Source organism: Schistocerca gregaria, chromosome X, assembly GCF_023897955.1.
Source record: "Schistocerca gregaria isolate iqSchGreg1 chromosome X, iqSchGreg1.2, whole genome shotgun sequence".
Taxonomy (NCBI): domain Eukaryota; kingdom Metazoa; phylum Arthropoda; class Insecta; order Orthoptera; family Acrididae; genus Schistocerca; species Schistocerca gregaria.
The window spans coordinates 268,972,230-269,116,408 of NC_064931.1; the positions used below are offsets into that span (position 1 = coordinate 268,972,230).

Below are 144,179 nucleotides of genomic sequence, written 5' to 3' on the forward strand. Positions count from 1 at the left end.
CATCATCATTTAATCATACAGTAAAGCTGCATGTCCTCGGGAAAAATTACGGCTGTAGTTTCCCCTTGCTTTCAGCCGTTCGCAGTACCAGCACAGCAAGGCCGTTTTGGTTAATGTTGCAAGGCCAGATCAGTCACTCATCCAGACTGTTGCCCCTGCAACTACTGAAAAGGCTGCTGCCCCTCTTCAGGAACCACACGGTTGTCTGGCCTCTCAACAGATACCCCTCCGTTGTGGTTGCACCTACGGTACGGCCATCTGTATCGCTGAGGCACGCAAGCCTCCCCACCAACGGCAAGGTCCATGGTTCATGGGGGGGACTTATCCCGTAATGGAATATATTTGCAATGGTGTGATTTGCGTCAATTTTCGGCTTACTCCTTCCACCGTCTCACGAAACACAGCTTCGTTACAGACCATCTAATCCCAACAATCTGTCATTTCATCTTGTCAGTACCACTTTACAGCAGCAAGCAACTAACAATAAATCACGACTAGCCTAACACTTCTGTGCGCTTCAGTACTACAGAACGAGTCGACTACCACGAAGCCACCGCAGCGCCACAGTTCTGTTTCTTCGTACTCGAGAACTACAGCAGGAAGAAGGAAGGCCTATGGTTGACGCGGGACGAGTTAGCTAGTGTTAGACTTGGCGCTCTGTAAGTTTTGTGATGTCACTTCCTGCTATTCCACGTTGAGAAGCTATGTCTTCACGTGAAAAACAAAATAAGTTCTGCGAGATTTCGGCCATGTGCCACATAAAGTAGGATCAATAGAAAGCCAGAACGCTTCCTACGTCACAAGCAGAAAGCAGGACGCCATACTATATTTGTTGTGTTCAGTAGAAGCCTTAATTCGGTTTGTTTTATGTTATACAATACGCATTTTGATTATATGCTGTTCCTGAGCACCAGCACATTGAATGTCTCGAGAAAGATTCGTTATTGGTACGATCTGTTGCAATAAATGAAAGGAAACGTATTATTGATCGTTAAAGAATTTTCTTATTTACTTATTTGCGAGTTATAACTCGCGTTTTATGAGAGAAAGCCGTTTTAAAGCAAATTTGAAAACGAATGGTTCTTGTTAGGATTTATTATAATTAAATGCAATAACATTTTAGTGATTAAATTCTATAGAACACTAACATAAAGAACGACGTTGCTGCAAGCAGAGTGTAAGGTACGAGGTAGTTGGCTGAGGCGGAAGGTTACAGTGTCAGATTAATAGGCGGTTTGTGTCCTACAGTATACTTTTTTTTCCAATTTCACATCTTCATGAAGGTTGCGAAACTTTTCTAAGAAAGCCGGCTGGAGTGGCCGAGCGGTTCTAGGCGCTTCTGTCTGGAACCGCGGGACCCCTACGGTCGCAGGTTCGAATCATGCCTCGGGCATGGATGTGTGTGATGTCCTTAGGTTAGTTACGTTTAATTAGTTCTAAGATCCAGGGGACTCATGACCTCAGAAGTTAAGTCCCATAGTGCTCAGAGACATTTGAACGGCCGATTTCTCATACACAAACAGTAGTTGTCCGGCGTTGCCTGGTGAAACGTTGTTGTGATGCCTCGTGTAAGCAGGAGAAATGCGCACCTTCACGTTTTCGACTTTGATAAAGGTCGCATTGTAGCCTGTCACGATTGCGGTTTATCGTATCGCGACATTGCTGCTCGCGTTGGTCGAGATCCAATGACTGTTAGCAGAATATGGAATCGGTGGGTTCAGGAGGGTAATACGGAACGCCGTGCTGGATCCCAACGGCCTCGCATCTGTAGCAGTCGAGATGACAGGCATCTTATTCGCATGGCTGTAACGGATAGTGCAGCCACGTCTCGATCCCTGAATCAACAGATGGGGACGTTTGCAAGACAACAACCATCTGCACAAAACAGTTCGACGACGCTTGCAGCAGCATGGACTATCAGCTCGTAGACCATGGCTCCGGTTACCCTTGACGCTGCATTACAGACAGGAGCGCGTGCGGTGGTGTACTCAACGACGAACCTGGGTGCACGAATGGCAAAACGTCATTTTTTCGGATGAATCTAGGTTCTGTTTACAGCATCATGATGGTCGCATCCGTGTTTGGCGACATCGCGGTGAACGCACATTGGAAGCGTGTATTCGTCATCGCCATACTAGCGTATCACCTGGCGTGATGGTATGGGGTGCCATTCATTACACGTCTCGGTCACCTCTTGCTGGCATTGACGGCACTTTGAACAGTGGACGTTACATTTCAGATGTGTTACTACCCGTGGGTCTACCCTTCATTCGATCCCTGCGAAACCCTACATTTCAGCAGGATAATGCACTACCACATGTTGCAAGTCCTGTAAGGGCCTTTCTGGATACAGAAAATGTTCGACTGCTGCCCTGGCCAACACATTCTCCAGATCTCTCACCAATTGAAAACGTCTGGTAAATGGTGGCCGAGCAACTGGCTCGTCACGAGACGCCAGTCACTACTCTCCATGAATTGTGGTATTGTGTTGAAGCTGCATGGGCAGTTGAACCTGCACACGTTATCCAAGCTCTGTTTGACTCAAGGCCGAGACGTATGAAGTCCGTTATTAGGGCCAGAGGTGGTTGTTCTGGGTACTAATTTCTCAGGATCTATGCACCCAAATTGCGTGAAAATGTAATTTGTCCAATGAATACCCGTTTATTATCTGCATTTCTTCTTGGTGTAGCAATTTTAATGGTCAGTAGTGTAGATTGTAAGAATACCGATTTCGTATGTAAACTGAAGGTGGAGAGGGGAAGATAGGAAAGGAATCCCTGCTGTCAGCTGCATTGCGACATTACGCGGAATCGGCGGCGGCGAGTGAAAATATGTACCAGGCCGTTATCTCCTGCTTACTAGGCGGTGCGGTAGCCTCTGCGCTGTCTGGGACATGCGTTATCGCAACTACTATCTCGGTTCGTCTCACGGCCGACCCACATTCCGTCCGAGCGGCGACTATCCGTAGCAGTCATCCCTCCCCTTTCCTCTCTTCCCCTCTCCACCTTCAGTTTACACGTAATATGTACGAGTCTGTGTGGTTTCTGTTCTTTCGGACGCGTCTGAAAGAACTGATGCCACACACTCATAAATGCTGTCTTCTTTATACGCAAAATTTTACTCTATACTAAATCGCTTACAACAACCTGAAGATTTTTTCGTCAGCTCTATTACAAAACTAATATCAGTATAACTATGAGCTGTTATTTATTCCTATGAACATCAGTTCCCTTGCAGCTATATTTTTATGTTATTCTGATGTTACATCGTTCATTAAATATCAGTTTCAAGGCAATACGGTCTGATCTTCAGGTACCTGTCGGACGCGCATCATAAACCGAATGACATAAGATAAGTATTGTAATCTCCCAACAGCAGTTTCTCAGGAATGAGATCGACTGATTGAGCCATAGGGCTCATCCCTGACAGCAGCGTTAGCTACAGATATCCATCTCCCCTATTAACATTTATGATGTGAATACGAATCATCCGTTTCAGAACTACAAAAATAACATGTCTTAGACCTTATTGCATAAAAAATCTAATTATGCTGTTTCTTTTTTTTTACAAACATTTCGACATCCTGTTTAGAATATACGTTTTATTTTTCAGTTACAGAGAACTGATTACCGCTTGTTAACAATCAGCTGGTTTCCGGCAAATTATAGTGCGCAAAGGGGCAAAAAATTTGTTATATTTTTTTTATCTTCCATAATATTGAAGCAAATATGGTTTCTACCTTTCCACATCTGCGAACTAAACCTACGACTGATTAGCATACAGAACACCCATGCAGCCGGCCGGTGTGGCCGAGCGGTTCTAGGCGCTTCAATCTGGAACCGCGCGACCGCTACAGTCGCAGGTTCGAATCCTGCCTCCGGCATGGATGTGTATGGTGTCCTTAGATTAGTTAGGTTTCAGTAGTTTCAAGTTCTAGGGTACTGGTGACCTCAGATGTTAATTCCTATAGTGCTCAGAGCCATTTGAACACCCATGCACAAACGAAAAGCTGCAATGCATAGCAAAGGCCCTGTATTTTAAACTCATGAAATGACTGATGTCTGACAGTGCGTGCTACAGTACACCACAGTCTGGGACGTCAGCAAACTGAACGACTTCCGCTAGTTATGAGATTAGTTACTGATGCCTCCTAAAAATTTTGATGTCGAGTCCACGTCTCAGTTAATGACAGCTGCCATAAGGAGTTACACGCTGTTAGTACGAAAGCGCTTCCTTATTCTTTGACCTTCTGTTCTGTGGTCACGCTTTTCTGGCAGTAAAAACCACTAAGTCTGAGCCAAATACACCGACAGACAAAAATCGCGACACCAGCAAGTAGTTGTGCGGCATTGACGAAAGCTGACAGGCGTGTTTCTACATCTGAGAAATGATGCCTATTCAAATTTATAGCCAGTCGCGGAAGCGTGGAGCTAGTAGCGCCACTATGAGGATGCAAATTAGGTTTGCTTTAAGATCACGCTGTAACGGTCGTGAGCGTTAAATTATCTGAGATTGGACGTGGTGAGTAGATGTTAGTCAAGAATGCCTTTAAAGTGACAAAGACGCGAATATCAACACGTCAATGAGTTTGAACGAGGTCGTGTAATTGAGCTACGATGAGCTCTATGTTCCTTCTGCAATATTGCAGAAAGAATTGGCAGGAATGTAGCCAATATACATCGCTCCTGGAAACGGTGTTCACGAGAATGTACGATCGCAAGAAGACCGGGCTCCCGACGGCTACATGGCACTATCGAGAGGGAAGATCATCGTGTTCGGCGTATGGCTCTGGCGCATCGTACTGCGTATGTAGGAGCAATCTGAGCAGCAGGAGGCAGCGCAATGACACAAAGAACTGTTACAAATCTGTTACTTCAAAGACAGCTCCGAGCCAGAGGTTCTGTAGCGTGCGTTGCACTGATCCTAAACCACCGCTATTTGCGACTTCAGTGGTGTCAAGCGAAATCTCATTGCAGGGGGAGTGGAGGTCTGTTGTGTTTTCTGGTGAAAGTTGGTTCTTCCTTGGTGCGAGTGATGGCCGTGCGTTGAGTAGGAGGCCAACTGAGGGCCTGCAACCAGAGTGCCTGCGTGCTAGACCAATCAGTCTGCGTGCTAAAGAAATTGACTTACACCTGCAATTATGATCTGGAGTAAGATTTCGTATGGCAGCAGGAGCACTCTCGTGATTATCCCACGCAACCTGACTGTAAATATTTTATGCGTCAGTCTGGTGATTCGACTTGTTGGGGTCCATTGATGAACAGCATTCCAGGGGGTGTTTTACGACTGGGTAACACTCGACCGCATATCGCACTTTTAACACAAGATGCTCTGCAGAGTGATGAAATGTTGCTTTGGCCTGTTCTATCACCAGACCTGTCTCCAATGTATCACAATGGGACTTTTGCATGCTTTCATTCAGCATTTTGGCAGCTACACCGGTTATTAATGTGCCAGCATATCACATTTGCGATGGTTTATCTCGCGCGTACATTAACCTGTGATCTTGCATTATTATTCACTTAAATATATTACGTAGACAAATGTATTCCAGAAATTTCATTACTCTGCATTGGCTGGCTCTGAGCACTATGGGACTTTACTTCTAAAGTCATCAGTCCCTTAGAACTTAGAAGTACTTAACCTAGCAAACCTAAGGACATCACACACATCCATGCCCGAGGCAGGATTCGAACCTGCGGCTGTAGTGGTCGCGCGGTTCCAGACTGTAGCGCCTAGAACCGCTCGCCCACTTCGGCCGGCTAGTCTGCATTATTTGTTTTTTAATGCTTCAATTTTTTGCGTCAGTGCAGGAATTACCTAACAAACACGTTTACTGTGATTCAACACTGTAATCTTCTTCTTTTTCACTTCATCCATCTGGATTTCAGGGCATATCGCATTCACATATCGGATATTTCTTTTTAGGTCTTCCTAAATATATCGAGGAGTTTATGAGCTGTTAGTAATTTTAGAACCCATATTTTCCACAGGTGGTTCGGTACAACTGTTAAATCTGAAAAGAAAGTTATTTTAAAAAATAAACTTAACTTTGCACTTATTTTTAGGGGCCCAGCATTCACTCCTAAGAAGTACTACTGGGACAACCGAAGTTTTATAAAAAATTTTAATCTTATGTATTTTCTGATCGTATTTTTAACGTATTCTCGATGATGCCAGATATACTCCCAAAATTGGTTTGTCTGTCTAGGCCAGCTCCACAATCCGAATACCTGATGGAAGAGGTTTTATTCAAAATCACATTGTCCACAGTGGTTTTGGGTCAAACATTATCAGCACCTCAGTTTTTAGGCGCTTAACACAGCTGTTTACAGAGATTATTGAAGCAGGAAAGTGCAAGTCATATTTATGTTGTAGCATGGAGGTATCTACTGCATAAAGTAAATAAAGAAATTACTTTTGATACTTACATGCATATTCTGCTTGTAGTTTTCGATAACACTTACTTAGATGTCTGAAGAACAGCTGACACTTAAGCGGTTTTCCACACTTCTTTATTTATCGAACTTCCATTGATATCATTTTGCTTGTATTTATTACAATCGTTAAATTATTTTCTAGGGTTTTAATGGTTTTTAACTGTCTGGTATGTCTATTAGATTCCAACAGTATCAGAAATCTATGTACTTTAATATTGTCATTTCTTTGCGTTGTAGTCTCCAGTCCGAAGACTAGTCCGGTGCAGCTCTCCATGCCAGTCTATCCTTGATCTTTGCGTGACTACTGACATCTACATCCGCTAGAACCCCCTTGCAGTAATGAAGCCTTAGTTTCCTCTGCAGCTGTTGTATTCACACTTCCTTCAGTTACCAAACTGGTGATTCACTGATGCCCAATGACGGACGGTATGTTATTTATACCTGTGACTGGTTTGCATGGAAAACCTTCAGGCGCTATCGAAAAGTTGGTGTGCACCCAAAGTCCTCGGATTTTAAACCGACCAAACGACTTCCTGGCAACGTGTGTAACAACATTCCCAAGTCTGGGATGTCATGACAGAGCGGCTTCCGTCGTTATAGCATGAGTCACTGATGTATCCTACAACAGTAACGTCCAGTCAACGCGTCGAGAAATACCAGTTGCTATCAAGGGGGGCTGGAGTAGCTACACGCCGCTAGAACGAAAGCATTTCTCAGTTCTCTTTGTCGAGCGTTTGTTGTCCGTTGTCACATTCCCCTGGCAGCACGTACCCGTAAGTCTGTGCGTAAAACATCTATTACGTAGAAAATACATGAAGCTCCTGTGATTATTAAGACTTTTAGCTTTTTTCTTCTTCTTTCTCCTTCTTCCAGATGTGCACTTCATGGAATTCACTTGCAGTACACTCCGCATTCACGTATTTCCTGTACCGTTTTAAGTATTTCAAAATGTCTATCTATTTATGAGCTATTAGTAATTTGGAAAGCAACATTTTCGATGAGCGGTGCCCAACAGATGTTACAGATTTGATGAATGTCGTGTTTATTGCAGGAAATTCCATGTTTACACTTGAAGTGCCTCACATTCACTTTCATGATAAGTACTGAAACGGTCATAGTTTTATATTTTACTCTTCATTTTTGTCTGGTCTTATTTTTAACGTGTGATGTATGGTGCCAAATGTTCTGTACTGTTGTCCGTTGTGACATCCCTGCTTACATAGATCATTCAGGTTGCGAAGTGCATCGTTATATTTTTGTTGCAGGGTCGAAAGATTGATTATCAGTAGTAAATTTTTAAAAAACTGGCTTTTGATGTTTACATATATACTCTCCTTCCTGTTGTACATAATCTCATTAATGTAGATATTAGCAACGATAGTTAACGACTTTCCTACATTATTTTACAAAATACGTAACACTGTGTTGTCGATGATATTGTGATACTGAAACCGGTAGCCGAATAAATAACGTGTCATACATGGAATATCAAAAAACTGTGGCAAGATTAAAATATGTTGGCACATTGACAAAAGGACAACGTGTTGTCCTTTTGTCACTGCCCATCACATTTTAATGTTACCACAATTTATCATAATTCTGGCAGTTAGAGTTTTCATTGGTAACTTATGTCAGAGAATATATGACGTGTGATACATCGGTGATAGTTTTTCTGCCGTTGATGATGAATTAGAACAGAGACTGGTAGTAGAATGAATAACAATATCGCCGACAGCACAAGGGTATGAATTTTTTAAAATTTTTGTATGATGTTGACCATCGCCTAAGCCAGATATTTCATACATTACTTTATTTATTAAACTTTCTGCAATCTTCCCTTTTTCATTCATTTTTATAATCGTCAGTGGTTTCATCTGATTTCAAAGCTTTCTGAACTCGTATGGTCTATCCATTATTTTCGATTACTATACAATTTTTTATATTATCATTGCTTTTACGTAGTCGATAGAACTGTGTTTGCAACTTGAATACTCATTTTTTCTCTGTTACTTGTTGTAGAATAAATTCATTGCCTATAGCTAATCGTTTCTGTCCAAATCCGATCTGTTTTATATGTGTGAAAATGTCAACTTTTAATGCTTTTTGTTTGTTATTTTTGGAGACCAATATTTCAGAGTAATTTAGTCTCGAAATATATCGAAAGTGGCTCAGTAATTTGATAATTTAATCTGAAACATCAGTCTTACGTTTGCGTCACTTGCAGACATTCATGTTTGCAGTTCACGCCCTTTCGATGTTGACTACGTGGATGTTGCAGTTTACTTTGTTCTTAATACAGAGTAATTGGTAAGATAACAATGCATTTAAGTGCGATTGCACTTATATTTCTGAGGGGTAAACTGTCAGCAAATGTGAAGTAGAGAAGGAAAAAAATGCATATAGTTGGTCATTAAAATTGAAACATCGTGAAGACGGTTTGCGACATTAGCTAATTAACGTCAAGTACACTAAATGACTTGATATGCAAATGATTAGCTTTTCAGTTCGTGTGCAGAAAGTAGGCTGGAATCACGCCATCTTCACTCAGGGTGTAAGGGAGATTTCTCATTCAAAAATCGCAAATGAATGTTTGTTGTTTTTGAGAAGATCGTGTCGGGATCCGACAGGATAGTGACTTATCGAGAGTGCGATTTATAGCTCTGCTACATTGCTTCTCGCGTTGGACGGGATCCCATAACTGCCATGCAAATTTGTATTAGATGGGCTATACTCAGTGTCATGCAGGATCTCAGCGGCCTCAGGTGATTTTCGCCCAAGGGCACGGACATGGTGTTCACTCGACCTTGCAGGGATGTACAGCCAAGCTATATGCGTAGAGAAAGAAAATGGAATTGTTCACATCAAGGCAAATATCCATACGGACAGTGCGACGACATATGGATCACCATGTACTGTCAGCACCGCGACCACTATGGCATCTTCTCTCGACGCGGGAGCAGAGAGAGGTGCGCCCGTCGACAGCACTCGTTACATGAATGGCGCCACTTTGTATTCTCAGAAAAGTCCCAGTTCTGCATACAATATCATGGTGGCACTATCCGTGTGTAAAAGTCCCAAGAAGAACGAACGTTAAAAGATTGCTTTCGTCATCGACGTATATGCCCAGCACCTGGACTGATGGTAGGGATTGCCATTCAGTACACAACACGATCTCTTCTGGAACGCGTAGCTGGCAATTTTGACAGCAGGCTTCAAGGCTGACGGCGGTGCTCTTTCTGCGATGTCTCAGTGACGTCACCTTTCAACTAAACAACGCAGGACCGCGTGCTGCCCGTGTTGTCTTGATCTACTTCGATGCAGAAGATGTTGACTATTAACCTAGCCGCTCTTTCTCGTTCTCATTTCGTTATATCGTATCCTCGCTGGTGTTGCAGAGGACCGCAGTGTACATGGTGAAATCTAACTTTCGAAAAAAGGCTATAGTATCCTTGCTGGGCACTGCACCAATAGAAAGTAAGTTACTGTCAGAGGTATACAGATTCTCCTTCCATCCGGCCTGCTCCTATCTCCACCGCAACCATTATTAAAGCATCTACTCGAGCTGTCGCGACGGAAACCTAAGAGTACAGATGTACTGAAGCACTGTGGTTAAAGCAGGCTAACTTGGGTACCCGCACGCCTTACAACACGTTGCGTTATCTACCCAACGTGACTATAACATGTTTGCGTAGCTAGTTGCACTGAAGCCCATTTATCGTAACGGTGCCAGCAACAAAATGAACAAACCCCACTTACGGGAGACTGAGGAGACAATAATTGAGGTCTATATACTAGTCACGAAACGGAGCTCAAGTTCAGCATAGGAATAGTTTCCGTGTTTTTATGGGGCACTTCATTTAAATCGGTAGGCGTCTTGAAATGCGAATTGTGTGGAAAGTTCCTACACACTCATTCGGAAACGGATTATGTTACGTGTTTGTAAATCTGACAAGCAAATTTCGTCACTCTATAAATATTTTGAAAGAGGTCAAAGGTTTAGTGACTGCAGCGTGGGGAAATGTGTGCTAAGGACTAGATATCGTTTAGCAGTAGAGGGAGAAGGATTTCTACATTTAAGGCAAACCCTGATAATTTTGAGGAAGCAAAGTCTGTTGCACTATCGGTTCCAAACAGAACGCGCAAATGACGACAGGTGAAAGTTAATAAAAATTTGTGCGTCTGTTAAAAGATCGATGCGCTAAGGTTATAACAACTATCAGTGCCACACCTTAGTAATAAATCTTGCCGAGAACCCGAGTACATTCTCGTCTTGCGTAAACTCGCTACCAAGCGAGGTGACGCAGTGGTTAGCACACTGTACTCGCATTCGGGAGGGCGATGGTTCAATCCGGCGTCCGGCCATACTGATTAGGGTTTCCCGTGATTTCCCTAAATCGCTCCAGGCAAATGCCGGGATGGTTCCTTTGGAAGGGCACGGCCGATTTCCTTCCCCGTCCTTCCCTAATCCGATGAGACCGATGACATTGCAGTTTGGTCTCTTCTCCCAAAAAACCCAACCCAACGTAAACTCGTTAAGTGGGTCTAAACTTTCTATCCAGTCACTAGTTGGCCAGTCTGGTGTGGCAGCAGAATACAGCAAAAGTAATAATTCTACTGCCACCAACTTACATTTCGCGTAAGGGCCATGAAGATAAGATTAGGGCTCGCACGGAGGCACATAGTCTGTCGTGTTTTCCTGTATCTGCAAATGGACTAGGAAAGGTAGTGGCTAGTAGCGGTAACGAGGACCCTCCGCCACGCACCATACAGTGGCTTGTGGAGTATGTAGATGTAGACTGAAACAGGAAAAATATGGCTCAGTAAATATTAAAAATCTTGTGCCTTCTCGACTAACAGTACCTAGTGAAGTACAAATCTCAGCTGTTTAAGTGCGTATCACAATGCTCCCCGACATACTTTGTCTAATTGACTCTGGTATATGTGAAAGTACAAGTGATTCATGGACAGACAATTTTGATGAGGTGTATTACATTTCTGTCACAATGTACAACATAAAATGAGACTGTTTGCATAAATTTTCATTCATGTGCTCAGAGCTTCCAACAGCCCAAAAACTGGAACGAACATTCGAAGTGAGTTGGAAGGTCGTTGACAAATTGTGTGTCTTGTGTGAGCGACGATGAAAAAATTTGTGTTTACCAAACGGTTCGTCGTATATGTGCTGAAAATAAGTTTATAAGGTTATGGAGATATTTTAATTATGTGCCGGTTAACCAATGGTAGGATCCCAACACTATTCTCAAAATATTAATTCGAGCATATATATTTTCAGTGCAAGTGTTCAATCACAGCAGCCAAGAATCAAAAGTAGGACATTATAAAACAAAGAAATTGACGACTGAGCAGAAAATTCTACTCTCCTACACGATGAAGTCATCAGATACTTACAAGAAAGCTATAGGAGCGACGAGAATACTATAAGTATGGGAAAAATAGCTCCCAACAGCTTCCTCGGTTTACTTGTGACAAGAAAAATATTAAATATACTTTCCACGAGTGCCCCCAGCGAGAGTCTTTAGTTGTAGGCGACCATAATTACTGAAAACCGATCACATCTTCACGAAGAAACACTTAATGATCACGTCGTAATTCAATCAAGCTCTCGTCAGTACACACAATAATACAGTGGGCCATAAACAGTAAATAAGAAAACGAGTTAAATTTTTGTATTTAAATGTGCAGTATTCTGAGAGAACTTCTGAGGTTGAGAATTATAAGGTATTATACATACAGTTCATTTTTATTTCAGATTCATCTTATTTATTTTAACTCTCTCAAATTACATTCATTATCATTTACAATCATTTTTTAATTACTCATGGTTCCTAAATTAGGGAAGTAGTTTTACGAGAAAGTAGTTTGGGTTAAATAATTCGTTTAGTGGAATTGAAAGGTATTTTGTAAACATTTAAATCTGTTCTGCAAAAGAAAATATTCATCTGCTATCAATTAAGACAATGCAGACTGTAAGTTAGTTAAATAAACAGTATTTTGTCTCACATACATTCCGGCGAGTGATTTCATTCCTGTGTATGCATACAGCATTAACCAGAGTCTCATGACTGGGGTTCGGAAGCTTAAGACTTATACATTGCCTAAAAATACACATAAAAATTAAACTGAAACATTCCTGTAAGGGCACGAAATGTGGAACTAGGGCTAAAAATGCAAACAAAGTTAAAAATACAAAATTCTTGCTACGCAACGCAGTGCGAAGAGATAATATCAATGAATTGTTTCTCTTTTCACGTATTTATTTTTTAGATTAAAAAACTATGAAAAAAGAAATTTGTGTTTGCTAAAATGCATTTGGGAAATTTAGGATTAACTGTTCTGGCTACTTAGAATAAATTCAGCGAACTCGCAATACACATCGCGGAAAAAGTAATGAAAATGACTATAATTAGTGTCATATTCGGCTGAAACAGGCTAAGGTTACAGAAACTAGAATTCCAAAACTTTACTTTGGAAAGCGTTGCAGAATAACAGTCATCTTCTGTTTTTTAGGTGCAAAGGATCTCTATTTTCAGATGGTTCCGGTTACTGCAGAAAACACGTATACTTCGGAGATGTTCGTTTCAATTGCAATACGTCTTAATCCAAGCAGTCTTCCAGCTCGAGGCTGACCAGTAACATTTCCATCCTTTTTGGAATCTAGTGGAGTCACTAGAAAGTGTTCACGGCACACTGCGGAGAACGCACGTTGGAAGCGTGTATTCCTCATCGCCATACTCGCGTATCACACGGCGTGATGGTATGGGGTGCCATAGGCTACACGTCTGTCACCTCTTGTTCGCATTGACGGCACTTTGAACAGTGGACGCTACATTTCAGATGTGATTATCACGCCGTCGTTCCCCGAAAAATGCCTGTCTGATGATGATATGCAGCTGGCAGTTACGGACTTCTTCACGCAGCAGGAAACGATATCTTCTACCTGATGCACCGATATAATGATTGCCTGGGTATTCACGGTGATTTTGCCTGGTTGGCATGACGATTCTGGACTGTATGTCATTCGAATGGAAATTTTTGGGTCGCCTCTAATAATTACTTTCTTGTTAAAAGCTAAAGTATTAGTAAGGTGATTTGCATCTATTTGCATTCCATGGGATTGATAATATTAATTATTATTGGGAAAATCTTGTATGCTTCGTGTTCTGTTACTTTAAGGTATTTGTTAGAAGACATCTTGCCGCACAATGTAAGTACTGTTTATATTTGCTATGCAGCTCATCCCATACGACAGGCTGTCTTTTAAAAATAATTATTGCTTTATGTCACTTTAACGTCCAATTGTGACGAAAGCCGACTATTGTTCACATGAGCTGTATCCTGGCGATGGTAGATGCGCTGTTGACATGTGCAAGGACAAAAAGTGGCGACATGGTTGTCTTCCTGATTTCCGGCGCAGTTACCGTTACATCCCGCTTCCGTTGTACCTACAACCGCCTTAACGTGATTCTGTCTTGGTCCGCTTCCATCAGTAGATGTTACTTGCGAAACTACCATAAGCTGCCACAGGGCGACACGAATGCTGTTGTAGACTATTCCATCCACAGGAATCCTCTCTTCATAGTCTGGCTCATGTTGCTGTATCAAATGCGTCCTAATACATATTCGGCACAGAATTACCAACGCTATCAATGTTTCTCTTAAACATGTTTTGTGAAATCTTCTGCAGACCATTTTATCACCACTGAGAAGTCGTTTACAGATAGTAGTAACAAGTTGAATACTATTTAATATTAGCGATATAATTAATTTACCAAACGTACATTAACTCGAAATAATGCTAACGTTCCTCACTTCCGAATACAAAATGCGTTGCATTGATTACTACAGAAAATTATAACTTAAGGGTCCTGTGTCTTCTTTCAAAATTTGGTCACGATCGACCTCTATGTTCTTTGTCTATGGGGAGGGAATTACGAGTTCCGAATTCATCAGCCTAAAGTTCAATCCAGGCGCTAGCCTACCATCAGAAGTATGGTGTGCCGGACATGTTAGAGTGGTTTACGTTTTAATATCCGCGGATGCGGATAAGTGATTTACGGACAGCATTTTTCTTATACTTGCAGACTTTTAGCCATAAGCTTATCCCCCTGCAATCGATTAGCATTAGTATTGGCTGTTGTAATGCCGAAGTGCTCCATAATAACAAGCAGCAGTCAACAGAATTCAACGAGTCGTCGTTAACTGATAGCACTCCGTCTTCAGGCCACGAGTGGCCTACCGGAACCATCCGGCCGCCGTGTCATCCTCAGTGGAGGATGCGGATAGGAGGGGCGTGTGGTCAGCACACCGCTCTCCCGGCCGTTATGATGGTATTCTTGACCGAAGCCGCTACTATTCGGTCGAGTAGCTCCTGAATTGGCATCACGGGGCCGAGTGCACCCGGAAATGATGGCAACAGCGCATGGCGGCCTGGATGGTCACCCATCGAGGTGGCGACCACGCCCGACAGCGGTTGGCTTCGGTTATCTCACGGGAACCGGTGTATCCATTGCGGCAAGGCCGTTGCCCAGTCGTTAACTGATAGCGAACGTAAAATGTGGAAGTTGCTTCTAGCGAATGAGATCGATACTGTTCTTTGTAAGCATAGATTAATTAATGTTGCAATTCCAAAACGCTGCAGAAAGAGAACCGCTGCTCAGAATGATGTCAAATTTGACCAGCATATTATTGACGCAGGGGGAAACGTCATGGAATAAAAAATTAAAAATTAAAAACGAAAATTTGACCACTAGATGGCGCTGTTGGCGTGAGAATATGCGCACCATAAACGAGCGGCACACGGCGTTTTTCAGTTTGAGTCCGAGACGCCCACCATGACTGTCTCCATGAAAGATCGCGCGCTTCTGGTGAAGCTCATTCAAAAGATCAGTGACTATGCGCCAGTAGCCCTGCAGGAGTTCTGGATACTCAGTGGTATAAAGAAAGGCACTGGTCCAATTTTTTATAAATGTGTGGAGAAATTGCCGCGCGGTGTGGCCGCGCGGTTCGAGGCGCCATGTCACGGACTGCGCAGCCTTTCCCTCCGGAGGTTCGAGTCCTCCCTCGGGATGCGTGTGCGTGTGTTTGTTCTCAGCATAATTTAGTTTAAGTTGTGTGTAAGTCTAGAGACCGATGACCTCAGCAGTTTGGTCCCTTAGGAATTCACACACATTGGAACATCTGGAGAAATTGATTTGAAAATTCGTACAGACAGGTTCTTCTGAATGGCAATAGGAGAGGGGGGAAAGCAACTGATCCCACGTCTGTCGAATATATGGCCTCTGCATTGCCGGAGGGGCCGAGTGGTGATGTGCAACACTCAGTGCATAGGGGATTACCCAAACGTTGCACATGCGTGCAAGCACGGTGCATAAATCCTACGAAGCATATTACTTTGTTATCCATAGAAAACCACTCCTGTTCAGGAGTTGCTTCCCGCTGACGTCTCAGCAAGTCATACGGAAATTCTTGCTCGCATGGAAACGGGCAATCAATGGTCATGGAATATTCTGTGGACATACGAAGCCCGTTTCCATCTCAAAGGACATGTCAGTACGCAAAACTGCAAAATATGGGCAACGGAAAACCCACACGCACTTCAGCCGTTACCACTTCAGTCTGCAAAGGTGACTGTGTTTCGGGTTACTGTTAACTGTAGGTCAGCAATTTTTCGGAAAGATGAGTCGTCGAGATTCTGTTACCTGTACCGTCAATAGTAAAAGTTGTGTATTTCTTCTGCGCACCGACGTGACACCAACACTTTAACAACGTGGATGTGTGGGTATGATAATTTTTATGCAAGATAGGGCGTCTCTGCACATTGCACAGCCACGGAAACTGTTACTGCAGTCATTTTGGCGATACTAGAATTATCAGCCATCATTTCCTCACAGTACGTCCGGCCAGATCACGTGATCCTACTCCGTGCGACTTCTTTCTGTGGGGTTATCTGAAAGATGTGGTGTTCAGTGATCCAATTACGAACATAGCTGAACTGAAGGCACGCTCTGCGCAACGCATTCTGAAGATCACAGCCGAGGCACTCAGATCTGTTGTGAAACATGTTTCACAATTTCAACTTGTGGCAGAAAACTGAGGACAACATATCGAACGTGCCTTGCGTCGGTCTCACGACAGTTAGAAACCCACGTCATTTTGCATTTTATGCAGTTTTTGGCTTCGTGACAATTAAAAACCGATTTTCCCATCCGATGTGGTACGACCTTGCGTGGTGGATGGGCTTACCTAACAGTGCCACTAACTGTTGACTGCCGAACGTGTGCCGTCATACCCACCGAACAGTACGGATGATATAATGTGCAACTCAATCCATAGCCGTCGTTTTGCGAGTCATCTATAATTTGTAGCTGAACCTATTTAAATGGAGACGTTTACACCACCTGCAATTGGTAAAATTTTCGTTTCTATTTTCCTGACGTTTCTCTAGTGCGTCAATAATATGCTATTCAAATTTGACGTCATTCTGAGCCACAGTTCTGTTTCTACACCGTTTTGAAACTGGAACTTTAATTATGGACACCCTCTATACGACCTCATGAGTAACAACCCAAATTCCACGCTTGGTTGTTCGCGGATAAAGTTGTTGCAAATAGAACAGTTGCAACACCAAAAACATTGTATTCAAATGCGGGTAAAGGAAAGATGTTTGTGCAAGAATTTACAGTTGACTCTAAACATAATGTAACGCACTGCGCACAAAGAAGCGGGAAAGAAATTATTTTCAGTTACCTGACTGGCTATTAATCATACAGAAGTGTTAAGCTGCGTTTACTCCACAAAAATTTACAACAGCGGGAATGGAATCTGGGCCTTCCATGTTGCAAGTACGCCTTCTACCACAGAGCCACGCTGTCCGCCGAAATAGATGATCTTCCTTTAGGGTATTAACAACGCTCGAAAAAACTTCTAAGTCGATTTTTCTAAAGAATTTTTGAGGGTTGCATCGAAATGCTTTGCGGGATTAGTGCTAAAGTTCTGAACTTTACGTATCACAAATATAAAAAATTATAAAAATTCGATTGTCGTGTGGCCTTCCTGTCAGCATATTATAGTGGATGGAGAGACTTTAACAGATATAGAGGTGACTTTACGCGTGTCCCAGGAAAGAGTACTGGCATACTTGCTGTTCATAGCTTTTTATTAATGACCTTGGCGACAATATTAATACTAACCTCAGGCTTCGCAGATAATGGACTTATCTATAAGAGCCGATCAAAAAGTTTCCAGTCACTTTTTTGAATGATTAGGTTTTATTTCATTAATTGGTTTTCGAACTTTTTCAGGTTCACTCTCATCTAAAGATGAACCTGGAAAGGTTCGAAAACCGGTTCATGGAATAAAAGATAATTACTCAAAAAAAGCGAATGGTTGCAGTTTTATGCAACTTATTTAGGTTCAATTAACAGTCACGGGTTGAAGCTTAAAAAGTTTCCATTTGAATGCTTTGCTGCAGCTTAGGTGAAACGTAGCAGTGCTTCGATGGGGATATATAAGCACCGACATGTAGGTAAAGGGTTAGTGTGACATTCGTGTCTTTCTGACGTGCGTGCAGTAAACGCGGAAACGTGAACTATGGCGACGTTATTACTACACTAATGGCCATTAAAATTGCTATACCACGAAGATGACGTGCTACAGACGCGGAATGTAACCGACAGGAAGAAGATGCTGTGATATGCGAATGAGTAGCTTTTCAGAGCATTCACACAAGGTTGGCGGCGGTGGAGACACCTACAACGTGCTGGCAAGAGGGAAGTTTCCAATCGATTTCTCATACACAAACAGCAGTTGACCGGCGTTGCCTGGTGAAACGTTGTTGTGATGTGTACCATCACGTTTTCAACTTTGATAAATGTAGGATTGTGGCCTATCGCGATTGCGGTTTATCATACCGCGAGATTGCTGCTCTCGTTGGTCGAGATCCAATGACTGTTAGCAGAATATGGAATCGGTGGGTTCAGGAGGGCAATACGGAACCCCGTGCTGGATCAGAACGGCCTCGTATCACTAGCAGTTGAGATGACAGGCACCATCCGATTGGCTGTAACGGATCGTGCAGCCACGTCTCGACCCCTGAATTAACAGATGGGGACGTTTGCAAGACAACAACCATCTGGACGAACAGTTAGACGGCGTTTGAGGCAGCATGGACTATCAGCTCGGAGACCATGACTGCGGTTATCCTTGACGCAACATTACAGACAGGAGCGTCTGCGATGGTGTACTCAACGACGAAGATGAGTGCACGAATGGCAAAACGTCATTTTTTCGGATGAAACCAGGTTCTGTTTACAGCATCATGATGGTCGCATCCGTGTTTGGCGACATCGCGGTAAACGCACATTGGAAGCGTGTATTCGTAATCGCCATATTGGCCTATCACCCCGCGTAATGGTGTGGGGTGCCATTCGTTACACGTCTCGTTCACCTCTTGCTGGCACTGACGGCACTTTGAACAGTGGACGTTACATTTCAGGTGTGTTACGACCAGTGGCTTTACCCTTCATTCGATCCCTGCGAAACCCTACATTTCAGCAGGATAATGCACGACCGCATGTTGCAGGTCCTGTACGGGCCTTGCTGGATACAGAAAATGCTGCCCTGGCGAGCACATCGTCCAGATCTCTCACCAATTAAAAGCGTCTGGTCAATGGTGGCCGAGCAACTGGCTCGTCACAATACGCCAGTCACTACTCTTGATGAACGTGGTATCGTGTTGAAGCTGTATGGGCAGCTGTACCGGTACACGCCATCAAAGCTCTGTTTGACTCAATGCCCAGGCGTATCAAGGCCGTTATTACGGCCAGAGATGGTTGTTCTGGGTACTGATTTCTCAGGATCTATGCACCGAAATTGCGTGAAAATGTAATCGCGTGTCAGTTCTAGTATAATATATTTGTCCAATGAATATCCGTTAATTATATACATTTCTTCTTGGTGTAGCAATGTTAATGGCCAGTAGTGTAAATGCGTCCACACAGGATGAACGTGCTGCTCTTCTTTTCTTGGCTGCCAAAGAAAAAACACCAGTAGACATCCAGCGGAGAGTGAAAAATGTGGATGGTGTAACATGTCTGTCGAAAGCATCGTTGTGGAATGGTGCGATAACTTCCGTGTAAGGGCCGCTGGTGCTTCATAATAATCTACGTCCCAGATCTCAAATGTCGTAACGCAAATGTTACGCCAACTACCTAAAGAGGGTTACACTCGAGCACCCGTCCTATAGTCCTGATTTCTCCCCATGCTATCATGCTTTCAGTCCCTTAAAAAAAGGCCTTGAAGGCTCTCCGATTCCTGTCGGACGAAGATATGCAGCAGTCAGTTACTGGCGTTTTCGCGCTGCAAGAGACAGTGTTTCAACGAACGACCCGGTGCGTCGGAAGGATGATTGCTTCGACGTTCATGGTGATTTTGCCTGATTGGCATACTGATTCTGGGCTGCACGGCCTTCGAAAGAAAACTTTTTGATCGCTCTTGTACTGACGTAGGGCGACGGCCTTGCCGCAGTGGATACACCGGTTCCCGTCAGATCTCCGAAGTTAAGCGCTGTCGGGCTTGGCCGGCACTTGGATGGGTGACCGTCCGGGCCGCCATAAGCTGTTGCCATTTTTCGGGGTGCCCTCAGCTTCGTGATGCCAACTGAGGAGCTACTCGACGGAATAATAGCGGCTCTGGTCACAGAAAACCATCATAACGACGCTCCTATCCGCATCCTCAATGAGGATGACACGGCGGTCGGATGGTCCCGGCGGGCCACTTGTAGCCTGAAGACGGAGTGCTTCTTGTACTGATGTCCTATGTGAAAGAATTTGCAGAAATATTTAGCACATACCGATAAAATTCGATGCGTTGTAAGATAGCTGTGTATAAATGTTAGTGCACTTCACAAAATACAGGAAATTATTGTTCAATTATTAGAATACCTGAGTCCCAACTGGTATCAATCAGGTCATAGAAATAGCTGGGTGTAATTTGTTGCTACATGAATTTAAATGATGGAATAAGCTCAATCGTAAGGTGAAGTAGCTGTCCGACTTCGGTTCATTGGTAAGGAGACTGTTTAAAAGTTATCAGATCGATTCTGTTTGGAGAACTGCTTATTTGTGTGGGATGCTTATCTAATATGGAATATTACGTGTACAAAGAAGATCAGTACGAATGATCGATCACATGAGTCTGACTCGCGGTAGATTGTCAAGGAAATGAAGAAATACCGGAACTGGCAGACGAGTGAAGACAGACGTTAACTATTAAACTGTCTTCCAGAGTTTCAAGAACTTTTATTAAATGAAGAATTTATGAATGTGTTAGAGCCTCATACATATCGCTGCCATAGGGACCGCGAAGGCAGCTTGCATATAATCAGTAACTCTTTCCGTGCTCCCAAAGCATATGGAACGGGAAAACACTCAGATACTCCCTAGAATGAAAAATACTGTCTGCCATAAACATCACAGTGGTTTGCTGATTATGGATGTAGGTATCGGTGAATCATTTGGACTGCTGTATCTTCTGTTTCTTTTTAACACAAGAGGTTAGGAATAGCATCTCCGAAGAGATTATATCCGTTTGTAGTTAGGGAGTATCTTCTATTCACTTCACAGTTGTGTTTTTCCAGAACTGTCAAAATAAGCAATAGGTTACTTCTTGCAAGATGCAGGAACAAAATACCAATATGAGAGCCGGTTACAGCAGTATTGAGCTGAGATTCCTATGATCAATGATATTAACAGAGAATGAAAAAACAAATTTAATAACAAAGAATAGCAGCAGATGAAGTGTCGGAAAGAAAAGTAAATTCAGGAGGAAGGCTGGACTAACAATGTGAAATGTAGACATTTCAGAATCTGTCAAACAAAAACGAGTAACTTATATAAAATGTTGCAGAAACGGAATCCAGAAAATGACGAGGAGTGTAAAATATATAGAAATAATGCAAAGTAAATAACAAGAAAAGTGAACCATGAATCTTGGGATAGAGTAAAAAATTCAACGGAAGACTGTCTGTGGTAGGCAAGAGATGGCTTCTAAATTAATGAAAAATCTTAATGGTGATGGAAGTGAAACTGCCAATATAAATGTAACTGAAGAATCATGTGCCCAATAGTATAAAGAACTATGGTACAATAAAAGCCATAAAGATATTCAAGAAGACACAAGGGTAGATAGAGGTGTTGCAGTGGCTGACGCTATAGATATGGAGGAACTTAGCGTAGTACTAAAAACCTTAAAAATAGAAAAACCCAAAAATTAGAAAAAATGAATTTTGAGCTGCTCCACTAAGATGGGATGATTATTGAATTCAGGTACTTCTATTTAATTCACTTTTGCTGAGAAAAAGTGAATCGGAAGAATGGAGAAAAGCTAACATTACTTTTCATGAAAGGTCACCGAAGTTCTTGTAACGACTACCGTGGATTATGTCTGCTAAATAATAGGCATAAAATACATGCTAAAATAATAACTAATAAGCTTAATATTATAGCACATCATCTTATACGGGAAAAACAACGTGGATGCAGAAAAGGGAGATCTTGCACAGGGAATATATTTAGCTCGAGACCGATATTGGCGGAAAGAATAGAATTTAACTTAAAATCCTACACAGTCTTCGTTGATTACGCAAAAGCTTTAGATATGGCAGGTAGGCTGTAGTTATGCAATGCAATGAAAAAGAATGGATACCTCTAACAAATGATTCAAGTTGTTCAATGTATGTATGCAAAGATAAACGTTGTTTTACATCTGGAATGTAAGTGAACAGAAGAAATTCCAACAAATCGATGTCTTTACATTCCATTCTCAGACTCTGTGGCACTGGTACAGCAACCGTGGTAGTGTTGCAGAGATAATTCAGTCGTGGTTGCAATAAAGATAGTTTTATTAGCTCCTTATTTGCGACGCCTTTCACCTTTCCTAGCAAGGAAAATACCCTATTAGACACAAGATAACTGACGTCAACTAAGATCAAGTTTCAAGCTTCAGTGATCATCGTTGTGATTCGTCTTTTAACGATGATGAAGCGTGTGTGTGTGTGTGTGTGTGTGTGTGTGTGTGTGTGTGTACTAATTCGGCGAACACTTTAGAGTTAAGGTGAGAGAAGAGATTCAATTAAAATTTTATATCCCTCTGGCTGTGCCGACAATGCTGTATGGAAGCGAGAAGTGAATTAAACCAAAACGCAATCGTCTGACATGTACGTTCTCAGGTCAATGAAGGGACACTAAAAGACAAAAAAATCCTATGAAGAGATCAATCAGCAATTAAATATATTCTCGTGTAATGATAGAATTTCCTGAAACAAGACTAACTAAAGAAACATTTTAGAATGGAGGAGAGAGAAAATCTGAACCTTGCCCTTTGATACGCATCACCCAACTTGAAAAAGCTGTTTGACTCATGAAAAGATGGGAGTAAAACTGCGATCAGACTAGGCAATGGCCTAATCCTGCAAGTGATATATTTCTTTCAATATCGTAAATTATTATATCTCAAGTTCTTTCACCATCTGTAAGCTTGGTTTTATTTTTGGCTATATATGGACTACCACACGCGATGTTGATGATACTGTACTTCTGCCCTGTACTACTGCTTCATGCCACACTAAAACCCTTCTACAGCCGCCTTACGCTAAAACCGAACGTCCTTTAAAGGCCTCCTCTGCAAATCGACATAAAAACTGCATGTTAACTTCGTATTCTAGTCCATGTAAGAAATGAGATGGAGGAGAACTGAAGGGAATGGTCTTTGTCAGAGTTCATAGGTGTTACGGGAATATATTTATAATCTGCTCTTAAAAGGATTTCTAGTGGCCCGATCAAGGAGTTCCTGGGAAATAAAGCGTTAGGTCTAAGATTATTAATTTTTCACTCTACACAATTTAAGTGCCAATGTTCTCACGTTTGTAGCTTGATGAAATATGTTAAAACCAGCTGTGCGGAAGAACGTTCTGTGCAACATTCTCTCTTGATGCACGATTCTCCGGATCTATAAAGCTGCGATATGACTTATCCTTTCCTAGATCAATATCGTCTCGACATCCGCTCCACCCACCTATCAACGCATCCGACTCTGTGCACTGCGCCTCGCTCACAACATCCGCTTAACGTCTCTTATAACGATCCTTCACCACGTCAGGCAATTCTCTTTGCCCCTCCCTCACGACGAACATCTCCTTATGTCCTACACATACCGCGTACTTGACTAACAACTCTATCGCTCCCTCTTAGTTACCAATCCCGCCTTCCTACCTGTACCGACATATTTCACCGCCCTCACACCTTCACAGTCTCCATGTCGTCTGCAACGCACTTCCCATAGCCTTGTCTCCCAGACAATGAAATACGCCCTGCCATTTATCCTTCTCAGATTCAACCCATTCGATCAATAAATAATAGCTCCTTCTACTCTTATCCTATTCTTTATTGTCTCCCCATATACCACAGCCTGGCCTCTAACACACATCCCGACATACTAGTGTACCAGTTAAATTGCCCAACTCACCTTTCAAAGCACCATATATCCTTTCCCGGTGCAGATACCATGAGATAGTTTTGTACAAGGGATTTGCATATGTAATAAACAGTGCCATAAATATTAGTTTTTAATAGACAAGTAGCTTAAGACATAATTTGCGGTTCTCTTTGGAGGGTGACCAAAGATGTTTCGTTTTTAATTATACCTATGGTCGAATTACCGTTGAAAACGTGGCTCAGTTACATTTGGGAACTTAAAAAAAGTGAACTGTCACAGCCACCTTCAAGAAGGTTGTGTGGGAATTAATTAAGTTTGTGAACTTACACGTACACGGAAGAATGAATTTATGGTTATTTGAACCAGATGTAACTTCAACGCTTGTTACTGTGTAGCAATTTACGATTTCCTTTTCACTTTCGTGAATTTCTTTCACACGGGATATATAGACATTTGTTTATGACCGTGCTTAAATTGACAGAATGTGAGTTGTTTTTTTAGTGTTCTATGCCGGTTTTTGAAATAGACGTCATATCATCTCAAATATGTAGCCTTCCTGTACGATAATGCTGACGCACTAATTCAAGAAGGAAGGAATTGCAATATTGAATATCCCATATATGACGGGGTTAATAGGGAGGAAGGAAATCGACCTTGTCGTTTTGAAAGGAATCACTCCGGCGTTTGCCAAAGTAATTTACAGATAATGTAACTCTGGACGGCCCGATGGGGATTTGGACCGCTGTCCTGCCGAATGCGAGTGCTAACCACTGCGCCACCTCGCACGGTTCACAACAGTTGCTTTCCACTCAAGCTGCAACCTGAACATTACTGTGTGACTTAAAATTATTGTGTAAACATAAATCACGTAAGCACCGAAAATATATTGTCAGCAGTCCACATTACAAGTAAAACAAATCTGAGTAAAGCTTTGTGTCGAAAGTCGTACTATCTTTAATTTTTGTCTTTTGCTTCTCGCGGAATACAAATACCACATTATGTAAAATATGCTGTTAACGCCCGTGTGAGCATACTGATTTGTCTCCTAGGTAGTCTCCAATGCTGAAATATCAAGGGGCCCTAATACTTTTTACACTGACGATATAGCAACCCTTCTCAATTTATTGCGCAACATGCACCAGCCAACTGTCGCTCTGATAGTTATTATTATACCCTAAGAATGCAGCTATTTGACGTGTTTGGTTGAAGAAATTCGTGCAGACAAACTATCAACGAGCAACGACAACAGTTATCGATACACACAGGCAGTGGAAGCAGCAAGGCTTTGATCAAGCCGGGCAGTGTTCGCCGGGCCGCCGCAGACGACGGCAGTCTTTGCCCGAAAGGTGCAGTTTGTTGACAGACGAATTTCGTCTGCTAAAATAAGTATTTTCCTACGGTTTTAAGTTTCGTGCTGTCCTGAAATTTTCGTCTGTCGTATTACGATTGTTATTACTTCATTCTTCAGTCTTGCAACCGTTTCATTGAAGTGTATCGATTGTGATAGCATTGTGAATATGGTAATTTGGGATTTTTGGTGTTTTGAATTCTGGTACTTTACATCATGTTAACGCTTGCTCTTGCGATAATTTATTTACACATTTTTTGCAGATAGGCTACATTCTTTGAAGTGAATGGCGTTAATTCCCGTACTTTCGTCTCGTTACTCTTAGACCTAGCTCCAATTACAAATCCAGTTTCCTTCGTAAACAATGTGAAATCGCATAGACTTCTTCATGTCGCAGACAAGTTTTCGTGATTTTGTTTTTACTGCTTGAAGATGTATTTGCTAACATTGTGCCAACGTTGGACTAACGTACTGAGCTGCGGATTTCTCGTTTATATGCTAGTGAATTGTGCCACAAAGCTTTGTAAGAGTGTACAATCAATTCGTCATCAAATCGTTTCAAATGGTTCAAATGGCTCTGAGCACTATGCGACTTAACATCTGTGGTCATCAGTCGCCTAGAACTTAGAACTAATTAAACCTAACTAACCTAAGGACATCACACACATCCATGCCCGAGGCAGGATTCGAACCTGCGACCGTAGCAGTCGCGCGGTTCCGGACTGAGCGCCTAGAACCGCGAGACAACCGCGGCCCGCCAAATCGTTTCACTTGCTATTGAAAGTAATTGAATAAGCTAACTCAGCGGCGTTACTAGTTAAAACTTTGCGAGTAGCAGTCAGCGCTCTTGCTGCGAACTGGCTGTTAGCAAGGCCTGCTATGAGCGATCGTGGGATGTTGAGATAAAGAAACTAGTATTTTATAGCTAAGGATGTAACTATGTTAGATTGCGGAAGGAATAGCGTTTACATATTACGACCTAGATTACGGTAAGACTATTTCCAAAAGGAAAAACTATCTGTTTGCAGGGGAAAATACACAAACCCATACTTCCTTAACATTGGATTTTACTTTCTTTTGTCGTACCTTTGCGTTTGATATTGATATATACGATACTTCACTTCGATATTGAAATAGTTCTTAATGAACTGGTGTGAAGCACACAGTCTTCATCGCGGTAACGGACTCGTGCGAATTAATTCGTGAAAAATATGGAATTTAACTCATACGAATTACTGATGATTCGTAGACAGCCCTTTCCCTTCACCTTTACTTCAGCTGCGTACAGATCTATATTATTGAGATATATAGCACCTTAGGCTCGTCCACGTTAAAATTTAACTATGGGATTCTCATGGTGATGGAATGATAAAAATTACCTGCATTGCGTGGACCCTCCTGCAGTCAGTAAATTTAGCGAGTCCAAGCGGAACATGTCATTTCTAAAGTACTGCAGGACTCTGGGTGCAAGTGAACAAAAATCGTAAAAGAAACAAACTTTCCAAAGTAACCTGACCTCGCGCTATGCTCGGTAAGTGTCACCATAACCTTTATTCCGCCTTTAAGACTAAATAATTAACATTGCAACATACAGTACAAACGTGTTGTACATTGCAACAAGAGAAATGTCTTGAATTCTTCACCGCTTTTGCCACAAACACAAGAGGCCTTGGATACAAAGAGTAATTCGATCAGTGTCGCCACCCCGAACATACTTCCACACTGTATAATCTGTTTCAGTCCGTTATCGCAGCAGACGCCTGTATAGTGAAAAATCAGAAAGTTGACAGGGTCGCCCACACAACGCGCGTAATTTGTAAATTAGCGCCATAAAGACGTTATCTTGTTGAGTCTATCATCGGCTACCACACACTATCCTAGGGCGACCAATTTGATCACTGTTTTATGGGAGATGACTACCTTGCGAAGATTTCAAGGGAGACTGTCACAGTAAATTTCAGCTGTACAACTAAATAACATTTTCTTGGAATGGGTACCAATACAGATAAAAGTATAAAACGCATACTTTGCGTATTTTACTCTGATGTCCTACGGTATCATTTAGGAGTAACTCTACAAACAACTTCGCTTAAGTTTATAGTAGGTACAATTTCGTAGAGACTACACAAATATGACAATTTCGTGTTGAATGTTCTGCTTTAAATTGTTGCCAACTTAAGCTATTTAAAAATGTTGGCTCTTTGGAAGCGTTGCGAAATGAGTCAATCGAGGAATAATGTACCGTAACGGATGTATTCAAGCATTGTCTCCATAACACTTTCGCTAGTCTTTGTTACTTCCGTGTTAATATTATACCACAGCTGCTAGTCGGTACGAGGCAAGGGCAGCATACTTAGGTTGGCAGTAGTGACCGAGAAGCAAGTAAAAAATCTCAAGAGTCCTCTAGACGCGTAGGCCATGTCATCCTTTCTCCTCTCCTCGGACGCCCTTGAGCCAGACAGTTTTCATTCCGTAGAAGAACAAACAAAAAAGGCTTAACAATGGTATCAATTATCATACGAAAACTTTGAGGGATGTCGGTCAGGGAATTTGAACTATCTATAGTACTTCGTGAGATTAATATTTGTAACAGTGATCACTAACAAACAGGAGGTCAGTAATGCAGTCCGGAGAATTTAAAGAAATCCTATAATACGATGTCTTGGAAAGTGTGGAGTTGAGTCATCCTGTACCACCCTACCACTGGCTGCCTCAAACCTGAGACAGAAAGGCATTGCCGATACCGCGAGCAGGCGCTTCGTATGGAGTTCGGACGGTGTTAAAAGTCCTGAGCACGTATTGTATCACCTGCGTATTAGGTCGCTAAAGTCAGCCACTACTTCTTAAAAAAAACTCGCCTTCGCGATTTGGATATACCCTACCGGAACAGCGTGAGTGAAACATTGTAACTGCCATGAACCTAACAGCACAACGTATAGGTCTACATTACATAAAGTGTAAAAATATTTAATATCCACAGTTAAGTCTACATACCACACAAAATTCCTGAACACACAGTGCTGTCACGTTATTTATATTCTAGACATCAGTTCTAAATTGGTGGCGCGCTACCGTTTCAGAAACTACAAATATATGCCACTAGATGGCATAGTTGTTCCGTTGTAGTGATGTTAACAGCGTACATTAAAAGTAGTGCGACAAATTAATAACTAAAACGGTATTAACTGAGTTTTCCGTCGGTGCTTGCCAGAATATAATATTAAAAAAGAAGCACTGCCTAATGTTCTGCGAAACATGAATCCGCTTCCAGATTCTTAGGCCGTAGTTGGGTGACTCCTGAATGTCACCAACACAGAAAAACCGACGTGCGACCTAACACTGATAATTTCTATAATAGATTCAAAAATTAGGTGTAGAGTATTTGCATAGGAATGTATCAAATTTTATAACGCAGAAATTGTTAAATTAACATAAGACAGTTTTTCTGTGGAGCTACATTTAACTGCTGATGAAACAGTTTAATTTAAAATTTTAATCTAGTATTTGTAATAATTTAATAGAGTAGGGAGAAAAAAGAAATTAAGTTTGGTCACTGAACACTAAATTCTGTGTCGTCAGATTGTTGACTTACAGTATTACTAGTAGGGTCAACGTCCTGCTTTCTAAACAGAATGTAAAACCTCGTAAATCATTGAGTGATTTTATGTTGAAACATCATCGTCAAAGGTTGAATCTTTCTTTCTTAGTCTGCAGATCCTCCCGTGTTTAGATAACCTAACTGCCTCAACTGTGCCTGAGTGGCCGGTGTATACTTTTCACAGTGGTTGCATGTGATGCTATACACACCCCCGTACCAAGGGTTGCAGTTTGTCTTTACTACCGAATAAAAACTTCTATATGCTGTTATAAAATGCACTACAATAATTATAAAACGCAATTCTGTAGTTGCGAGTCTTTTTTGCGAGGTTATTTAAATGTCGGAAAAAGTTCAGAAGACCTCACACAAAAATTTAAAATCCTGTGTGGTCGAAAGGCGAACTGAATCCCGTTTAATCCTAAAATAAATTCGGGTGCAGTTCACTTGAGCTTGCTAGGAACAAGAGTTAATCCCGACAAAAATGTGTTAGAAGTCTGTGTAGATAAGAGAAATGAGATCCACATTTAAGTCCCTTATATGCATTCGCGGAAAAAATTACCCTTTCAAACTGTTCACTATGTCGAATCTCTGGCGTCAGTCTGCTGAAATCGGACTTCTGAATATCCTTCACTGAGAATGTCGAGCCAATGAGCATTATATTTGTCATAACTCTCATATTCTTTGATACATTCTGTAACTTACAGCTTCGTCATAATTGCTGAAACTAATTTTGTGAAATATTTGGCGGAGTACTTCCTCAGTGTCGGAAATTAGTGAAGTTATGCTAAAAGTGGCCACATGGTGCATACCACAACTTCAGTAACAAGATTGATTTATGGAATGTACGATAAATCATGTTAACGCGCATTGAGGAGTCGACCTCATTGTGCTTAGCGCGCATAGCATACTTTTAAGCATAATTAAGATAAATGATGATTATATTCGCTGGTTTTATACAGAGTATTTTTAATGTCGTATGTGATACACGAAATAGGCGGTAAGAGTGAAGCGATGGCTGGAGTATTTCAGAAGAGCATGACGCTTTGCCGCAGTTTCTGATAGTTACATACCCGAACCCTGTTGCTGGAAACCGGCCGGTAATCGAATCCAGGACCCCGTGATCCAGAGGAAGCAACGCTAGCCTCCAGACGACGAGCTGCGGACCACCCATGGGACAAAGATAATGATTTTTTGGTATTTCTTCTGGCAACTGTGGCACTCGGTAAAAGAAAATAATAAGTCTAAGTTTCAGGCAACATATTGAAGGATTGACATGTGTGGTGTCCCTTTCCCATATGCACGAAGTACGACTCACACCATACATATATGCGCCTTGACGGCAAAAACGATACGTTCAGTGTGGATGTACGCTTCGTTAGACGTTTTGCTAAAATCAGGTGAGGCTGCGAGCATCTACATCTACATTTATACTCCGCAAGCCACCCAACGGTGTGTGGCGGAGGGCGCTTTACGTGCCACTGTCATTACCTCCCTTTCCTGTTCCAATCGCGTATGGTTCGCGGGAAGAACGACCGTCTGAAAGCCTCCGTGAGCGCTCGAATCTCTCTAATTTTACAATCGTGATCTCCTCGGGAGGTATAAGTAGGGGGAAGCAATATATTAGATACCTCATGCAGAAACGCATCCTCTCGAAACCTGGCGAGCAAGCTACACCGCAATGCAGAGCGCCTCTCTTGCAGAGTCTGCCACTTGAGTCTGCTAAACATCTCCGTAACGCTATCACGGTTACCAAATAACCCTGTGACGAAACGCGCAGCTCTTCTTTGGATTTTCTCTATCTCCTCCGTCAACCCGATCTGGTACGGATCCCACACTGATGAGCAATACTCAAGTATAGGTCGAACGAGTGTTTTGTAAGCCACTACCTTTGTTGATGGACTACATTTTCTAAGGACTCTCCCAATGAATCTCAAACTGGTACCCGCCTTACCAACAATTAATTTTATGTGATCATTCCACTTCGAATCGTTCCGCACGTATACTCCCAGATATTTTACAGAAGTAACTGCTGCCAGTGTTTGTTCCGCTATCATATAATCGTACAATAAAGGATCCTTCTTTCTATGTATTCGCAATACATTACATTTATCTATGTTAAGGGTCAGTTGCCACTCCCTGCACCAAGTGCCTATCCGCTGCAGATCTTCCTGCATGAGCAATGAGGATAATGGACAGGAGACGATGTATGTAGTGTGCGACAGATGGGAATTAAGGTTGGATGGGAGGCGTGCTCATATAGCCGAAGTCGCGATAAGAGGAATATCTGGATTAAAGTCCCGGTCCGGCATACATTTTCACATGTTGCCACGGGATTCATTTCGATACCGGGTTGCACCTGATGGTGGAATTTCTCTTTTGTCAATATACTGAAGCATGTTCATAATGCAAGAGGTTATTGAGGACGAGCCCTCTGTAAGTTCAAAGTGCATGTTAGAGGGCTATCTGAAGGGAATAAATAACATGGGGCCCCTTTGCGTGTTTTCTAGGTCCGGGACCCATGACCACTCCCCCCTGCAAATACCGGCCTTTCATCCATCTTTTTCCAGTTTTTAGATTTGGCTTACCCTTTTATGCCTTTTACTGTGGTGTTTTAACGTCTTCGCTTTATAATTGGACATCTCTGACTGGGCCCTTTCTCTTAGGCAATTAACTTTTGAATCGCGTGACTGATGGCCGAGCCGTTTAGTGTCAAATCCCCTCAATCAGTCATAAATAGAATTAATTAAAACATGTACAATGCAAGCTATGTACTATTTCCTGCCGGACGCATAAGTCTTAGTCCGGAGCTGAACAGTCGAGTGACCTGTGAATGCAGCTTAAAACGTTTGGAATCTTTCTCCACACGCCCTACGTCTTACCACACGATACGACGGAGCGCTACATAAACTATATGAAACGTTGGTTCAGATCGGGAAACAAGTGCGCCGTTTAATTTGTTACCAGCGTATATCAGTCGCTAAACTCATTCCCTTAATAGCTGACACGAAAGACGCTCCTATTTAAAATCTCACATTGTAGCCTCCACATACCCCTCTCTACATTATTTTCCCCTTCTAATCCCTCACCGGCGTAACAGCTAAGAATCGATTCCATAAACTTCGAAGAACGTCAAATTCCATACCTCTCGTAACTGCTTGTATCAATGTTAGCTCAAGCAACGGATATTAATTAGGAGTATTACGTAGCAAGATCGTGTTTACGCCCGTGGCATTCCGAGCAAACGTTGGAAGGAGCTTGCAATCCACCGATCAGAGTGGCGCTCAACTGTACACAAGAGTGTGGAACAATTCGAGCGTATCCGCCTAAAGAACTTGGACGATAAAAGAAAGTTCTGCAAATCTAAGCCCGAGCCTAATTACATTTATACGTATAACTCCACTGGGCAACTGTATTGCTCTTCGCGCGACCGGATCTTCAAAGCAAAGCTCGGCTTCGCAAACCACATCCGAGCCCGCCACAATAGACTAAACACGGAGCCGCTGTCTCCGGACACGACGAGGAGGACATAATCATCGGTTCAGCAAGATCACAACACAATAACGTAAATGTCTGCTCATCAAAGAGATAAAGTGGCCAGTATTAAGGAAAATTTGGCAGTATTAAGGAAAATTTGGCAGTATTAAGGAAAATTTGGCAGTATTAAGGAGAATTTGGCAGTATTAAGGAGAATTTGGCAGTATTAAGGAAAATTTGGCAGTATTAAGGAAAATTTGGCAGTATTACTAACTTACACAAGTACCTTACCAGTTTTGGTTAGTCATAATTTACGAAGTCAAATTCTTTCCTCACTGAGGAGCAGTTAACGATGGTTCGTAAAATTCGCCACCACAATGAGCGCTCGCCACGTCCCGCTATCCGCAACAAGAATTTCGGTAGTTCAAATAAATTAAAGCAAATGCCTGGTTGTTTCCTGTGACACAATCTATTACCTTCCCATCAGTATCCTTTCCGAACTTTTTCTAAGTTTGCGACCTCTTCGTAACGTCAAATCCTTATCTTGGGCTGCAGTCAGTGGCAGACATCAGTACATTTCGCTCTGACCGATATCGGCCAAAAACGGCTGATTTTTTTTATATTGTTAAACCAGTACGTGTACACACTCAGTGTAACCGATCTCAACGCCCGTACGTAGAGACTTCGGACGACAGTCGGCGGAATTCAAGTGAGATTTTTCTTACGTTGAATAGGTAGACATTTCCACATGCAAGACACAAGTTGAGAGAGAGTTAAGTGTAACACTAAAAAGGTGGTGGTGTTGGCATCCTGAGGCTGAGAAATGAAACTTTGAAATGTCTTCGAATTAATAGTCTGAAATAGTTCCTTCACTGGAAACGAGTTTTTCTAAACTATTTATAACAGTTGACTGGATGTTACTATTTCAGCCTCGTAAATATATTTACAATGCAGCATGTCATCTGTAACACTGGTAAGATCTGTATAGAAAACTTTAGGCCTCGATTATAACCTCAAAAAGTTGTGTGTTCAAGTGACGGTGGCCTATGTTAGTCTTGATGCTTAATTACTATAGTGGATCTTTAGAGTTGGGGTATCAGCAGTTTATTATTATAGCTTTCTGGTGTTCTTACGCCAGTAGGATGGTGACTGTTACGAAGTGATTTTGAAATCTGGAGAATGTGTTTCCAGTTTTCGTTTGTTGAGAATATCTTATTCTAAAATTTGTATTTCTTTCACACATACATACGTGTGAAAGATAAATACAAATGCAACTCATTGAAGGTTAATAGACACGTCTGTTCTGCTGAATTTATTTGAAGTTCTGCAGAGTAATCCGGATATTCCTCTTTCGCGACTTCTGCTATATGAGCACGCTTCCCATCCAATCTTAATTCCCATCTGTCGCACACTACATATATAGTCCCCTGTCCATTATCATCATTGCTCGCCGCCGCACCTGATTCTAGCAAAACGTCTAACGAAGCGTACATCCACAGTGAACGTATCGTTTTTGCCGTCAAGGCGCATATATGTACATCTGTGAGTCTTATTTGGGACATGTAGGAAAGAAAACCACACATATCAATCCTTCAAAATGTTGTCTGAAACTTAGACCTCATATCATTTTCTTGTACTGAGTGCCACAGTTGCCATGAAAAACACCAAAAAGTCATTATCTTTGTCTCATGGGTGGTCCGTAGCCCGTCGTCTGGAGGCTTGCTTTTCAATGTCAACAAAAACCAACTCTCGTAAGTAACAGAACGTTTCTCTCTTCGTCCCCTATATTCGTAAAATGTGGCGATTATTCCACATTGCAATAAATTTTAACCGCTTTATACGGAAAAACGGAAGATCTTTACTAGTTCTGGAGAAATGGCTAAGTCACGTGAGTGGGATGACGCGAACGTTTACATAAGAAACACAGCACTGAACTCTGAGGAAGTTTACCGTTGTCAGCTGTTCTGCAAGGATCAGACTCTACCCAACCAACACAGTATCATTTCAAACAAATTTTAGTAAACTATGATATATTTTTCCCTGACGGGCAGAACCTTCTGTACCAGTGAACGTGGCGCCAGTAGTAACTTCCTGTTTCTAGTCTTCAGCGGAATGAAGGTGCCGTTGGAAGAGGGATTTGGAAGTGGGGTTATATTGTGAGAACACTGAGGAAACAAACAGTCCAAGTTTATGGAAGCACAGGTATCAGCTGAAGCGCCTACAGTGAACAGTTTAACGCATTCAGACTTCCTGATCATTTACGATTTGCCCTGAAGGATGCCACATTATTTACGCTGATGGCTCCAAATCATCGTTTGGTGTTGCGAGTGCCTATATTGTTGGCGACACCCCAAATCGATTTCGGCTTCCCGACCAGTGTTCGGTTTTTACTGCGGAGCTTTACACTGTTCTCCAGGCTGTATCCGTCGCCATCAGCGGATACAGTATGTTATCTGCTGAGATTCGCTCAGCTCTCTCCTCAGTCTCCAAGCTCTCTACCCTGTCCACCCTCTGGTCCTCCGGATTCAGGACTGCCTCCACTTGCTTCACTTGGAGGGGGGGGGGGGGGGGGCGTCTCTGTATCCCAGGACATGTTGCTATCTGTGCAAATAAGGCGATCGATATAGCGGCCAAGGCTGCAGTCTCTCTTCTTCAGCCTGCTATTCGCATGATCCCCTTCGCCGATCTGCGGAGTGTTTTATGTCGTTGTGTTCCTCTTTTATGGCACGCACATTGGTTGACACTCCCCGATAATTAATTGCGGGACGTGAAAGCTCTTCCCTGTGCTTGGACCTCTTCCTCCAGAACTCTTCGTCGGGAGGAGGTAATTTTAACTAGAGCACTGTCTTTTTAATCGTCGACATCTGCTAAGTGGCGATCCTCCCCCACTCTGTCCCCACTGCTCTCAACTGTGGACGGTGAGACAACTTTTACTTAAGTGTCCCTATTTTACTACGTTACGCGCCCGTCTACAGCTGTCGCCTGTATGTCTTCCATTTCAGCAGACGACAAGCGCTCAGCCGATCGCGTTCTTGAGATTATCAGTGCCAGTGAGATGTCAGTCATTTGAAGCTCTTTTTGGGGACAAACAACCCCCCTTCTCTAGTGGTTTCTTAAGCTTTCCTCCTGTTCTTAGTTTCCCTATTTTTTTGAGTTTCGCTCCCATTGCTGCTGGTTTCCACTTTCGCTTTTTTACCTTTTCCTAAGTCACAGACAGAGCGCTAATGGCCGTAGCAGTTTTGCGCCCTAAAGCCGTAACAAAAAACACGGTGTGCCCGGTCGGGACTCGAACCTAGATCCGTTGCTCTTTGCGGGTACAGCTCTTAGCGACTGAGCTATCCAGACGCAACTGAAGGTCCGCCCTCATAGCTTTATTTCCGTCAGAACTTCTCTCCTCTCTTCAAGACTTAGCAGTACTTCTACATACCACGATGGACTAGAACTCCGGTCTCAGTACGTAAGATCATTGCCTGCGAAAGATGAGACTCGAGGTTCGAGTGCAAGTCTGGCACACAATGTTGATGTGCTAGGAAGTTACGTAACAGTGGACAGAGGCTGGGCAGGTGCGCATCTCCTGTCACAAGGGAAATAGCGAAGCTAGTGACGTGCAGTTAAATGCAGTATATGATCAAAAGCATCCGGACACCCCTATGTAATGCGGAACTGACCAGTACATGCAAAGAGAGGCAGACCCGCCAGAATAAAAGGGGGGGAGTAGGCCTAATTGTGTTGACAGCAGAGAAGCAGTAACACCAGAATGAGTCGTGAGTCGGCCAGGAATGATCTGACTTCAACTTGACAAGGGTGATTTGGAGCGATAAGTCACCGTACCCTGTGGCAATCTGATCTAAGCATTTGCGTTTGGAGAATCCCTGGAGAACGTTATCTGTCTTAATGTACATCTATATTCCGCAAACCACCCAACGGTGTGTGGCGGAGGGCACCTTACGTGCCACTGTCATTACCTCCCTTTTCTGTTCCAGTCGCGTATGGTTCGCGGGAAGAATGACTGCCGGAAAGCCTCCGTGCGCGCTCGAATCTCTCTAATTTTACATTCGTGATCTCCTCGAGAGGTATAAGTAGGGGGAACCAATATATTCGATACCTCATCCAGAAACGCATCGTCTCGAAACCTGGCGAGCAACCTACACCGCAATGCAGAGCGCCTCTCTTGCAGAGTCTGCCACTTGACTTTGCTAAACATCTCCGTAACGCTATCACGGTTTCCAAATAACCCTGAGACGAAACGCGCCGCTCTTCTTTGGATCTTCTCTATCTCCTCCGTCAACCCGATCTGGTACGGATCCCACAATGTGGGCAATGCTCAAGTATAGGTCGAACGAGTGTTTCGTAAGCCACTTCCTTTGTTGATGGACTACATTTTCTAAGGACTCTCCCAATGAATCTCAACCTGGTACCCGCCTTACCAACAATTAATTTTATGTGATCATTCCACTTCGAATCGTTCCGCACGTATACTCCCAGATATTTTACAGAAGTAACTGCCGCCAGTGTTTGTTCCGCTATCATATAATCGTACAATAATGGATCCTTCTTTCTATGTATTCGCAATACATTACATTTATCTATGTTAAGGGTCAGTTGCCACTCCCTGCACCAAGTGCCTATCCGCTGCAGGTCTTCCTGCATTTCGCTACAGTTTTCTTCTCTGTATACTACAGCATCATCCGCGAAAAGCCGCATGGAACTTCAGACACTATCTACTAGGTCATTTATATATATATTGTGAAAAGCAATGGTCCCATAACACTGCCCTGAGGCATGCCAGAGGTTACTTTAACGTCTGTAGACGTCTCTCCATTGATAACAACACGCTGTGTTCTGTTTGCTAAAAACTCTACAATCCAGCCACACAGCTGGTCTGACATTCCGTATGCTCTTACTTTATCAGGCGACAGTGCGGAACTGTATCGAACGCCTTCCGGAGGCCAAGGAAAGTAGCATATGCCTGGGAGCCTGTATCTAATATTTTCGGGGTCTCATGAACAAATAAAGCAAGTTGGGTCTCACACGATAGCTGTTTCCGGAAGCCATGTTGATTCCTACAGAGTAGATTCTGGGTTTCCAGAAACGACATGATACGCGAGCAAAAAACATGTTCTAAAATTCTACAACAGATCGATGTCAGAGATAAAGGCCTATAGTTTTTGCGCATCTGCTCGACGACCCTTCTTGAAAACTGGAACTACCTGTGCTTTTTTCCAATCATTTGGAACCTTCCGTTCCTCTAGACTTGCGGTACACGGCTGTTAGAAGGGGGCTAAGTTCTTTCGCGTACTCTGTGTAGAATCGAATTGGTATCCCGTCAGGTCCAGTGGACTTTCCTCTGTTGAGTGATTCCAGTTGCTTTTCTATTCCTGGGACACTTATTTCGATGTCAGCCATTTATTCGTTTATGCGAGGATTTAGAGAAAACACTGCAGTGCGGTCTTCCTTTGTGAAACAGCTTTGGAAAAAGGTGTTGAGTATTTTAGCTTTACGGGTGTCATCCTCTGTTTCAATGTCATTATCATCCCCGAGTGTCTGGATATGCTGTTTCGATCCACTGACTGATTTAACGTAAGACCAGAACTTCCTAGGATTTTTTGTCAAGTCGTACATAGAATTTTACTTTCGAATTCCCTGAACGCTTCACGCATAGCCCTTCTTACGCTAACTTTGACATCGTTTAGCTTCTGTTTGTCTCAGAGGTTTTGGCTGCGTTTAAACTTGGAGTGAAGCTCTCTTTGCTTTCGCAGTAGTTTCTTAACTTTGTTGTTGAACCACGGAGGGTTTTTCCCGTCCCTCACAGTTTTACTCGGCACGTACCTGTCTAAAACGCATTTTACGATTGCCTTGAACTTTTTCCATTAACACTCAACATTGTCAGTGTCGGAACAGAAATTTTCGTTTTGATCTGTTAGGTAGTCTGAAATCTGCCTTCTATTACTCTTGCTAAACAAATAAACCCTCCTCCCTTTTTTATATTCCTATTAACTTCTATATTCAGGGATGCTGCAACGGCCTTATGATCACTGATTCCTTGTGCTGCACACACAGAGTCGAAAAATTCGGGTCTGTTTGTTATCAGTAGGTCCAAGATGTTATCTCCACGAGTTGGTTCTCTGTTTAATTGCTCGAGGTAATTTTCGGATAGTGCACTCAGTATAATCTCACTCGATGCTCTGACCCTACCACCAGTGCTAAACATCTGAGTGTCCCAGTCTATATCTGGTAAATTGAAATCTCCACCTAGGAATATAACATGCTGAGAAAATTTATGTGAAATGTATTCCAAATTTTCTCTCAGTTGTTCTGCCATTAATGCTGCTGCGTCGGGAGGTCGGTAAAAGGAGCCAACTATTAACCTAGCTCGGTTGTTGAGTGTAACCTCCACCCATAATAATTCACAGGAACTATCCACTTCTACTTCACTACAGGATAAGCTACTACTAACAGCGACAAACACGCCACCACCGGTTACATGCAATCTATCCTTTCTAAACACCGGCTGTGCCTTTGTAAAAAGTTCGGCAAAATTTATTTCTGGCTTCAGCTAGCTTTCTGTACCTATAACGATTTCAGCTTCGGTGCTTTCTATCAGCGCTTCAAGTTCCGGTACTCAACCAATGCAGCTTCTACAGTTTACAATTACAAATCAGATTGCTGCTTGGTCCCCGAATGTCCTGACTTTGCCCCGCACCCTTTGAGGCTGGTGCCCTTTCTGTACTTGCCCGAAGCGATCTAACCTAAAAAAAACCGCCGAGTCAACGCCACACAACCCCTGCTACCTGTGTAGCCGCTTGCTGCGTGTAGTGGACTCCTGACCTATCCAGCGGAACCCGAAACCCCACAACCCTATGGCGCAAGTCGAGGAATCTGCAGCCCACACGGTCGCAGAACCGTCTCAGCCTCTGATTCAGACCCTCCACTCAGCTCTGTACCAAAGGTCCGCAGTCAGTTCTGTTGACGATGCTGCAGGTGGTGAGCTGTGCTTTCATCCCGCTAGCGAGACTGGCAGTCTTCACCATATCAGATAGCCTCTGGAAGCCAGAGGATTTCCTCTGTTCCATAGCGACACACATCATTGGTGCCGATATGAGCGACCACCTGCAGATAGGTGCACCCTGTACCCTTCATGGCATCTGGAAGGACCCTTTCCACATCTAGAATGACTCCCTCCCCCTCCCCCCCCCCCCCCAGTATGCACACGGAGTGCACATTGGTTTTCTTCCTCCCTCTTGCTGCCATATCCCTAAGGGGCCCCATTACGCTCCTGAAGTTGGAGCTCCCAACTACCAGTAAGCCCACCCTCTGCGACCGCCCGGATCTTGCAGACTTGAGGGGCAACCTCTGGAACAGGACAAGCAGCCATGTCCGGCCGAAGATCAGTATCAGCCTGAGATAGAGCCTGAAACCAGTTCGTCAGACAAACTGGAGAGGCCTTTCGTTCAGCTCTCCAGAATGTCTATTGCCCCCCTGCCACACCTCGAGACGACCTCCCACTCTACCACAGCTGAGGGGGTCAGCCTCAATGTGGGCAGTATCCCAGGCAGCCACTGTCTTAGTCCGATCGGGGGATGCGTGGGACGAGCTGACCGTCCCCGACAAACCCCCATCCGGACCCCCACAGTGATGCCCATTGGCAACAGCCACAAGCTCTTTGACTGAAGCCAACACTGCCTGAAGCAGGGAGCTAAGTACAGTTCAAACAGTGAAGTGCGCAGAGGTGGTGTGCGGTATGGGGGAGGGGGGGGGGGTTTCGTGGTTACGGTATGGATCCATTGTAACATTCAACGAAACACTAAATGCGAATGGATACGAACGTTTCACAGCACGTGTACTGCATACAAAGAGAAATAATTCGGAGGCGAGGAGTGACTACATCAGGATGGTAAGCGATGATGATGCATCTATGAAGCAATGGTTTGTGGAACAATAAAATCACTGTACTGACCTGCCAAGAGTCCCGGCTGCAACACAATGGAACACCTTTGGGGTGAATTGGGACATTGATTTCACGCCAGCCTCCTGCGTCCAACATCTTTGTTTGCGGCTCGTAAGGAAGAATAGACGGCTATTTCTCTCCCGATGTTGACACACCTCATTGAAAGTTTCCCCTGTCCCCTAGCTATATTTAATATGAACTACTGACACTTCTTTACTGAACATTATGGAAAGGTTCTTAGCAATAGAAAGAATACTACCGCATGCCTTATGTAACAAGGGATACTTCAATTGCAGGTTACGAATTATGGCAAAACTTGGGACAGACGTTCGTTTTGTTTTACACTCATTTCAGCTTTTGCCTCAGCAGAACGTAGTTTTCAGGAAATTTATGTAAAAGTTTTGAGTTCAGTCAAAGTCCTAACGACGACAACAACAACAACTTAACGAGACGCACCCGCAGACGAGAGGCAAATGCGTCATACCAAAAAGTCTAGGCTTTGGTTCTGTACTGCCTGACAAACAATAACTATTTTAGTATAGTTTCATTCATTTGAGTCGTTAAAACTGCCAATGCGGGTCGCTCATTTCCAGTGATGGGTACTGCCATATCTTCTTTCTGCTATTTTTAAGACAGGTACCGTTCCAGTGATAGCGAAACAGGACGTTTGAGGCAACATTAGGTTAATGTTGTGTAATAATGCAGTTTCGTTTTACACAAATTGAGGTAACTTTAATATACCGGGTGATCAAAAAGTCAGTATAAATTTGAAAACTTAATAAACCCGGAATAACGTAGATAGAGGTAAAAATTGACACACATGCTTGGAATGACATGGGGTTTTATTAGAACCATAAAAAACAAAGTTCACAAAAGTCCGACAAATGGCTCTGGACAGCAAAACTGCTACCGTGACGGGCGGGAGGTACGCCGACATGTTAAAGAATCGCATCATCCCCAGCTTTGCTGATAAACATCTGCTGGAACGTACGATGTTTATGCAGGATGGCGCTCCAACCCATATTGCTAGACGTGTTAAAGATCTCTTGCGCCGTCGTTTGGTGATGATCGTGTGCTCAGCCGCCACTTTCGTCATACTAGGCCTCTCAGGTCCCCAGACTTCAGTCCGTGCGATTATTGGCTTTGGGGTTACCCAAAGTCGCAAGTGTATCGTGATCGACAGATATCTCTAGGGATGCTGAAAGAAAACAGCCGACGCCAATGCCTTACCGTAACTCCGAACATGCTTTACAGTGCTATTCACAACATTATTCCTCGACTACAGTTATTATTAAGGAATGATGGTGGACATACTGACCATTTCCTGTAAAGAACATCTTCTTTGCTTTGTCTTACTTTGTTATGCTAATTATTGCTATTGTGATCAGACGAAGCACCATCTGTCGGACATTTTTTGAACGTTTGTATTTTTTTGGTTCTAATAAAACCCCATGTCATTCCAAGCATGTGTGTCAATTTGTACCTCTCTATCTACATTATTCCGTGATTTATTCAGTTTTCAAATTTATACTGACATTTTGATCACCCGGTACAATAGAATGGAACACATAATAACTTTACTGGTTTAAAAAGACCAAGTTATTATTAGTCATTTGGTCCATATGAAATTCATATATTTTTAATGATAAAGTATATTTTTATATAAGAAAGCAATGCATCATAATCGGCACACACTTTAACGCCACTTCGCAAATCCGTAGCATGACTCTTCTGCCATTATGCAACGACAATGGCCAACTCGGGAGTTACATCCATTTGGACATACGAAAACATAAGCTACGTCGATTTTATAAAGGAAAGTATAATGCATTGTTGAGCAAAAACCGGCCAGGTTAATTGTGGCTAACATATGTTAAATTTTATTAATACGCGCCCTACAATTGAGCGTCTTCCCTTTTGTTGTTTTATTCAAGAGAAGTGACTAGAATTACCCAGCTCAGCAAACTGATCTCCCTTCCTTGCTGTCCTCCAAACCATGAAAAGTTCATTCAGAAAGGCAATGCCGTGTTAAATGTTCATTTACGCCGCACATTAGTCTTGATTCACTTTCCTTACATTTTTTTACAACGCTGTATTTATTCGCTAAGATGTTTCTTCGGTATTTATTTTATAGCGTATAGAAAGAATTGGTTGATTTCACATTTATTTATATGAAAATAACTGCCACAGTTTACGTAGATTTCGAATTTTGCCGATTATTTTCGGACTTAGTATCGATGAAACCTTAAGTATCACTCTTGTCTGTTCGCAGGACGTAACAGAGCGAGGAGCAAATGGCAGAACAAAGCTACAGCCGGAGCGAGCGGTGCCAACAGGGCCGGGAAGAACTGCTCCGCTACGCCATCTGGAACACCTGGCGAATGCAGGGCGGCGATCTTCGTCCCTACGTCGATCCGCCATCTGTCGACGTTGGTGCTGACCCTAGCAGCGCCTTAGGTGGAGACTTGTCCTCTAGCGGGTCCAGTACGAGCAGCAGTTCCGATGACTTGCACTGGGTCTCCCCGTCGGAGAGGGGAGCGCTTTTAGGAACTACCAGCGCGCCCGGCTTGTATAATAACATGCAGACAGACGAGACTTGCCCCAGCGGATGTTACGAATGTGAGAAGGAGAGAGGCGTTACCGCAGGCAGTCCGGACAATGTTGAACGCTGGTCAGAAATGGACGGAATCGAAACTACGGACGAGTGCCCGTGCTGCACTGCCGTAGCTTGCAACGTTTCTGGATCTAAACAACAAAGCAAAATGGTAGCCTTCTTCGAGGTAAGTATTATACCTGTCTCAGTAATGCTTAATTTTTTTTCTATGAAAACGCTTTTTGGACAGTTTGAATATCAGAAATTGTCTTGTGACCACTCAATGCTCATTTCCGGAAATTCTTTCTACATATCAATTAATTACTGCAGAACATTAACAGTATGTAAAGTTCCTTTTTCATTTTACGAAGTGACCTGACAAATTTCCGCTGCCATCGGCTATGTGGTCGAAGCGAAACAAGATATTTTGATAAACAACGTTGTTGAGCTGCGGTTGGTAAGGGATGAAACAATCTGCTTGTGAACTGCTTCACCCCTACACTTCTCTTCTTTTAGGCTTAAGTTGTTGAGATATGGCCTATCACCCACGCTTTCACCCACGAGACAGGGTTAATTAGTCCACCCCTACACGACAGGTTTTAGTACAGCAGCTACTTACCATTCAAATGGACGCCGAATCTCGGGACAGGATCCAAAACTAGTCTTAGCATTAAGGAAGTTACATAAAAGTAATGTTTACTGTGTTTCTTACTGTAATTAGCCGGCCGAAGTGGCCGTGCGGTTCTAGGCGCTGCAGTCGAACCGCGAGACCGCTACGGTCGCAGGTTCGAATCCTGCCTCGGGCATGGATGTGTGTGATGTCCTTAGGTTAGTTAGGTTAAACTAGTTCTAAGTTCTAGGAGACTAATGACCTCATAAGTTGAGTCCCATAGTGCTCAGAGGCATTTGAGCCGTTTTTACTGTAATTAAAACCATAAACACGGAGCTCGCCCACTACTACCATAACTAAACCAAACCATTTGTGTGCGATTGATGACCAGTTAATACACGCTCTGATCCTGTCTAAGTTCACTACTGGCCACGAATGCCATTCACGTTCCAGTAAAAGAATACTAACTGGTTGATTTCCTTCGCTCTTAATACACAGGCTGAACGTTAAGGGGTATTACACTAACAAATGCTTGCCAAGACTTTCGAAGACCTTCAATTGTATGTGTGGCTCTAAAAGTTGTTCCAACAACAGATTACACAGTCACATAGAATGCCAGTGTGCAATAGTCTGTAGATGAGTTAATCACCTCCCTCAAAAGAGCACAGTGTTAGATTTCGAACGCCGTAGACGGTCTAGACATAGTACCAGACGCTCATAGGAAGCTACCCCGCTGACGTTATTGAAGTTACACGTGCCAGTCGGTTCTGTGGAATATTGCGGTAAGATGAGTCGATATGGAGAAGACAGAATGGCAGAACGGAGCTTTCGTGTCTGTGTGTGCCTATGACCACGCGTGACGAGGTTCCTCGTTTCATCAGCGAGGACTGTTCTGTGTGTCTAAGGAGTGGTATACCATTCGTAGCCATGTAACACGGTCGTAAGAACATCCTAATCGATAGGGGCTAGATGTGTCACGGCTTGTCAGTAACAGTCTGTTCAGACCCGAGAGAAAGTGCCATTAGCAGTGAATACAGCTTCACGTTAACCAAATCAGTGCCGCCGTAACAGCAAGCGATGGACGTTAGTAGTACCGTACCTCGCTAAAGATCAATTCTCAGTTGCATATCCTCAGTGCGCCAAATATAAAACCTGACAGCAGGCGTGTCATTTGGGACGACGAGTCGCGGTTTCAGCTCTTCCCAAATTGTAAAAACTGTAGAGTTGAAACACGGCCCATTGAGGCGTTCAACCTGCAGTATTTGCAGGATGAGTTTGTCTGGATCAGTGACACTTTGTGTTTCCGTAGGCTGACCTGGGCGTACTCCATCCGTTTGTCATAAACCTCAGGGTACTTATTTCAATGTAGTCGGTAAAACTCAGGTACACTGTCCACCTCGATCGATCCTCTAAATCGCCTGAACTTAATCCCACAGAAATGTTTGGAACTATTAGAAACAGAAGACTAAACACAACTTTGGACATCGCCGCAATACCTAACTCTGTGGGATCTAATTATAGAGCGGCTACAGTCGCGTGTGGTATACCTGAAAAAAACTTGTGGATTCTCATCCTCTCCAAATTGCGGTCATTATCAGGGGAAAAGGCGGTATTACACATTATTAGCGCGATGTTTCCTAGTGTGGGGAAGGGGCAACTTTTGTCTGGTGTTTTCAGTAGCAGTACTAAGCTTGCCAGACATAGGATTAGTCACTACTACAGAACTCATTACATGTATCTAAATACCGTGTAGTTCAGACTATCGACACAATAGCCACCTGGATTCTGTTAGGAAGTGAGACAACACGTTTGTGCAGGTACATCGTTATCCAATTTCAGCCACTCGTTGAGGATTTGATCGCGTAGCTACACCAAACTGCGGGATGCTGATCTCGGCATTTTAACCACCGTTCCACAATGTCCCACAGATTTTATACAAGGTTCAAATAAAATGATTTTGCAGGCCAGTCGAGATGTAATGGTGTGGCTGAGCGTTCAGAAAACCAGTCACATGTTCATACAGCCCGATGAACTCTGCTGTTGTGTGCCTGTGTAAACAATGCCCTCTCGCAAGGTGATACTCCTAAGGTTCACCGCATGCAGTTCCAGTCAGAATGTTCTCTCGTTAACAGGTTTGAATGGACCTTCATTTACTCGCTGCAGCAATTACTGTCTGGTTTGGAAGCCTGTGTTACACCACTGCATGTAGACATTTAGAACAGCGAGCCGCGAAAGACCAACGAATCCAGCAACTTGACACAGTGTGGCCACGGGCACGGTAAAACACGATTGCCATTTTTTCCACTCTGTTACATCCTTACATTTACCCATGTTTACACACCATGTCCGCTTGAAATGCAAATGTTAAAGTGATCGCTACCGCCTCATGTTCACTTAGAGGCAGTGCGCGTGCGGTTGAGTACGTTACTCTATCGCTGCGACATCTGCGAAGGCTTAACTATCAATCTGTGCATGCACACTGGAATGACAAATTTTTTTTTGTCCGGTGAGCTTATTTAGCAAGGGACTGCGTTGACGCATCGGTCGATTAAGCCGAAGTCACCATGTAACTTTTGTATCGTCACTGACAGCTTGTTAGGGCAATAATTCACTTAAACGCTGTAATTGCGATGCAATATACCGCTGTATTTCCATTGGCGGTAGCCTTAAGAGGATTGAGAGGAGGAGTGTTAGAAGTGAGGCAAGGGCGTCCCCAACTATATACCGAGTAGCTTGCTTCCCTGTTTCTTCTTAGCACCCTACCAGTATCTGCCTGCCTATTGTTCCGGATAGTACGTTTCGTAGAGTGTCTCGTTCATAAAGTGAGAACAGATGGCAACCTGTCACGAAATTGCTGCTGCAAAAATGACAGCAACAGTGTCGTTAACCCATTCTGGAAATGATTTTAGGAAACATTTATACTATTAAAAATGTAGGAGTTACTATCCACGCTGACTGCAGGAACTACGCATTTCAGCTGCATCATACGGGTCAATTCAGAAACTCACTAACTTCTGTCAAATCTGGCCCAAACACAATTCTTGACACGCAGCATTAACCTTCGCACTTTGCATCTGCGCCAATAAACTGCGTTAGTTTCACACCCATGACCTACCAGTCCGAAAACAGACCGCACACTTTCCAAATCGAAATCTAAGTTTATTCTATCTTCATAGTGGTTTCTCACACAACATTGCATAGTTCTACAAACGCTTGGTGATTCGTAGGCAAGTTAAATACGTCACGCGAATTTTATGTTACGCACGAAAAACAAGATAAAAATTTCACTATGCACACAAAATGTAGAAACTTGACTAAGCTGTTAAACCCACAGTTGCAACAAAAGCTAATCTGCTATACATGATGTTCTATATACAGTACTGTTCAGAGACAAACTGCTGCAGCACTTACACAGAACTAGCCACAGACCTAGCTCGGACACCAAATCTTAAGACTCCCATAAGAAACGCTGCCTGCCTAAGCCATCTCAGGTTGGAGAACATGGGCCCATTCACATTGTGGCCGAGCGGTTCTAGTCGCTACAGTCTGGAACCGCGCGACCGCTATGGTCGCAGGTTCGACTCCTGCCTCGGGCATGGATGTGTGCGATGTCCTTAGATTAGTTAGGTTTAAGTAGTTTTAAGTTCTAGGGGACGGATGACCACAGCAGTTAAGTCCCGTAGTGCTCAGAGCCATTTTTTGAACCCATTCACATTTGATTGAGTAATACTGGCACACACTTGTATAAGCCTATCGGCCTTCTACCTGTTCTCAGAATGTCAGGTTCTTCCCTTGCGCAGCCAACCGCCTGACTTTTTACAGTTAAGGTACTACTTAGGAAATTCAACAGAAGTAAAAATGAAATTGATGTCTGAATGTGGACAATCGCCCTCGTGCACATACCTACCAAAGGTGACAACTGGCTGGTGTCAACAAGACATTCTAGTGTCGTTGAAACTATGACACTGATAGCAGCGCAACAAGTTCGGAATGTATGGCCAGGCTGTGACAATTTCATAGCCTGCTTTGATCTTGGACCAGTCTATCAAATGTGAGAAAGAGTGTGGATGGGCACTAAGGAGGAATCTACTTTTATCATTACACGATCGGCGGCAGTGACACCCTGATCGGAAATGTAAGATTGGATTTCGGCCTCTATAAGACAATCGAGCAGTCTGCTGTAAATTACACCACGGGAAGAATTTAAAGTTTTATGGTCCATTACACGAACAGGGTACCCTAGCAGAAGTGAGGCATGAAGCAGTTGTGCTTGAGAATCAGTAGTCGTCTCCAAAAGCAAAGTGTCATTCCGTTAACGAGAGCAGGATTGCACATTGCCGGCAATTGCATCAACACCTTTCTGAATAAGAAACGGATTTACCGTGGCGAAGGACCGACCGTCTTCAGTATGGTATGTGAGACAATGAACCACCATGGGTCCGTGGGAAGGGTCTTAGAATCATTAGCCTCATTACCTTTACGTTCTGTAGACATTGAGTGGAAAGATGATTGATTCACACCCCCCAAACACTTCAGAGGTACCAATCGGCATTTTGGAAAGGTTGCAGCTCAGGCAATCACCCCTCCCTGGGCCTGGCCTGTACCAGGTGCTACGTGCGAACCCTACCTGCTGACCCACCACACTTACCTGTTATGCGTCAGATGCGTGGGCCGGCCTTCAGGAGCGCACAGGGAGGAAGGAGAAAAAGAGGAACCTCAAACGCCGAAGCGAAAGAACGCGAGGAGAAATGAACGAAAAACAAAGGCGAGACTGTTCTTACGTCGGAGAAAGAATGCAGAACATTCCTAATAACACCCCAGACATGTTCCTCAAGGGAGGGGAAAAAAGACCAGCATGAGGGTAGACGTGTAGCACGGGAGGGAAAAATGCAGCGAAGACTGGGGCCCCGTGGTAGCCTACAAGAACCCGCTAACGAGTGGAGAGCCACCTACGGATATTCTAAAGATGTTCTGTAGGATTCAGTCTGTGCAGGCTAGTCCACTATAGGGATGTTACTGTCGTGTAACCACTCTGCCACAGGCTGTGCATTATGAACAAGTGCTTGATCGTGTTGAAAGATGCAGTAGACATCCCCGAATTGCTCTTTAATAGTGGGAAGCGAGAACGTGCCAAAACAACAATGTAGGTCTGCGCTGTGACAGTGCCACGCAAAACAGTGTGCAAGCCCCTTCCATGAAAGACACAACCACACCTTAACACCACCACCTCCGAATTTTACTGTTGTCACTACACACACTGGCAGATGATGTTCACCAGGCATTCGCCATACCCACACCCTGCCATTGGATCGCCACATTGTACCGTGATTCGTCATTCCACACAACCTTTTTCCACTGTTCCATCGTACAATGTTTACTCTCCTTACACCAAGCGACGCGTCGTTTGGAATTTACCGGCGAGATGTGTGGCTTATGAGCACCCTCTCGACCATGAAATCAAAGTTTTATCACCTCTCGCATAACTGTCATAGTACTTGCAGTGGATGCTGATGCAGTTTGGAATTCTTGTGTGATGGTCTGAATAGGTGTCTATTACACATTACGATCCTCTTCAATTGTCGGCAGTCTGTCAGTCAACAGACGAGGACGGCCTGCACGCTTTTGTGCTGTACCTGTCCCTTCGTTTCCACTTCACTATCACATCGGAAACAGTGGACCTAGGAATGTTGAGGAGTGTGGTCATCTCTCGTACAGACGTATGACAAGTGACACCCAATCACCTGACCACGTTCGAAGTCAGCGAGTTCTGCTGAGCGCCCCTTTCTGCTCTCTCACAATGTCTGACTACTGAGGTCGCTGATATGGGGCACATGGCAGCAGGTGGCAGCACAGTGCACCTAATATGAAAATCGTATATTTGTGGGGGTGGCCGGGTACTTTGTATCACATAGTGTAGATAGCGGATATGGAGTGGGGGACGGGTGTTCCAACTTTGTGAAGCCGCGAATGAGACTAGAGTTGCAGCCACAACGCTCGGTGCGACGGATGTACCGCAGCTTTGCTTCTAACTTCGAAAGGCGGACAGATCGCCACCTAACCTACTGTACAGAGCGAGGAAGCCTCCGGCATCCACATTCTGTGATACGACGTTGGCTTCCATACTGTCTCCCATTCATGAACAACCAAAGAGCTTTCCTGTTTTTGAGATGATCATTTGTCATGCGCAGAGTAATAGCTGTCTGCCTTTTGTCATAGTCGTTTGTCAAGGGATTTCCTCATTTACATTCTGTATCGTTGCTAGAATGATTTTCCGTTACTACCGTTCTTTGCTACTTCACGTGCCTGCAGTACCACCAGTCAGTATTCAGTTTCGCAGTGGTCACAATATTTTGGCTCATCAGTGTATGCAGTTGTCTGAGGATGCAAGGAAATGGATTAGATTACTTCTCCTATGAACGAAAATAGATCAGACTCTAATAACTAACTTCATACGCCATGGTTGCAAACTACTTACACGCATTACATCTATCAATACACCGCAAGCCACCTGACTGTGTTTGGCGGAGGGTGCTTCTGGTACCACTAAATTACCTCCCCTCCCCATTCCTTTTCCACTTGCGAACGAAGCGAGGAAAAAGAGATCGTCGGTAAGCTTCTGTACTGACTACTTCCTGCATTTTTTCATCTTAGTTATTTCACCAGATGCATGTGGGAGGAAGTAATATCTTCACCGACTCTTCCCGGAAAGTGCTCTCTTGAAATTTCAATACTAAACCGCTCCGTAAAGCACAACGGCTCCCTTGTAGCGTCTGCCGTTGGAGTTTGAGCATCCCTGTTTGATCTTCTTCCCCTTCTTTGTCTCTGTCTCCCCTCCTTCCGTCCCTCCTATAAGTCCTACGTGTTGCGGGTACGGTGTTTCTTACACAGGAATGGAAAAGCTGTAAGAAGTCTACCTCGAGGAAGATCATTTAGGGTTCCGGAGAAATTTAAAACCACTTTAAGCTTACCTTAAAAGATAGTTTAAAAAGGCAAGCATCCGTTGATAGCATTTGTAGATTTAGAGATAGCTCTTTCACGATATTGACTGCTATATATTCTTCGAAATTCTGAAAGTACAAGGTGTAATATACAGGGAGTAAAATGCCATCATGAAGTTGTACAGAAACCAGACATTTAGAAAAATCGAAGGACATGAAAGGGAAGCAGTAATTCAAAGGGGAGGAGACAGGTTTTTACACTTTCCCCAATGTTATTCAATCTGTAAATTGAGCGAGTAGGAAGGAAAACGAAGGACACATTTGGTAAGTGAAATGAAGTTTAGGGAGCAGAAATAAGAACTTGGCTTCTCGCCGATGACAATGTGATTGTGTGAGGACGACAAACGACTTAACAACTTAACAGTAGTTGAACGGAAGATGTACTGCCATGAAAAGAGGTTATATGATAACAAAAACTTTGAACAGGGAGAATGGAGTGTAGTCTAATGAAATCAGGTGATGCTGAGGAACTACATTAAGAAATGAGACAGTATAATTTGCTGAGATTCGCTATTTTGACCGCAAAATAACTGAATATTTTCGAAGTAAAGAGGATATAAAATGCAGAATGGCAATAGCAAGAAAGCATTTCTGAAGAGTGACATTTGTTAACATCTAATGTACATCTGTTAGGATATCTTTCCTGAAGATATTTTGTGAGTAAAAATGTGAATGGTGATAAATTCAGACAGAACGCAAATAAAAGCAATCGAAATGTGTTGCTACAAAAGAATATTAAAAAATATATGAGTGAATACAACAAGTAATCAGGAGGTACTGAATCTTTGAGGAAAAAAGAAATTTATGGCACAACTAGACTACAAAAAAGGATCGGTTCATAGGACACGTCCCGAGGCATCAGTGACTCACCAGTTTGATAACAGATGGTAGTGTGGGAAGTTAAATATATATATATATATATTTTGGGAGGCAAAGGCTAGGATACAGCAAGCAGGTTCATATGGATAGAGGTTGCAGTAGTTACGCAGAGAAAGTGAGTTTTGGGCAGGATGTAATAGCGAACCAGTCTTCGGACTGAAGACCACTAAGACTAATTCAGAGAGGAGTATATTAATAACGAACTTATACTGATGTGTATGTTTGTCTCAACCACATTATCCTATTGATTTTCTCACACGTTTCGACCACTAGACAATATCGTATATATTTTGTTCGTACCATAACTATGTTTTCTGATGCATTGTATTACTTGCATAGTATTTTAAAGATGGTCAGTGACAAAGGCGTCAGGAAAGTGATCGTAAAAGTGATGAAGTAAAAATGTACTAAAGTTGAATTGTAGAGAGCATGTTGCCAGTGCATATATTGCATTTATGTAAGCTGTTTAAAATCAGTGAACTGCCTTGCGAACAAAGGAAAGGCAATCTTGATGATTATGACGATTACCCTGAAGTACAAATTGGGACACATGAAACTTGTGTTCCAGTAGATGGATAGCAGAACTTCGTTAAAATTAACAAGGGGAACGGTCTAACGGTAAAGGCTCAGAACTTGACTCAATCATACATTTGCCAAAATAAGCGATATATTAAAACGTCACGTGGAAAAATTGTGTTATGATCGCCAAAACAGACACGTGTTGAGACTATTTCTTAGGGTACCAGGAGTGCACAAAACACCGTGTGTATACGGTGAGCCTTCCCAACCGAACTGCAGCGAGTTGTTCGAAGAGTACATCAGCAATTTATAACAGAACCTTCGAAGAGCACATAAACAATTCATAGCAGGTAGCTAAATACGTCTCCACTGGGAGAGCACAGTCTGCAAAATAATCCAATTCGAAGAAACAAGCCACCTGGTCCAGACCACTTCATTAAATGGGCCTCTAATAAAACTAGCATCAAAAATTGGAATCTACGAAGTGGCATCAAACGAGTCCTTCCGATTTGAGGGGAAGATGGCTCTAACGGATAAACGAACGAATTTTTTTTTCTTCGGCGGAGTTAACACTATTTTACAAGTAATGGTACACACATGACGGTAGCAAAATTCAGACAGGTTTTCCGTGGTTTCCTTTCATCACTTAACATACATGCTGGGATATTTCCTTTACGAAGAACACAACTTCCTTCTCCAGGTTTCCGCTATCAGACATTGTGCTCACTCTATAGTGCCATTGTGGACGAGGCGTGAAGTCATATTCTTCTTCCTTACCCAGAGTCTACGAGCACATTTTCTAGAATGAAAGGCAAATCAGTGTTTCATGTCCCGTGAGCGACGAGGTCATTAGAGACTGACAAGGGAACTGCGCCTACTCACCATATGTTGTTGTTGTTGTTGTCTTCAGTCCTGAGACTGGTTTGATGCAGCTCTCCACGCTACTCTATACTGAGCAAGCTTCATCATCTCCCAGTACCTACTGCAACCTAAATCCTCCTGAATCTGCCTAATGTATTCATATCTTGGTCTCCCTCTACGATTTTTACCCCCCACGCTGCCCTCCAGTGCTAAATTGGTGATCGCTTGATGTCTCAGAGCATGTCCTACCAACCGATCCCTTCTTCTAGTCAAGTTGTCACAAACTCCTCTTTCCACAATTATATTCAATACCTCCTCATTGGTTATGTGATCTACCCATCTAATCTTCAGCATTCTTCTGTAGCACCACATTTCGAAATCTTCTATTTACTTCCATACATTGCTACACTGTGCACAAATACCTTCAGAAACGACTTCCTGACAATTTCATACTCGATGTTAACAAATCTCTTCTTCAGAAACGCTTTCCTTGCCATTGCCAGTCTACATTTTATATCCTCTATACTTCGACCATCATCAATTATTGTGCTCCCCAAATGGCAAAACTCCTTTACTACTTTGTCTCATTTCGTAATCTAATTCCCTCAGCATCACCCGACTTAATTCGATCACATTCCATTATCCTCCTTTTGCTTTTGTTGTTGTTCATCTTACCACCCTCCTTTCAAGACACTGTCCATTCCGTTCAACTGCTCTTCAAAGTCCTTTGCTGTCTCTGACAGAACGACAATGTCTACATCTACATCCATACTCACCAAGCCACCTGACGGTGTGTGGCGGAGGGTACCCTGAGTACCTCTATCGGTTCTCCCTTCTGTTCCAGTCTCGTATTGTACGTGGAAAGAACGATTGTCGGTATGCTTCTGTGTGGGCTCTAATCTCTCTGATTTTATCCTCATGGTCTCTTCTCGAGATATACGTAGGAGGGAGCAATATACTGCTTGACTCTTCGGTGAAGGTATGTTCTCGAAACTTTAACAAAAGCCCGTACCGAGCTACTGAGCTACTGTCATCGGCGAACCTCAAAATTTATTTCTTCTCCATGGATTTTAATACCTACTCCGAACTTTACTTTTGTTTCCTTTACTGCTTGCTCAATATACAGATTGAGTAGCATTGAGGAGAGGCTACAACCCTGTCTCACTCCCTTCCCGACCACTGCTTCCCTTTCATGTCCCTCGACTCATAACTGCCATCTGCTTTCTGTACAAATAGTAAATAGCCTTTCGCTCCCTGTATTCTACCCCTGCCACATTCAGAATTTGAAACAGAGTATTCCAGTCAACATTGTCAAAAGCTTTCTTTAAGGCTACAAATGCTAGAAACGTAGGTTTGACTTTCCTTAATCTAGCTTCTAAGATAAGTCGTGGGGTCAGTATTGCCTCACGTGTTCCAACATTTCTACGGAATCCGAACTGATCTTCCCCGAGGTCGGCTTCTACCAGTTTTTCCATTCGTCTGTAAAGAATTCGCGTTAGTATTTTGCAGCTGTGACTTATTAAACTGATAGTTTGGTAATTTTCACATCTGTCAACACCTGCTTTCTTTGGGATTGGAATTATTATATTCTTCTTGAAGTCAGAGGGAATTTCGCCTGTCTCGTACATCTTGCTCACCAGAGGGTAGAGTTTTGTCAGGACCAGCTATCGCAAGACTGTCAGTGGTTCTGATGGAATGTTGTCTACTCCCGGGGCCTTGTTTCGACTCAGGTCTTTCAGTGCTCTGTCAAACTCCTCACGCTGTATCATATCTCCCATTTCATCTTCATCCTCTTCCATTTCCATAATATTGCACTCAAGAACATCGCCACTGTATAGACCCTCTATGTGTTCCTTCCAAATTTCTGCTTTCCCGTCTTTGCTTAGAACTGGGTTCCTATCTGAGCTCTTGATATTCATTCAAGTGGATTTCTTTTCTCCAAAGCTCTCTTTAATTTTCCTGTAGGCAGTATCTATCTTACCTTTAGTGAGATAAGCCTCTACATCCTTACATTTGTTCTCTAGCCATCCCTGCTCAGCCATTTTGCACTTCCTGTCGATCTCATTTTTGAGACGTTTGTATTCCTGTTTGCCTGCTTTGTTTACTGCATTTTTGTATTTCCTCCTTTCATCAATTAAATTCAGTATCTCTTCTGTTACCCAAGGATTTATGTTAGCCCTCGTCTTTTTACCTACTTGATCCTCTGCTGCCTTCGCTACTTCATCCCTCAGAGCTGCCCATTCTTCTACTACTGGATTTCTGTTAATTGTTCCCTTATGCTCTCCCTGAAACTCTCTACCAGTTTCTGCAGTTTCTGCACAATTGAGTGGTCAGTCCACATCTGCCTCTGGAAATGTCTAACAATTTAAAACCTGGTTCCTAAATATGTCTTACCATTACATAATGTATCTGAAACCTTCTAGTATCTCCAGGGTTCTTCCATGTATAAAACCTTCTCTCATGATTCTTGAACCAAGTGTTAGCTATGATTAAGATATGCTCTGTGCACAATTCTACCAGGCGGCTTCGTCTTTCATTTCTTAGCCCCAAACCATATTCATCTACTACGTTTCATTCTCTTTCTTTTCCTACTGTCATATTCCAGTCACCCATGACTATTAAATTTTCGTCTCCATTCACTACCTGAATAATTTCTTTTATCTCATCATACATTTCTTCCATTTCATCATCATCTGCAGAGCTAGTTTGCATATAAACTTGTACTACTGTAGTAGGCATGGGCTTCGTGTCTATCTTGGCCACTATAATATGTTCACTATGCTGTTTGTAGTAGCTTACCTGCACTCCTATTTTTTTTATTCATTATTAAACCGACTCCTGCATTACCCTTATTTGATTTTGTATTTATAACTCCGTAGTCACCTGACCAAAAGTCTTGTTCCTCCTGCCGCCGAACTTGACTATAATTTCCACTATAACTTGAATCTATCCATTTCCCTTTGTAAATTTTCTAACCTACCTGCCCGATTAAGGAATCGGGCATCCCACGCTCCGATCTGTAGAACGCCAGTTTTCATTCTCCTGATAACGACGCCCTCCTGAGTTTTCCCCGCCCGGAGATCCGAATGGGGGACTATTTTAACTCCGGAATATTTTACCCATGAGGACGCCATCATCATTTAGTCATACAGTAAAGCTGTTCATCCAAACTCACAGTGTATGCAAAGGCTGGCCAGGAATTAGTGACCGAAATGGGCTCACCAGGTGGCCAAGCGTTTAGAAAAAATGTGTGCGGGGGCGGGCGATGCATGGCCCACCATGTTAACGTAGTTTCTAAGCAGCTGTTCGCGCAGTGGAGAGAGTACAGAACGGTAATCCACAGGTCGTCAAGTAAAGGCCCAGTGCGGAAAATCGCTTTCAATTTTTACGTCACTTACACTGCAGAAATAAATATTTTCATGAACGACATGAAAGGGAAATAGAAAAGCAAAGGAAAATTTAGTACTGCTTATAATTTACAGGAAGGGATTATAAGCCATATAAGAGAACTTCCCATATAAAATTACTTTTACTATATTACCGTTGATACTTTACTAATTTGAGTGCAGGTGCGATATACATCAAAAAACTGTGGAAGCAGTCGTTTTCTCGGCATCTTGTACACGTTATAACTGCCACATTTCCACAATTACGTGGTTGTTTTTAAATTTTTCATCCGGTCTGCCGAGCGCTGTTGGCAAGTGGGGTGCAATAAGCCCTTTTGAGGCCAACTGAGGAACTACTCCATTGAGAAGTAGCGGCACCTGTCTCGTAAACTGACATGCGGCCGGGAGAGCAGTGTGCTGCCCACATGCTCCACCATATGGGCATGCATTGATGCCCGTTGGTGAGGACGACACGGCAACCGGTCGGTACCGTTCAGACTTCATGTCCTATTCGAAAGGAGTTCAGTTTCTTAAATTCCTATAGGAAAACAAATTTTCCTTAAGTTCATAAAATGTTCTCTCTCATTGCACAGTTTGGTACCAATCCACGCGCAACGCACCACATCGTTAAACATTGGCGAGGATAGCTGGTTGTGATTGGTGGAATGTACCATGTGGTCAACATTAAAGTCCAGCTACTCACAGAGGTCCAGTGTGGGCTTTAATTATTACATGGCATCGAAACTTGGTAGATATGCTAGTGCGTTAATCCGGAACAGATTTATCCTGGTAAAAATTGTAACATTTTCGGCCATGAAGTGCAAATCTCACACCATTAGTGCAAGAAATACGTATAGATATGTCCCCAAACGCTATGGATTTGGAAAGGACGTGGGTAGACAAGGTCAAACATTTGAGGAAGGCGTAATGCTGATTTGATTACTAACCGCCCGCTTACACAATCTGTTCAGTATGAGCATCGGAGGCGCCGATGAGATCGTGCATCCGTAAAACGTGATCAACAGTTTCTCGCAGTAGTTGAAATAGAATACAAGCAACGCTTTCAGATCAGGTAGAGATCGAACATGTCCTGGTAAACACGCTGTTTAAGATATCCCCAGAGCCAAAAGTCACATTCAGGTAAAGTCATATCGCAGGCCATGCATCTGGAAAACCCCTGGAGATAACATGTTCGTGGAAGATTGCATTAATATATCTATCGTTGAGTGGCATGAGGTAGTTAACCACATAGTTGCTCTCTTCCAAAGCAGGAATCACAGGCTGTACAAGAAGGTGTCGATCTAGTGCAGATGTCACGGTATACTTGACAGGCCCTCTGGGTACATTCTCTTCAAAGAAGAACGGATCGAGAATAGAGGTTCCATACGGCGACTGAAAACGCTCTTCGTGTACATTACATGGTTTAACAGTGCCCCTAATTCGGCATCTCTGTGTATTCCCTGTACCTCGTAGTTTAAAATGTGCCTCATCACTATGCAGAATATAAAATGTCAAACTTCGATCCGTGACAGAAACCTAAGAGAAAGTTCAGAACGTTGCTGTGAATCATGAGGTTTCAGTTGCTGCACCGTCTGTAGCTTTAAGTGTACCCGTGTAAACAAACCATACAACTTTCCGTACCGTTGCCCACGGGATTGAAACTTCTCTTGACACTGCAAATGCTTCATGGTCAGTTCAAAAGGCTCTAAGCACTATGGGACTTAACATCTGAGGTCATCAGTCCCCTAGACTTAGAACTACTTAAATCTAACTAACCTAAGGACATCACACACATGACCGAGGCAGGACTCGAACCTGCGACAGTAGCAGCAGCGCGATGCTGGACAGAAGCGCCTAGAGCGGCTCGGCCACAGCGGCCGGCCATGGCCAGTTGACCTACGTTTTCATAGCTGCGGGAGTTCGTCGCAGTGTGCCGCGGAATACGCTTGAGTCTTGCGCTGTGCGATGCGGGTCGCAGGGGGTTGCGTGAAACGTTTTCTTTGGCGCGGCGCGGAGAGCGTCAGAACCTAAGAAATAAAATTTCTTTTTACAATTTGGGAACTGCATGTGATATAGTGATACGAGAACTACCTCCTGATACTTACTTTCACTCTACAAAAATTTTGTGCTATTGAAATAAAAATTAGATTTTAAGAAAAGTTGATTTTTTTTTTTTTTCGCGCTACTCTATCACGCCGTATCTCCTAAACTGTCGTGCAACAATACAACTTCATAGTTATCTTCAGTAGTATATGTCGATAACGTCTGCAAAAGTTCCCGCTAATAGTCGGTAAAAAAAACTAAACTCCTCTAGAACAGGCCATGAAGGCCCAACGGTACTGACCGGCCGCCGTGTCATCCTCAGTTCATAGGCGTCACTGGTCGCGGATATGGAGGGGCATGTGGTCAGCACACCGCTCTCCAGGCCGTATGTCAGTTTCCGAGACCGCAACCGCTACTTCTCCAACAAGTAGCTCCTCAGTTTGCCTCACAAGGGCTGAGTGCACCCCACTTACTAACAGCGCTCGGCAGACCTGGTGGTCACCCATCCAAATGCTAGCCCAGCCCGACAGCGCTTAACTTCGGTGATCTGAGGGGAACCGGTGTTACCAATGCGGCAAGGCCGTTGGCCCAGAGTCGGTAATAGTGAAGTAATAAATTAAAATCTAACATCTGACGCGGAACTTTTACCAAACCAATGTCCAAAATTCTTCCCATTACATTTTGTGTGTGTGTATGTGGGTGGGGTAGGGGGGGGGGGGTGAAAGCAAGAGAAAGTATCGGAAAGGTTTGCATTATTTTTTACCGTTTGTTGGAAGTCAGTGGGTGCTATAGTTTCTGCTATAGGAGAGCAGTTTCGTGCGGTTCGTTGGGCGCGACGCTATTTCCTGCGCACTGCAAGGAGCTTTCTGCTAGGCCCGCGGCAGTGCCACGCGACAGTAGGAACGGAGACAGTGAAGGCCAAAGATGCAGCGCAGTTCTCGAGCTAAAACTTAGTTTTGGCACTCCGAAAGTTCATGGAAGTTACGGAAGAGGACGACTTGTGTTACTGGAAAGAGTACTCAGGAAGCGCAATGGAGTGAGAGGAATATTCTTCCGTTGTGCAGAAGGAGCATACAAAATTTTAGTTAAGCATTTGCTCGACGATGCGGAGAAGTTTATGGCATTGAGATTCACACTCAACCAGTTTCATTATTTTCTTCCGTTAATTTAAGACGAACTGAGAAGTAATTGGTTCAAATGGCTCTGAAAACTCTGGGACTCAACATCTTAGATCATAAGTCCCCTAGAACTTAAAACTACTTAAACCTAACCAACCTAAGGACATCACACACACCCATGCCCGAGGCAGGATTCGAACCTGCGACCGTAGCAGCCCCGCAGTTCCGGACTGCAGCGCCAGAACCGCACGGCCACCGCGGCTGGCTGAGAAGTAATTCCTGTAACCGAGTGGCAAAAGGTATTACACTGGACATAAGACATCTACAAGCCACCTAATGGTGTGTGGCGGAGGGTACTTTCGCTACCATTATCTGATCCCTCCAACCCTGTTCCACTCGCGAATAGTTTTATTCATTTTTCTTCAGATTTCTGGCCAAATTAAGTCATTTTTTCATTCGAGTTTCCCACTCGGAGTCAGCCATATTCCACAAAATTTGCTTTTCGGAAACCAGTTCGGTAAGTTAGTCATCCTCAGACAGAGAAGCGGTCAGCCGACATTTCAGTTGATTGTTTCTATAACAGCTCTGTTAAAAATTCTGTTGCCTGTGCGCGCGAAAAAAAAAAAGTGGAGCTGTCGTTTCGCTGCTACCCAGTTCGATTACCCCCGCCCCTCCGGCCAAGTAAATCGCTGCGACGTGCGAGACAGACTCCTCCCGAAGCACTGAAGCGTTTCTCGCAGGCGGAGCCCGCTGCTGTACTGCGTTGTCCGCACCCTAGGGAAACGGTCTCGTATGCTTGCATTGTGCGAGTGAGCAGCTGGGTCTCGCACGGGTTTTACTCAGTCGGAAATTCCCGCAGCCAGGACAACGCAGCTTTACTGCAGCAGCAACGTCGCCAATAACTTCCACCGGCATAGGACATATTCCTCTCCCATGTGCCACACCAAGCTCATCAGTGTTTTCGAATTCCATCATCTCCTTTAACCCATTTGATGACATCGAATCTCTTCTGAGCAGTCGGTCGGCGATAGCCTCTTAACGCAGCGTTGTGTACTTGCTGCCGTTAACGCCGAACGGCTTAATTACACTACTGACCATTAAAATTACTACACCAAGAAGAAATGCAGATGACAAACGGGTATTCACTGGACAAATATATTATACTAAAACTGATAGGGTGCATAAATTCTGAGAAATCAGTACCCAGAACAACAATAAATTAAAAGCTACATTCAACATAGCGTACTTTCCTGTTGCCTGAGCAGGGGCCTGACCACGTGAATGCGCTTACGACGTGATCATTAACGTTCTAATCATGTAAAGATATTTCCAGGCTGACCTTACCTGCTATCTACAACAAATCCGCCACGGTTCGTTAAGCCCACAAGTAGAAGCGACAGATTGCAGGAAGTTCAATAAAGGAAGACAAAAGGAAAGATCGTCGACTAAAATGGTAAGGCTAACTTCGCGAAAGTAGGTGCTAACAAGAGAAAGAAACAGCATTTCCCTAATTTACACTCTCACAACCATAGTCTCCAGACCTGGGTTCAATCGTAGTGCTAAGTGAAATAATGCTGATAATTATGATTTCATAATTGCATTATACACTGTGAAAATTATGACGTTGTAAGAGTTGGATGCCATTATTCTTAATTTGCAACATTTCCCTGAATGGCAATTACTTAGATGAAATAATAATTGTTCACGTATATTATTGTTACACAAATTATACGCATCTGTCGTGTATTAAAGATGTAGATAGTAATACTGTAAGCCTCACCCTCCCGAGCCGAACCCTGGATCAGCGCCTTGTATGCATTAACAAAATAATTGGAATGATCGTTCGTGGGACAGGGCTTTTGTGCTACAAAATGAACTCTACAAAAAATGACAGCATGCTGATGATAGTGACCCTTTTGAATTTCCAAATGCAACTGCCTCATTGAAGTTAGCCGCTGTTAACTCTGAAACGTCGCCATGTATCGATTTTTTTTTCTGAGTAGTTATTTTTCAGCGCAGTCTGCCCTGCAGCGCCCTTACAAGCTTTCCCGATTGTTCCCAACCACTCTGTATATATAAAGACGCTCGTTTTTATTTTGGCGTGACCAGTGTTGGGCCCCATCATAAGATTAGTCTTTTAATTTCTCTTAAAATTTCTGTAGACGTTAGTGGAGATACTGCTTTAACTTACCACTGTCTCAAATGGGATGCAACGAGGACGTATTAAAGATCAGTTAAAAATTTGGAGTAAAATCTCCAAAAATCTACAGTAATGATTTGAAGGCAGAATAATAAATTACGCCAACAATGAAGATCGGCATGTAGACTGATACCGGTCCGACTGCAATAAAAATGGACGTCACTTATCAATAGCATTCATTTACTTCTATTTGCAGCAATGAATTTTTAAGTCGATATACAAAATTCATTTCCTGGTGTTTACGAATTTTTGATACTTTTCTTGTTACTGAACTGAGATGAACACAAATTTAGTAAGTTAGAAAGAACGACACTCATAAAATATACAAACGATATCTCTAGCCGAGAACGAACTTGCCTACTGGACGAAGCGGGGCCAAGTTGACTGCATGCTGTTGACACGTAGGTGGAATTGTGGCGCTAAGGACTGACGACGCTCTGCGGCAGCTGCTCCGTGCTTGGTACCACAGTGTGTGTGTGGTTGCTGCTGCTGCTGCTGCGGTTTCACAGATATTAGTTGCCAATGCCTGCTGTCACAGAGGCCGACCCTCCTGCCCTCTGTTTTCACACGTTGTCCAACGTTAAGTAAACTCAACTGGAAATGTAAATCTTTTAATATTTACGAACTTAACATTTGATCAGCGGGATGTTACAGAACACGTCATAACATGCACATCAGGTACTGAAATAAAACTAACTGGAACAATAAAACTGGAAACGATATTTCAGAATGGAAGTAACACTTTCATACTTGTTTTCTTTTTTCTTTTCAAGTCTTAATAATTGGCGATGAACGAGGAAGTGTCGATCATGGCCTGTTAGTTGGGATCATAGCGGAATCTGCTGAAGAAAACTGTGGATAACTCAAAACAGGCTGGATGGATCACGTACAGAAGGCGATTGTCACTACATGAACAGCTTCCCTACATCCGTATGCGTTTTAGCGACGAACAGACGTAGGAACACAATCATGCGAAAATATACTGACGTGCAGTATTTTCGCCGGCCGGAGTGGCCGTGCGGTTCTAGGCGCTACAGTCTGGAACCGAGCGACCGCTCCAATCGTAGGTTCGAATCCTGCCTTGGGCATGGATGTGTGTGATGTCCTTAGGTTCGTTAGGTTTAATTAGTTCCAACTTCTAGGCGACTGATGACCTCAGAAGTTAAGTCGCATAGTGCCCAGAGCCATTATTTTTGCAGTATTTTTCCCTATTCCAGAAATTTCAGTGAATTTCAGGCCCGTAGTAGCACAACGTAAAGAGCGTGAAGTGTATCTGCAGGATGTAAGGGGTTGTTAAGACGAATGTCTTCAATGTGGATTTGAATTCCTGTGGTTTGTAACTAACTGGCTTGAATCCTTGAGGAAGGCTGCTAAAATATTGACAAGTATGCACATCTTTCTCAACATTACTTCAGCATTTGCTGTCAACATGAAGATTGTTCTTTTGTCTTTCATTTAGTGCGCGTTTCGTTAGAGGATCATTTAGTAATTGCGAAAGCGTTACAGAGATGATAGATAAACTCCAGTGGAAGACTCTGCAGGAGAGACGCTCAGTAGCTCGGTGCGGGCTTTTGTTGAAGTTTCGAGGAGTCAAGCAGTATATTGCTCCCTCCTACGTATATCTCGCACAGAGACCATGAGGATAAAGTTACAGAGATTAGAGCCCACACAGAGACATACCGACAATCTTTCTTTCCACGAACAGTAAGAGACTGGAATAGACGGGAGAACCGATAGAGGTACTCAAAGTACCCTCCGACACACACAGTCACGTGGCTTGCGGAGCATGGATGTAGATGTAGTGAATGAATGCTGATATTTTTCAAACAAATTAATGATAACAAATGTAACAAATAAGACACACTGCACCGACACAGAAACATAATTTCTCACAAATGTTACTTCTCAAATAGACGACTAATTGTTGTATGACTACACTCTTAACTCTGCAATGTACATGATGGCCCACGGGAAATATATTTTCAACTGGCCAACTTGCTAACATGCAGATGTACTCACGCCATCTAGTGCATCTAATCGGACCCGTATAGTATGCTATTCAGTTCAGTATGGAACTTCCCCAGTGCAGGTGCATTTGAGGCTGTGGACGAGTTCTGTCTTGCGCTGAACGCTGCATCTGTCACACACACAAAGCGCCGTGGAATGAGACGCAATTTCCCTGTATCAGACAGGAGGATAATATACAGGTAGATCAAACAATGTGAGACGGCATCTATAATCAACGTGAAGCATATGGGAGCTGAAATGACAGTTCGAACACCGGAAAACGTTTGAAGACTGCGTGCAGACCTGAATTCATCGTGGATCTTCTGAGATGATTATTGAACAGGATTTAAAATTCCTTCTTTATAAGATGCATGTGGCTCAACAGTTACGGCAGGGGATAAAGTGAGTAGGCGCAATCTCTGCACACCATTAGTGGACACCATTGACCAGGCCGCCGGCACGGTAGTTCAGCGTGTTCGGTCAGAGGGCTGCTCGCCCTCTGAAATAAAAAAAAAAAACTGAGTAAAGGAATCAACGACCAACTTCAACGGATGTCTTGTGACGTCCGTCCAGAGCAAACACAACGAACAATACCGAACAAAATAAAATTTAAAAAAAGTGGTCAGCGCGACAGAATGTCAATCCTAAGGGCCCGGGTTCGATTCCCGGCTGGGTCGGAAATATTATCCGCTCAGAGACTGGGCGTTGTGTTGTCCAACTAATCATTATTTCATCCCCATCGACGAGCAAGTCGTCGAAGTGGCGTCAAATAGAAAGACTACCACCCGGCGAATGGTCTACCCGACAGGAGGCCCTAGTCACACGACATTTACATTTTTACCAGGATGATGCTTTTCAGACAAGTATTGTGATGTCTGAAGAGGCAAGCTTCAGTCTGTATTTGCTTTTCAATAAACAAAACGCCCGATATTTTTCAGAAACGAAGCATGGCCGGCGAGGTCACCTGTCGTTGAAGCCCCTGACTCTTTGTTGTGGGATCATCTCAAAGAACCAGTTTTTTTCCGGCGACTCAGCAATACTAATGAGCCGAAAGCTGCAATACGGGAAGAGAAAGCGGCCATTTCTAATGAAATGGTGGAGAACGTGATGAGGATCTTACACGAATATCACCAGCAATGCATCGCCAATGATAAAAGCCGTGTGTGTGATGAACTTCTTAGGTTTAGCTTTCCAGTAATGGCAATGGGTGTAGAACAGTTATCTATGATGTAATATGTAATTTTGTGCTAATGTAATACCTTAGTAGAACACATTCAATTTACCCTTGGGCCACCCTGTAGCGTAGCGTGACACTCAGATTACTAAAGTTTTTTTGTGTGGTAGTAGGCACCGTAACAATGCTGTATGGCAGTCACCGAAAATTCGCCTTCAAAGTTAGGTACGACGAAGCGTAGCAGTCGCTATTCATCTACCCGATCGTGATAGAAGAGAAGAGAAGCGAAGTGAAGTAATTGAATTGGAACGAATCGATCGAAGGAGATGAAGTCAACGGAGATAAGACGACATGAACCGATAATACTGTAAACCGTTCAGAGATGGTGAACTTAAAATGTAATGAATACGCAGTCACGACTGAACATTTGTGCCTGACCAACCAGTCCAGGGTCATGATAAATTAAGTTCACTTTCTCAAGAAGCTATAAATATTTACTTAACTTTACGAAGACATTCGAAGTGTTTTTACACCTACAACGCCTCAATGACGATCGAAGATAGAAAGATAACACTATAGTTTAGCAGACGAAACTTGAAGGAAAAAATTAATCTTATCTTAAAAGAAGATACTTTTAAAATCTACCAGCCATTGTCACTACGTCTAGACCAATCACAGCTTGGGAAACGGTATCCCATATCTGCAGTGCATGCGCAAGTCATCGTCCCAACTTAATGAACACAATTTCACAATGAAGGAAGTTGCGGTCGGATCACACTTCCTGCTAATCCCTACGGACTGCTTAGACTTTCCACGGAGTAATTGTGTTAAACATTAATAGTGCTTCCTGTCTTCTTCTAAAAAAAATCATAAAATTCCTCTCCTTACTTCAAACAATGTTACTTGAAGCAATACCCGCTTACATAGGATCGAGGATTATACCTGCTTCTACACAGCCGGATGCATAAAAAGCTTTAATTCCAGCTCTCATGGATGCATCTCATTCGTATATTCAGCGAGCCTGCTTTCACATTCAATGATACTTCCGTGAAAGAAAGAAGCCGCACTTACAAAATTTGGAGCGAGACGCAACCGTTTCTTCTGGCTAGTATATTAGTAACTCAGACAGCCTCAGCCATTTCACGTTGCTCATAAATGAGGGGGAATAGTGCATCGTAACTATTATGAATGGTACACAGCTCAGCTCTCCGAAGGAAGCAACGATGTTACACCCACTCGTTATAATCTAGAGGACCCAAAAAATTAATCGACAGGCCTCCACGTAATACTCACTAAGAGAATGAGTGGCAATACCAAGAAACGGCAGTCATTCATGGCCAGTTCTTAATGTAACTAAAATATGGTTTTTCCCCCGATGGTTTCAACCGTAAATGTTACGTATAAAATTTCTTTCATTGTTGCGAGATAAGTCAGTGGTTAGGCAAACAGGTGTTGAAATTAGCACGCGTAATTGCTTCGAAGTAGAAGGGCAGACACATTCCTATTCAGTCGTCCTGATTTAGCGAAATCTAGCCGTTTGAACCTGCGATGACGACCTGTGATCTTCGCATCGGAGTAGATAGTGAAACTCAGTGTCTCGGACGCGTGCTACTTAATTAAAATTGACGATCGATTTCGGCCTCGCAGCTGTCACCAAATTGAATAGCTACAGGACCGACACATAAGCACGTAATAAATACATAATTACACGCCTACGTGTCGCTGATGCTGTATTATCAGATGTGATGATGGCTGCAAAACTAAAACGGATAATTAATTTTAAAAAGGTGGTATATGCCCAAGACATTGATGGTTAGAAACTAATCCAGATGTGAGTTTCCTGTGGATTGTCACTTTGACGTGAGTTGGGAAATTCCTTGTTCCACATACGAACAATCAGCGCTGATTCTCAGTCTTAAATTCGGGACGCCAAAATCCTTCTAACCTCAACACAACCAGATTGGAGTGACAGCTATCTTGTTACGTTAGGACGTCGCCTGAACGATGTAAAAGATCGCGTACTCGGGTCTAATTGGATCCTGGAGTACTTTTCGCAGAAAAATATTCGCTATTTGCTCATTCATCAGTTGGCGGAAGGATGTACACCAATTTTCAAGAAAAGGAAGAGTTACGTCTATCACTTAGAGACGAAATCAGTAGGAAGTGCAGGGAAGCTAAAGCACCTTGGCTGAAAGAAAAATGTGAAGGAATCTGAAAAGCAACAGCCGTAGGCAAGAGAGATTCAGCATATAGGAAAGTCAACATAAATTTGGGTAAAATTAAGAGCAATGATATTTCACTGTTTAACTCCAAGCAATGCGCAGATACGTTTCAACACTACACTGAAGGCCTCTACAAAGTGGAACTGCCTGCTGAAGTGATAGAAGATATGAGCATCGATTTGGAAGACATAATATTCAGCGTTAGTCAGTTTCGAGAGGAGTTCGGATGACATGATATCAAACGAGGCAAAAGGGATTAATAAAATTCCTTCTGCATTTCCAGACTCGTTGGGGAGGGGAATGTGGGTTGACAAACAAATGGTTACACAAGTTAATATGTAGACTGAGACTAGAGTAATACCGTCTGTCTTCAGGTATATCATCCTCCAACCTATCCCAGAAATAGTAAACGCAGATAAATGCGAGAATTGTCGCACAACAGCTGAACAGTTCATGCATCCAAGTTTGACAAGAACTATACGCAGAAAAATGGGAAAGAAAACTGAGCATCTATTTAATAACGATGAATGAGGCTTCACAGAAGGTAAAGGCACGGAACGCGGCGTTCCGAATATGCGCTTGATAAGGAAGCTAAGACTTCAGATAAATAAACACGTTCGTAAGATTTGTCGACTTAGTAAAAGCTTTTTGAAATGTAAAACGGTGCAAGATATTCGAAATTGTCATAAAAATATAGGTATAAGCTACCAGGAAGGACAATTAATATAAAACACATGAAAGAACAGAGAGCAATAAGAATGGAAAATAAAAACAAAAGTGCTCGGATCAATAAGGCGTAAGGCATTGTATGTATTCTCTCCAACTTGTACTCGAAGTAGCAATGGCACAAATAAAAGCCGCGCGGGATTAGCCGAGCGGTCTCAGGGCGCTGCAGTCATGGACTGTGCGGCTGGTCCTGGCGGAGGTTCGAGTCCTCCGTCGACCATAGGTGTGTGTATTTGTCTTTAGGATAATGTAGGTTAAGTAGTGTGTAGGCTTAGGGACTGATGGCCTTAGCAGTTAAGTCCCATAAGATTTCATACTTTTTTAACACATTTGGCAGAGAGAAAAGGTAGTTTAGAGAATGGGATTGAGATTCAGGGTGAAAACATAAGATTTGCTGGTTACTTGGCTATCCTCAGCGAAAGGGAGAGAGAATTGCAAGCCCTATATTCGGGAATGTAGTTTCTAACATGCACATAGTAGGCACTGAGTGTTAATCTAAGAAGACGAAGGTAATGGAGCAGCAGTAATGTCATTAGCGTAAAACTTAGGACCAAAATTTGGGACCATGTACTGCAATAGTTCAGGAATTCTGCTTCTTCTGAAGCAAAACAATGCATGACAGACGAAGCATGGTTATAGAAGCAGACTGTTGCAGATCGAGGGAGCATCGCTGCTAAAATAAGTCTACTACTATCGGAGAAAGGTCTGACTCGAGAAAGAAATTCTGGGCAAGTACGTCTGAAGCAGAGCGCAAATCAGAAAATTTCCATGACATAAGCAGCCAACAACAGTGTTCTAAAATCAATCTTTGGCTGCGAAGCACCTGATAAGTTAGAATCTAATCACAAAACGAGTAACAATGAAATATAAAAATCAGTTAAATATCACTTTAGTCTACAGAATACATTACACTTGACAAAAGGCAGTCATTCTACACGTCGTAGATAAAAGTTAAATTTCAAACATGCTTAGATGTTACCCACAAATCTTTGAAACAGAGACTGATTTCATCTGTGAAAAGACACAAGCGTCTTAAAAGGGTCGTTATTTTCTGAAAATAAAGGAAAGATGATAAAGCGCACCACTCACTTTGGGAAAACTTCATAAAGAATGAGCAGAAAGCTTTAGGAACAATCAAGCAATTGAGGCAGTTCTCACCTAAGCAACATAGGTAATTCGGCATATCATGCAGTTGGATCAGGGACCAACAAATAAAAAAAAATTGTCCATGTCTAACCACTACTACAAAAAATTTATAGACAGATGACATTAATTCTTACAGATGAGAAAAACTTCAATCATAGGACTCAGCTGTCACCTTCGTTGTTAAATAGTCAGTTGTATAGCGCCCCGTCGTCCACCTAACGTGCTATGGGACTCACGTATGAGACTTGACAATAAGGTTGCCGTAGTTGCGAATTCGTCTGCACTGTTCAATTTTTTTGCTATCATTTACAAAGTGATGGTTTTTCCGACGGAGTTAGCATAAGTATTCCGGATCTATCTTGATATAAGTCGGACATATTCGGAAATACAACCAGCAACTTGTTACGAACCTCTATAGATTAGTAAATTCATTCAGTTACCAATACTACCGCCGCAAATCAAAAGGCGGTAGTATGTCCCTGTAAAACGCTAAGAGTGATTATCAATATAACTGTGGCGCCTAGAGGAATTGTCAATTTAACTCATGAAATCATCGGGAAGGGCGTCACTACAGTGTTCATGGTTGGAAGGCGTTGGCAATTTAATTATAACTCTGACGTGACAGCTTGAACCATAATTCGATCTGCTAATAACGTATTTATTGATCCATGAATAACACATGACAATTACACACTACTGGCCATTAAAATTGCTACACCAAGAAGAAACGCAGATGATAAACGGGTATTCATTGGACAGATATATTATACTAGAACTGACATGTGATTACATTTTCACACAATTTGGGTCCATAGATCCTGAGAAATCAGTACCCAGAACAACCGCATCTGACCATAATAACGGCCTTGGTACGCCTGGGCATTGAGTCAAATAGAGCTTTAATGGCGTGTACAGGTACAGCTGCTCATGTAGCTTCAACACGATACCACAGTTCATCAAGAGTAGTGACTGGCGTATTGTGACGAGCCAGTTGCTCGGCCACCATTGACCAGACGTTTTCAGTTAGTGAGAGATGTGGAGAATGTGCTGGCAAGCACAGCAGTCGCACTTTTTCTGTATCCAGAAAGGCCCGTACAGGACCTGCAACATCCCGTCGTGCATTGCCCTGCTGAAATGGGTTTCGCAGGGATCGAATGAAGGGTAGAGCCACAGGTCATAACACATCTGAAAATGAATCTGTTCAAAGTGCCGTCAATGGTGACAAAGACGTGTAACCAATGGCACCCTATACCATGACGCCGGGTGATACGCCAGTATCGCGATGACGAATACACGCTTCCAATGTGCGTTCATCGCGATGTCGCCAAACACGGATGCGGCCATCATGATGCTGTAAACAGAACCTGGATTCATCCGAAAAAATAACGTTTTGCCATTCGTGCACCCAGGTTCATCGAGTACACCATCGCAGGGGCTCCTGTTTGTGATGCACGGTAACCGCAGCCATGGTCTGAGCTGATAGTCCCTGCTGCTGGAAACGTCGTCGAACTGTTCGTGCAGATCGTTGTTGTCTTGCAAACGTCCCCCATCTGCTGACTAAGGGATCGAGACGTGGCTGCACGATCCGTTACAGCCATGCGGATAAGGTGCCTGTCATCTCGACTACTAGTGATACGAGGCCATTGGAATCCAGCACGGCGTTCCGTATTACCCTCCTGAACGCACCGATTCCTTATTCTGCTAACAGTCATTGGATCTCGACCAACGCAAGCAGCAATGTGGCGATACGATAAACCGCAATGGCGATCGGTCTACAGTCCGACCTTTATCAAAGTCGGAAACATGATGGTACGCATTTCTCCTCCTTACACGATGCATCACAACAACGTTTGACCAGGCAACTCCGGTCAACTGATGTTTGTGTATGAGAAGTCGGTTGGAAACTTTCCTCATCTCAGCACGTTGTAGGTGTCGCCACCGGCGCCAACCTTGTGCGAATGCTCTGAAAAGCTAATCATTTGCATATCACAGCATCTTCTTCCTGTCGGTTAAATTTCGCGTCAGTAGCTGGTCATCTTCGTGATGTAGCAATTTTAATGGCCGTTGGTGTAGTAATAAAGTCGCCATAGTTCACGTTTCCGCGTTTACTGCACGCACGTCAGAAAGACGCCAGTAGTGTATTTTATAGACATTGACTAATAAAACAAATCACGATAACTTTATTTAGAAAAACAGATCACGGTCGCCACCAAAATACTGCTGGACAGTGCTGACTGATTTTAATGTTCAGTTACTGTCGGCTAGCAGTGTAATTCATCCATTGTATCTTCAAAATGCTCAAAGAAAAACAAGAACATGAACTGAGCACACGTCACTATGAAAATAAAGAGATGGAAATAATCATATCAGCATAATCCCAAAGTAATTAATCATAATTCCAAAGACGATACGTAAGTGGTGCGTCCCCGAATTTAATGTAATAAGAAAAGAAACATGCAACCAGTTGCAGGAAAACGAATGTTACAGTAAGAGATCAACGGAAGCTAAAACAACTGAAATTCCTGTAATCGATCGATCGCAATGAATCTGCTTGATGTCGCCCTAATTGTGTTGCTGCAAGCACTATTACTGGCTGGCGTGGAGCAAGTCTTCGCATCTGTTGCCGTGGGATGAACACGTCTTCTCAGACACGATCTTGCGAAATTCTTCTAAATCCCGAGAGCTGCTGAAGCAAACTCCAGCGACATGCCCTGAGGCTGAAGTAAAAATCTGCGTAACAAAGTCGCGGCAGACCTGAGAGTAGCACCCAGCGCGATGTCTCTAGGAGTGTTCAAAATGGTTCAAGTAGATCGGAGCACTATGGGACTTAACATCTGAGGTCATCAGTCCCCTAGAACTTAGAATTACTTAGACCTAACGACATCATACACATCCATGCCCGAGGCAGCATTCGAACCTGCGACCGTAGCGGTCGCACGGTTCTAGACTGAAGCGCCTAGAGCCGCTCGGCCACACCAAGCGGCTCCAGGAGTGTCTCAAGGTCTCAAACACCCCTCGCTTCCCCTCAGATCTCGGTGTCACCGCTCGGGACACTATTTGGTCACCAAAAAGGCTGAGCTGTCCCTCCGATAAGGGGATTGGAAAAGAGCCAGAACGCCGTCAGAAACGTTCTCTCAGACCCGAGAAAGGCCCGAAAGCATGTTCCCACGGCAAAGCAATTTTCACGGGATTTCTTTGAATGAAGGTATTTTTCGGATTGCCCTAGCAAGATGACAGGTCTTCTGGCCTCTTGATACACTTAAGGTCCAACAAACCAGCCTATCTTTCATTCCTAAGACGTAATTTGCAGATAAGCAAATTGACATTTCAGTATCGTATGAAACTGTCACGCAAAGTAGGTAATCTGATAGTATATACCGGCATTTACATGACCGGGAGTAGGATGCATGCATATCGTAATTACGTTCATGTCACGCAGGAGACGAGTGGGAACTTAAGGGCTGAGAGGACTGCAATTGCTAAGATTAGCAGGTGGTGAGGGACATCTGCTCACTGGGAACTGCCGACAGTCCCGATCCCTGGCTGGCGGATTTCTCATTTGATGTCAGGTCTCACAGACCAGAGCGACGGACGCTATCCGATGTTACAATGACTGGGCAGTATTCTCGCGAAAGCCTCATGTTTGAGCATGAACATGTTAACTCGGCGACACGGCTGCGCCATCGTTTCAGACGTTTCGGAGAAATTGTCGCAGAGCTCCACGGAATAGCTGACAGAACGGCGCCACACGTAGCACCCTAATTGTCATATCCCATTGGCGCCCGTCGCCAGCAAACTTCCCGCGCAAAATCCTGGAGGAGGCTATGACAGGCTGTTAGTATGTTAAGTCAGCCGACATTTACAGTCAATGTGAGGAATTGGTGGGAAGTAACGGTATTGGCGCCTTGAATGACGGAGTGTGGGAGTGTAGATGAATTTGTCGTAAGGCAATCACTGGCTAAAGCTTTGTTTATTGGCGACGATTGCAGAGTTCCTGCAAAAAAGCGCAGGTGACGCCTGTATATAAGAAGGGTAGAAGGACGGATCCTCAAAATTACAGACCAATATCCTTAACATCGGTTTGTTACAGGATTCTCGAACATATTCTCAGTTCGAATATAATGAATTTCCTTGAAACAGAGAAGTTGCTGTCCATGCATGAGCACGGCTCCTGCTAAACGCAACTCGCCCTTTTCCACATGATATGTTGCGAACAATGGATGTAGGGTATCAGACGGATGCCATATTCCTTGACTTCCGGAAAAGTTTGACTCGGTGCCCCACTGCAGACTCCTAACTAAGGTACGAGCATATGGGATTGGTTCCCAAATATGTGAGTGGCTCGAAGACTTCTTAAGTAATAAAACCCAGTACGTTGTCCTCGATGGTGAGTGTTTATCGGAGGTGAGGGTATAATCTGGAGTGCCCCAGGGAAGTGTGGTAGGTCCGCTGTTGTTTTCTATCCACATAAATGATCTTTTGGATAGGGTGGATAGCAATGTGCGGCTGTTTGCTGATGGTGATGTTGTAGTGTACGGGAAGGTGTCGTCGTTGAGTGACTGTAAGAGGATACAAGATGACTTGGACAGGATTTGTGATTGATGTAAAGAATGGCAGCTAACTCTAAATATTGATAAGTGTAAATTAATGCAGGTGAATAGGAAAAAGAATCTCGTAATGTTTGTATATTCCATTAGTAGTGCAGCGCTTGACAGTCACGTCGATTAAATATTTGGGCGTAACATTGCAGAGCGATATGAAGTGGGACAAGCATGTAATGGCAGTTGTGGGTAAGGCGGATAGTCGTCTTCGGTTCATTGGTAGGATTTTGGGAAGATGTGGTTCATCCGTAAAGGAGACCGCTTATAAAACACTAATACGACCTATTCTTCAGTACTGCTCGAGCATTTGGGATCCCTATCAGGTCGGGTTGAGGGAGGAGATAGAAGCAATTCAGAGGCGGGCTGTTAGATTTGTTACTGGTAGGTTTGATCATCACGCGAGTGTTACTAAAATGCTTCAGGAACTCGGGTGGGAGTCTCTAGAGGAAAGGAGGCGTTCTTTCAAGAATCGCTACTGAGGAAATTTATAGAACCAGCATTTTGAGGCTGATTGCAGTACAATTTTACTGCCGCCAACTTACATTTCGCGGAAAGACCATAAAGATAAGAGATTAGGGCTCGTACAGAGGCGTATAGGCAGTCAGGTTTCCCTCGTTCTGTTTGGGAGTGGAACGGGGAGAGAAGATGCTAGTTGTGGTACGAGGTACCCTCCGCCCGCACAGTATGCTGGATTGCGGAGTATGTATGTAGATGTATTGGAGTGGTCGCTCTGTGGGCACGGGGTGGAAGAGAATTTGTTGGTTCCTGGCCGTCGAAGGAGTCGGTCGGGTACTTCGCTGCCCTTGCTGCAGAGAAGCTTGATTCGCAGTTTCATTTGTCTGTCCATCGGGACAAACACTTATTTTCGCGCTTCTACTTGTCTCAAAGGCGGAGCCCATCTCCATGCAGACGTTATCAGCACACTGTCTTACGCCGTACTGTTGGTTATATACGCAGCTGCGGCCTATAGGGTTTCAGTTGATTTTTCAGCCGTCCAAAATTCGAAGTTAGATATCTCAACGGTAGCATCTTCAGAACCACTTTGCCTCTTTACGTGATGTCGAGGTATTGCACTTGTTTATCAATATTGTTCATCTCATCTGTTCTTTGCACTCCCCCTTCTCGTAGTAGAGAAGCACACTAGATTCCACGCAGTGTCGTTTGTACTAGGTTCTTGGCAGCACCTGTGTCAAGAGATGACTATTTGCATGTTAGGTTCACATTAACATACATGATAACTTGTACAAATTCTTGATCAATTTTCCTTGCCGTATAAAGAAAATAAATGTAGTCGTAAATTTTTAGGACTTAATTTATCTTTTAAACAGTCACACTAGCCAGAATCCTTTCCCATCATCATTTTTGGAGAGAAGCATTGATCAACTAATTTAATGAATAAATTACATGAGAGGCCAGCCACCCTGCGTAGAATTTATATCACGGCCGTTATGAGACTGCGTTACACACCTTGTGCAGATTCAATATTAACCCACTTAGGTGTGATTTGCATAACATTGTGATTCTGTCCCCTAACTTGCATTTCAGTTAAGCGTCCCACGACAGCAAACATACGACTAGTTTCTATCCTTCCCATAGAAAACTGAAGTGGAAAATTTCTCAAGACGTGTACCCAAATGTCAATGAAAGCCAACGAACGACCGAGACTAGATTCCGCCGAACGTTGGTCGATAATGCATTGCTGTTCAGCGTCTCATGCACACCAAACGAAGGACTTGGGGCTAAGGGATTTGACCAAGTGGAATCGCAGTTTCCTTTTATGACTTTTGACTTTGCTCGCATTTTGTCGTTGCTGTAAAGTAGCGCTTTAATTCAAATTTAGCCGGTCGATGTGAAGAGGGAAGAGGATTTAACAGTGTCGCATGTGCAGCATTTACTGATCACCAGAGAAGAAACGACGCTGGTGGACGACCTCTCATTTAAAAGGCAGGGAGTCGTGTGATGGGAAAAAATGCCTACCTTAAAGCTGAATCGGAATATGGGCCACATCAAAGCTACATATTTCGAATTGTTATTAAACTGTGTAGGCCCTGAAATTTCCTAAGATCTCCTCTTTTAGGAGAGCTGTACGTGCAGTCACTCCGTTTTACTTGTTCCTCTTCGTCGTTCACGGAGAAAAGACGTCAGTAAAGACAGCAGTTTCTTTTTCACATCGTGCGTATTACTTTCCAATAGCTGAGTTATTTGCCTCAAGGCTTCTTGTCCGTACAGTTGGCAGGGACTCATAAACATTCTAAGAATTCTCGTTCACGATAAAACTCATAAGCTTTAATGCTTTCTCCATAGATCACTATATACTCTATTTTTAAACATAATAAATACACATTCTCATCGAAAGCAGGTGTTGCCTGCAGGGGAAACAGTGACTGTTGAAATTAAGTTTTTCAGAACAGCCCCAAGTGACACTTTGCATGTTTTATTCACTGGTTTCGCTCTTAAATTTAACGGTCAGCTACTGTTATTTAAACTGTAAATTTCAAAGTTTCTGATGATGCCCTCGTTAAATTAGAGCGAAATCGGTCAGTGAAACATACTAAGTGCTACTTCTGGCTGTCCTGAAAAACTTAAATACGTACACGTTCTAGGGACACAACTAATCACTACCGAACCAACGAACATTCGACCTGGCGTCCACACTAAAGAGGTGTTTGAACGCCAGCCAACTGTCAACGTCTCGAGTGTACCGCCAGAAGATGGAACAGCAACCGGCGCCAAGCGCTTCGTTGGCTCTGATGCCGCCCATATTTCAAGCAATCCTGAGTAAAAAATTGACAAGTGTCACTCAGACTGTTGCTTGACTGGAGCTTGAGGCACGGTCATCGACGTGCGTGACACGGATGCTCTCACCTCCACTGTCACTCTGAGCTCCCCACTAAATGGAAGCATTAACAATGCTGTCCAGAATGCAACAGCAGCCATTCTATTGACAACCGACTTAGCAATCCCCTATTCCTCGGTATCGCCATGTGGGAAGGTAATACCTTGGTGGACTCTGGAAATCACTGAGGCCATAAGAGATTCCAGGCAGGTTCTCCAGCATCATAAATGGCATCCACCTTATTGCCTTTCAACTGCTCTGTGTCCAGGTCCTCTGCTTAATAAAATGATATTAGCAAGAATACTGGTATGTGTCAACCATTGGACAATATACAGATTCTTCGTAGATCTGGGTGAAGATCAAACGCCTCTATGGACACAAGTCCTGTGCAGGTATACTTGGTATTTGAGTGGTGCTGGCTTCACTAATCTAGACGGTGTAAAGCCGAAAACTGGTTTTGAATGATGCTTGGGCCGCTGCATCTGAAAGATATCAACCCACTTTTCGCGTCCTTAAACAGTGGGTGGTGCAGTTGGACTTAACTTTAACTAAATGCCACCTTCAGCACTATAATGCTTTATTCGGTCAGTGGGGATTTTCAGTGTCCTAGCCCTCTGCTCTGATAAAACTCCAGGGCCAGACTGCATCCATAATCAAATGCTCAAACCCGCATCAGTGGACGATTAGCATCTCTTTACAATCTTCAGCTGTACCTGTAGTGAGGTTGAGTTACCACCTCTATGGCGAGAAAGCACCATTGTCCTCGTACTGAAACCAAGTAAGCATCCTCTAGAGATCTACAGCTATCACCAAATTAGGTTCACCGACGTCATCTGTAAGTTGCTCAAATGCATGATGAGCCAGTGGCTGTGTTGGCTCCGAGGCCCATGGCCTTCTGTCTCTGTCCCAGGATGGTTTCCGCTGAGGCTGTTCTACTGCTTATAATTTGATTTGCCTGGAGTCTGCCATCTGCACTGCTTTTGTTGGACACCAACACATTACTGCTGTCCCCTTTGACCTCCAAAAACGTTGACATCACATAGCAGCACCAAATCCTTGCTATCTTACATGAGTAGTGTTTCTGGAGCTCGTTTCTTATTTTTGTCCAGAAGTTCTTGTTACACCATACTTTCTGGTTCTGAGTTAATGCTTCCCACTGTACCACCCCCCACCCCCCTCCCCATACCAAAGATAGTGGGGTCCTGCGAGGCTCTCTATCAAATATATCTCTCATTTTAGTGTGTATCAGTGGTCTAGCAGCAGCACAGCAGCAGCAGCTAGCTTCAATTTCCAGCTGATGTGTCTTCCCAATCTTCATAAACTTTAGCAAAGGTGCTGGCTACACCTTAATACACTCACTGTGTCAGTAACAACAGCTGGTGTGCAGACTGCACCACAATTCTGCAGCTTTACAAAGCCCTGATCCTTTCATGTCTTCATTATGAGAGTCTGGCATATGGTTTGGCATCACACTCAGCATTGCGGGTATTGGACCTGATATAAAACTGTGGGGTCCGACTTCCAGCAGGAGCTAGCTCTGTGACAGCCTACTCATAGAGGCTGTGGTCCCTCCACTATGGATCAGGAATCAACAACAGCTATTCTGTAATGCTATACAAATTTGCAGTTCCACTAAGCATCCAAAGTATTGCCTGTTTTCCTAGTAGAGCGGCCAACTTCCCACAACAGAGAACCCTAACTGGGGTCATAATTGCTGGTACGCTACAGTGTCTCTACTCTTAACTCAAACTTCCCCCACTGTTACCACTTGTCAGGGAGTAATCACGTACACTTCCATAGCATTCACCACGGCCTCCAATCTATCTAGATTTATCTTTGGACTAAAAGATTCAGTTGACCCCATGATCTTTTGCTACCTTTTCCTGTCTGTCCTTCATGCAGTTCCAGGTTCAAAAGCGGTATACACTGACGGTTCAATGGCCAATGGACAAACTGGTTTTGCATACACACATGCAAAGTGCAGTGAAGTATCCTCCTTGCTGAATGGATGCAGTGTCTTCACTGATGCAATGGTGGCTGTGAAACGAGAACTTAGTCGTGGCCATTCTTGTACCAGCTAGATGTTTCTAATCTGCAGCGACTGCCTGAGCTGCCTTCAGGCTAGAGGCCAGCCCTAACCTTGTCACCTATTATTAGTCATACTATCCAGCGTCATCTTTATGACCTCAGTCAAGCTGGACAGTCAGTCATCTTTGTTTGGAACCCTTGACATACTGGGATCTCAGGGAGTGGACATGCTGACCACATGGCAAAGTTTGCTACCAGGGTGCCACTTCAGGTTCAAATGGATCTGACCACTATGATACTTAACATCTGATTTCATCAGTCCCCTAGAACTTACAACTAATTATATCAAACTAACCTAAGGAGATCACACACATCCATGCCCGAGGAAGGACTCGAACCTGCGACCCTAGCGGTCGCGCGGTTCCAGACTGAAGCACCTAGAACCGCTCGGCCACAATGGCCAGCTGCCACCTTAGGAAATGGGGGTCCCAGAAGTGGACCTTCAGTCGACTTTACGCTATAAGTTGTTGGATATCTGGAATTTGGAATGGTCCATCCTGGACTCACCACACTCAGGGCAATAAAGGAGGCTATGACCATGTTCACACTTCTCACAGGCATTCCACTGTCCTTTGTTGGCTGCACATTGACGACACTTGGCTGAACCACATCCACATTCTCCGATGTGAGGACCCATCTTACTTTCAATGTGGTGCCCACCTGATGAACCACGTCTTAAAAGACAGACCAAATTTGGCTCCTTTGAGGCGACCTCTTAATCTTCCTGACCCATTATCTCTGGTGCTAGTAGACGATGCCGAATCAGCTACTCCAGTTTTACGTTTCACCAACGACAGTAGTTTCTACTAGTCTGTGAGGTGGGACACTTTGGCCTCATTGAGTGCTTGAGACTGTGAAGGGGTACCCCTCACTGGTCTGGCTGAGTGGTCCCATAGCGGCCCTTGCCCTGTTGTCTGGCCTGGCCCTACTCTTCCCACCTATTTATTCTCAATGTTCTCTTATGTGTACAGTTTTTAATATTGTATTTTCCCTAACCTCTAATCATCTTGTCTGTGCTGCTCGTTTTCTTGGAGTAAAAGATGGTGTGGTGGTGTTGGTAGGATAAAGAGGGTGTATCTCCCACCACATACCATGCTCAGAGGACCTTAAACTCGACTCTGGGCAGAGCGTCTCGCCAACCTACCTCCCTCTCACTCCTCCCGTACTTCTCCTTGATTTTACCTCTTCTCTCATTGTGTCTTGTTTAAAATCACCCTTCCCCAGATTTGCCTTTTGCATCCTTCTTCTGAGGATTATTCCTGTTTCCTTGCATACAGGATGAATGGAGCGATAACCTTGCACTTTGTCTATTTAACTCCAACAACCAACCAATGGAATAAATAAATTGCAGGCGATATCCCAATGGATATTCGGTATATAGCGGACTACATGAAAAACATCTGCAGATTCTTATGCATAGTCAAAGGGGCTGTATGCTGTAACATCTTGCGTAACCAGAAGTCGCCCTTGTAGCAATCTCTGATGTCATCAGCTATTTACAGGTGAAACCGATAGTGTGTGAGAAAAACATTCATAATGCATTTTATTTTCACGTGCTGTTGCAATGCTGCCGGCCGCGGTGATAGAGCGGTTCTAGGCACTTCAGTCCGCAACCTCGCGACTGCTACGGTCGCAGGTTCGAGTCCTGCCTCGGGCATGTATGTGTGTGATGTCCTTAGGTTAGTTAGGTTTAAGAAGTTCTAGGGGACTGATAACCTCAGATGTTAAGTCCCATAGTGCTCAGAGCCATTTGAACAATTTTTTGTTACAATGCTAGGATAAGGACTTCATATTTCGTAGCCGGTTGTTAAATTCCTTAGAACATTAAAGAATTTTCATTTGCAGGATCCAATAAGGAAACGTGCACGGGAAGCGCAGGAGCGGAGTAAGAAATGCCAGGAGCAGCGGCAGCATCTGCTTCGAACTGCCTTATGGAACAGCTGGTGCGCCAAGAGCAGAGCACTCTGCCAGGAGCCAGAGAGTGATGGCTCAATATCCGAGTCAAATGAAACTATGAAGTCAGAAACAAGCGAACTGCTATCGCTCCCACAGGCCGTAGCACATCGTGCTTCTGACAGTTCCCCTGTAGTCGGAGAATGCAGTTGCGCAAGCAGCACCTTCCACAAAGAAGACAATTCTAGCGAGCCGTTGAACTGCGCCTCGAGCAAATCCAGTGATTGGTCAGGAGAAAACGTCATGGTGAAAGCACACTCTGAAAGCAGTGGCGTCGAAGAGTCTTCCAATAGCTTTTGCATCACCAGTTTTGAAGACGGCACTCAATTGCATGACACGTCGTGTGGAAACAGCTGTTCTGACTCAGAATGTTCTAGCAGCGACGAGTCAGAGTTCAGCTGGTCAGACTACGAGGGATCTGACGAGTTCGACGAGACTGATGAGTGATCATGTGACACCCCCTCATTCTTTTGCACTCTCCAGTGTGAGGGTAAGTACAATATATTTTCCTACTTCATTGAAAGGAGTGTTTTTAAGATCATAGTACATTGGCTGTGAGCGTAGCTCTGCTGAGGTTGTCGATACACATCACCAGTGGCAAACTCTTAGGATCTCGGTAGGTTGCTTTCGAACTTCCCTTATGATTAGTCAGATTTAGGTTTCCCATGATTTCCCTAAATCGCTTTCTATGAATTCCAGGGCATTGTTTGAAAGGACAATGCCCCAGTCCGAACTTGAGCTCTGTAATGACCTCGGGGGGGGGGGGGGGGGGGGGGGGACGTTAAACCCTAGACTTCCTTTCACAGTTAATGTTCCATAGATCATTTGTACGAACCATTTTTTTACCGAAATGACGTGGAACCAGTCAGCTTACAGGCTACGGATAAATGATCTGTTTTAACACTAAGGAACTTCTATTTTGTAATTCGAATTTTGCAACTACACGTAAAACTAGGTTTCTTTCCACAGACAACCACGTTTAAACAAAGATTCAGCTGGGAAATAAGATGATACGTCCAGAAGGAATAATCTTACATTAGATTTAAAACTTCAGTTACTATTGGGTCTCAGTCTTCAGCTTACCGCAATTTCAGTATTTTTACACCAAAAATGTTTCGGTTTTATTTACATACAATTAACTTGGGTGCTTTTACTTCCCGTCACATACTCTGGGAAAAAATGCTTTTTCTTTCATGATTATGTCAAAGGGGCTCACAGCTCTTCTGTGGGTACATGTGTGGCATGCATGGGGCCCAAAGCTGCTGCAGCCTTTCTTCTCTTCCAGGCTGCATTCCTTTCCCCATACCCATTTCGTCCTTCATCTTCCCTGTCCTGCCCCCTCCCCCCTCTTTCTCTCGATGTTCCCTCCCTTCTTAGTGTTTCCTTTAATAACAACCCAGCTATTCCCTCGTTTCCGCTGTTCCTTCATGACCTTATGTTACCTCTCTCAATTTTCTGCACGGTTTTTCTGACCCTCTTTTTTCTGGTTTGACCTCCTTTCCTAAATTGTTTCTATAGCATGAGCCATTTGGTGAAGAACTCTCTCCCTAGTGTCTATGGCGTGGATTCCGCTTCCTCCTTTCCTCCACACCAAACACACTCGCCCACCCCTCACCCCAACTCTCGCTGGGTCATCAAGATGGTAGCCAGTCCCTGTGTTAAGACTCTTATGTACTAATCTGGCTTAGCCCCCTGACAACACAGAGCTCACTCACCCAGTATCTAAGTTGTCACCACCACCTCATTTCTGCCCAGGAGTGTTCCCTTGTCTTTTTGGGCATCAATAATCCCAGTAACGTCAGCTGTGAAAGGTGGCCATAGGCGCGGCTGTGTGACGCCTACAAGCTGAGCCCCTGATTGGAGTGGGTGATACTGGGGTGGACGCTTTGCACATGAAGTGTACTCAGCTCCATACTTCTGGCTGCTTTCCTGCGGCCATACCTTCAGACAGGATTGGTTCTCTTGCGGTTCTTACTTTTGCTTGTTTGGCCTTCCCTCTCTGGCAATGTCATGGGAGGATCGCCAGGCCTGCCAGCTGGGGTGACTACTTTGTTTGTTTTGGGACAAGGGGGAGACTTACACCACTATGAAACTGCTTTCCCTCTTTTTGTAAAACATATTGAGGATAAGTTTGGTGAATTTCATTCCCTTTGTACTATGGTATCTGGTTTCCTACTAATTAAAACGTCTTCTGCCAGTCAGTAGGGTTCCCTCTGTGCTTAGGAGTGCTTAGGAGACATCCCAATTAGCATTACTCTTCAACAGACCTTAAATACGGCCCAGGGCATAATTTTACTTAGGAAGCTCATTCTTCAGTCTGATTAGGAACTCGGGACTACTCTGGCATGGTGCAGCATTCATTTAGTCTGGCGAGTCCCAAGAGGTCCTAAGGACAATCGTGCTGATACTGGCTTTTGAGAGGGATACCATTCCCTACAAAGTTAAAGTTATGGTTAAGGTTGTGCCATATCCTAACTCCAATGCACCCTTTCCGGTGTTCCCATTTCACTCACGTCTCTGCCTGGGGACTGGGTGTTTGTGTTGTTCCCATCATTTCATCTTCATTCGAGACTGAACCATGTAAGGATTGGAAATTTTTATGGGCGCTGATAACCATGCAGTTCAGCGCCACACAAACCAAATATCATCCTTACCATCACCACTCACATGTCTTAGTGCTGTGAGTCTAATCCAGTTGGTAGCGACTGCAGCCACCGTCTCAATGTACGAAGTCCTTGCACCTTATCGATCAAGCACGTGAACTGTTCTGGCCCACATTCTCCTAGCCCACCAGATTTCCTGATCTATAAAAGGGAAAGGAAGATTCAGGAATTAAAGTCTCGACTGTCTATCCTATTTTGAGGCCCAACAGAAATTCGATCGTCTCTACCCAGTATCTTTAAAGTTTACTTTTGCTTCTGTTGCGTCCTTTCCTCCTCCTCATTCCTCCTTACTTCCATCCTCTCTGCCTTCCCTTTCCTTTCCTCCTCTGTCTATTGCTATTACCTCCTCTCACAGAACAACTCCTCCTCAGCTGAAGAAGAGACACTCTTCCCTGTCATCTTCGAGGCATGGGACTTCATCTAGGAAAAACCCCCTCTCAGGCGTCTCCAGGGTAAGAAACATGTTACTTAGCCTCAAATGGGGGACCCAGGCTTTGTGGGTTTCAAGGCCACTTGTTCTTTCAGATCCAGATAGTGCTGTGATCTGCTCTCTTCCTAACCACACCTGGTGGTGGTGGTGGTGGTGGTGGTGGTGGGTGGTGATGCGCAAGTCTCGAGATGAACCCTCTTCATACATACCAGGGGTGTCTCCCTCTCCCTGTTAATCAGGGCCCAATCTTATCACTCATGGATTCTCGCCAGTTTGCATCCATTTGGCCTATTGTATGACTCCTCCCATGTCACTGTAATGTATCGCAGGAATTTCATTTCGTGGATACTGATGCGTCGACTCATCGTGGTATAAAAGACTTCAGTGAAAGCGAGTCAGTCCTCGACAAGCCTACAGTGGTGTCTGTACATTGTTTCACATGGGCATTGTTAGTTCCTAGGTTTCTCTTCACCCTGTGCTTGAAGTGGCGGTTGTTCAGTTACATTTAGACTCTGCTGTAAGGATACACAGTTTCCATTTCCATCCAGACCAGCCTCCTAAGCTTCCTGCTGTTCTTACCGTTGTTAGACAGTTCCCTTCCTTCTCGTTGGGAATTTCAACGCCCATAACCCTGTGTTGGGTGGTATTGCGAGGAGTGACAGCTGGGGCAAGATTGTTGAACACAGCTAGCAGGGATTGATCTCTGCTTCTTAAATACTGGAGTTCCCACACACGTGCATGGCACTTGCTTAGTCACTGACCTTTCAATCTGCAGCCCTGGGTCCCCTCCCCCCTCATTTAAAAGGAATGTGCTTGACAATTTTTGGAGCAGTGATCATTCTCCTATCGTCTTACTTTCCATCATCACTCGCCTTGATGCCCTCCCATGTGGGCCTGCACTAATGCGGATTGGGATGTTTTTTCACCAAACTACCCAAACTGCTCTATCTCAACACAACATTGTTGAGTCCATATGGAGTACGAATGACACCATCCTTTAGACAGCTGCTTCAAAATTTGCCTCTTCCTTAGTTCTCCTTGATGGAAGATTATCGCTTGGTGGACGCCTGAAATTGCTGCAGCTATTAAAGACTGCCATCGTGCACTCCAGTGAGTGCACAATCAAAACCTTACACTACTCAGTGGCTAGCCAATGTCATCTACTTGCCCTTTGTAACAGTCTCTGGAGCGAGAGAGAATCCCATTACCAAAGGCGAGAAAATATCGCTATTCCATTTTTGGAATTGGAATTTTAAGGTTGTATTCGTTCCTAGAATCCTAGGATCTTTTGTCTTCGACTCAGTGTGGTTTTCGATGAGGCCGCTGTGCTGCAAAAAAACATAGTCCACCTGGAGTCTCCTGCTGCAGTGTTCTTCGATCGCCCTAAAGCTTACAATATCACATCCTTGCCACCTCACATGACTGGGGCCTCCGTGGCCCACTCTATTTTTATCCAGAACTTTCTTTCATGTCCAGGTACAGTCTGGCTCCTCCCATAGCACCTCACCTGCTGGAGAATGGGATTCTGCAGAGTTCTGTTTTGAGTGTACCTCTTTTTTTTTTTAAATGACTACCAACTGTTTGGTGGCGGCTGTGGTGTCTAAAGTGGCCCCCTCTTTCCAAGCTCATGGCTTTTCCATTTATTTTTGATCGTTTGTGATGGGCATTGTTGAATGCAAACTGCAAGGAGTAATACACAGAGCGCATTCTTGGGCTCTAACTTACGGCTTCCAATTTTTGGCTGTCAAGCCCTGTATTAAACATTTCTGTCATTGTTGTCCAGTCATCCTCAATAGGATCTGTACTTTCATGACCAGTCCCTCAATGTGGTATTTTGGGATTGGTCTCTGACGCCTGGTTGATACGGCTCTCCCATCTTCAATTAAACCAGACGTGTTCGTGACACCTCAATGCTCTTCAATGGCTAAGCTACAACTGGAGTGTGGATCATTCTACTGTGCTAAAGCTCTAAAATGCAATGGTCGAGTTCTGTCTAGATTACACACACGGCTCAGCATCACCTTTGACGTTACAGATGCTGTACCTGATACACAGTTGTGGGGTATGGCTGGCAACTGGCGCATTTCAGACTAGCCTCATGATCAGCCTCCTAGCAGAGGCAGGGATTCCACCATGGCAGGTTCTGCGCCAACAACAGATCATCGCTTTTATGTTAAATGTCCAATGCTACCTGGAGCAACTGAACTACCATCTCCTTTATATAGATACGGAGATCCACCTCCTGCAATGGCGGCTGAGGTCTAGTTAAGTTCGCCATCTGAATGCAGTTCCTTTACTTTTCTTATTCCTCTACCACCTGTTCTCTGGGCCTGCTCGTGTACACATCCATAGTGCATTTCTATTCCACAGTTCTGCCTTGACCTATCACAAGACCCAAAAGACTCATTACAATCTGAGGCTCTCCACCACCAATTCTTGGCACATTTTGGTGTTCAGAAATAGTCTACACAGGTGCCTTCAGGGTTGCTGGCCGTCTGGCTTTGATTATTCACATAGGAAGTAATGAACAACCCTTGCCAGATGGCTGCAGTGCTTTCACTGCCCATGTTCTTGTGCATATCCATCTTGCACCAGTTAGTCAGTTTCCACTGACGACCATCACCGTCGTCTGGCAGTTGCTTTCCCTGTTATCACTGCCCCCCCCCCCTCCCAACTCGATTCACTACTCTCGCCCACCCATTCACATCTGTGCTGAACATATAACATTTGTTCTCTCTCTCTCTCTCTCTCTCTCTCTCTCTCTCTCTCTCTCTCTCTCTATCTCTCACGAGCGCGCACACGAAGAAACAAATTATTGCGTTCACAGGTTGGTAACGCCTTCACATACAAAAATTAATAGACAAAAATGTTGCGCTGAGTGCTGAAAACATGAAACATTACTAGCTGATTCTGTGAAGTTTTGCAAAGTGAGGTGGAACTGGTTTCAAAAACACTAAAAAATTGTCAAGAGTGAATGTGAAACTGTCTCGTTAGACCTCATTCTCCTGTAAAGCGAAATAAAAAACAGTGGTTTGCGGAGTAGGTGAACAAGAGGTGGTGTGTTCATTGCAGTTAAAAGCTATTTAAACTAAGTTGAGATCGATACTGCGTCGGAGTGTGAAATAGTCTGGATAAAGCTGTCAATGAGACAAGGATTGACCATTGTGTTAGGATGTTTTTATAGACCACCAGCATCTGCTACAAACGTCGCAGAACGTTTCAGGGAAAGTCTTGAGTACATAGGAAGTAAATATCCAAGTTATCCATTAGTTATAGGTGGATACTTCAATCTAGCATCCATTGACTGGGAAAACTACACGTTTATCACAGGAGGCAGAAGCAAAGATTTGTGTGAAGTTATTCTAGGAGCGCTCTCAACATACAACCTTGAGCAATTGGTTAGAAAACCAACTCGAGATGGGAACATATTAGATATCTTGGCGACAAACAGACCTTATCTTTTTGAGGAAGTTAATCTAGAAGTAGGTATTAGCGACCATAATGTCGTTGTGGCTTCTATGTCAGTGGAAGATGAAGAAAAAAAACCAGCGTAGAGTTTTCTTGTTTGGAAAAGCAAACAAGTGTCATCAATGAATATCTTCATAGTGAGCTCCAAGCATTCACCGCAGGACACAAAGATATTGAGCATCTTTGGTCGGAATTTAAAGGTATTGTCCACCATGTGCTAGAGAAGTATGTGCCTAGCAAAAGTATAGGGGAGGGAAAGGATCCACCACGGTGCAAGAAACATATTAGGAAGTTGCTGAGAAAGCAGAGAATTTTGCACAGTCGTTTTAAACGTAGTCACTGCCCCGCTCACAAACAGAAATTATGCGAAATGAAAGTCGCTGTCAGAAGGACAATGAGAGACTCTTTTAACGAATTTGAAAGCAATATTTGATCTGCAGATTCTAAAAATAACCCCAAAAAATTTTGGTCGTATGTAAAATCTATGAATGCTACAAATAATTCAATACCTTCTCTTGCTGACAGTACGGGTATTGTAACTGCTGATGATAAATTGAAGGCTGAAATTCTAAACCTAGCTTTCAAAAACTCGTTTACGTTAGAGGACTGCAGCACCATTCCCCCTTTCAATTATCGAACAAACGAAAGGATGGCTGACATAGTGGTTAGGATTGTAAAACAGTTAATATCCTTAGACGCCAGAAAGGCATCTGGCCCAGACGGTATCCCCGTAAGCACCATTCTTATCCGTCATGTATCAGAGATCATTGGAACGGCGGAAAGTTCCACGGGACTGGAAGAAGGCCCAGGTCATAGCAACCTATAAAAAGGGTAGAAAATCGGATGCACATAATTACCGGCCAATTTCACTGACATCGATTTGTTGTAGAATCATGGAACATATTTTGTCTTCAGACATAATAACCTTACTAGACTCTGAGAAGCTCATCTGCAGAAAACAGCACGGTTTTAGGAAACAGCGGTCATGCGAGACACAGCTAGCCCTCTTTGTGCATGATACACAAAAGGCTCTAGATACCGGCTCTCAGATTGATGCCATATTTCTCGACTTTCGAAAGGCGTTAGACTCAGTTCCGCACTGTCGTTTGCTACAAAAAGTGCGCGCTTACGGTCTATCCAATAACCTATGCGGTTGGATAGAAAGTTTTCTAACAGACACGGAGCAATATGTCGTCCTGAACGGGGTAACTTCAATAGAAAGAAGAGTAACTTCCCAAGGGCTTCGTAAAAGGTCCTCTGCTTTTTACGATTTACGTCAACTATCTTCAAACGGCTCTGAGCCCTATGCGACTTAACTTCTGAAGTCATCAGTCGCCTAGAACGTAGAACTAATTAAACCTAACTAACCTAAGGACATCACACACATCCATGCCCGAGGCAGGATTCGAACCTGCGACCGTAGCGGTCGCGTGGTTCCAGACTGTAGCGCCTAGGACCGCACGGCCACTCCGGCCTTAGACTGTTTGCCGATGATGCTGTTGTCTACAGGAAAGAAGTATCACACGAAAGTTGTGAACAAATCAATTAGGATTTGCAAAAAATAAATGCGTGGTGTAATGACTGGCAGTTATCACTCAATATTAGTAAGTGTAACCGACTGCGTATAACAAGGCGAAAATCCTCATTAATGTAAGAGTACAGAATAATACATAATAATACATAATAAGGTCCAAAGAAGAGCGCCAAGATTCGTGACTGGTACATTTAGCCATCGCGAGAGCTTCACAAATCTCATAGAAAGTTTGAAGTGGGACACACTTGTAGATAGACGACGCGCTAAACAGAAGGGGTTGCTCACTAAATTTCGAAATCCGATCTTCACCGAGGATGTAGATCATATATTTTTTCAAATCGCGTAATGATCATCATTCAAAGATAAGGAAAATGAAACATCGTACTGAGGCGTTCAGACAGTCATTTTTCCCTCGCGCGATCCGCGAGTGGAACAGAGGGGGGGAAAATATAGTTTTCGCGCGAATTGTGCCCTCCGCCACACACCGCTTGGTGGCTAGCGGAGTATATATGTAGATGGAGATGTAGAAGACGCAAACGCCACAAGTAAATTGTAGGTAAATAAAACCGAAACATATCGGGTGTAAAAATACTCAGCAATTACAATGAACTTAAGACGGAAAACGAGCGACAGATCATAACACATGCTGTGAAAGATGACGATCTAAACATACATCTGATTTAAAACTTGCGTTTCTACCTATAAGATATTTTACGTTGTTGGATAAATTATGAAAAATATTTTGATGCACATTAAACTCCTTGTGACTGACAGCTTTAATAGTAGATACTAAAGGTCATTTTTCCTTCTAACGTTGTACACCGAAGGGCCAAAGAAACTAGTACAGGTATGCGTATGCATGTGCAGAGACATGTAAACAGGAGAATACGGCGTTGCGGTCGGCAACGCCTGTATATGACAATAAGGTTCTGGCGCAGTTGTTAGATCTGTTACTGCTGTTACAATGGCAGGTTATCAAGTTTTAAGTGAGTTTGAACGTGGTGTTGCAGTCGGCGCACGAGCGATGGGACACAGCATCTCCGACGTACCGATGAAGTGGGGATTTTCCCGCGTTTCAAGAGTGTACCGTGAATATCAGGAATCCGGTAAAACCTCAAATCTCCGACATTGTTGCGGTCGGAAAAAGATCCTGCAAAAACGGGGCCAACGATGACCGCAGACAATCGCTCAACGTGACAGAAGTGCAATCCTTCCGCAAATTATTGAGATTTCAATGCTGGGAAATCAACAAGTGTCAGCGTGCGAAGCATTCAATGAAACATCATCGATATGGGTTTTCGAAGCGCAAGGCACACTAGTGCGTGCTTGATGACTGCACGACACAAAGCTTTACACTTTGCCTGGACCTGTCAACGCCGACACGGAACTGTTGTTGACTGTTGTTGACTGGAAACATGTTGCCTGGTCGGACGAGTCTAAATTCAAATTGTATCGAGCGGATTGACGTGTACGGGTATGGAGAAATCATCATGAATCCATGGACCGTGAATATCAGCAAGGGGCTGTTCAAGCTGGTGGAGGCTTTTTAATGATGTGGAGCGTCTGCAGTTGGAGTGAGACCCCTGATATGTTTAGATAAGACTGTGACGGGTGACACGAACATAAGCATCCTGTCTGATCACCTGCATCCATTCATGACCTTTGTGCATTCCGACAGACTTGGGGAATTCCGGCAGGACAATGCGACACCCCACGCGTCAAGTATTGCTATTGGGTGGCTCAAGGAACACTCTTCTGAATTTAAACACTTCTTCTGGCCACCAAACTCCCCAGACGTGAACATTATTGAGCATTTCTGGGATGCCTTCAACGTGCAGTTCAGAGGAGATCTCTGCCTCTCCTACTCATACAGATTCATGTACAGCCTTGCGGGGGTCATGGTGTCACTTCCCTCCAGCACTACTTCAGACATTAGTCGAGTCCATGCCACGTTGTGTTGCGGCACTTCTTCGAGCACTTGGGGGCCCTCCACGATGTTAGGCAGGCGTACCAGTTTCTTTGGTTCTTCAGTGTAGGTATTCTGTTCCTGTGAAACTGTAATGGATTATTTATGTCTAATTTCATTAGTAATATACATACACACATTTCTAAACGATGAACTACCCCAGAAAATTATTCCATAAGGTGAAATTGAATGGAAATTAGCAAATTAGGTTGCGAGAATGGTTCCTTCGTTTCTAAGGTTAACAAATACACAAAGAGCAAATGTAGCTGAACTTTATTATTTGAACAGCTCAGTGTTACGGTGCTTTCAGTTTTTTATCAATATACAAAGGCAAAAATTTAGATCGTTCTAGTGTTTACTGACTCCTGTTCATGTGCTACAACAAGTGTTAGTAAGACTATTTGCGGCATACAGCCGAAGATAGTGTGTGCCCACAAAAATGAGGGAGAAGACATTTGAAGGGTATTCTTCCAAAAATACCATGAACAATTACTTCTGTGCCTTTCTCTCTAATAATAATAATTAAAAAACCAATACTACGTGATGAATAGAAAGTCGAAGGTCATTCACCATATGTATGGATTATCCCCCATGAGCTCATGGCTCTTTCGTGAATTTCTGCATGGTGCATACAGGGCCCCGACCTGTTGCGGCCTAGTGTTCATTCCCTAGCTCCATTTCCTTCCCTGTGCCCTGCCCCATTGTCTTCACTACTTCCCCTCTGCCTCCTCCTTTCCCTCTCTGTGTTCCTACTTAGGTCTACCTCACTATCCACCTGGTTTCCCGTATTCCTTCCAGTTTTGTTCCTATTGCCTTCTTTTTCACCTTTCATTTTTGGTGTTTTTGGTCGCCCTTCGGCGTTTCACCTCAGCGTCCGAATTTCCGAATTTTCTCTGTGGTGTGAGCCATTTGGGGAAAAACTCGCTCCCTAGCATCTACAGCATGGTTTCGTCTTCACTCTTCGTTCACCACCGTATCTCCCCCCCATCCCCTCCCTCGCCCCACTGGGTCACTAGGATGTATTGACAGTCCATTTGATAGGGCTGTTAGGTACCCATATGGCGGTACCCTTTGACAACACGAGGATCACACTTCTGATGCCTGAGGTGTTGCCTCCCTGCATGTGCTCAGGAGTGGTTGCTTGTCACTTTGATGCCTCGGAACTCGTGGCAACAGCTGCTGTGTCACACAGGCCTTGCTGTGGCTGGGTGGCGCCTACGGAATTGGAGTGGGTGGTATCAGGGCGGGTGCTTCGCGTATGAACGTTGTTGTTGTTGGGTGCTTCGCGTATGAACGTTGTTGTTGTTGTTGTTGTTGTTGTTGTTGTCTTCAGTCCTGAGACTGGTTTGATGCAGCTCTCCACGCTACTCTATACTGGGCAAGCTTCATCATCTCCCAGTACCTACTGCAACCTACATCCTTCTGAATCTGCTTAATGTATTCATATCTTGGTCTCCCTCTACGATTTTTACCCTCCACGCTGCCCTCCAGTACTAAATTGGTGATCCCTTGATGCCTCAGAACATGTCCTACCAACCGATCCCTTCTTCTGGTCAAGTTGTGCCACAAACTTCTCTTCTCCCCAATACTATTCAGTACTTCATTAGTTACGTGATCTACCCATCTAATCTTCAGCATTCTTTTGTAGCAAGCTCTAAAAATCTGGCTGTTCCTCTGTGGCCATCTCTTCAGTTGGTATTTGATCATTTAATGCTGCTTCTTATGACAATGCAGCCTTCCCTTACCTGGCTATGGGGCTACCTGGTCTGCACTAAGACTGATGGGGACACTTTCACCAGCATCATTATCTTTTGTGGAAAGTATCAAAGACAAGTTCGGTGGAGTGGAGTCTATCAGTAAGGTGAGGTAAGGTTCACTGGTGATCAGAACTTCTCCTGCCACCCCACTCTAAAGTGGGTGTCCATTACTCCTCACCAGTCTTTGAATATAGACCAGGGAGTCATGTTTCAAAGTGGCTTAATCGTTCAAACTGGTGAGGAATTCTGGGCCGAACTTTTATAATGGGGAGTTTTTTTTTTGGTACATTCAAAAAGGTCATGAGGACAATTGCATCTATACCAATACCTTTATTTTGGCTATTGAGAGAGAGAGAGAGAGAGAGAGAGAGAGAGAGAGAGAGAGAGAGAGAGAGAGAGAGAGAGAGAGAGAGAGAGAGAGAGAGAGAGAGAGAGAGAGAGAGGGGGGGGGGGGGGGGGAGAGGGAGATACCCCCCTGGAGAAGCTCAAGGTTGTGTTACTGGTGTGACATGGACTTGTACGTCCTGCTACCCATGAGGGTTTTTCGATCATGTTTCGGTCATAGCTTCTCGCTGTATGATGGACCCTCTTTGTGGTGAATGAGGCCATCCACTCAATGAGGGAGGCTCTATGTTCTGTCACGCATGTGTGTAACTTTTCATGACTGTCACTCTCTGTGCTTGCCTGTTAAGAAATGAAAAGTTATTGGAGTCTGTCTCTTGATAGATTATCTTACACTGAGGCTTATCCAAAATATGACAGTCTTCATCCTTTGTTGTTGACATCTAATTTTGCCTCTATTACGTCCTTTCCCCCCTCCTCCCCCTCCTTACCCCAGTCCTGCCCTCCTCTCCTTCCCCCTCCTTCCCCCCTTCCCTCCCACACTAATCTTCCATGTGTTAACCCCCTCTCCTTGCCTGGAATAGTGTCTCCCTTCTTCAGCTCCTGCTAGTGCTGGGGCTCCCTCCAGGGACCTCTCCCCCAGCGTCCTCGTCAGGCCAGAGGCCTGCTGCCCCAACTTGCTTGCAGGACCCACAGTACATGTGCTCCAAGGCCGCCCATTCTCTCAGTTCCGAATCTTGCTGAAACTTTGCCCTCGTCGACCTGAGGAGGAGGAGGAGGAGGAGGAGGAGAAGAAGAAGAAGAAATGTAAGTCCCAGGACAAGGCCCTCCCAGTGCCCCCACAGGTACCACCTCCTCCCCTCACAACCTAAGTCTGACCTCTTATTTACGAATATCACCCCATCCTCATTGGTAACAGATGGTAGCTTAGCAGCGTGATTGGCTCCAGTTCGTTCGCCTCCCATTTGTATCTCACACTGTGTTTATACAATGGAACTGTAATGGATAATACTATCACTTACTTACTTCTTCTCAGCAGCTTGTCATTTTCCAGAAATATCATTTTACTGATGCTCACTCACTGACCATTAGTGGGTTCCGTGAATTCTGTCAGAACTGGGTTTGAACTCTGAGGGCTTCTCGTGGCGTTTGTTCATTGATCTGTATGTGCAGTGTTAGTACATGGATCCTTCTTCGTACGACATGGGAAGTAGTGGCCATCTGGACCACTTGGACTCTATAGTCATGGTATGCAATCTGCCTCCCTCCTAAGAAGCCCTGCTGTCCTAACTGCCCTCCTCACTGTCCAATTTCTTGCAGACCACTACCCGTACCTTCTTAATTATCGAACCCCTTCTCATTTTATCGTTTTAGTGCCAACTACAGCACTTTCTATGCCACTGATCTTTACTCATTTGCCTCCCCTTCTTCCATCCTTACACTCTTCGCAACATGGTGACCTCTAAGATAGTGACCATTTGCTGTTGATTCTCTCACTCCCTCCCATCTCCCAATGGTCATGTCACCCTAGTGAGTCTTCCATTTTTATGACTGGCCTCTATATACCTCTTAGGTCGTTTTTAAATCTTCTTTGTCAGGTTATATTCATGGAGTCGATTGTGGTTTGTCCAGTAAGATAATTGACACCACCGGCATTGCCGTTGCCTGCTCTGTGGATCCCAGTTGCTGTAGGTCATTTCCCTGGTGGAGCACACCCATTACCACTGCCATCCCCATCTATGATCACCATCACAACATCTTAAGTGGCACCTGTCCTCCACTGGTCTCACTACCATTAAACATCTTTGTGCCAAAGACCGTTTCTTAATCAAACAGAGCAGGCAGGTGGGGAATGTTCTGCCTCCCCCCTAGATTCTTCGGTCGCGTCGTCGTGGGTGTGGGCTACACTCGACAACTTCCCAGTTTGTCAGTGGCTGTCTTCCTTTCTGGGCCTTGCCCTTCCATGTGACTTTTGTACAGATCCATCACTTATTGCAGAACACCTTCTGATCCATTTTGCAATGGCATCAGCATTCGCTTCCTATCGACTGATGTTCCTCTATAAACAGTCGGCTATGGCTGGAAGCTACCCATCTACGTTTCACACACGCTGTCAGGCGGAATCCTACAACGAACTTGTGTTTTCCGTCTTTAAGCCCATCAAGGATCCATCATTCATTGATAGTTGCCAGTCAGTCTGACCAATGCCCCCTGCAAGTTATTTGAATGTATGATGATTTGTCAGCTCAGTCCTTGAGTCTCAGGATCATGTATCTCCTAACCAGTGCAGCCTTCAGAATGGACAGTCTGATTGATCATCTGCTTCAGTTGGAAACTGCAGTTCAGAAGACTTTCCCTCAGTGCTGTTATCTTGTTGCAGTTTCCTTTGATCTTGGCAATGCGTATGACACAGCTTGACACATCCCACTAGTGCTTCATAGGTGGGTCTTTGGGGCCCCCTCCTGATTTTTATTCACCAATTCCTGCCTCAATGGTCGTTCAGAGTTAGTTCACACCATTCTCAGCTCTCCTCAGACCCAGGTGGATAGCATTCCACAGGACTCTGTATTAACCCCCTGCTGGATCGTTGGTCATCCCCAGCTCTATATGTGGATGATTTCTTTATTTGTGCTACCTCTCCCTCAGTAGCTTCTGTGGAGTGACAGCTCCAGCCTGTTATGTGGCAACTTTGTGTATGGACACTCTCGCATCTCCCCTTAAGTCGAGGGTGGTGCGTTTCTCTCCCCATTGTGGTGCAGAGCTATACCTGGACATCAAACACCTGACCATGATCCCCCGTCGGTCCGTTTCTTGGATCTTCTTTTTGACAGCAAGCCTACTTGGTTACCCCATATCTGCCTTCTGAAGGTTGGCTGTTCCCATAACCTCCTTCCTAACCGACACCCCTTGTGGTGCGAATCATTAGACTCTGCTCCACCTTTATTGGGCAATGGTTCTGTCGCCTTTTGACTGTGGTTGTCAAGTTTATGGATCATCTGACCATTCCGCAATGTTCCCCTTAGACCCAGTCCACCTTCATGCTATCCATTTGCCCACCAGTGTCTTGTGCAGTAGCCCTGTCAATAGTCCTCTTGGTGGCGCTAGGATTCCTCCCCTTCCGGTTTCATGGTTCCAGATCCTGCTTCCCTATGCCATCAGTATTAACACTGCCTCCGCTCAACCCTCCTATTCTATTCTTTTTTCAGCTTTGGAATGTTATCATTTGGGTTTTTTTTCCCACCACCCTCTTGGTCTCGGCTGTTGATGGCCTTCTCGTGGATTTTAGCACTGCTACTTGTTGCTCTCTGTCATGGGCTGACTCTGTGGTGGGGGTGGGGGTGGAAGCTATCCCCCTCTTCAATAAACCTCTTGCAATCTAGAAGACACCCACCATATGGCTTTCTTCCCTTCACATCACCCTGCAGGAATCTATCATCCCCTGCTGTCTTCATATCGGCCATGCTATGCTCATTCACGATTGTTTACTCTGCCTTCCTTGTCGTTCCAGGGCCTTGATCATGGCGATATACCTATTTTGTTGGACTGCCCCTGCCTTTTGGCCCTTCACACTGACTATGCCCTCTCACCTTTGTCCCAGGTGTTTGTGGGCGACCCTAACATTTGTCTGTCCTATGTTTTCTTTGCAAAAGTGGTTTGTCCTCCCTCTGCAACTGAAGTCCCTAGGCTATCATGAGGTTGGTTATTGAGGTCTTGGCCTTGCATACACACTGGCCAGGTTCTTCCTCACCTTTTTCCCTGTCGTTTGTCTCGCCTTTCATCCAGGATTGTTTCCCTTTTCCGGTGTCTTTCCATGTGTGTTGTCCCTGTTGCATCGTGATCATGGTATGATGCGGAGATTGGGGGGGGGGGGGAGGGGGTTTGGGGCAGCGGCAGCGGCAGCAGTGCTGGTGCCCCAATGCTCTTAGTGTCTCTGGGTCACCCCTGCTCTCGGAGTTTCCCCTCCCTCCTCCACTTCTTTTCACTTTCTTCTGCCTCAATGTTCCTTTTATCTTTTTTTCCGTTTTCCTTCCCCTTAACTGGGCTATGCTGTTCGAGTAGTTCCATCCTTCGTTTTTCCAACTTTAGATCATGTGGCTGATGACCTCGCTGTTTGGTTCCCTTCCCCAACAAACAAAAAACCAACTACATAGGGAATAGGAGTGACGAAAATTGGGACTCACTTCATGATTTCTCTCAAATTCCTGCAATTTTCTTTACCTCTAACATAGTTGGAATAGCTCAGAAAACTTCTGAAGCACGACTTTTAAAGGCTGCCATGTTATTTCGGTCACTAAGACATTATAAAGAAATGTTAGCCTGCGTCAGATTACTGCCGTCTAATGGTGCCTACCTACTCTAGTAAGGGAACCAGTGAGTTTATGCAGATTGATTGTATGTAATGTGTTATCCGGCAAATATGTGCAACCTCGTGTTTTATTTTCAGATACCGACGACAAAAAAAAAGGCTTTATGCACTATGCGACTTAACTTCTGAGGTCATCAGTCGCCTCCCCCCAGTGGGTCCGGGGATTAGAATAGGCCCGAGGTATTCCCGCCTGTCGTAAGAGGCGACTAAAAGGAGTCCCTCCCCCTCAAGGGGGTAGTTAGCGCCTGCGTCCGGAGACGGACGGTTTCACGACCTATATTTGGGTTCATTTTGGTTTTTCACTTTTGGTTTCTTCCTTCCTTTGGTTGGTTCCTTTCTTTGTTCTTCTCCATCTCACTGTCTTACTTACTCTTCTCCTTGCCTTCTTCTCCTTCTCTGGTCTCTGCTTCGGCGTTTGAGACAGTCTGTCCTTTCTTTCCCTCTCTCCTTTCTTTTTCCTCTTCTCCCTTCCTTCCTGTGCGTGCCTGAAGGCCGACCCACGCGTTCGCACGCGTAGCCGGTGACGGGGTAACGCGTAATTCCCCGCCCTGGGTAGACAAGTAAGGCACGCACGTACCCCCTGGTAAAGGCCAGGCCCAGGGAGGGGTGATTGCCTGACCTGACACCTTCCGACCATGCCGATTGGTCCCTCCGTCCGTTTCTCGGGAGGTGTGACCTGAGGTGTGAACAATCACCTAAGGCGAGAGTGCCCTCTGAGAGGGTCCCCACAAGGAAGGAGCGCGCCATCGGAGACGCTGGCAATCATGGGGGATTCCTCCGCAATGGATTTCTCTTCTTCTTCTCTCTAGACTTCTGCCCACAAACGGTAACTTGACCAGCCACCAGTGACAAAAGTACTATCGCCTGCCCCACAGTTCCTCGCAGTTTCTCGATCTGAGGACGGAAAGGATTTTTCCTCTGTCAACCCTTTCGTTATCCAGAAGGGCGTAGATGCCATAGCCGGATCTGTCAAGTCTTGTACCAGGTTGTGTAATGGTACATTGTTACTAGAAACTGAGAGCGCCTTTCAGGCACAAAAACTGCTTCGGCCCACACTCCTGTACACGTTCCCTGTCCGTGTGGAGGCTCACCGCACTTTGAATTCGTCTCGTGGTGCGATCTATACTAGATCACTCGACGGATTGACTGACGAGGAGATTGTCTTTCATCGCTGAGCAGGGCGTGACGGATGTCCATAGGGTCATGAAAAAGGTCAACAATGACCTTGTACCAACCTGGACACTTTTCTTGACCTTTGATAGTGTTCAGCTGCCGTCGCGCATCAAGGCGGGCTACGAGGTTATTTCTGTTCGCCCCTATGTCCCGACACCTACGCGCTGCTACCAGTGTCAGCGTTTTAATCACACTCGCCATTCTTGTTCCAATGCGGCTACATGTGTGACTTTTGGCAGGGATGCCCATGAGGGTGACTGTCCACCTCCGTCTCCTCGTTGTGTGAACTGTTGTGGTGACCATGCAGCGTCCTCCCGCGACTGTCCCGTCTACAAGGAAGAACGCTGTATCCAAGAAATTTGGGTCAAAGAGAGAGTCTCCACCTCGGCTGCTCGCAAGCTATTCGCTAGTAGGAAGTCCACGTTGCTCCCAGCGGGGAATTACAGTACTGTCCTCGCCTCTCCTCGGACTACCAGAGAGGTGGCGACGCAGACATGCGATCTGATCTTCAGCACTACGGTCGTCCGTTCGGCCAGTGCTAAGATCGCCCGGTCGACGTCTCCTCTTCCTCCCGTCGCCCCTCCGACACAAGCACCTTTATCAGCTTGTGCCAGGACGAAGACCCAGAAGTCAGAAGCACGGGCCTTCAAGAAAGAACCGTCTCGTTCAGACCTTCTACGTACCTCGAACTCTCAGCCATCGACCAATCCTTCCACAAAACGACCTTCCAAGAAGGCTCATAGGAAGCACAATTCTCCTTCCCCGCCACGGCGCATTTCTCCTCCTACACCCCCCAGCGGTTGCCGCCCCAGGCCGCACCGCTGGTAGCCGAACATCTGGTCGTTCACCAGCGGAGGGAGCTCTTCCCCCTCCCGGCCATCTTCACAAGATGGCCGATGACCCTATAGAACAAATGGACGATGACTGACCGCCTCCTGCTAGCGGCGGCAGTGCTCGCTCGAAGCCGGGCCCTCAGCGGCCTTCGAGATGACCCCTTCTTGCATCTTCTTCTTCTCACGATGGCACTTATTCACTGGAATATTCGCAGCATTCGTTCCAACCGAGAGGACTTGAAATTGCTGCTCCGCTCGCACCGTCCGCTCGTCCTAGCCCTCCAGGAAACGAAGCTACGCCCATGCGATCAAATTGCCTTGGCACACTACACCTCTGAGCGTTTTGACTTATCCCCTGTGGCAGGTATTCCGGCTCATGGAGGGGTTATGTTGCTGGTCTGGGATGATATCTACTATGATCCCATCACATTGCACACCGGCCTGCAGGCAGTTGCCGTCCGCATTGCTCTCCCCAATTTTCCATTTTCCATCTGTACACAGTACACTCCATCGTCGTCTGCCGTTACCAGGGAAGACATGCTGCAAATTATTGCTCAGCTCCCTGTACCATTTTTGTTAACTGGAGACTTCAATGCTCACCATCCTCTTTGGGGCTCTCCAGCATCCTGTCCGAGGGGCTCCCTGTTAGCAGACGTTTTCAACCAGCTCAATCTTGTCTTCCTCAATACTGGCGCCCCTACTTTCCTTTCAGACACCTCTCACACCTATTCCCATTTAGACCTCTCTGTATGTACTACCCAACTTGCACGCCGGTTTGAGTGGTATGCGCTTTCTGATACATATTCGAGCGACCACTTCCCGTGTGTTATCCATCTCCTGCATCATACCCCCTCTCCGTGCTCAACTAGTTGGAACATCTCCAAAGCAGACTGGGGGCTCTTCACTTCCAGGGCGACCTTTCAGGATCAAACCTTCACAAGCTGCGATAGTGAGGCTGCACACCTCACGGAAGTCATTCTCAATGCTGCTGAATATTCCATCTCTCACACTACTTCTTCTCCACGCCGCGTACCGGTCTCCTGGTGGACCGCAGCATGTAGAGACGCCTTACGTGCTCGTCGACGTGCTTTACGCACATTTAAACGCCACCCTACAGTGGCGAATTGTATCAATTATAAACGATTACGTGCGCAGTGTAGTCGTATTTTTAAAGAAAGCAAGAAAGCCAGCTGGGCTGCTTTCACAAGCACCTTCAACAGTTTTACTCCTTCTTCTGTTGTCTGGGGGTAGCCTGCGCCGGCTATCTGGCACTAAGGTCCACTCACCAGTTTCTGGCTTGACGGTCGCGAATGACGTCCTTGTGGCCCCTGAAGATGTCTCCAATGCCTTCGGCCGCTTTTTCGCAGAGGTTTCGAGCTCCACTTATTACCCCCCAGCCTTCCTCCCCCGAAAACAGGCAGAGGAGGCTCGGCCACCTAATTTCCACTCCTCGAATTGTGAAAACTATAATACCCCATTCACCATGCAGGAACTCGAAAATGCACTTGCCCGGTCACGGTCCTCCGCTCTGGGGCCTGATTCTATACATATTAAGATGCTGAAGAACCTTTCTCCTGCGGGTAAAGGTTTCCTTCTTCGTAATTACAATCGCATCTGAATTGAGGGACATGTTCCCGCATGCTGGCGCGAGTCTATTGTTGTACCGATTCCTAAGCCGGGGAAGGACAAGCACTTGCCTTCCAGTTATCGACCCATTTCTCTTACCAGCTGTGTCTGTAAGGTGATGGAGCGAATGGTTAACTCTCGTTTGGTTTGGCTACTCGAATCTCGACGCCTACTTACCAATGTACAATGTGGATTTCGTAGGCGCCGCTCTGCTGTTGACCATCTGGTTACCTTGTCGACCTTCATTATGAATAACTTCTTGCGGAAGCGCCCGACCGCGGCTGTGTTCTTTTATTTGGAGAAGGCTTACGACACCCGTTGGAGGGCGGGCATTCTCCACACCATGCATACATGGGGCTTTCGTGGTCGCCTCCCTCTTTTTATTCGTTCCTTTTTAATGGATCGACAGTTCAGGGTACGTGTGGGTTCTGTCCTGTCAGACACCTTTCGCCAGGAAAATGGGGTGCCACAGGGCTCCGTTTGGAGCGCCGCTCTCTTCGCCATAGCGATCAATCCAATAATGGATTGCCTCCCAGATGATGTATCAGGCTCCCTTTTCGTGGACGATTTTACCATCTATTGCAGCGCGCAGCGTACATGTTTCCTGGAGCGCTGTCTTCAGCGTTCTCTTGACCGTCTTTACTCCTGGACTGTCGCCAATGGCTTCCGTTTTTCTGCCGAGAAAACGGTCTGTATTAACTTCTGGCGCTACAAAGAGTTTCTCCCAGCATCCTTACGACTCGGCCCCGTTGCTGTCCCATACGTGGAGACAACAAAATTTTTAGGTCTCCACATGTGTCCTATTTGGCTGCCCGTTGTACCCGTTCTCTAAATGTCCTCCGTGTTCTCAGTGGCACGTCGTGGGGAGCGGATCGAACCGTCCTATTTCGCCTATATCGGTCGATCGTCCGCTCCAAGCTGGATTATGGGTGCTTTGTATACTCCTCTGCACGGCCGTCCATCTTACGCCGCCTCAACTCCATACAACATCGGGGTTTACGGCTTGCGATCGGAGCGTTTTATACTAGTCCCGTCGAGAGTCTTCATGCTGAAGCCGGTGAATTGCCACTCACCTACCGGCGCGATATACTGCTTTGTCGTTACGCCTGTCGGCTTCTGTCAATGCCCGACCACCCATCGTATCGTTCCTATTTTGACGACTCTCTCGACCGTCAATACGGGTTGTATGTCTCAACCCTGCTACCTCCTGGAGTTCGCTTTCGTCGCGTCCTTCAACACCTTGATTTTTCACTCCCTGCAACCTGTAGAGTGGGCGAGAGCCACACGTCACCTTGGCTCCAGGCTCAGGTTCGCGTTCACCTTGACCTCCGCTCGCTCCCAAAGGAGGTTACCCCCGGTTCAGTATACCACTCCCGTTTTGTCGAACTTCGTTCGAAGTTCATTAGTATGACCTTCATTTATACAGATGGCTCTAAGACCAATGACGGGGTCGGGTGTTTTTATTGTCGGGGCACGAAGTTTCAAATACCGGCTACTTGGCCACTGTTCGGTCTTCACAGCTGAGCTCTTTGCCCTCTACCAGGCTGTTCTTTACGTCTGCCGCCACCGACATTCTGCTTATGTCATCTGCTCCGATTCTCTGAGCACCATCCAGAGCCTCAGTGATCCGTATCCGGTTCACCCTTTCGTGCACCGGATCCAACGCTCTCGTCAGTAGCTGGTGGACGACGGGTCTCCAGTTAGCTTTATGTGGGTTCCTGGCCATGTCGGTATCCCTGGGAACGAAGCTGCAGATGCCGCGGCCAAGGCTGCGGTGCTCCAGCCTCGGACGGCTTCTTGTTGTGTCCCTTCATCAGATAGTAGCACGGTCATTTGTCGGCGCATTTTATCGCTGTGGCATGCCGATTGGGCTGCACTTAGGGACAAGCAGCTTCGGGCCTTGAAACCTCTTCCCGTAGCTTGGACGTCCTCCTCACGTCCTTCTCGGCGGGAGGAGGTCGTTTTGGCCCGGCTACGAATTGGACACTGCCAGTTCAGCCATCGCCATCTGCTGACGGTAGCGCCGGCGCCGTTCTGTCCATGTGGGCAATTGCTGACGGTCCGCCACATTTTAACGTCCTGTCCGGATTTTACTACGCTGCGTCTTGATCTTGGCCTGCCATGGACTCTGGATGCCATTTTAGTGGATGACCCAGGAGGTGCTGCTCGCGTTCTTCGTTTTATCAACTTGACACACCTGTCTAAGGACGTTTGATTATGCTGTAGTTTTTTAATCCTATGCCTGTTAATACGTCTTTTATAGTGTTGTCCCTTTTAGTTGCTGTTTTAACCTTGTGCCTCGCGGTACATTCCTAAATTAGTCAGGGCGCTAATGACCATTGTAGTTGTGCGCCCTAAAACCACAAAAAAAAATTAGTTAGAGCGACTAACTAACCTAAAGACATCACACACATCCATGCCCGAGGCAGGATTCGAACCTGCGACCGTAGCGGTCGCTCGGTTCCAGACTGTAGCGCCTAGAACCGCACGGCCACTCAGGCCGGCTTCCAACGACACATTCGGTTTATTCTTTAACGCCGTACTTCAGACGTGTGCAAGTCACCCTTACGCTGTACCGAAAAAGCCATCTTTCCGTCGAACTGCAGTAAATCAGTCCCTAGCCGCACTGCTTCTTAGACAGCTGACAACTCGTGCCTACCGCAGGCCATGAGAACGTCACTTCTAGGCACATCTCGCAACCAAACAGTACGCGTCCATTACTATGTAATGATACAAAAAAATGTAGTGGTTGTTATCAGAAATTTCACTCGTCCAGCTACGGATTCAATACTGCGGTTTGCTCAGTGCTTTGCTTCATATCTGCAAGTTATTATTCTTTTACACTACTAATGTTTCTCTCTCCATATGTTTCTTCTCCATTCTACATGTTTCTTAACAAACCACCTCTACAAATGATTCTTCGGGAGCTTCAGGTACGTCGTAACGTAAACGGGGTTTGTTGCCGTTGCCGTTGCCATTGTCCAATGTTCACAGTAACTTTCACCAACGACATGAATGCAAGAATTCGAAGTCTTTAGATATGCACGTTACCTCGAAACTTTCAACCCCTACCCCTGATTATACAGGGTGTTACAAAAAGGTACGACCAAACTTTCAGGAAACATTCCTCACACACAAATAAAGAAAAGATGTTATGTGGACATGTGTCCGGAAACGATTAATTTCCATGTTAGAGCTCATTTTAGTTTCGTCAGTATATACTGTACTTCCTCGATTCACCGCCATGATTTCATACGGGATACTCTACCTGTGCTGCCAGAACTTGTGCCTTTACAAGTACGACACAACATGTGGTTCATGCACGATGGAGCTCCTGCACATTTCAGTCGAAGTGTTCGTACGCTTCTCTACAACAGTTTCGGTGACCGATGGATTGGTAGAGGCGGACCAATTCCATGGCCTCCACGCTCTCCTGACCTCAACCCTCTTGACTTTCATTTATGGGGGCATTTGAAAGCTCTTGTCTACGCAATCCCAGTACCAAATGTAGAGACTTTCGTGCTCGTATTGTGGACGGCTGTGATACAATACGCCCTTCTCCAGGGCTGCATCATCGCATCAGGGTTTCCATGCGACGGACCGTGGATGCATGTATCCTCGCTAACGGAGGGCATTTTGAACATATCCTGTAACAAAGTGTTTGAAGTCACGCTGGTACGTTCTGTTGCTGTGTGTTTCCATTCCATGATTAATGTGATTTGAAGAGAAGTAACAAAATGAGCTCTAACATGGAAAGTAAGCGTTTCCGCACACATGTCCACATAACGTATTTTCTTTCTTTGTGTCTGAGGAATGTTTCCTGAAAGTTTGGCCGTACCTTTTTGTAACACCCTGTATAACCTATTTTGGAAGCTAAACTGTTCCATAATGTCAAGAGCACGCAATGAGTGACTTTTGAACAACATGGCCTGAGCGTGTTACTGTTTCTATTAATGCCCAATTTTAATATCAACTAGTAGTTCGAAAGCAAGCACTTTTCTTTTCTGATGCTTATAAATCTGTGTAATTGCTTTTTTCCTTAACCTAGTTATTGTGAGGAAGATTCGTAAGAGAAAATTTCTCAAGGATAATTGCATGTTTTCTTTATGTGTAACATTATGTTCCCCGTTTGTGCTGAATAATAACTTGCTCGATACTTTTAGACTAATCACAAAATTTTGTTTCAGATGCAGTCGGGAATATTTTAAATCCTCACTGTAAAGGAGAATACATTGAGAAGAGCTGAGAGGATAACAAACATCACAGAAGAAAACTTTAAATATTTTTATTTTAGTTATATACGTAGAATAGCCTGAATAACCTAGGAAAATTTTAGTTCTTCACTTTTGTAATGAGTACTGCATTTATATTTTCCTATGTTTATTAGGAATTTTAACTTGCGTTAAAGAGTAAGGTGGTAATACTCATGAAGTATGAATCGTCTTTCACGTAGGCTCCATCGTTCCCAATCCTCCACGCCTAACTGCATTAATCGCCCAATCATTTCATTATCACAGAACGATTAATTTTTTCGTTCTCGTCTACAGTTCTTCAGTAAATGTACTATTAACAGATGAAAAACGTAAATCGTCAGTTTCCATATAGTCCAAGGTTGGCTGACGAGATAAAGTAGATGTTGAGACGAGATTTCGGTTACTCGAATCCCTGAACCAATGTTTCACAGTGGCCTAACTATTGAGCGTGAGACTTTCCTCCCTCCTGTGCTCAATTCGACAGCAGACAGAGCTGCAGATACGATGTTTGGAAGAGCAACGATAAGCGGGAATGTATTAGAACGTCCAGTTCCTAAAAGTGTAGGTTTCTATTTAAGGTTTCTATTTATTTCCTCTAGTGCAGCGATATTAATGGCATTATGTGCTAATGAATAACGCTGCAGTGAAGCTGCTCTTAACTCCTACTAAAACTGAAAATGTAAAAACACGATAGCTGATTATTTCAAACGTTTTGTGGTCCTAATGGAAAAACTATCAACCGTTTCTTGTACATAACACCTTTCCCCAGACATATAATTACAATGAGGGGGCAACCGAATTAGTTGTTTATATACCAAAGAAAAGGTAAGAAACTCTATTTACCTATTATAACAATATTTGATAGAATATCAATACGGGACTGCGTATTAGTTTTCACGACAGTCAGACAAAGTAACCAATTCAGAGTTGTGGATTTATGAAGACGTCTGTGGTACACATGAAGATCCTTATTCTTACATTTCACAGATTGTAGGATCACTTACAGCAAGATTCGGACATCACGTTCTACCTAGTGCGAGCAACTTAGTTATTTCTCAGCTTTACAGGAAGAAACACGTCGTACCAATTTAGATGAAGTTTTGCTTGTGCTTCAAAAAGTTTGCCAGTGACGCGTTATTGACATATTGAAACAAATTTTAAATTACAATCACTTCAATAATTTTCGGATAAAATACGAAACGGAGTTAAACAATAGGTTCTTCTAGGAAATTTCCATGTAACTGTGAAACAATATCATTTTTATCTGATTCTCTCCTATGTTTGGAGCTTGCCTTTCTACCACGGACCACGATTACACATTATTCGCATTTTATAGTACTCCTTGATTTGTGGAGATAAATGTTAATTTACATTATTTGTGTTTTGTGTTTTAGTTTTAGTATTCAGCCTGTTGAAATGGACAGCAGTCTCAAGATGTCTTAATTCAGGCAGTCGAAACTGTGTTCGCATGGACATGGGACTATCAAAGGTCCTTTGTTCGTAGAGACTTGGAAGAAACATACTAGAGGGTTCGTTCTCTATCTGCATTTGATAATTTGTGTTCGAGCCATCATATGGTATTTTATTATACTAAAGTTAATACTGAAATTTTGTTGGTTGTTTACACCTCAAATGTGCAATAAAATATACTTCACTTTTATCATGTTTTTACTGCTTTATATACCTTTAACATATGTCTTGACCTGAGAGTGTTTCTCTGTAAAACCTTTAGATTACTCGTGTTCTTACAGTATGACAAAGTGTCAGTAAGTTTTGTATATGGTTTTTACTGTTTTTATATTTTGACGATACGGTACTGTTCCCAAGTTCTTTGACATGCATCCTATTTGATTCTAATACGTTGACGACACAGTACTTGTCTCCAGTTAAGAGCTAATAGTTTTTTCGTGCTATGCATACGCTGCTACGATGATGAAACGTGCACTCCTTGTATTCTTCTTAAAACTAGAAATCTGTGACAATACGTTACTGCTTCATTTGAAGGTGATATGACACTGATTTTTATCTGGAATTTTCAAGCTACTCCACAAACACGATGTTACCGTACTGAGCATGGTTTTGCTGACTTACTAGGGATGTAATTGAATCTCCATCTAAAACTAGGCTCTGCAAGCTAACTTAAGGTGTATGGCAGAGGGTACTCTTAGAATCTTCCATAAGGAACTGAAAGCAGGATATTGGATTTCCATCTCATTATGTTTAAGTAATTATTCACTTACCTACACACGTATGTACCTACATAAAGCATAATTTATGTATGGTGAAGGGCCCAAAGACTAAAAGAATGAAACGATGTTGTGTAGCGACCGCCAAGAAGAGCGTTATCTTGCAAAATACCAGGTAATCACCAAGTATTTAAAAACAGATTTGTGATTGGCTGTATGGCACGTAGTAAGATACAAATGTACAAATAAAAGAAACGGGTATTGTTGAGAGAGAGAGAGAGAGAGAGAGAGAGAGAGAGAGAGAGAGAGAGAGAAGATAAGATATGTCTTAGTAGTAGCTGTAGAATTAAGTCCCTACCTAACCATTCGTCCACAAGTATGGTGAAACAGATGGTGGCATGGCGAAATATGGATGACAAAGTAAACCATGTTTGGAATAACCTATAAAAAGTTTCTTTTCATTTCAAATAAACGTGGTTACATTGGTGAATCCGCCATGAGCATCAGAGACTTGGCTACATACAATACGTCATAGGAAGTACAGTGTGAACTGTCGTAGCAGCAGCAGCAGCAGCAGTATTAGCTGCAGCTGTCCCATCCATCGTACCATTAACGGTCATAAAATGGAGCGGCTCGCTACTGGAAATGCAGCATTAAGTCTTGGCCGCAGCAGCGGATCTGTGTATCGATGTAGCACACAACGCAAGTATCATCTGCGCACATCCTCCGACGCAGCTTGTTCCCACTAGTAAAATGACTATTCCTAGATGCCTCACGATGTATACTTTCGACCCATCCCTTCTTGCAGTCAAGTTGTGCCATAAATTTTTGTCCCCAGTTATATTCAGCACTTCAATGGTTATTTGATATACCAGTCAACCTAAAGCACCAAATTTCAGAATCATCTGTTCCCTTGTTGGACCGGTTCATCGTCGACGTTTCACACCTGTACAAGGTTCACTACATACAGATACTTTCGAAAAAGACTCCGTAAAACTTATATTATTATTAGGTATTATTATGTATCCATGTGGTGCCAAAAAAACTTCAGCAAATTCATATCTCTGATCAAAATGATAGGCTGAAGGCGTTGCAATGTCTGCCATTAGGAAACATTATTTATTCGAAGGAGGAGGCTAGCTTAATGTCAAATCACAAAATCTTCAAACGTTTTAGAATAACTGATGCTTTAAAGTTCCGAATAACAATTCGGCGTGTTTTGTATTTGAAGAAAAAATGCTATAAATTACTGAATTCCAGAAAAATATATTCATTAGAGACGTCTATCTGTGAAAGTCAGCACGCAATATAAGGTCAGCCGCACAAAGAACAGTTTGTCCACCATGCATGCAAAAGTAATTTGTATCTTGTATTAAACTTCCATTTCAGAGGGACTGTTTAGTAATGCGCGCAGCTGGTAAAACTTGTGGCATTCCTTTGCACTATGAACTCTGCAGTTTGCAGGAAGCATGAACTACCAATAGCTGATACAGGTTTCTGAAAGAATGATGTACCTTTACTTCAGTCTGTCCATGCACCAACCACTGCCAGTGCCTAAAAATATGATTTGAAAATGAAAACAATATTAGATGCCATTGTGTAGCGTTCTTGGCGTGCTCTGAATCTGAACTAAGTTCTCATCGCCCTTCATTTTTTTTAAAGAAACATGATTATAGGTAAGTTCTATTTCTAAATGTTGTATTACAGTTCTTTCCCAAAACTTAGGAAGTTGACATAAATTTTTGGGTATCCCTGGAAAATTGAGACTCCTTTTGTCGAGGTCTTCAAACCTGTTTCGCATCGTTTATTAGAACATCCTTAAAACTTAGACAAGTTATTACACTATATAATCCAAATAATTTGTTTATTATAAACGCCGTATAGTTTATACTGGTCCTAGCGCAAGATAAATTAGGAAACAGAATAAAGATATCTAAAGCAGAAAGTTTGATGTGTAGCTCTTCCGCACGTTATAGGTCCTCCAAATGTTCTTCATGGAGTTACTGCGAAAAATAAAAAATACCTGTAACTACGTCGCAACTTTTCATCCTCGTTATAGAATTTCGTGTCTGTCTGTAGACAGTACTTCATAAAAATATTTCTTTGCGTAAGTTCCAGTATTCGTTTAGGCACTGAACTCTAAAAACAGGTTCCATCAGATCGATAATTCGTTCATGAAGTTTTCTGCAGATAATTTCTTTTCGACATTAACAGCTGTGAATAATTTGTCGCGGAAACGATATAAAATGTGAATTTAATCTTGATGTCATCTTGAAAGATGTTTAGACAAAAGATTTAGTCCTGTAAAAGCTGAAATGTCAGTTGAGAGAAGAGTTTTGCCTGTCATACTCCCATACCATCAGATAAGAATGATTTCACATGCCTCCCAGCTGTGCAGCAGGGAATTCCCCTGTCAAGACAACTTTATTTAGAATGTTGATTGTCAAGAGATCGCCGGCAGCCACACCAGAGCCTGACGCCACTAGCTATCCAATGGGCATTCAAGCTGAGATAACGATCCTATCGCATCTGGTGTGTTAAACATCTGAGGTCGGATTACACACTTCGGCACCTTGCTTCCCCCACTCCTCCCCCCATCCTCCTCTCCACGCCCGCCCCGCCCCCCTGTGGGGGGTTAGAGCTTGGTTACCACAGGACCCCAGCCTTTGCTCCATATTTTCCCTTCTTCCTGCTTGTCTGTCCTCTTGCTATTCCCCTTCCTTGGGGAATATGTCTGGGGTGTTTCTAGGGATGTGTTCCACATTTTCAGTAGCTGACATCAGAAGAGTCTCACCACTGTTTTTCGTTTCTTTTTTCTTTATTCCTTCGCCTTCTTCTATCCTTCTGCTTCGGCGTTCGAGGTCCCTCTATTTCATCTTCCTTCCTGTGCCCTCCTAAAGGTCGGCCCACGCGTCCGACGCGTAATAGGTGGCGGGTAACGTGAAATTCTCAGCCCCAGGTCTACAGGTAGGGTTTGCTCTTACCCTAATACAGGCCCGGCCCAGGGCCTGAGCTACTACCTTCAAAAATTGCCGATTGGTCCATGTGTCAGGTGTTGGGAGGTGTGAACTGAGGTGTGAAGTGAAGTGTAAACGATCACCTAAAATCGATGAGCCCCCCCTCACCCTGAGGACCCACCAGTAAGAAAGAGCGCACTATCAGGGACACTGGCAATTGTGGAGGATTTTCTTGCAGTGAGCCAATCATCTTCATAGTCAACATCCACGATACGTAAACGGAATCGGGCGCCTGATTCAAAAACCCTCCCAGCTGCACCACAGTTCCTCGTGGTTTCACTTACTGAAGACGGTCAATCCTTTACAATGACAAATTCGTTTTTTATTCAGAAAGGTGCTGATGCAATTTCCGGCCCTGTGAAATCCTCCTCTCCTTTACGAAATGGCATTTCGCTTTTGGCCACTACTTCTGGTTCTCAAGCACAGGAACCGCTTGCTGTTCCGCTCCTCCAAGGCTATCCAATTCACGTCCAGACCCACAGAACACTCAATTCTTCCCATAGTGTTGTTTACACTAGGCTGCTCGATGGTCTGATCAAGGTAGAAATCTCCAGTTGTGATGACCAGGTATAATATGTTACAAATGTTATCCTTACCGCAATAGAACGATCAATTCCTCTCACTTCCTCTTCACTGCGTCGTGTCCTGGTTCCTTGGTGGACTGAGGGGGACAGCGACAAAATTCGCTCTCGGAGACGTGCTCTCTGCATTTTTGACAGACATCTTACGAGGGCAAACTGAATTCATTATAAGTAGTAGTGGTCGTCGCATTCTTTGGAATGGCAAAAAAGCTGATTGGATTTCATTTACTAGTTCTTTTAACAGTTTCACTCCCTCTTCTGTCCTGTGGGCCAACCTCCAATGGCCCTCCAGGACCAAGGTCCATCCCCCAATTTCCGGCCTGACTGTAGCAGATGACGTCATAGTGGACCCTATTACTGTCTCACAAACCTTGGACCGCCATTTTGCGGAGATTTAGAGCTCCTCTCACTATCACCCTGCCTTCCTCCATCGGAAACGAGCAGAGGAAGCTCGGGCGATACCATTTTATTGTCAGAATATTGAGTGCTATAATGCAAACTTTACTGCCATGGAGCTAGATCATACTCTGTTCATCACCACCCTCCGCCCCAGGGCCAAACGCCGTCCACATTCAGATGTTGCAGCACCTTTCTCTTGTGGGCAAGAACTTCTTATTTCATACGTACAACTGCATCTGGGCAGAGGGCACATTTCCCACACACTGCCGTGAAGCCACTGTCACACCCATATCTAAGCACAGTAAGGACAAACACCTGCTCTCTAGCTACCGCCCCATTTCTCTCACCAGATGTTCGCAAGGTCATGCAGTGTATAATTCTTGCCCGGTTAGTATAATGGCTTGAGTCTCGCAGTTTGCTAACATCTCCACAATGTGGGTTTAGTGCGCCATTCTAGATTCACTTTGTCCACCCATGTCATGAATGGTTTCCTGCGGAAATCCCAGACTGTGGCCATGTTTTTCGATTTGGAGAAAGTCTACAACACCTGCTGGAGGACTGATATCCTACATACTCTCTACATGTGGGGCTTCTGTGGCCACACGCCCCATTTCCTTCCGGAATTTTGAAAAGACCTGGTTTTAAAGGTACGTGTGGGTCCTGCCTTGCAGGCACCTTCATCCAGGAAAACGGTGTGCTTCAGGGTTCCGTCCTGAGCGTCGTCCTCTTAGCTATCGCCATTAACACTAAAATGGCATATCTCCTGCAGGGCATCTCCGGCTCCCTTTTCGCTGGTGATTTTGCAATCTATTGCATTTCTGCATGGACTGGTCTCTTGAGAGGCTTCTTCAGCGACGTCTTAATCGTCTTTACTCTTGAAGCATCGCCAATAGCTTTCGGTTTTCCACTGATAAAACCACTTCTAAGAATTTCTGGTGCTGCAGTGGGTGTCTTCCTGAATCTTTACGTCTTGGGCCTGTTGCTCTTCTATTTGTTGAAACAATGAAATTCCTGGGGCTCATGCTCGATAGGAGACTTTCGTGATCCTCCCACATGTCTTACCTGATAGTCCACTGTGTGTGTTCCCTCAGTGTCCTATGTGACGTCAGTGGTACTTCCTGTGGAGCAGATCGAACCACCCTCCTCCATCTGTACTGGTATCTTGTCTGTTCGAAATTAGACTAAGGGTGTTTCGTTGATGCATCTGCACGTCTGTGGCATCCATTTAGCCGCTGGAGCCTTTAACACTAGCCCAGTTGAGTCTGTATGCAGAAGCTGCTTAACTACCTCTGTCCTACTGCCGTGACTTTCTCTTCAGCAGATATGCATGTCTTTTGTCTGCCATGCGTGGTCAACCATCCTTATGCCGTCTCCATTGATGACTCCTTTGATTGCCAGTATGGGGCGCGTCCCTCTTCTGTTACCTCCTGGAGTTCAGTTTCGTCTCTTGCTCCAGCAGCTTACCTTCACGCTACCTGTCACTTTCGCACTTCATCACCTTGGCTTCATGTGGTGGCACATGTTCACCTTGGCCTGCATTCGCTTCCTAAGCACACTACTCCAGCATCGCTCTATCGCCTTCAGTTTCTCGACCTTCGCACGGAACTTCGCGATAGTATCTTTTTGCACACTGATGGCTCTTAGACAGTCCTTGGTGTCAGGTACGCCTTCGTCATTGGCACCAACGTTTTCCGGTATGGGCTGCTAGAATGCTGCTCAGTATTTACACCAGAGTTCTTGGCCCCTTATCAACAACACAGGCTTTTCAATTGAGTCATCTGCTCCGATTCCCTCAATGCCCTTCAGAGCCACAGTGTGCTGTACACCGTCCATCCCTTATTGCAACGAGTCCAGGAAAGCTGTCGCTTGCTCACTCTTGGAGCCACTGTGATGTTTATGTGGATTCCTGGCCATATCGATCTGACAGGAAACAAAGTTGCTGACTCTGCTGCCAAGGCTGCAGTGCTTGTATTTCAGCTGGCTAGTTCTCACATTCCCTCTGATGATCTCTGTGTTGCTGTCTGTCAGCAGGTGGTGTCAGTTTGGCTTCACCACTGGCACTCCATTCATGGAAACGAGCACCGTGTTATTAAGATTCTCCCAGTGACTTGGACGACCTCCTCCTCAGCCATCTCGCCACGAGAAAATAATGAACTAGGTTGCATATCGGGCACTGTCTTTTAGCCATCGCATTCTTGCTCATTGCCCTCAACCATTTCCTGACGGAATGCCCTTTCTTTAGCCACTTACTTTCTCATTTGTGTTGCCGTCTTAGTTATCGGCGGTTTTAACGAATGACTAGCGGGCTACCGACCGCATTTTTTACTTTTTATCCGTCGTACCAATATTGCGAAGGACATTTAATCTTCAGTTCAGGACCTCTGTTTCTCTGCGGTATATTTTATAGACCTTTCTCCACGTCCTTGCTTTTAGCTGTCTTCCCTTCTGTTGTTTGGGATTATCGTGCAGTCGTTTTTAACTCCTCTCTTTGACTTCGTGCTTTATAGTTCTGACATGGGCACGTATGACCCTAGCTGTTTTTCAGCCCAAAAGAAAACTCCCTGTCCCTGGTCAGCCACCAGGAATTGATCAGTCATCCAGGAGAATCACTTAGTCAGTTATAACTAGCTCAACTGTGTGTCTCAGCTTCATGGGGACAGGTGCTTGATAGTCACAAACAATGACAAGATTTTTCCACATATAGTTCACTTGTACTCTGCAGTGAAAGGGTTTCTAAATAACAGTGTTATAAAGAAATAACTTACAGTTTATTGGCTAATTTTTGTTAACATTATTCTTTCATATACAATAGTTTTTTACAATCATTTGTTTAAGTTTTTCATTTAAGGGCTATTAGTTTGTGAGATACACAATGCATATTTCTGAATTACTATCATTTTTGTTAACAATTTTTTCCTTACAAAGCTTTGTTCACATATAGTGAGGTTGCTATTTTGTCTAAACCTTACATAGTGAGACAGTGACTGTGTACAGTTAATGTAGGTTAATTCTTAAAAAGAAGAAAACAGCAACCAGCCACTTCTTTGTAAGAATTAACCTACATATAGTGAGGTTGTCTTACACAAAGCAATTTTTCCTTATATACAAAATTTTCAGTTTTTTGGTGTATTTGCACACATGCATATTTCTGACTTACAAAATATTTTTTTCTGGAAGCTTATGACTGTCAGGTACGAGAACATAAATACTAAATTTCCCATATTTGTATACACGCTTTCATACAATATTTACATCTGATTTCTTTTAATAGCTCTTAATCAAGTCTCTCTATTTATAATATATGGCTCATCAAACTATTTCACACATAAACACCAACTATTTATAGTCGCACACTCAATCACTCCAGGGGATAATGAGTACCGGAGGGTCCTGATCCCATCCCCACTGCTGAACTGTTTGTCGTCATGATGGGACAGCCCTACTTCCTGTTTCAGTGCAGTATGGACCTCATGGCCTAGTGAAACAGATTATCTGACGCACCATACGTGGAGCTGCAGCAATGCTTTCGAGAAGACACTTCTTATAATCTTCAGTCTTGAGCCATTGAGGCTGCATGATGCGTGTCCTTACCCCACCTCTGGGTCCTGCCTGTGTCTACACAGTAGGCATTCATCTTGAATCTGAGCTCCACAAACTTCATAGTCTGTGAACAATTTGCCTTGTGTTCACCAGGTTGATAACCTTTTTCTTATCTCAAAAGGATTATTGGCTGCATAATCAGACGTGTCGAATTCTTTGTAATTGTACCTAATTCCTTTATATGGATTGCAGCCTTCCACACAATAGATGAAACTGATTCCATATAAACTAACTTGGGGTCTTAGAATCTTCCCTTAACAAAGTCATAGTCAAACTGGTACATAGGGAGTTTGGAGAGGTTGAGAACATATGCTGATATAGGCAGGTTTCGTGAACTGCACTGAAATCTTCTCACCTCCACAGCGACTAGTCCCATGTTTAATGTTGTGGCCCATTTTAAATTTCGCCTGGTAACGTAATCTCTTCCGTCGTAACACTTATTCCAGCAGTAAACTAAATGAACTTCACACTACTCCAACATTCTCCATGGTTATTCTGAAAATTGAATTATTTACTAATTTGTGGAAGTGATTCCGAAATTGTACAGCCTGAGAGCCCTCTGTGTCATCAATGTACTCTTTCAACAAGCGACACTGCTTGACGGAGACTCCGTGGGTAGTATGTGCCATCCCCAACCTGGGACAGGTCTGGAGGCTTCTGTAGCCAACAATAAATCGGTTTTTGTCCGCAGCGTCGGAAAGGAACCAGTTTTTGGGATAGGTAATACAGACATGTAGCAAGACACGGTGATCAGTGTGCAGATGGTTGAAATATTCCAGCTCTACCTCGAGAATGTATCACTCATCAGCTGCTCAGTCACATCAGGGACTGCTCTTTCCATAAATATACCAATATCCTGCTTGGGTTGTCATTGAAACCCTCCATATGGTAGACATCATTGTATGGCATGCGTACAGAGGGTGTTTACATTCAGGTAAAGGTTCAAATGGTTCAAATGGCTCTGAGCACTAAGGGACTCAACTGCTGTGGTCATTAGTCCCCTAGAACTTAGATCTACTTAAACCTAACTAACCTAAGGACATCACACACATCCATGCCCGAGGCAGGATTCGAACCTGTGACCGTAGCAGTCGCACGGTTGCGGACTGCGCGCCTAGAACCGCGTGGCCACCGCGGCCGGCCATTCAGGTAAAGGATGTAACTTAAATCATCAGAAGGCCTGTACTAATCATCACTCATTCATGCGTTATTTGCCTTGGTGTACCTGTGCATGTACTGGCAAAGGCCCCCCACAAATCTTGTATTCGGAGATGAGCAGCGTATCAACATCAATAAAATCTCGATGGTGACATGCGTCTCCTTTAAAATTACATCAAAAGAAAACTCAGGTGTGATGCAAAAGAGCAAGGTGCCCAGGAATACACTACTGAACTTTCTCATGGATGTCCATGAACGGGTCAATGTCAGTATTCATACAGGTGGAGCAGGGTGATGGCAGCACCCATCAAATTGATATGCAAATCAATGAAATTGATGTTCTGTCTTGTCGCTGATGGTCCACAACGAGTTCCATCTTCTGGCAGTGACGTACTGTCTTGGATCTGTGGAAATATCACAGATGGGCGCTTCCTGCATGCCTTTAAACGCACTGTTCGGAAAGACTGGACTCCTCTGGATAAACAACGAAATTCTGGAGAACTCTCCAGATGGGTTTTCAAACATCCGTTGCTGGGGAAGCAAGCACCCGCTACCGCCTATTAAAAGAAGACACAATAGTGACAACGACAAAAACAGGCTTGTTTCCACGAAAATAGGCGCAATACATTTTCTTTTAGTTATGTGAGCAAAATTTGTGTAATTATTTATTTCAGACTGCAAGATACAGTTCAAATCTCTCTCTTCCCCTGCCTCCCGATATTCTGTCACATCTAACTACGTGGAAACAAAAACTAAAACGCTGCTGTCAATTGCCGGCCAGAATGGCCTTGCGGTTCTAGGCGCTACAGTCTGGAACCGCGAGACCGCTACGGTCGCAGGTTCGAATCCTGCCTCGGGCATGGATGTATGTGATGTCCTTAGGTTAGTTAGGTTTAAGTAGTTCTAAGTTCTACGGGACTGATGACCTCAGAAGTTAAGTTCCATAGTGCTCAGAGCCAGCTGCTGTCAATTACAGATGACCAAACTTCAGAGGTCGGTGCTTTATAGTGTTACATCTGCCAGATCTGTTATCTTACCTCACACTTTCTATCCAAGCCGATCCTGCGTAAAATTGAAAAAACGATCCACTATTTTGCTGTAAAAACTACCTATCATTGAAGAATGTCCTCGTTATTTCGAAACTGTCATCACAGCACAGCAAAAGTGAGAAAACTCTGAAGTAGATGGTCTGAGAGCGTCCCTACGTTCAAATCTGTGCCTGTAAATAAGCTGACATGCAAGTGCATATCACAAACATTTAAGACACATGATATAACATTACAGAATACAGCCATTGATGCCAACTGTTTACATGTTGGGAAAGCACAATAATTTTACATTTGGCAATAACAGACTGTATTGCGAGAACATTTTTGTGCTGTACATCGTTGCAGGTTCCCTTTTACAATGTAATTGAACCTTGTAAATCACATAGTAGAGAAGCCCATAAGATGCCACTGATACATCGAAGACAAATGCCATATGCATGCTGACATTTGACTTCTTTCGCTCCGTAACTCCACTGTGTGTAAGGTTTGTCACGTAGCAGAACAATATCCTCAATAGCAGCAGTTTCTTGTGTTGTAGTTTTGTAAGCAATTTGGTCATCACCAACACACTGTTTCACAAAATCTACCTACATGGTGGGGAAAAATACTGTTATTTCTAGGTCCCAAAAAGAGCTGTAATTCAAGTGTTGGTTACTTTCTAATTAGAACTTATGATGTATGAAATAACATGGAACTTGCAGTTATACATATTTTTAAATACACGATCATTACGATGATAATAAAACCAGTCGTGATTCCTCGAGAACAAATATAGTAGATTTCAATCAATTTTAGGAGTGAAATCGGTGTAGTTTGTGAGCATTCATCGTGTTCAAATCACAAATCTTTATGCACAAGGCATCACATTCATTTTACAATTTTGAAATACCGATACAAATCAGTATGTTTAGTCACTGATTACATTCGAGAGCACTCCTCATCGTTATTTTTTAACATCCAGAGTAGGTAAAAAACTACCAACTATCTGCATCCAAACTCTAACCAGTCATACCACTGCTTATAACGGACCCTCCTGTATGACTTAATCGTATCTGTCTCTTCTGATACATCGAAAAACAATTACGGTATGCATGTTCACAGCAGGAATATTACACATACATGTATTGTTGTACTGGAGCAGGTGATAACTATTCGAAGTCGCTTGCACAGACCTGTGTAAAGGTTTGTTGCCTGTACTGGAGGAAGACCATATCCCACAAACTATCACTCGCAAGAGAGGGTTCCTGTGTTGTTCTTTCAAAAGCAGTTTGATACAGTTTTCTTCAGCGGTAGCACATCCAAGCAGTGTATGACTACAGCTTTGTACACAGCCATACAGTTTGTTTTTTCCACCATGAATTCGAGTTATGTGTCAGGTGCTAAATCGACATTAACAAGTTTGAGCTATTGGCTCCCACAGAAAGCTGGACATTACATGATGTAAAGTAAGCTGCTCCCACAACACACAGGATGGTGGAAATAAAACAGAGGCAACGTTTCTTATTGACAAAAACGTGTAAGACATTGCTGCATATGGAAACTGGAAGAGTTTACGGCATTGTGAAGCATTTTCAAACAGCTGTCCAAAGGTGATGACCTACACATTTAACACTAGAAATACCAGACATTTCCATACCCTTAGTAGTATCATGTTGGTCATTTTCTAACCACAGTAGGAAACTACCATTTTATTGGTTTTTGGATGGTATTTCAGGTTTTTCCATGTTGTCATTACATTCAAGAAGACTCTAACTTGCAAAAAACTTACGATTTATTCTCTAAAATACATAATACAGGGGCAAAAGTAAATTTCTAGGAATAAATGTTACTTATATTTTAAATTTTACAGAAGGAATTCCACTGTCTTTCATCAAACTTCGTTAAAACAAACAAAAGAATTTTACGATGTTTACTTTTATACTAAAATTGAAACAGAGCAAAAACAGTTTATATGACTATCCATAGTAATTTTAGTTTTACAAACATGGAAGATAAGTGTGGAGTATTTGTAAAAGATTCTAAAATGCAACAAGTTTTCTTGCTTATTGAAATCAAGGGACAAAAACATGATAACAAACAATTTAAATGTGTAATTGTTTCTAAAGATTTAGGAACAAATAGTTGACAATATATCTAAACTGGCATGGAATCATAGGTCAGACATTGGACAAGTGTTTTGGCTTGACAGGTTTTTCAGTACGTACTTGTGGCACTTGAAACACGCATTTGATGTTTTACTCCCCTTTTGTTGCTTGCACGAAACCTGAATCTGACAACACCTTCTGTTTCCATATTGGCCACCACTGGTGTTGATGCTTGAGGGGAGACTGGATCTGCTTTGCACTTTGTAGGGGGCAGCGAATTCATCTGCTTCTGAAAATAAATTCCCGCTGTGAAATCTTCTTAGAGATACATAACTTGAAAATTGGATGAGCATTTATCATTGCAGGGTCAAGAATGTTGTAAAAGACAAGCACAGGCCATCGGTGGGTACCAGCTCGGACTCTGTAATGTCCTGCCATTTGGTCAGCAACATCGACTCCACCCTTGGTTTCATTATAAAACTTCAGTTTCTGGAAGTTTCTTCTCAGTATTGTCATTGACCTGACATCCAGCATGCATGTTCCTCAGAATATTTTTTTTTCCCTCGGTATACTGTGAGAAGATTGTCACCTGACTTACACAAATGTATTGAATACAATGGATCGTCTCCAATTGAAACGTCACCTTAGAAAAAGTAATGAATTACTGTGCTGATAAACCTCTTACATTATTTGATTTTCAAACAGCTGAGCAGAACTGAACGTACTCAGACATTTCGCTCTTTACCTATTCTGATCAACACTAAACTGACACACAATATTTTTAGCGCAACGCAATCTGACTTTCAATAATCCCTACAAAAGAATGGCCCTGACTAACATTAATCTACACCTTTCACAAATCACTTACCTCACAAAAATCTTCGTTACTCGAACTACTGCAATCCATCGAGCGCCAGTACTGCCAGCTAAACAAAAGATTCAAACTACTAAAGGCACTAACTCCTGATAGGCATAGTTAGCAAATGAAAGATTTTGATAGAGAACAAACAATGTATTTACCTTAATAGTGTTCAAAAGTTATATATATAGCAGTTCATGACATCCAGTCTTACAAATTTACTGTCTCTGACGGACACAAGTCCAGATCATCCGCTCTCAAAACTCCGTCATCTCTCTCTCCCCACATCCGCCATTGCCGGCGGCTCACCTCCAACTGCTCAACGCTACGCGCTGTTAACAGCCAACTGCCCAACACTACAATAGTGAATGTTCCAACAATGCCAACCAGCCACAGACTGCACATAGCATAGCCAGTGATTTTTATATAAAGCGCTACGTGGCGTTACCAACATAAAAACCTAAACAGCGTACTTACACATTTCGTGCCACAGGAGGGCCTCTTTGAGTGATCTCCAAAGAGTGCCAACTAAACAGTCGTGATGTTACAACCACAGTTGAGGAATGGCTGTGCCAGCTTCATAACGACATGGTGACCAAGACCCTTGCTTGGATCACGAGTTTGTTTCCAGCGGTAAGAGAATCCATTCAGGATGTAGCGCTTGTCACCATCATACAAATGCCAGTATTTTATGCCATATTCATCAGATTTATTTGGCATGTGCTGTATGAATGGGCACCTGCACTTGCAAGGATACAACTGCTCATCGACAGTCATGTTCTCAGGTGGTTTGTAGCAGGCAAAGTAGTTGTCAATAAGTAGAGTCCATATTTCTGAAGCAAGGCAAAATTTACCAGCCTCTTCACGTTGTCTCCTTGATGATATAGAATCAAGCCTAAGGTGACTCCATATTTCTGTAAATCTGTTCCTTGACATGGTGTTCCACACGTCTTTTTATGAAATACACCCAGCACTACAAGCGTAGAGTAATCCAATGAAAGCATCTAGTCTTTCCAGGTTTAGGGACCATTAATTAGTTCCAAGTGTGCTGTGAGCGTTTTCCTCAGCGTACTTTTTTATCAGTTTCAGTATCGAGCCACTGACATACAGCCGCAACACAGTGTGTGGTGAGTCATCTGAAACATGTTGTTTGGCGTGTCCTGTCGGACCCGGTATCCCTCGCAACACGTTCCGGGCACTACGCCTACCTGCTCTGTCGCCAGACCCAATCCGTGTCCACTTGATGCCATCAGAACTCTTCACTTCCTCACCAGGGCGTGGGTGCCGCACAGTGCTTCCTCTTCCTCATCCAAGAAGAATGCAATCACTTTTAATATTACACCCCCCCCCCCCCTGTAAACTACGGGGGTTTTCATCACACATACTTCAACAAAGGTGGTATAAGTATTAAACAGAAGAGCTATATTAAAGCAGGCGAAACGTATGTATCGCAATCGAGAACTGTGTTCTCACACACGCAGTCGAATATAGATATTACCGAATTACGGTTGGTTCTCACAAGCAATGTTATTCCATAAGTATTAAAGAGAAGAATCAGTGTGTTTACCACTCCCTAGCGTGTTCTGTAGATGAGTGTGTAGCACGACGACACAGTGTCCACATAGAAATTTTTTCCTGCTCTATTAACTGTGTATATTTAAATGAAATGTATAAATATATTGTGTATATTATTGTGATGTATGTGTGTCTTAATAATTTCCTGTGTGCCAAAAATCAGTGAAAGAGAATGTATAGAATTGTAGTAGACGCACTGGCCAAGTCAGGGAATATCGTTGTATTAACCAAAGAGGTTATTGTTATTATCGTACTGTCGCTGAGCGCAGAACCAATGGTGCGGTCAGGCAGTGTCTGTCAGGTGGTAACGGAAGTCGGTTAGTAGCGAGTGAGCGGGTCGGACGCAAAGGAGGAATTCTGCTGCCAGAGGTGGCGAGACATATCACTGCAAGATCCCACGTGTGGTATGGCCAGGTATAATGTGGAGAAGCAGTTGGACACAGCACAAAACATGAGGGTTAACCATGGTTTAATAAGAGTGGTAGGGGCCCAAAGTTAATTGTGGTGAGGAGCCTATGGTCGTACATTGTCGTGGAAAAATGGACCTCGCCTCGCCTCACCGACCCACCGCTTTGAAGTAAGACCCGACCAGTCTATCATTTAGAACTGTAAAAGCCTTGCCAGTGTTAGACGCGCAGCGTCCAATTAATTTCATGGAGTAGTTACAAGTTTGCTTTTTTTCAATGACTGAAATCTTCCTGAATGATCGTAGTGTTTGATAATGAGCGCGAGTCAGTGCCTTTACGACTGTCCACGCATGAGAACATGTTACAGTAGTTAACTGATTTAATTTCAAAGTCAAGAGTTTCAATTGATTTCGCTCATACTAAGTGAGTTGGCGACCGTCGATTTACAGTAATTTCCAAACAGAGTCAAAATTAATTCATTATTTCGTACCCAAATATCACTAGATATTTTCCGTATTATTTGGTACATTTTTTATTTCTGCCGATCGTTATTGCGGAAAGTAAATCACACAATAACGATCAAGTTATGACGGCACCTGACTCTTTCCGGGTAATACTTTCACTCTGGATTCGATGCGTTATTCCAAATTAATGTCAAATCATTAGCAACACGATAATTCTTTAATTAGTCTGCCGTCCGAAGAGGAAGGGGACTGTTATACGTGGCGCATGACAGGACCATTTCAGTCTTGTGATTGTGCAGTGCAAATTCGATTTTAAAATTAACATTGGCTAGTGGAATTTTTTGTCAAACAATAGAAAAGCAATATTTTGAACTCGACGTCGCAGGCGGGGCGGTAGCCACAAAGGCGTGAGCCGAGCTTGAAATTGTTGAACGGTGAGCTGAGTAACGACAGTGGATTGGGTATCTCAATAAATGTGGAGGATATAAATGGTGTGGCTATAAAGCAAGAGGCTGATGATTAGTATCAGGAGAATTATTCACAGAGTGTGAAAATTATGTACAGGAGACTGAGACAGAAAAAATGGTTCAAATGGCTCTGAGCACTATGGAACTTAACATCTTAGTTCATCAGTCCCCTGGAACTAGTTAAACCTAACTAACCTAAGGACGTCACACACATCCATGCCCGAGGCAGCATTCGAACCTGCGACCGTAGTAGTCGCGTGGGTCCGGGCTGCGCGCCTAGAACCGCGAGACCACCGCGGCCGGCACTGAGACAGGAACAAAAGTAGAACCAGTACTAAATGATGCATGCGCTTTGGATTCGAACAATTGGAGTAAGAAAAAGTGGATTAAGAACTGATACGGGTTTGTTACAAGGTGAAAAATCTTCAACGCGCAAAGATTTGGACGATAAAATACCAGAGAAAGTACGTGTGTTGGGTGACAAGTTTGAGGGTAAAATGGAGGCTTTAAAGAAATCCGTAAGCAGTGAACTAAAAATGATAAAAAGGATTTGTACGATGCAGTGAGTAGCAAATTAACCGAAGGTGTAGATTCAATCCGTAGGGATTTAGAGACTAAAGTAAACCAGATTATTAAAACAGTGAGCGATGAGCAGAGGAAAAACCTTAGTGAACTGGATCGATCTGTAAATACTTTGAAGGAACAGATCGGGAAGGTTCAAATCGAAAGAGAAAAGAGATTAAAAGAAACAGTAGAGGTGATTACTTCTGACGTTCAGGATAAAATTCAGTCTTTAGAAGATGATGTAAATCAAAAACTTGTGGAATTCAAAAACAAGGAAATAGAAAGTTTGAGATTCGAAACTAATAAAATCAAAGAACAAGTACAAAATTCAGGAAGTGTAAGGAATTTGGCTACTGCTTTCACGTAAGGCGGGGCATGTCCCAGTAATGCTAGCTTCGAAATTGAAAAAAAGGAGAGAGATCCACCCAGTCATTTTCATGGACGAATCCCGAGAGATAAACCCTTCCACAGTGCCTGCAGAGGATCAAATCAGAATAGCGAGGATGAAATTAGGAGGGGACTCACGTTGCTGGGCAGTACATGCCACTGGCGACTGCTAAACTTTGGAAGAATTTTTGAGCAAATTCGAAGAAAAACACTGGTCTGTAGATAAACAGGATTTGGTTTTGCAGGAACTGATGCAAGCTTCTCGATAGCAACCGAGTAAAGACACAAATTTGAAATTGTATTGCGGGGAGCTATTTAAAAAAGTGGAAAATGCGAAGAGTCAGATGTCAGAAAAGAGTATGTTTACGGTACTTAGCGAAAAATTACCGTGGTGTGTCGGAGACTATTTTATGGCCGGAAACAAACAAACATCTTTTCTGAAGAAAGTAGGTGACATTGGCGCGTGGTACTGCGACAGTGGCAAACGGTACCACGGCGGAAACAATAATAACCAGAATGGAAAGAATTTCAATAGCAACCAAAACAATAACCGTCACAATGATAACGACGTGAGATGCGCTCACGTAGAGAGAGGTAGGAGAGAAGGAAGAGGTGGCGGTCGCGGAAGAAGTAATTTTGTCGGCCGAGTTTGCGGAGGTTACAGCTCGGAAAACGAGAGTTCGCAACAGTAAAGGTGGCGGGTGGCGATACGTAGTCCCATCAAAGGAAACAATATAACAGCGGTGGCAGCAACAAACAAGTAAACACGGTCGGGCTCACATAAGAAGTCAGGTGTTTAGGAAACAATGCAAGAGCAATGAACTTCTTGTACGGAACAAATAGGAAGCGACAGCAGCTAAAATTGTTTGCGGTGTCGAAACGACAGCACGACAGCGGGTATGGCGCGTACAAGTGGTACAGCGGCTCCGATGAAAGAGCAGTGATAGGGAATGGCTGAGACAATTAAGCGAAATGTATGATGGACAGAAGCGTGGAGAAGAAGTAGGAAAGTAAGTTTTGGTGGGAAAAGGAGTCAGAGTGTGGGGGAGGATAATAATTATGAACTTTGTGTAACGATGGGGGCGATTGATCTCAGGGAGCCGCCGCGCGAAGTAAATGAAGTTGCTAAGAATATAATGAGTGATGATAATGAGATTAATGAATGTAGTGGAGATGAGGGGGCACGTAAGCTGCTGATGAGTAGATATTTGGTAGATGCCATTGCCGATTCAGCCGAATTCGGCTTATTTGGTCGAGCAACTGGAGACTGTGGTGTGCATCCGGATTATGTAGCTTCCGACAGCAGAATAAAATTAATGAACGAATCAGATGGTTGTAATGTATATAAAGTCAAAGCAGATGTGATTCGCGAAGGCGATGATAACGATGAAAGTGAACCTGCCGATAAGTTCAGTAAGGATGAATTAAGGTATGGTTTGTCTAAGGAAGTAGAAGGGAAAGGGGAAGACAGAAAAAAACCGCATAAGTTGTATAGACGGAATGAAGCCTTGTGGAGTGATTTAGAAGTGGAACAAGACCTGTTGTGGGAAAGGAAGGGTAATGAATCGAAGCGTTAGTTGCTAATGGAAGTCAGATTAATGTTATGTCAGTCATTTTACGAGTGAATTAAAACCAAACGGATATAGTCGAAATGCCTGTTACGGGAGAGAAAGTAGTAGGTGCTACTGGTGTCTGTAGTAAACCGATTACGACTCAAATTTTGATGCAATTATATACTATGAATGTTGGGTTTGAACGTGATTTTCTAGTGGTGTCTCAGTTGAGCACAGAACTAATTACGGGCATCGACTGGATGATAAAAATAAAGTAATCATTGACTGTGAAAGAAGAATGATGTTATGTCCTGTAGGAGAAAACAAATTAGAGGTGGGTTTTGATGACATCGATCACGGCGTCAGCGATCAAATCGGACGGAATTTAATCACGTTACTTCTGAACAAAGGGTTGAGTGAAAGGTCTGCACGTTACCATGTTAGGAACGTAAATACATCACCTTCCGACAATGAATTTGCAACGATATGGAGAAACTGTCGGGCATAACTTCCGACCAAAAGGAGGAGCTGTATGATAGTCTGATTAATAACAAGGAGGTATTTTCAGATAAACCTGGTCGCGTATGTGATTTTTTGTATAAAATTGAGACGATACCCCATGAACCCTAATCAAGCGCCAGTAACTAGGAGGGAAGTGGTAAAAACAGAAATAAACCGCATGGAGGAGTGGGATGTCATAGAAAATTCTAAAAGCCAATATAACAACCCGCTTGTTATGGTGAATAAAAAAGATAACAATGTTAGGATAATGATAGATGCCAGCAATATTAACAAGGTTGTAAAGCGTAAGACGTATCGTCCTGAGCGTTTAGATGATGTTTTACAAAAGTTTCACAACGTGCCGTATGTGACAGGCCTCGGTCTGACCGTTAGCTATTGGCAGATAGCCCTCGAAAAAGAATCACGAAAACTGACAGCATACCTGTTTGCTGGAAAATGCTATTAGTAAAGATAGTGCATTGGGGAAAGGACTTTGCGCCTGAATTAAGATTTATGTTGACTATTTGTTAAAGCAACGTCATCATGGGAAGAGCATTGTGCTAACATAAGTTCGTCAAGCACTGAGACACGGGGGGAAGTTAAATAAATGTGAATTTGTGGAAAAGGAAGTAGAATTTCTAGACCATATCATAACAACTTCAGAAGTAGCTAAAGACACGCGAAACTTTGAGGTAATAAGAAACTGTCCACCGCCAATGACCAAAAAACAATTATAGGCTTTGCTTGGTCTTTGTAATGCAGAAGGGCAAGCTTTTAATGACACAGATTTGTGGGGTTCGTTAAAGAAAACAGTGCATTTATTTGGGCAGAGAAATGTGAAACAGCGTTCGATAAACTAAAGGATGAAATTATAAAAGACGTAGTATTACAACACCCAGATTTGACATTACCATTTCACATGGGAACCGACTCGTGTGGTTATGGTACTGCGGTGCACACATTTCAAGAAATAGAACAAGGGGAAAACAAAGAGTGTCGGTCCACTGCTTTTGCCAGTAGAACACTGACAAAATACGAGAGAAATTATAGTCTCGGAAAAAGAGCTATAGTATGGGGATTTAATGTAAAGGTTTCTTGTGGGAGCACAAAGTCATAGTGCATACCGACCACAAGGCCTTGGCGTTTTTGAAGAATTTCGGTTATTTCACGATAGGATGAAAAGATCGGCTTTGTAAATACAATAATTTGATTTAGAGAATTGTCATGTGGGGGGTGTAGACTACTGTGTAGCCGACGGGTCCCAGAATTGATAGATTATATTCATCTTGTTTGTCATTATAGACCGAAAAAATGTGTGGACAAGACAGGTGAATCTGTGAGTTATAACAATTGAATAGGAAGGTGGCTGAAAGAATCAGAACACATGATAGGCGTCAAAAAGTTGTGACAAACGCTACTAGTCGTGGTCCTATGCAAAGTATACAACCTAAAGATATTTTGGAAATTCTGGCAACGGATTATTACGATCCGCTACCTAAATCAACTGGTAATTGTACATACATTCTGGTCGTACTTGATACGTGTTCCAAATTTGTAAAGCTGTCTGTATACTTTGCGTAAGGCCACAGCTGAAGCGGTGCTTAGCAAATTTGTGGCCGATCATTTCGTGAAAGTAGGAAAACCGAAGGTGGCATTACCCGACAATGGGCCACATTTTATATCCAAGGCATGGAATGAAGGTACGAAAGAAAGACAGGTAGAAGTCATTCATGTCTCGGCTTACCATCCATCGAGCAATCCTTCAGAACCCTACACACATGAATTTAATGCAATTTCAGAAAGTATTACCGTAACAACTATAGGGCGTGGGGCAAGTATGTAGCTGATATTGAAAAGATAATGTATTCGTTGTCTCACTAATTGAAAAGTAAGATAAAGGAGTTAATAGATTTCCCACGACGACATGATTTAGACGTCAGTTAATCAGTCAAAAGAAAGAATAATGCTACCAGGGCTGTGGTGATGCTACTGTATAATGCAATAAGACTATTACATCTTCTTTGGCCACTAATCATGGTACTTACTCCGTCATAAGAGGTCACTGCTTGTTCGTGTGCATTTTCGTGCAGCCGGGCGTGGGTGGCTCAAAAATGGTTCAAATGCCTCTGAGCACTACGAGACTTAACATCTTAGGTCACTTAAACCTAACTAACCTAAGGACTTCACACACATCCATGCCTGAGGCAGGATTCGAACCTGCGGCCGTAGCGGTCACGCGGTTCCAGATTGATGTGCCTAGAACCGCACGGCCACTCCGGCCGGCATTAAAGAACATTCCTTATCTTTATCAGCCATAAAATAAAAGCCAGCTGATGATGCTGCAACTGATAGAGGATAGTGCGACTGCAGGGACTTAGCTCTGGCTCGCTCCCATGAGACCCACATTTCCAACTTACTGTCCACACACTGCATTTGTAGTGCTCTGCCCACTATACTCATCGTTCGCGGCAGTCACTCTACCGATTTCCGTAAGAGTTTGAGCGATGTGAGTGCATCTACACTGAAGAAGATCATTGGCTGGTGAGTCTGATTTACATGATGATGGTATCTGTTCTTTCGCACTTCTCTGAAAGAATAGCTAACTCTGTGTCCTGGATGGCTCAGTCAGATAGAGCGTCTGCCATGTAAGCAGGAGATCCCGGGTTCGAGTCCTGGTCGGGGCACAAATTTTCAACTGTCCCTGTTGATATTTATCAACGCCTGTAAGCAGCTAATGGGCTGGCTTCCATTGTAGTTTCATTCATGACTCTAAGTTGGTCAGTTTGTAACGGTGCATAGAGGAGAACACATGTGCAATTGTCGCCCCTCTCCCTTGTGCAATCTTTTGGGGTCGGTTTTTGCAGTAGTTGTGTTATTATGACGATTTTTCCCAATCCCCATTATACGTGTTGCATTATGACATGTTTTTTACGACTGTTGGTTTTTCCGCGACAGTTTTTACGTGTCATTATAACAGTGAAGCAGTTTCGATCAGTTGTGGTAGCATGTATTGGCGTTCCTGAATTTTGATACCCTGGGCTGCAGGGTGATTGCTGAGCGGAGCAGCAGGAGGCGTCTGCACCGAACTCTAATGGTTCAAATGGCTCTGAGCACTATGGGATTTAACATCTGTGGTCATCAATCCCCTAGAACTTAGAACTAATTAAACCTAACTAACCTAAGGACATCACGCACATCCATGCCCGAGGCAGGATTCGAACCTGCGACCGTAGCAGTCCCGCGGTTCCGGACTGAGCGCCTAGAACCGCGAGACCACCGCGGCCGGCATGCACCACCGAACTCTGACATGAAACAGCGGTAGACATAGTCTTCAGCTATATGCTTGAAGGTAATACACTTATTAAACTCTTCGCTGTCCAATAACAGCATTTCATCAGCTGAACACAATTCCTGCAAAAATAAAGATAGTAGCTTCCACGTCAGCCACTTTTCAGCCAGCTTGTAGATGAAGGGATCATTCTACATAGAGTTCGAGTACGTCTGCTGCTACTTTCAAATGGTATAGTGAAATTTTTTCCCAGAAGTATAGTACCAGTTGTATGACATAGTCAATTTTTGAGTAGTATTTTAGGTGCTCCTTGTATGGTGCTATGCATATAGATATTACAACCGATCCTTATGATTAATTACATAATTAGGACCGATCTTTCCTTCAGTTTCCCAACCAAAATAAATAAAATACACAACCTTAATCTTTTTTCTCTCCTTTATCTGGACAGCTTCCATGTCTTGGGATGTGCACTTAGGCTTTCTGTCCTGAAGGACACCCGGCGTGGTGGTGGGGTGGGACGTCACCACAGCCTTGCGACAAAGAAATTCCCACCGTTTTTGAAACTCCCACAGTTCCTTTTATTTTCCCACCAAAATTCGATATTCCAGCCAGTAGGGTAGGTGGGGGGGGGGGGGGGGGGGGGAGGAGAGTAGGTGGGGAGGGGGCAGGTGCGGGGCCCATATGTCCACTGGAGAAAAGACACGGCGTCATTCTGGGGCGTGGGTGAAGGTAGGGTTGGAGGTGAAAATTAATCGATCAATTTAATTAATTTGCATATCAGTTTTATATCAAAATTTTCCTCCTGTCGCCATCTCCCTACTTCTTACAGGTACGAAAAGAGAGTGCCTTGCCTTCAACTACCTAGTTTCAACTACTTTTCAAGGTCATACACCTACTCATCGCCCATACATGCACATAATCGTGAATAGAAGCCTTTTTTATTTTTGTGAGGTAGAGAGAATCTTTAAACACATATTCCTGTACAAAATCTTTTTTACTTCCTACACATGCATTTACACTCAGAAACCCACTTTTTTTATTTTTGGTTGATGTGGGTTTAGTAACATCCACCTTAATTTTTATCATGTAATTTATATCTACATTGGATTCTTCTAATTCTTTCTTCAGCCAGCAGTTTGACAGGTACAAAGAAAGTAAGTTCTCGAATTCCAATATGTAAGTTTTTCCCTTAAACTACCTCTTTAATGGATTTGATAGTTGGTTCTGTTCCTTCCAGCAAATCTTTTAGACGAGAGCATTCGTTTTTTTTTTTTAATTTTGCCTCTTATATCTTGTATAACGCTATTGTTATAACACTCCACATCTTGCTGGATGTACGACACCAGCTCTTCTACTGCACATTCTTGTCGAATTTCCATATAGAACTTTGTGCAGATGGTTGTTCTGTTGCTAGATGCACAAAATCCAGTCCAACACACTTACATACAATGTAACCATTCCTTTTAAGCAGATACAGGTGGGAAAGGAGCTTTATAAACAGATTTTTTGTATGACCTTTACTGTAGTATGCATGCTCCAGTCGGTCCTTTTCGGCCAGGACTCCAACATATGGCCATCTATCACTGCTATTAAAAGTAAATGCAGAAATTTCATATTCCCCTGTGGTAACCAGATTTCGCCACACACTGTGTTTAAAGCAATATGTAAGCCTTGCCTACACATTTTTAATAGCTTCTTCTTTTTCCAGTTGCAGTTTATATTCTTCCTTTATGGCAGTTGTCTTCATTGCAAACTCCAGTTTTCGTTTTGTGACTTCAATCTCTTCCATTTCCAGTTTTCGTTTTCATATACAGAGCAAGGTAACTACACATAAAGTCGTGATTTCTTTAATGGGGAATGCCTTAAGCCTGTGTGAAACATTTATTCTTTTCCTTAAGACTTGGGGGACAACATTGCTTGCAGGTACCAGCCCTAATTTGGCGATATCTACATCCGACAGTACTTTGGAGAACAGTGTCCTGGATTGAAAGAAATATGTTCCGCCTGCTTTAATATAGCGCTTCTGTATAACACTTACATCGTGTTTGTTGGAGTCAGTGTTAAGAATCTCCATGTATTTTAAAGGCAGATAATTAAAACTGCATGCAGGCAGAACATAACTTATCAGCTTGTCTCGGTCTTGAGTGGCAGACGTACTTGCACACTAGTCAATTTTCGGGTGTTCTTATTACCCCAGTAGACATACTGCAGAACGTTGTTAGTCACCAGACAGCAACTGTTCTGTAAGTCACTCGTTAGCTGACACCAAATGGATGTGATTGGCACAGAATACAGTGGAGCGCACTGTAAATAGTGTTTGTTACAGTGTAAAACCCAGTTTTGCACAGGCTACATGCATGATCCATTCTGTAGTAGTATACTGTAGAGTCCTTGTCTCGTAATACCATGTTCTTTAACCATGAAGGACGTAAAAGTTTCTCGTAGTGTCATCTACGGTCACTTTATAAAGTCTATAAGGTAGTTCCCTATAACTTCGTTAGTGAGCGGTCTGAGGCGTCTTGCCATGGTCTGCGCAGCTCCCCTCCCCCCCCCCCCCCCCCCTCCCCACCTCGAAGGTTCGAGTCCCCCCTCGGGCATGGGTTTATGTGTCGTCCTTAGCGTAAGTTAGTGTAAGTTAGGTTAAGTAGTGTGTAAACTTAGAGACCGATGACCTCAGCAGTTGGGTCCCATAAGCCCTTACCACAGATTTCCAAATTTATAACTTTGTTCACATCTAGAATTGCAATGTGACATACAAATTTGTAGCATATCTTAGCCTACAAGTGAAGGTCATCCACATTAGACAGTCTTGCGTTGTGACCAAATCCTCTCCTTCGGGATGACAATGCCACACTATACACTAGCTCTCTGACTTCTGCAACAATCTGACGCCTTGCATTCTTGAGTTCACTGTCATCGATCATCCTCCATAAAGTCCCGAGTTGGCTCCATCCGATTTCCATCTGTTTCCAAAACTTAAAGAACACCTTTGAGGACTTCAGTTTGATATTGATGAAACGGTTCAAGCAGACGTGAGTTTGCGGCTCCATTAACAAAGATAAACTTTCTTCATTGACATTCTCAACTGGCTCTAAGTACTACGGGACTTAACGTCTGATGTCATCAGTCCCTTCGACTTACAACTACTTAAACCTAAATAACCTAAGGGCATCACACTGCCGGCCGCGGTGGCCGTGCGGTTCTAGACGCTGCAGTCCGGAACCGCGGGACTGATACGGTTGCAGGTTCGAATCCTCCCTCGGGCATGGATGTGTGTGATGTCTTTAGGTTAGTTAGGTTTAAGTAGTTCTAGGCGACTGATGACCGAAGATGTTAAGTCCCATAGTGCTCAGATCCATTTGAACCATTTTTGGCATCACACACATCCATGCCCGGGGCAGGAGTCAAACCTGTGACCGTAGCAGCAGCGCGGCTCCAGACTGAAGCGCCTAGAACCGCTCGGCCACAGCGACCGGCCAGTCTCAATTAACTGGTTGTTCGTCGCCATGGTGACTATGTTGAGAAATAAATATGTCGATATGAAGACTAAAGATGTAGAACGTTAATAATATATCTGTTTTATTTAAAAAGCTTTAAGAGTTTTCATGTAAATAGTTCAGAGGCGTTATTTTCAGTACACCCTCGTACAAACGTGGTCAGCCATCTGAAGATGAACCTGTCGAAACCAGTAAAGGCGCCATTTCTGTAAGCAAATAGCATTATTAATAGTGGCTGGTTGCTTTTTTCTTCTTTGCAAGAATCTACTAGTGTTTTGCATACAGCCACAGTCTCAATAATGTCAGTTCTCGACAAGATAGTAGGAAGACAGCTTTGGTTCCAAGTGCCATTACCACTGAAGCACTACGTTTTACCTGCAGTAATAGAAGTACAGAAACACAGCAGTAGGTTTTTAACTAGTTGAACTGCAGCCAACAGAAACCACTTCTCATATCTTTTGAATTTTGGACCACTAAAGCGAAGCAGAGCTTGGCGTAAAGACAATGTGCAATCTACTAACGCATGTGTGCGAGACTTTCTCCGTTTTGGCATCTGGTTCAGGTGTACGTAAATGCAGATGCGAGGCGTTTTTCTTCATGTGATAGATGCTACAACATACCTGTTGCGTTTTTCCCCGAGACAAGCAAGCCTGCGGCTATTCGCACTCAGGTCTTTTTGAATCCGCTCGATGTCCAATATTGATCTTTCCAGTAAACGACGTACAAAATTTCTATTAGTAATCACTTTCATAGACAAAATGCAGTTTCTCAATATTCCAGAAATGAATCTAAGGCCATAATTTGCTTCGTCTACAACCGAACGCATAGGATTATACTTCTCATCTCCACGCATTACTACCAAGTCATTGTATGATGCGACTTTCCCTCCAGGTAGGACTCATAACCCGTTAGAGTTTCAAGTATCGCGAAGAGCTCAACTCTACATGTCTTTTCGCTGGGAAGTAACTGTCAGTAGTTGCACCAGGCATATATTTTTTCACGATACAGTCAGGACAATGAAGAGAAGAAGAGACATCAAGGCTCATATGGAAGAAGACAGACAGTTGTTTCCTCAGCGCTACATATGCGAATTGAACAGCTAGCACTGGCATATACTCTAGAAAGACTGCTCTCACTCGTTCCCAGTAACCTTTGCAACCTTCTGGCACGTGATCTTGGTGGCTTGCAGAATGTGGATGTATATGTAGAAGTGCGTTGTATTGTTACATCTCGACTGCCGATTGCGTAACTATTTAAAAGAAGAATAATTAATTTTTGAATCCACATACCGCATCCCTATACATTGAAATCTCCTCTTGCATTCAATTCAGAAAAGTAATTTAACAAACAATACACCTACTCTGTAAACGTAACCTTGTGGCGCTCAGCTCATGGGTAGCCGCTTCGAATACTGGTGGTGGAAGATATTTCCAATGCAGCTATTTCACTGGCTAGGGAAAAGGTGGAGGCGTCAAGTTTCTGGCCACCAGATTTCGCGCCAATCACCTGAAATAAATTTCAAAGCCCTCCGCAGTGTGTCATGCCGTGCCGTCGTGTGACACTGCAAATGAAATCCGCTTGTAGTATAGCCGACTTTTAAGCTGAGAGGTGCTATTTGTAAGAAGTAGTCTCTGTGCTAGCAGCGAGTTTCACCTTCCCCCTTCTCTTTCATCACCAACAATGCATATACGACAGGCAGTTAAGATTATACAACACTAACACTTCGTGTAGAGTATAGGTAAAGAAAGGCTTTCTATGTTTGGGAGCGAAACAACTAACAAAGGTATGAGCCATATATATTTTTAAAGACAATGTAAATAATCAAGATAACATCAAAGTGGTGTATTAAATCCATAAAGAACTGCTCTAACCACCATTGGCGCAGTGTACGAGGGTCGTTCAATAAGTAATGCCCCACCTTTTTTTTCTCAGAATATATTGATTGTTAAGAGTCAGAATTTGGTGACAATATACATCAACATGTCTTGTCCATGTCCCACTTTTCTACGTCGTCTCCATCACGTTCTATGGCCGTACGCCAACTTTGTGGTAGAACATGCATTCCCTGCTGGTAAAAGCTCTTGTCCTGTAGGCGTAGCCATGTTTTCACTGCATGACTGACACTCTTGTCATCTTCAAAGTTAACGATCCGTGACAGAAAGACTTCTCCGTCCGTCTCAAAACTCGACAACAATTCAGATGAAATGGCCTGTCTTAGAATCTTGTGGTCTGCTGTGGGCATTCATGGAACCAATCGTGAGCACCTCTTTGAATATCTAGTAGTCTCAATCACTGCAGACGCACTTCCAATGCTGATCGACAACTGTAGAGCCAACTGTCGAGTTGTAATGAGCCGGTCTGCGCGAATAATGACATCCCCACGATACAGCATGGCTGGAGCAGTGGCTGTGACAGGACGTACCGAGCGTGGCTGATCATGGAGCTCTGTTCCTAGATTTCCTGAGGCTGTAACTTACTCTACCCATCGCCCAACTGAACTCCTATCAACTGCAGAGTCACCACACTCTACATACAAACATTTATGGATGTTCACCACGGTTCACGGTTTCTTTTTATGCACACAAGAATTCAATAACAGCACGCCGCTTGTAAGGTGAGTTGTATGTAGGCGCCATTTTGACGCTGTACTACGGCTCTGCCATCTGCTAGAACAGATCGAAACTTCACCGGCGCACAGAACAAACATCAAATGTCAAGCACCAACAAGGACGTTTGTTTATGTTCATTAATGGCTATTTTTTTTAATGTGGCCTATTACTTATTAAGCGACCTACGTACATGACACATGTATTCGCTAAGTAACTTAAATGAAGAAGTATGCATCATGTTTTACGTTCACACATTATGACGATACTGTAGATCTAAAATCTGCTGTGTAAACATCAACATGGGTTCCGTGAATAGTAGTCTTGAGAAATTCGGCTCGCTGTTCCTCCATGACGTCCACAGCGTTGTAGACAAAGGGGCCCAGGTTGATGCTGTGTAGCTCGACTTATGATAGGCATTCGATACAATTTCCACTGTTGCGTAGTGAACAAAGTACGATGTAAACGAGTATCAGACCATGTACAGGATTGGAATAAAACAGGGATGCACAGACCGCGACCCTCGGATTGCATGCGTCCGCCATTCATCTCATGGCACCCCACCTACAACCTTTCGTTCTTGGAATCTTTTCGGTTTTTTACACATGTTTCATTCCCTAAAGAAATGAGGAGAGGGGCCCCCGTAGAACACAGTTCTTTTGAGACTAGTCGAGCTCGCATAGGGGTCGGGTGATCCTAATACGGAATAATAGCTTGTCTCACGACACGATATTTTTGAACTTGCAGCCCTTACATAGTCATATTAAACGAGTCTGTACAACCTTGGTCTGAAATATGGGACCATCGAGAGAAATGCATGCCTGAACATAAATGCAGATGCTACAGAAAGCCGGCCGTGGTGGTCTCGCGGTTCTAGGTGCGCAGTCCGGACCCGTGCGACTGCTACGGTCGCAGGTTCGAATCCTGCCTCGGGCATGGATGTGTGTGATGTCCTTAGGTTAGTTAGGTTTAAGTAGTTCTAAGTTCTAGGGGACTGATGACCACAGCAGTTGAGTCCCATAGTGCTCAGAGCCATTTGAACCATTTTGCTACAGAAGCTTGCAAGTTGCGCTGTTATATTTGACCACGAACGGCAATTTGCGATGTCCTCAATAAATGAAAAGCGTCTGTCTGATCAGAATAGTGTTCTCTGTAGTTGGGAGAGCATTATGTCCTGTAGCGTTACGACTCTATGGGCGAGTTATTTGTCCATCGAGGCCTGGTATTCAGGAGACGAATCTTTTGCACGGCTGAACCCTAGTGGGACCAGGGTACAGGGGTCGCTGCAACCAACCTGGCTAGTTGACCGCTGCCGCCCCAGGCGAGCTGAGATGCAGAGGTAATGAGCACGTCGCCGGAAACGGGCAAATCCCAGAGGTGGGAATTTGGACAGCTGATGCTCGCATTGCCTCTATACAGAATATATTCCAGGAAATGGCGGAGTGTCAGACAAAAAGCCCGCATCTCGTGGTCGTGCGGTAGCGTTCTCGCTTCCCGCGCCCGGGTTCCCGGGTTCGATTCCCGGCGGGGTCAGGGATTTTCTCTGCTCGTGATGGCTGTGTGTTGTGTGTTGTCCTTAGGTTAGTTAGCTTTAAGTAGTTCTAAATTCTAGGGGACTGATGCCCATAGATGTTAAGTCCCATATTGCACAGAGCCATCAGACAAAAAATAGTTCAAATGGCTCTGAGCACTATGGGACTTAACATCTATGGTCATCAGTCCCCTAGAATTTAAAACTACTTAAACCTAACTAACCTAAGGACAACACACAACACACAGCCATCACGAGCAGAGAAAATCCCTGACCCCGCCGGGAATCGAACCCGGGAACCCGGGCGCGGGAAGCGAGAACGCTACCGCACGACCACGAGCTGCGGGCTGAGTGTCAGATACTCTTAAAGATGGCCACGTTATAGCTCTTTGAGATTCGATAATAGCTCACAGCAAATACGAGGGCTATCCACAAAGTACATTACGTTTTGGAATTAAAAATAAAGTATTGGAAATTTTTTTATTATATACAGATGAAAGCCACACTTCAATACTACTTTTCTATATAGTTGCCATTTGAATTAAGGCACTTATCGTAGCGGTGGACGAGCTTGGAAATTCCTTCGTCGTAAAATTCGGCCGCCTGCGCCTTCGACCACGTGGTTACCTCTTCTAGAAGCTGAGCGTCGTCATCAAAACCCTGCATAGCCAACCACTTCTTCATTGCTGGGAATAAGTGGAAGTCGCACGGTGCCAGGTCTGGACTGTACGGCGGATGAGGAAACAACTCCCACTTAAAAGATTCGAGAACTTCACGAGTGGCATTTGACGTGTGGGCCCGGGCGTTGTCGTGAATCAGCAAGATCTTTGAGCCCAACTTTCATGTGCGCTTGTTTTGTATTGCTCTTCTGAGGTTGTGCAGAGTTTGGCAATAGCTTTGAGAGTTTATTGTAGTGCCTCTTTCCAGGAAATCCACAAAAATCGTATTTCTATCGGGTTACTGATTAACCACGTGGTTGAAGGCGCAGGCGGCCGAATTTTACGACGGAGGAATTTCCAAGCTCGTCCATCGCTACGATAAGTGCCTTAATTTAAATGACAACTATGTAGAAAAGTAGTATTTAAGTGTGGCTTTCATCTGTATATAATAAAAAAAATTCCAATACTTTCTTTATATTTAATTCCAAAACGTAATGTACTTTGTTGGTAGCCCTCGTATTTATGCAAATTTGAATACATTTTCGGTCTCATAAGAATGAGGCACATCCAGTGACAACAGTATCTCAACAGCTTAAAAATTACAGAATATTTCACAGCGAATAAATATTTTCACAGTGACCCTCAGAATTAACAAATTTTAATTGCTTCGGTTTTTGGATGGTGTCCGCCTTTAGCACAACACAATTTAGTTTTTTGTTGTCCCAAATATGTTTAACTGCAGTTGCAGCATCATCAGTGGGCTTTTATTTTATGGCTGATAAAGATAAGGAATGTTCTTTGTTGTCGGCAACTGTGGCCGAGCGGTTCTAGGCGCTTCAGACCGGAACCGCGCTGCTGCTAAGGTGGTAGGTTCGAATCCTGCCTCGGGCATGGATGTATGTGATGTCCTTAGGTTATTTATGTTTAAGTGGTTCTAAGTCTAGGGGACTGATGACCTCAGATGTTAAGTCCCATAGTGCTTAGAGCCATTTTGAATGTTCTTTACTGTTTGTATACATGTAAATGTTAGTTTTTAAAACCGCAATTTACATGTATACAAACGTTAAAGAACATTTCTTATCTATATCAGCCATAAAATAAAAGCCCACTGATGATACTACAGCTGCAGTGAAACATGTTTGGGATAAAAAACAAAATTGTTTTGCTAAAGGCGTACCCCACCCCACCCCACCACTGGAGGCCGAGCGGTTCTAGGCGCTTCAGTCTGGAACCGCGCGACCGCTACGGTCGCAGGTTCGAATCCTGCCTCGGACATAGATGTATGTGATGTCCTTAGGTTAGTTAGGTTTAAGTAGTTCTAAGTTCTATGGGACTGATGACCTGAGATGTTTAGTCCCATAGTGCTCATAGCCATTTGAACCCCATCCAAAAACATATGTATTGTTAAAGCAAACACTGAGAAAAAAAGCTTCAACTCCAAGACGATTATTTAATTGCTTCATGCGATTTCAACAAACGTTATCTCAGATAATAGCATTGTGCTATAGTTGTCACCCCTGAAAGCTAAATGCCTGTATTTATTTTATTTATTGATGTACAACGTCTTCTACATCTCTTTCATTATGCAACTGTTTGTCAGTGTTTTATTTCATTAATAGTTTACTATTGTGCAAGTAACTTCATTTAGATGTTGATTGCAATTGGTATTAAATGCAAAAGTGGTCAATCACATGTATTTGCGGACCCCACAACTGAAAAGAGTGCCAGAAGACGCTTCCGTCAAGCAGACACAAATGGTTGTTTAAGCAATTTTTATCGACAATCTTGTCATTTAACGTAAACGCACTTGAATAAGAATGTTAGCTTGTTTATTAATCAACAAACCTTTAGTTGTAGAGCTTGAGAACGACGTACTTTTGGTAGGGATAACCTTAAGCCAATGAGAACTGGGTAGTGGCGGAACAGTGCTAGAGTCAAATGGAGACTGGGACATTTCGAGTGAAGAGTTCAAGGAAGCGATTCTGGACACTTTTACGCGGGTTTTGGAAGGAGGCAGACCTCACTGTGGTAACGAGTGGTATTCGATTGTGAAGGTGATTGATTCTGGGTGGTGAACGGCCGTTACCCTACTTTAGCTTCTGAAGGGACGTATATTTCGAAAGATTTCAATGTGCTCCAGAGTATGACTATTTCCGCTTGATTTACAGAACTGAGAATAGACGGAGTACGAGTCACTTTTCTTTGTTTCGTGTGTGTTAATTTCTGAATCAATATGTCGAATTCTGTACTGTTTTGAACTGGTGAATGCGACTGCTACGGTCACAGGTTCGAATCCTGCCTCGGGCATGGATGTGTGTGATGTCCTTAGGTTAGTTAGGTTTAAGTAGTTCTAAGTTCTAGGGGACTAATGACCACAGCTGTTGAGTCCCATAGTGCTCAGAGCCATTTGAACCATTTTTTGAACTGGTGAATGTCGTACTGTGATTACGAAACGGACTTAATTTTCAGGTATCTTAGATGACTTAAGTTCGAGGATTTTGCTGCCACTCTGTTAACGCTCTCAATTTAACCATACTGTATTTGATCGGTGCATTTTCTGTCTATGTTTTAACAAAGAATCTTCTCCATCACATCTATACTTGTAGACGGTTCGGACATAAACCGAGTCGTTTTGTTTCATAGCTGTAGTGATTCTGAGCCAGTGACAGAAAGTGGTGAGACTGTAAGTATAACGCATACGCTTTTCTTGTCATCGTCAGCAGAACCAGAGAGATACATTCACGCATCATCATATCCGAACAAGAGATGACATTAAGATCTTTTGTGCTCATCAGTCCTGAAAGTTTTATGTATGTTCATCCCATGTAAACTAATCAGAAACATAATATCCATCAAATGGGGCATCGTTCTTTGATTCTCTAGGATACAGTTCATATTGGAAAATATACGCATTAAAGGATGGATTCTACATTCTTCATGGTAGCTTCTTTATGTCTGGCACTGTGTTGCTATAAGACCAATTTGTTGCCATGTAAGCCCATGATACACAATTCACGGTCATGTACAATCATTGTACGTTGAGGACTTTCGAAACATCTAAAAGAAATATGAATCTAATGCATTTGCCTTTTCTTCCAGTGATAATAGCCTGAGTGACAGAAACCAGTACAGAATAAAGTTCATTTGCCCAGATGATGGTTAAAGGTGCAGTTGTTTCAATGTCATATATGCAACAGAGCGTTTATGCTGACTAGTCGTGTGGAGCACGCATGGAGCAGATCTCTAATGCTACGTTGTTGTTGTTGTTATGGTCTTCAGTCCTCAGACCGGTTTGATGCAGCTCTCCATGCTACTCTATCCTGTGCAAGCTTCTTCTTCTCCCAGTACTTACTGCAACCTACATCCTTCTGAATCTGCTTAGTGTATTCATCTCTTGGTCTCCCTCTACGATTTTTACCCTCCAGTACTACACTGGTGATCCATTGATACCTCAGAACATGTCCTACCAACCGATCTCCTCTTCTAGTCAAGTTGTGCCACAAACTGCTTTTCTCCCCAATTCTATTCAATACCTCCTCATTAGTTATGTGATCTACCCATGTAATCTTCAGCATTCTTCTGTAGCACGACATTTCGAAAGCTTCTATTCTCTTCTTGTCCAAACTAGTTATCGTCCATGTTTCACTTCCATTCATGGCTACACTCCATACAAATACTTTCAGAAACGACTTCCTGACATTTAAATCTATACTCGATGTTAACAAATTTCTCTTCTTCAGAAACACTTTCCTTGCCATGGCCAGTCTACATTTTATATCCTCTCTACTTCGACCATCATCAGTTATTTTGCTCCCCAAATAGCAAAACTCCGTTACTACTTTAAATGTCTCTTTTCCTAATCTAATCACCCGACTTAACTGGACTACATTCCATTATCCTCGGTTTGCTTTTGTTGATGTTCATCTTATATCCTTCTTTCAGAACTTTGTCCATTTCGTTCAACTGCTCTTCCAAGTTCTTTGCTGTCTCTGACAGAATTACAATATCATCGGCGAACCTCAAAGTTTTTAATTCTTCTCCATGAATTTTAATACCTACTCCAAATTTTTCTTTTGTTTCCTTTACTGCCTGCTCAATATACAGATTGAATAACATCGGGGAGAGGCTACAACCATGTCTCACTCCCTTCCCAACCACTGCTTCCCTTTCATGTCCCTCGACTCATAACTGCCATCTGGTTTCTGTAGAAATTGTAAATAGCCTTACGCTCCCTGTATTTTACCCCTACCACCGTTAGAATTTGAAAGAGAGTATTCCAGTTAACATTGTCAAAAGCTTTCTCTAAGTCTACAAATGCTAGAAACGTAGGTTTGCCTTTTCTTAATCTTTCTTCTAAGATAAGTCGTAAGGTTAGTATTGTCTCACGTGTTCCAACACTTCTGCGGAATCCAAACTGATCTTCCCCAAGGTCCGCTTCTACCAGTTTTTCCATTCGTCTGTAAAGAATTCGCGTTAGTATTTTGCAGCTGTGACTTATTAAACTGATAGTTTGTTAATTTTCACATCTGTCAACACCTGCTTTCTTTGGGCTTGGAATTATTATATTCTTCTTGAAGTCTGAGGGTATTTCGCCTGTCTCATACATCTTGCTCACCAGATGGTAGAGTTTTGTCATGACTGGCTCTCCCAAGGCCGTCAGTAGTTCTAATGGAATGTTGTCTACTCCGGGGGCCTTGTTTCGACTCAGGTCCTTCAGTGCTCTGTCACACTGTTCCCGCAGTATCGTATCTCCCATTTCATCTTCATCTGCATCCTCTTCCATTTCCAGTACATTGCCCTTTTATAAACCTTCTATATACTCTTTCCACCTTTCCGCCTTCCCTTCTATGCGTAGAACTGGGTTTCCATCTGAGCTCTTGATATTCATACAAGTGGCTCTCTTTTCTCCAAAGGTCTCTTTAATTTTCCTGTAGGCAGTATCTAACTTACCCCTAGTGAGATAAGCCTCTACATCCTTACATTTGTCCTTTAGCCATCCCTGCTTAGCCATTTTGCACTTCCTGTCGATCTCATTTTTGAGACGTTTGTATTCCTTTTTGCCTGCTTCATTTCGTGCATTTTTATATTTTCTCCATTCATCAATTAAAATCAATATTTCTTCTGTTATCCACGGATTTCTATTAGCCCTCGTCTTTTTACCTACTTTATCTTCTGCTGCCTTCACTACTTCATCCCTCAGAGTTACCCATTCTTCTTCTACTGTATTTCTTTCCTCCATTCCTGACAATTGTTCCCTTATGCTCTCCCTGAAACTCTCTACAACCTCTGGTTCTTTCAGTTTATCCAGGTCCCATCTCCTTAAATTCCCACCTTGTTGCAGTTTCTTCAGTTTTAATCTACAGTTCGTAACCAATAGATTGTGGTCAGAGTCCACATCTGCCCCTGGAAATGTCTTACAATTTAAAACCTGATTCCTAAATCTCTGTCTTACCATTATATAACCTATCTGATACCTTTTAGTATCTCCAGGGTTCTTCCATGTATACAACCTTTTTTATGATTCTTGAACCAAGTAATAGCTATGATTAAGTTATGCTCTGTGCAAAATTCTATCAGACGGCTTCGTCTTTCATTTCTTCCCCCCAATCCATATTTACCTACTATGTTTCCTTCTCTCCCTTTTCCTACTGACGAATTCCAGTCACCCATAACTATTAAATTTTCGTATCCCTTCACTACCTGAATAATTTCTTTTATCTCATCATACCTTTCCTCAACTTCTTCATCATCTGCGGAGCTAGTTGGCATATAAACTTGTACTACTGTAGTAGGCGTGGGCTTTGTGCCTATCTTGGCCACAATAATGCGTTCACTATGCTGCTTGTAGTAGCTTACCCGAACCCCTATTTTTTTATTCATTATTAAAAATACTCCTGCATTACCCCTATTTGATTTTGTATTTATAACCCTGTATTCACCTGACCAAAAGTCTTGTTCCTCCTGCCACCGAACTTCACTAATTCCCTCTATATCTAACTTTAATCTATCCATTTCCCTTTTTAAATTTTCTAACCTACCTGCCCGATTAAGGGATCTGACATTCCACACTCCGATCCGTAGAACACCAGTTTTCTTTCTTCTGATAACGACGTCCTCTTGAGTAGTCCCTGCCCGGAGATCCGAATGGGGGACTATTTTACCTCCGGAATATTTTACCCAAGAGGACGACATCATCATTTAATCATACAGTAAAGCTGCATGCCCTCGGGAAAAATTACGGCTGTAGTTTCCCCTTGCTTTCAGCCTTTCGCAGTACCAGCACAGCAAGGCCGTTTTGGTTAATGTTACAAGGCCAGATCAGTCAATCATCCAGACTGTTGCCCCTGCAACTACTGAAAAGGCTGCTGTCCCTCTTCAGGAACCACACGTTTGTCTGGCCTCTCAACAGATACCCCTCCGTTGTGGTTGCACCTACAGTACGGCCATCTGTATCGCTGAGGCACGCAAGCCTCCCCACCAACGGCAAGGTCCATGGTTCATGGAAGGGGGGGGGAGGGGGGGGGGGTTTCTAATGCTATAGCTGTGTAATTTCCTGCTAGGCCTCTGGTTGTACCCTCGAAGTATAGCACTCATGTTTCTTCCATCAGACGGAGGAGGACTGTGTAGCATAGAATATCTTTGTGTCTGTGGTAAGATCACCAGCTATGCAATAGACCATTACTCTTGTAAAAATGTGCACCCAGGAATATGTCCAAAATTGCAGCGTTGGTGGTCCAGGTATTATGGCGGGATGTGGCATAATGTTGTGTACAAGGTGGGCTGGTAGACTGTATGGAAGAAAGATCTGCACCAAGTTTTCTCGTGGCCTGTGGCTAGACTTGGGCTGGTTGGCACCAAATACCAATTGGAAGCCAACACCAACCCATGCCACGTTCACGTGCCACTGAGCAAACTCCACTCTTTCACCCGGCACTGCTGATGGGGTGACAGTTTGACTCAGCATTGCTAACAAGGTAATGCTTTCAGAATGACAATGGTGGAAGAAGGCCGCCAATCAAGGGGTTGAAAACGGTCATGTTAGGGCCAGGTGTG

General features: G+C 43.7%; 1 protein-coding gene and 1 pseudogene across 2 annotated transcripts; one reads left to right on the forward strand and one right to left on the reverse strand.

Annotated features, from left to right (window-relative positions):
* The first annotated feature begins 25,069 nt into the window (after positions 1 to 25,069).
* Positions 25,070 to 106,350, forward strand: LOC126299315 (uncharacterized). Of its 2 annotated transcripts, none has more exons than XM_049991132.1 (4): positions 25,070 to 25,297; positions 42,592 to 43,099; positions 80,172 to 80,769; positions 104,625 to 106,350. In XM_049991132.1, the coding sequence occupies exons 2-3, from the start codon at positions 42,614 to 42,616 to the stop codon at positions 80,724 to 80,726; spliced, it is 1,041 nt and encodes a 346-aa protein (XP_049847089.1). In that variant the 5' UTR covers positions 25,070 to 25,297; positions 42,592 to 42,613; the 3' UTR covers positions 80,727 to 80,769; positions 104,625 to 106,350. The 2 variants fall into 2 exon arrangements, with proteins under 2 accessions (XP_049847089.1, XP_049847090.1); XM_049991133.1 differs by having other exon boundaries at positions 25,282 to 25,471.
* On the reverse strand, positions 58,679 to 58,796 carry LOC126299897 (5S ribosomal RNA; annotated as a pseudogene).
* Positions 106,351 to 144,179: the final 37,829 nt, after the last annotated feature.

Coding starts and splice junctions, on each gene's coding strand:
- LOC126299315 (XM_049991132.1), top strand. CDS start 42,614: ATGGCAGAACAAAGCTACAGCCGGAGCGAGCGGTGCCAACAGGGCCGG. Junction 43,100..80,171: donor AAATGGTAGCCTTCTTCGAG/GTAAGTATTATA, acceptor TTTCATTTGCAG/GATCCAATAAGGAAACGTGC.